This window comes from Muntiacus reevesi, chromosome 2 (assembly GCF_963930625.1).
Source record: "Muntiacus reevesi chromosome 2, mMunRee1.1, whole genome shotgun sequence".
In the NCBI taxonomy this organism is placed as follows: domain Eukaryota; kingdom Metazoa; phylum Chordata; class Mammalia; order Artiodactyla; family Cervidae; genus Muntiacus; species Muntiacus reevesi.
In genome coordinates, this window is record NC_089250.1 from 256,630,375 (window position 1) to 256,746,984 (window position 116,610).

Here is a 116,610-nt window from a genome sequence, read left to right on the forward strand (position 1 = left end):
CAACCATCCACGGTCTAAGGCTACAGATACCTCTTCCCCACCTGTGTACCTGGCACTAGGCTAATTCCATGTATTATGTCATTTTAATACCTTCTGCAACTGACTGAAACTAGTTAAAGAACTTGCTTAAAGTCAGAGATCCAAGATGTACTAGAATTTCAAATAGATTGCAGACTGCCTACTCTCTTCCACTTTGAATGGCGGAACAACAGAATGTCTAGCCAAGGGTCATATGCATTACATAAGTTTTCACTGTCTCTCAAGGGCAGTATTATCTCTACAGCTGAGGATTCTTAAGTGACTGGCCGAGGGACACCAGCCCAATTTTGGTCACAAGATCTGGGCCACACGTGGCCTCCGTGTTTCTCCATAGTTTTTTTAAATGACTTTATTGAGGTGATATACTTAAAATCTGCACATAGTTGAAGTGTACAATTTTATTTTTACATGTATATGTATACACCCCTGAGACCATAATCAAAGTCAACAGAGTAAGCATACACATCATCCCCCAAAATTTCCTTCTGTTCATTTGTAATCTCTATTGCCAGTCACAAGGTACTATACTTACTCCTCAGAGAACTGCTTTTGATCACTGTAGATTAGTTTACATTTTATAGAACTGAACATAAATGGAATTATATACTACGAGCTTTGGGAGAGGTTGGGGGTGAGTCAGGCTTAATTATTTTGAGGTTAATCGATGTTGTTGAGTATATCAACAGTTCATTCCTTTTTACTTCTGAGTAGTAGTGCATTATGGGCTTCCCTGGTGGCTCAGATAGTAAAGAATCTGCCTGCAATGCAGGAGACTGGGGTTCAATCCCTGGGTAGGGAAGATCTGCTGGAGAAGGGAATGACTACCCACTCCAGTATTCTTGCCTGGAGAATTCCATGGATGGAGGAGCCTGGCAGGCTGTACAGTCAATGAGGTCACAAAAAGTCAGACATGACTAAACAACTTTCACCTTTTTTCACTTATGCTATATTAATTTTAATATACAGTGAAAGATATGAGTTGAAGTTAATTTTTTCACGTATAGAAATCCAGTTGTTTCAATTATTTGTTGAAAAGATTATCCTTTCTCCATTGAATTGTCTTTGCCGCTTGATTAAGAAGCAGTTGATCAAATGAATGTGGGTTTAGTTATGGAATCTATTCTATTCATTGATCTGCTTTTCTGTCTTGAAGTTGATTACCATGTGTGTTCTTAGTGACTCAATCGTGTTTGACTCTTTGCTACCCCATGGACTGCAGACGGCCAGGCTCCTCTGTCCATGGGGATTCTCGAGGCAAGAATACTGGAGTGGGTTGCCATGCTCTCCTCCAGGGGATTATCCCAACCCAGAGATCGAACCCAGGTTTCCCTCGTTACAAGAGGATTCTTTGCCCTCTGAGCCACCAGGGAAACCTCAAGAATACTGGAGTGGGTAGCCTATCCCTTCTCCAGGGGAACTTCCCAACCCAGGAATCAAACTGGTGTCTTCTGCATTGCAGGCGGATTCTTTACCAGTTGCGCTACCAGGGAAGCTCTTGGTTACCATAACTTTATAATAAACCTTGAAATCAGGCCATTTACATCCTCCAACTTTGTTTTTTGGTCTCAAAGTTGTTGGTCTTCGGTCTTTGGTCTCAAGTTGTCTTGGCTATTCTATATCCTTTGTATTTCTAAATGAATGTTAGAATCAATTTATCAATTTCAACAACAAAAAAGAGCCTCCTGGGGTTTTGGTTAGTCTTTCAGTAAATCTGTAGATTAATCTATGGCACATTGATGCCTTCAAAATAATGAGTCTTCTAATCTACAAATATGGTATATATCTCCATTTAAGCTTTTAAGTATTCTATAATACTTAAGTATTCTGTAATTTCACTCAGAATTGTTTTGTAGTTTTCAGTGTGCACACCTTGCAAGTCTTTTGTTAGATTTATGCCTATTTCATACTTTGTATGTTAGTATAAACAGTATTGTTTCTACATTTTTTTAAGACTTTTTCATTTATTTATTTTTGGCTGCACCAGGTCTTCATTGGTTGCACTGGGTCTTCGTTGGTGTATGAGGGCTTCCTCTAGCTGTGTAAAGCATAGACTACTCTTCATTACAGGGCACTAGCTTCTCATTGCAGTGGCTTCTCTTGTCATGGAGCATGGGCTCTAAGGCTCGTGGGCTTTAGTGGTTGCTGCATGTGGAATCAGTAGTTGCAGCTTCTGGGCTCTAGAGTGTGGGCTCAATTGCCCCACAGTACATGGGGTCTTCCCAGACCAGGGATTAAACCTGTGTCCTGTGCATTGGCAGGCAGATTCTTAACCACTGGACCACTAGGGAAGCCCTGTTTCTACATTTTTAGTAATTTATTGCTAATAAATAGAAATACAGCTGATTTGTATATATCTATATATATATATATATCATATCCTGAAAACTTGCTAAACTCAATAGTTTGAGTAGCTTTTTACAAATTCTATAGGATTTTCTATAGATACAATCATAGTATCAGTTATCAGTAAATAAAGATGAATTTCTTCTTTTTTTTAGTCTGGATACCTTTTCTTTTTCTTACCTATTGCACTAGCTATAACCTCCAGTACAGTTCAGTGAGAAATGGATTGTCTTTTCAATAGCTGGGTCAACTGGATATTCATGTAAGAAAACATGAAACTTGACCCCTACATCACACAACACACAAAAATTAATTTGAGAAGTATTATAGAGCTAAATGTGAAAGGTAAGATAATAATACTATTAAAGAAAACATAAGAGACTATGTTAAGGGCTAAGAGCAGGCAAAAATGTATTAAATGGGACACAAAAAAGATTAATGAATTAATTCCACTTAATGTATGAATTAAATAAGTTGAATTTACATATTAACTTAGATACTAAAACTTCTATTCATCAAAAGATGTCATGAAGGGAACTTCTCTGGTGGTCCAGTGGCTAAGACTCTGTACTCCCAACGCAGGGGCCTGGATTCGATCCCTGGTAAGGGAACTGGATCCCACATGCTGCAACTAACAGTTTGCATGTCTCATTTAAAGATCCCACATAATGCAACTAAAGATCCTACATGCCACAGCTAAGACCCGCCTCAGATAAACTTTCTTTTAAAAAAAGGTACGAAATGTTTATTAAAAAAAAAAAGTTGCCATGAAGAAGTGGAAAGGTTACTGACAGGCCAGGAAAAGAGATTTGCAAAACATGTATCTAACAGAGGACTCCTATAAATTGATTGTTTTTTAAATCTGGAATCATCTTTAAGAGAGCAGAGAGACAGAAGACTTGCACCGATACTCACCAAAGAAGATATCCAAATGGCCAATAAGCAGATGAAAAAGCATTCAACATCAATAGTCATGCAGGAACATGCAAATTAAAACCACAATTGGGATATCACTACAAACCAACATACTAACCTTCACCATGCTGCACCCACTTTGGAGAACTGGCAATATCTACAAAAGCTAAACATACATGTTCATCCTGTGACCCAGCAGTTCCATCTCTGGGTATATCCAACATAAATGAATGCTTCTGTCCACCATAAAACATGTACAAGAATTTTCATAGCAGTTTTATTCATAATGACCAAAATCTGGAAATAACTCAAATGTCTGTCACCAGTAGGATGGATAACTGGCTTTATTGTATTGTATTCACATGGTGGAATGCTACTGTATGGAATGGAATATTACAATGGTGAAAAATAACAAATCACTGCTACGTGCAAGTATGCGATGAATATCACAAATACGTGCTGCATGCTGAGTCGCTTCAGTTGGGTCCAACTCTGTGCGACCCTATGGACCATAGCCTATCAGGCTCCTCTGTCCATGGGATTCTCCAGGCAAGAATACTGGAGTGGTTGCCATGCCTTTCTCCAGGGGATCTTCCCAACTCAGGGATCAAACCCTCATCTCTTATAGCTCCTACTTTGGTAAGTGGGACCATTACCACTAGCGCTACCTGTGAAGTGTCACAAATATAACATTGACCAAAATAAGCTGAGATTACAAATACAAAAGATTACATATGTGTGATTCTATTTGTGTGAAGTTCTTAGACAGGCAAAAGTAACCCACCAAAAAGTTACTTTTGTTGGAGGAAGTGATAATGACTGGAAGAGAGTACAGGCAAACCTATGGAGTACCAGAAATGCTCTATATCTTGGTCTGAGTGGTGTCTAAGCTGCTACATAAACACATGTAAAAATTCACTATTTTCTACATGTAAAATGTATGCATTTTATGTATGCAAGTTATATCAACATAAAGGAAAACTAAAGTGTCTGTTTCTGAACATAATTATTCGATTCTTCTGATATGTATGCCTATTTCTGGGCCAAAACTGCTCTTTGGATCACTATAACTTACCAGTAAGTTTGATATCTACAAAATAAGTTCAACTCTTTTCTTTAAAAAATTTCTTACAAATGTACATTTCAAGTGAATTTTAGGATCAACTTTTCGAATTCCTTAGAAATTTTCTGTTGTGATTTTAATTGGGATTATACAATATATTTAGTTATAAATTTGTAAAGCAATTACATTTCTACAATACTGTGTGCGTGTGCATTCATTCGCGTCCAACCCTTTGAGACCCTGTGGACTGTAACCCACCAGGCTCTTCTGTCCATGGGCAAGAATACTGGAGTGTGCTGCCATGCCATCCACCAGGGCAACTTCCCGACCCAGAGATCGAACCCGTGTCTCTTACATCTCCTGCACTGGTAGGTGGATTCTTTACCACTAGCGCCAGCTGGGAAGCCCTTCTACAATACTGACTCCATTCAATTAACATGGTTCATTATTGAAAATTCATGGAATTTTCAGTCAACTTTTAAGGTATTGTAATGTAGGACTTGAACATTTTTTTTGGTATCTTATGTATATGATGTAATTACATAATTATGAGTTCTATTGTATTATAAGGAAATATTTATCTCATTATATTCTCTAATCACTGTTGGAATATTAAAAAGTTCTTTTCTTTTTTAAAATTATCTGGCCACCTTATCGAACTCCTTCATTCATTTTAGTAGTTTTTCATTTGATTCTTTTCATTTCTCGGTCATGTGTAAAATGTTAAAACTCTTTCTCCTTTCTATGAGGACCTGACTTTTGGTTAATTTTCTAACAATGTTTTCCTGGAAATAGATTAAGATGGTAGGTGCCCACTAGGCAACATTGTTTACAATAACAATGACCCCTGTAAGTTTATCTTACAAACTTAAGTTTGTAAGTTTATCTGGACTGGGAGTCACCGTTAGTTAGTTTATTCGCTCAGTAGTGTCTGACTCCTTGCAAACCCACCGACTGCAGCACGCCAGGCTTCCCTGCCTATAACCAACTCATAACTCAACTCATGTCCATGGAGTCAGTGATGCCATCCAACCATCTCATCCTCTATTGTCCCCTTCTCCTCCTGCCTTCAATTTTTCCCAGGATCAGGGTCTTTTCCAATGAGTCAGTTCTTCACATCAGGTGGCCAAAGTATTGGAGTTTCAGCTTCAGCATCAGTCCTTCCAGTGAATATTCCAAACTGATTTCCTTTAGGATGGACTGGTTGGATCTCCTTGCAGTCCACGGGACTCTCAAGAATCTTCTCCAACACCACAGTTCAAAAGCATCAATTCTTCGGTGCTCAACTTTATTTATAGTCCAACTCTTATATCCATACATGACTATTAGAAAAACCATAACTTTGACTAAACAGACCTTTGTTGGCAAAGTAATGTCTCTGTTTTTTAATACATTGTCTAGGCTGGTCATAACTTTTCTTCCAAGGAGCAAGCATCTTTTCATTTCATGGCTGCAGTCACCATCTGCAGTGATTTTGGAACCCAAAAAAAAACAAAGTCTGTCACTGTTTCCATTGTTTCCCCATCTATTTACCATGAAGTAATGGGATCAGAAACCATGATCTTAGTTTTCTGAATGTTGAGTTTTAACCCAACTTTTCCACTCTCCTCTTTCACTTTCATCAAGAGACTCTTTAGTTCTTCTTCACTTTCTGCCATAAAGGTGGTGTCATCTGCATATCTGAGGCTATTGATATTTTTCCTGGCAATCTTGATCCCAGCTTGTGCTTCATCCAGTCCAGCATTTCTCATGATGTACTCTGCATAGAAGTTAAATAAGGAGGGTGACAATATACAGCCTTGATGTACTCCTTTCCCGATTTGGAACCAGTCTGTTGTTTCATGTCCAGTTCTAACTGTTGCTTCTTGACCTGTATGCAGACTTCTCAGGAGGCAGGTCAGGTGGTCTGGTATTCCCATCTCTTTAAGAATTTTCTGCAGTTTGTTGTGATCCACACAGTCAAAGGCTTTGGTGTAGTCATTAAAGCAGAAGTAGATATTTTTCTGAAACTCTCTTGCTTTTTCTATGATCCAGTGCATGTAGGCAATTTGATCTCTGTTGCTCTGCCTTTTCTAAATTCAACTTGAACATCTGGAAGTTCATGATTCACGTACTGTTGAAGCCTGGCTTGGAGAATTTTGAGCATTACTTTGTTAGCATGTGAGATGAGTGCAGTTGTCCAGTAGTTTGAGCATTCTTTGGCATTGCCTTTCTTTGGGATTGGAATGAAAACTGACCTTGTCCAGTCCTGGGGCCATTGCTGAGCTTTCCAAATTTGCTGGCATATTGAGTGCAGCACTTTCATAGCATCATCTTTTAGGATTTGAAATAGTTCAACTGGAATTCCATCACCTCCCCTAGCATTGTTCGTAGTGACGTTTCCTAAGGCCCGCTTGACTTAGCATTCCAGGATGTCTGGCTCTAAGTTAGTGATCACACCACTGTGGTTATCTGGGTCATGAAGATCTTTTTTGTATAGTTCTTCTGTGTATTCTTGCCACCTCTTCTTAATATCTTCTGCTTCTGTTAGGTTCATACCATTTCTGCCCTTAATTGTGCCCACCTTTGCATGAAATATTCCCTTGGTATCTCTAATTTTCTTGAAGAGATTTCTGGTGTTTCCCATTCTATTGTTTTCCTCTATTTCTTTTCATTGGTCACTGAGGAAGGCTTTCTTATCTCTCCATGCTATTCTTTGGAACTCTACATTCAAATGGGTATATCTTTCCTTTTCTCCTTTGCCTTTAACTTCTCTTCTTTTCGCAGCTATTTGTTAGCCCTCGTCAGACAACCATTTTGCCTTTTTGTATTTCTTTTTCTTGGGATGGTCTTGATCACTGCCTCCTGTAGAATGTCATGAACCTCCGTCCATAGGTACTTCAGGTACTCTGTCTATAAGATCTAATCCCTTTAATCTATTTATCACTTCCACTGTATAATTGTAAGGGATTTGATTTAGATCACACCTGAATGGTCTAGTGATTTTCCCTACTTTCTTCAGTTTAAGTCTGAGTTTGTCAATAAGGAGTTCATGATCTGAGACACAGTCAGCTCCCAGTCTTGTTTTTGCTGACCGTATAGAGCTTCTCCATCTTTGGAGTCACCGTAGTTCAATTTTAACCTGCAAGTCCCTTGTAGGGACGCTTGGCCATCTGCTGAGTGAACCGCTGCAGAGATTCCCACTGCTAGGAATATCTGACAGTGCTTGGTTGCATGTGTGGTTCCTGTCCTATATCCTGAATGTTGTTGCTGTTGTCAGTTAAGTCATGTCTGACTCTTTTGTGACCCCGTAGAGTGTAGCCCACCAGGCTCTTCTGTCCTTTGAATTTCCCAGGCAAGTATACTGGGGTAGTTTGCCACTTCCTTCTCCAAGGGATCTTCCCAACCCAGGGATCAAATCGGTGTCTCCTGCATTGCATAGGCCTGTCCTATGCCATGTGTGGCCTGCACTAGTCTTGTGAGTCTGAAGATATTTAGTCAAATCTAAAAAGGAGCCTCATGGGCATTGCAGAGTGGCAGCAGCAGTAGGCTAGACTTTTAGACCCTCCATTCAATTTGACCAGTGGACTGTGAGATAACGGAGTGAGGAAGAAACTGCTGACAAGGTACTAAATGTCTGTGCAAGAGAAGCCATATACACATTCTCTGGTGTTGAAAGCTCTGCTGTATATAAGAGGGAATAAATCATCCCCTTGTGGGGAGCAGATTTGGGTTGAAGTAAAACCAAATTCACACTGAGAGAAGAAACTTCCCACTGCTCACTGTGGGACCCACTGCAGCTGGGCCACAGAAACTTATTAACAAACATTGGTTGGTTGGGTGTTGGACAGGGGTGGTAAAGACAAAAGAATGAATCATAAGACACCATGCCTGTGATGGGACTGCCACCTGATAAAGCAGGCGTGACTGCCAGGTAGACTGATTCCATGCAAACTTGAATCTACAGAGAGATGTTTGAGAGTACCCAAGAGAGTAGAAAGCAAAAGCAGACAGCAGGCCGTATGACGGCCATCAGGTCTAAGCAGAGCTACAACAGTATAATAGCACATGGGGTCACCAATAAAAGATTAAAGAAAATGGCAAGGGATAGCCCTGGGTCAACCCAGGGCTGATAAAAGCTGTGGACTGAGAATGCTTGTGGCCACTTAAGGATGCACAAGAACCTGACCAATGTCCTCTGCTGCCATCTAGTGAAGACTTGGTGGGAATGCAAGCACTTTCTAAAGTGAGAAGAGGTTGTTAAAGCAATAATTGGTTATTTTAAAGGCCTGCACTGTATACTTTCAGACTGGATAAAACCTTTGATATACAAATGGCATATAGGGAGAACAGTTTATTTTTCTTAAAAAGTTAAATAAATCTCAGTGTAGTATGTTCCGTCTTCTAAAAACTAATCACGTAATATTGTTAGCTGTAAAATACCTAGAAATCCCAGAATAAAGAAGGTATTGTAGGCACTATAAATACAGATGACCAGACCATTCTAGATTCATAGGATATGGAGGGAACATCCTTACCATAATACAAATCCTGGTGATGACAAAATATTCAAACTTGTCCTTTAGGTTAAAAGAACTAATCACAATCTTGGGAAAAACGAATGGAACTGGAGGAATCAACCTGCCTGACTTCAGACTAGATGACAAAGCTGTAGTCATCAAGCCAGTATGGTACTGGCACAAAGACAGAAATATAGACCAATGGAACAAAATAGAAAGCCCCGAGATAAATCCACACACCTATGGGCACTTCACCTTTGACAAAGGAGGCAAGAATATACAATGGAGAAAAAACAATCTCTTTAACAAGTGGTGCTGGGAAAACTGGTCAACCACTTGTAAAAGAATGAAACTAGAACACTTTCTAATACTATACACAAAAATAAACTCAAAATGGATTAAAGATCTAAATGTAAAACCAGAAATTATAAAACTCCTAGAGGAAAACATAGGCAAAACATTCTCTGACATAAATCATAGCAGGATCCTCTATGACCCACCTCCCAGAGTAATGGAAATAAAAGCAAAAATAAACAAATGGGACCTAATTAAACTTAAAAGCTTTTGCATAACGAAGGAAACTATAAGCAAGGTGAAAAGACAGTCATCAGAATGGGAGAAAATAATAGCAAATGAAGCAACTGACAAAGAATTAATCTCAAAAATATATAAGCAGCTCATGCAGCTCAATACCAGAAAAATAAATGACCCAATCAAAATCTGGACCAAAGAACTAAACAGACATTTCTCCAAAGAAGACATACAGATGGCTAACAAACACATCAAAAGATGCTCAACATCACTCATTATCAGAGAAATGCAAATCAAAACCACCATGAGGTATGTCAGTCAGAATGGCTGCTATCAAAAAGTCTACAGACAATAAATGCTGAAGAGGGTGAGGAGAAAAGGGAACCCTCTTACACTGTTGGTGGGAATGCAAACTAGTATCACCACTGTGGAGAACAGTGTGGAGATTCCTTAAAAACTGGAAATAGAACTGCCATATGACCCAGAAATCCCATTGCTGGGCATACACACAGAGGAAACCAGAATTGAAAGAGACACGTGTACCCCAGTGTTCATCTCAGATTTGTTTACAATAGATAAGACAAGGAAGCAATCTAGATGTCCATCAGCAGATGAATGGATAAGAAAGCTGTGGTAGACATATACACAATGGAATATTACTCAGCTATTGAAAAGAATGCATTTGAATCAGTTCTAATGAGGTAGATGAAACTGGAGCCTATCATACAGAGTAAAGTAAGTCAGAAAGAAAAACACCAATACAGTATATTAACACATATATATGGAATTTAGAAAGAGGGTAGTGATGACCCTATATGTGAGACAGGAAAAGGAGTTCTTTATATTCTATGTAAATGTAAAGAACAGACTTTTGGACTCTGTGGGAGAAGGCGAGGGTGGGATGATTCGAGAGAATAGCACTGAAACATGTATATTACCATATGTGAAATAGATCACCAGTCCAGGTTCAATGCATGAGACAGGGCATTCACTGGGATGACCCTGAGGGATGGGATGGGGAGGCAGGTGGGAGGGAGGTTCAGGATAGGGGACACATGCACACTCGTGGCTGATTCGTGTCGATGTGGTGGCTAAAACCACTACAATATTGTAAAGTAATTAGCTTCCAGTTAAAACAAATAAATTAATTTTTTTAAAGTGCTCATCAAAGCCATGGCAAAGATTTTTTTTTAATTAAGCACTTCTGCATGATAACCTAACTTTAGGTTTATTTCCCTGAAAGTATGTCAAGTATACTACTAGGCTATATTGTTATTGTTGTTCAGTTGCTAAGTTGGGTCTGACTCTTTGCAACCCCATGGACTGCAGTCTAGCCCATCAGGTTCCTCTGTCCACAAGGTTTTCCAGGCAAGGATACTGAAGTGGATCACCATTTCCTTCTCGAGGGGATCTTCCCGACCCAGGGATCAAACTCCTGTCTCCTGCATTGCAGGTGGATTCTTTACTGCTGAGCCACCAGGAAAGAAAGGCTATATTGCTTACAGTAAAAATGATCATTGGTAGAGACCTCCCTGGTGGTCCAGTGGTTATGAATCCATCTGCCAATGTAGGGGACATGGGTTCCATCCCTGATCTGGGAGAATTCCACATGTTGCAGAGCAACTAAGCCCAAAAGCCTCAAATACTGAGCCCAAGTTCTGAAGCCTTCTTGCCTAGAACCCGTGGTCTGCAACAAGCGAAGCCACCTCATTGAGAAGTCCATGTACCACAACAGAGTAGCCACAGCTAGAGAAAGGCTGCACACAGCAACGAAGACCCAGTGCAGTCAAAAATAAAAATTAAATAGTTTCTTTAAAAGCTAATCTTAAAATGATCATTGGTGGGACTTCCCGATGGTTCAGGGGTAAGACTCCACACTTCCAATGTAAGGGGAGCAGGTTCAATCCCTGGTTGGGCAACTAAGATCCCACATGTTGCACGGTGTAGCCAAAATATTTTTTAATTTTTAAAAAGTTTTTCATCATTGTAAACTGGACTGACAGATCTGCAACTACCTAATGGGGAAGCCATTGTTTGGGGCTTCATGAGTACTGGACTCATAATTAGGCATATTCCTTGCAGAAACCCTGGAAACTGTGCTTCTGAAATTATGAGATTGTCTCTTGTGAGGCAGAGAGTGAAGTGAGGTGAAGTCCCTCAGTCGTGTCTGACTTTTTGCGACCCCATGGACTGTAGCCTGCCAGGCTCCTCTGTCCATGGAATTTTCCAGGCAAGTATACTGAAGTGGGTTGCCATGAGACATGAGACATTTAAACCAAAGCAGCTCTCATTAAGGTTCATTGTGGATCTAGCATCTTTGTACCTACCAACTGAACTGTAGCAAAGAATGTGTGAAGCTCCCCTACCCTATTTCCTTCTAAACAAACTGAGTGTGACTTGTGGTCATCTTGTGAGTCTAAATAAGCCTGAAAGTGAAACTGTTAGTCGCTCAGTAGTGTCTGACTCTGCAACCCTATGGACTGTAGCCCACCAGGCTCCTCTGTCCAAGGAATTCTCCAGATAAGAAAACTAGAGTGGGTAACCATTCCCTTCTCCAGGGGATCTTTCTGACCCAAGGAATGAACGCCTAAATAAGCCTAAGAGACCACTAGTAGGCCTTGCATAGGTACTTACATCAGCTGCCCCAAATGACTTTTTTTTCCCTTTTGTTTTCTGTATCTATACTCATTTCCTTTTCATTTGTTATTTGTTATAATTTGTCAAATTACAGTCAGCATAATGCTGAGGGGAGGGAGAGGAGTACAGCGGTGACAAGGGGAGAAGGGATGCCATGTCCCTACATCTTACTGTTTCACTTTTTATTATGAAAAGCATATTTTCTGTATTTAAACATACAGAAAAGATGCAAAAAGAATATAAAGAACTCCTAGAAAGAGTCACAGAAAACTAATTGCTAACATTTTGCCACATTGCTTTATGTTTTTTCTCTCTCTACATATATATGTATTTTTATTGTCATTATTTCTATTTGAGAGCAAGTTGCAGCCATCATATCCCTTTGTTCTTAAATATTTTACTGTGTACTTCCTAAAAGCAAAACGTCTATGTAGATTTCCCTGGTGGTCCAGTGGTTAAGACTTCGCCTTCCAATGCAGGGGGTGCTATTCTGATCCCTGACCCGGGAACTAAGATCCCACTCAAAACATAAAATAGAAACAATATTGTAACAAATTCAGTAATGACTTTAAAATGGTCCACATTAAAAAAATCTATGTACATAACTGCAGTACAATTTTCAAACTGGGAATTAATATCAATACAATGCTATTACCTAATTATCAGACCTATGAACATTTCCATACATCCCAGTGGCCCAAGGCTCCAGAATTCCATGCCCAAAGAGCCTCAAGCCTATTTCTTCTTCTTCTTCTTTTAATATTTATTTAGTTATTTGGCTGGGCCAGTCTTAGTTGAGGCACAGAAGATCTTTAGCTGTGTCACGTTCCCTGACGAGGGATCAAACCTGGGTCCTCTGCACTGGGAGCACAGAGTCTTAGCCAGTGGGCGACCAGGGGAGTCCCACCTCAAGCCTGATTCTAAATAGGCCTCCATAGGCCTCTCTTCCCATGTCCACCATCCTGAAGCATGACACATTGCCACTTACAGGATGTTTTTCCTTAGGCGTGAATGTGACTTCAAGAGGCTGTTTGGAGGAACGTGGACAGATATGACCACACAGATGGGGCCGTCACACTGTTGGAAAGAGCTGAGAGTGGGAAGAGAAGAGGGACTGGGCCAAGGTCAGGGGTGGTTTTCCCCTTTCTCCATGTTCTTCTGACATGGAACTCTAAGGAGTCAGAGAAGTCTACATGTGACCTGGTCTTCCCAGCCAGTTTGAAGGTACAGTTTATCTGTTGCTGTTGTTCCGTTTCTAGGTCGTGTCCGACTCTGCAACCCCATGGACTGCAGCACGCCAGGCTTCCCTGTCCCTTCCCATCTCCCGGAGTTTGCGCAGACTCATGCCACTGAGTTGGTAAAGTCATCCAGTTTATCTAGAAAAATAAAATAGCATTTTATTTAACCTCTTATTGCTTGAATTATAACTGTTAAACATTTCGACATATGATACATGACCCATTTGTAATTTGACCCTGCTCCACCGTGGAACACCCTCTGTAAAAGAACAAACACTTCTCAGGACAGTCTTAGGTGAACTGGCCCCCACAGGTGTTCACCTGAGAAGGTAATCTGCAAGCTGACTCCTGTCTCCACACTGCCCCTGGGAGAATCAGGAGTGTCAGTGGCAATGCCTCCCAGCTTCCCTTGCCTTGGTGACAAGCCCCAGGCTCAGTGCTCAGCATTTTCAACAACAGTGTAGAATCCAAACTGGCCAGTTCCTCATTCTTTCCACTCTCTACCTCTGGAATATCTTTTCTTTCTAGTTTATCTAATTTCCTTGAACAGGTTGATATTTGACCAACGAAACAGACGTTTCTTTCTTTCTTTTTTTTTTGGCCACACCACTCAGCATATGGGATCTTCGTTCCCCCACCAGAGATCAAACCTTCACCTCATGCAGTGAAATCTCAGAATCGTAACCAGTGGACCGCCAGGGAAGACTCTTTGGAGGTTTATCTCCCTCTTATTTGTTTAACACACTACTACCACCACCACAGCTACTGTTGCTGAAAGGTATGCATGGGGGTGTCTGGATGCTCGCCCCTCAAAAGTCAAAAAGCAGGCCAGGTTGGTGGAAAGTTTGCTTATTTCAGATGCTGGCAACTGGGGGGGAGGGTGGTGGACATCTGTCCAAGGGCCTACTCCCCCCGCTGACAAGCAGGGGGTAAGAGCTTTTATAGACAGAGTGGGGATTGGGGTCACATGCAGAAACAGCACTGTCCTCTCCAACAGTCATCTTCAATTGGTCATCAGTGGTCTGATTAGCATCATCTTGGTTGTTTTAGGTACAGTTAATCTTCAATTCTGGGTGCATTTGTTTCCATTTCTTTGCAGCTCAAGTCCAAGTACAGTCTGGTCATTGTGTAGTTAACTCCTCCACCTGGTGTTTTGATATCTATAAGACAGCTCACAGGATACGGCTCAGAATATTATCTATAGCCCTTGAAAAAGAACTGAACGTCCTTGACTGTTCTTAATGACTACATTATTATTATTTAGTCTCCTTAGACTGTTGTGCTTTGCTTCAGCATTTTTCGCTTCTCTGATTAAACTTATCCTTTGACTGAAGTTTCCCACAGGCAAAAGGAAGGCAGAGAACACGGTGGGGGGGGGCAAGGACCATACAGTCCTGCTCTGTTTCAATACCGCCATCCACACTGCCACCACCACCCCTGGTCAGCACAGGGTCCTAAGGCTCATTTTCTTTTCCCAGAACACTCTAAATCCAAAAGATATTGTAAGGTATGCATCTTACCAACTCTAATGTACACTCATGTCCAAGACACTTTGGAATTCCAACTAAGTAAATAACACCAATACGGTGCCCAGATCTTAGAAGTGAGGTGTACCTGGGAAAATGAGCCATTCTTTAAAATATTACCCCGTGAAGTACCTCTAGCTTTTAATGTTGCTTAGAGGTAAGTGTGTAAATGTCACTTTTGATAATGTAATACTTTCGGTAAGACAGTCAAAAGCATCCAAATTTAATTACTGCCACATAATTTACACGATTACTAATAATATGAGTGAGTGATAGTTGCTCAGTCATGCCTGACTCTTTGCAACCCCATGGACTGCGTAGCATGTCAGGCTCCTCTGTCCATGGAATTCTCCAGGCAAGAATACTGGAGTGGGTTGCCATTTCCTTCTCACAATACAGGAACATATAATTTATTGTTATGTAATTTACTGGGGTTTTTTTTCATTATTTTGCTTAGTTTTTTTACTTTTGTCCTAAAATTACTTTCTATAAATGTCATATAAACTCTAGGGAGTTCTCTGGCAGTTCAACAGTTAGGACTCAGTGCTTTCACTGATGTGGGCCCAGGTCCAGTCCGTGATTGGGGAACTAACATCCCACAGACTGCTGTGGTATGGCCAATGTGTGTGTGTGTGTGTGTGTGTGTGTGTGTGTGTGTGTGTGTGTGTGGCCAATGTGTGTGTGTGTGTGTGTGTGTGTGTGTGTGTGTGTGTTATATATTCATGCATGCTCAGTCATGTCCAACTCTTTGTGAACTCATAGGCTGTAGCCCACCAGGCTCCTCTGTCCATGGAATTTTCCTGGAAGGAATATTGGGGTGAGTTGCCATTTACTCCTCCAGGGAATCTTCGCAACCCAGGGATCGAACCCCCATCTCCTGCAGCTCCTGCATTGTCAAGTGGATTCTTCACACTGAGCCATCTGGGAAGCCAGGTTATATCTACATAAACTTTAAAAGTTGTTCCATTGTAATTTGTTTCTTTTTATGATGCTTTGAATCTCCAGAAAAAGGCAATTTTTATGAAAGTCTTTTGCAACAATGCATTGATCAGTTACTGCATCATTTTTGTTTGCCAATAGTTATTCCTGCTACTTACCATAATTTACTTATTTATATCTTCAATAACCCTGGTCAACTATTAGAACACAAAATCAGTTAAGATACACAATAGAGCAAAAACAGGAATTTTTCCCACAAAGAAGTAAAGCAGAATCAGTTCCTAAGTAGGCCATTTTCTCTTCTAGCTAGGTGCTGTAACAGAAAGAACTGAGGTTTGGACTGAAAATACATGAGTACAAGTCTTGACTCCACCATCATCCACCTGAGGTCAAAACCTTCTCTGGCCCCTGGTTTTCCCAGTGTAAAAAAAGGAGTGTACTGATACTGATTCTCTGCTCTACCACACATGTAGTCATATGAAGATCAATTGATAAAATGCTTTGTTAACAGTATATGAATGTGCTATTTGTGATTATCACACAGCATGCAAAATCCATTCATTGGATCATGATCCCTCATGCTGCAGTGGTGTGGCAGACTGCAGGAACAGTCCTCTCTCCTTACTGAAATTGTACATTGAGAATAATTACCTCCTTAAATTTTGCACCCTACCTTGATGCCTACCTTGTCTCACCCCAGCCCTGACCCTGATTCCTTGGAGGGAGACCCAAAGCCTGCAGCTGTAGGAATAAGCCAGTGTAATTGTTTCCTGGTCTAGTGTGCTCTGGTACTGAAGGGATTCCATCCTAGGATTCCATCCTAGAGGGACTGACCTTCTACATTCCCCTCCATTCCTCTGCATTGGGCTCACAGTGTAGGCCTCGAAGTCATTGAATTTTAACTTCATGTCCCATCTTGTCTTAAGTCTTTGCTCTCTGCAAACTTTACATCTGCACATACACTTCAGGGGGAAAAAAGTGCAAGAGCACCTATGAACCTCTGCTGTAGATTCTCTTTGGAACTTTGAACCTGTGGGTTCATGTATCCCACCAAACTTGGGGGATTCTGGACCACTGGTCTTTGATATATTTTTCCTCCATTTTTGGAACTCCAACTACACATATATTAGACAACTTGATATTGTTTCACAAGTCACTGAGATTCTGTTCATCTTTTTCAACCATTTTCTCCCTATACTTCATTTGAATAATTTCCACCAACCTGTCTTCAATTTGACTCTGCTGTGTTCTGCAGTTCCATTCTGCATTAGGTCTATACCATGGATGCATTTGATAATCCTTAATCCTGGGCTTACTTGTAAGACATGGCCTTTTGGATTTCAACAGAAAGCTTTATTTATTTATTTTGGATTTTAATAGAAAGTTATACTTATTTCTGGTTTTTCCAGTATGTATGGATGTGAGAGTTGAACTATAAAGAAGATGGAGCGCCAAAGAATAGATGCTTTCGAACTGTGGTGCTGGAGAAGACTCTTGAGAGCCCCTTGGACAGCAAGGATATCAAACCAGTCAATCCTAAAGGAAATCAACTCTGGATATTCACTGGAAGGACTGAGGCTGAAGCTGAATCTCCAATACTTTGGCCACCTGATGTGAAGAGCTGACTCATTGGAACAGATCCTGATGCTGGGGAAGATTGAAAGCAGGAGAAGGGGGAAACAGAGGATGAGATGGTTGGATGGCATCACCAACTCAATGGACATGAGTCTGAGCAAACTCCAGGAGATAGTGAAGGACAGGGACTGTCGTGCTGCACTCCATGGGGTCACAAAGAGTCAGACGTGACTGAATGAATGAACAGCAAGAAAACTTTAGGAGTTCCACAAGTCTATCTTAGTTGCAAGACCCGATTTCAAACTAGTACAGACATTTCTGCCTAAAATTCTGTTAATAGCTAAAACTCTCAGCTGGGTTCCCTGAAATCTCGCCCTGCATATATTCCTGTTAGAAGTCAGCCAGGGCTTTGAGAGGAATTTATATGCAGATTTTGTAGTTACTTTCTGTGACTCGCTCCTTTCCGGGATGTCCTCCATCAGTTTTCAATTTTAGGGCAGTCCTAAAATCTCATCTCAGTCTTCAGCTAGTAAGACCACCACTTTAAAAAATAATTTTTATTAAAATATAGCTTATTTATACTGTTGTGTTAGTTTCAGGTGTGAAAGTGATTCAGTTATTCTGTTTTAGATTCTTTTTTAGACTCTTTTCCATTATAGATTACTGTAAGATACTGAGTATAGTTTGTTTTTTGATTCTTTTTCATTATAGGTTATTACAAGATATTGAGTATAGTTCCCTATCACTTTCTAATTTAGCTCTATTCTACCATGTGTCTTGTGTTGCTGAAAAATAGAAGTGCCCTTAGTGGAAAAACCTGATAAATTGGAAGTAACAAAGTTTCTTTCCCTTCTTACAAGACTCATATTCCCTGCCATCTTTAGATTGCTCACCAGTGCCTTCAAGCAATAGCGTTTAAAAGAGCTTTTTTGGTCTAGGATTAATCACTGTTATCAGGAGATAAGTCAGTTCAATACAAGATACTACATTTCCAAAACTAAAACCTCACTTTCCATAGCATTTTAAAGGAGTTATTCTTCCTTAGACACTTAACTGTAGTAAAATCATATACAGTGAAGATAAATCTTTCTAGTTTTTACTGTGTAAAATATACATAACTGAGAAATTTACCATTTTCACCATTTTTAAGTGGTGTTAAATATACTCATATTGTCGTATAACCATCACCATCATCCACCTCCGGTACTTTTTCATCATCCCAAACTGAAATTCCATATCCTTGAAACAAAATTCCCCACTACCCTCTCTGTCTAGGGTTTCCCGGTGGTTCAGCAGTCAAGAATCTGTCTGAAATTCAGGTGATGCGGGTTAATGCCTGAGTCGGGAAGATTCCCCTGGAGAAGGAAACGGCAATCCATGCCAGCATTCTTGCCTGAGAAATTCCATGGACAGAGGAGCCTGATGGGTTACAGTCCATGAGGTCACAAAAGGGTATAACAGGACTTAGCAGCTAAACAACAACCACAAAAACCCCTGCCTGTCCCCGACTCCTGGTAACCACCATTCTGTTTTCTGTCTCCATGAATTTGACTGTTCTAGTACCTCATATAAATGGTATCATACAGTATTTGTCCTTTTCTTGGAACACTTCCTTGTCAAAATTAATGAACTCCTGGTTAAAGATAGCTGGGGTCTTTGTTTTTACTATTGACTGATTGATTGATTTGATCACACCAAGTCTTAGTTACAGCACAGCGGATCTTTGATTTTCATTGTGGCAGGTGGGATCTTTAATTGCGGCATGTGGGATCTAGTTGCTTGACCAAGGATTGAATCCTGGCCCCCTGTGTTAGGGGTTTGGAGTCGCAGCCACTGGACCACCAGGGAAGTCCCTAAAGATGACTGTTTAACCCACAGTTTTATCCCCATGCCCTCCCCATACACCACTAAAATAATAGTAAAGGAGGTAAAAGTTGCAACAAGAGATGGGAAACGACCATCCACAATGAGCCGGGAAACCACCAAGAGATAAGAATTTTCAGCAGATTGCAGTCGGGAAGCCTCCTGGTGATGATCAGGGGGCCTTTTGGCAATGGTTACAAAGGGTCTTAGTCAGCTTCAGAGGTGACCAGGTTTCTGGGCTCTTCTGTGGCCTTGGTACAAGGTCTCACACCTGTGGCCTTGGGCAGGACTCAACAGAATCTACTGTATAGCACAAGGAAGTCTGCTCAATGTTATGTGGGAGCCTGGATGGGAGAGGGATTTGGGGGAGAATGGATACTTGTGCGTGTGTGGCTGAGTCCCTTCACTGCCCACCTGAAACTATCACAACATTGTTATGGGGAATCTAAAACAATAAAATTAAAAACTGGTGAATAAAATGAAAAACAAGCAGACTCACAGATAAAGAGAACAAACTAGTGGTTACCAGCGGGTGAGGGGGAAGGGCAACATAAGGGTGAGGGCGAAGGAGGCAGAAACTGCTGGGTGTAAGACAGGCTCAAGGATGTATCATACAACATGGGGAATATAGCCAATATTTTGTAATAACTGTAAGTGGAAAACCTTTAAAACTTTTTTTCAATTTTTTAAAATTTTAACTAAATAAAAGAGTGGCCTTCCCCCGATCACCATCAGTGAAGTCCTTCCATCAGTGAGTCCACTACAAACACAAAGGCCCAATCACAAGCATGATTCGTGATCTCATTCTTACACATGCTCCAGTGGTCACCAGACTTCAGTGAACGCCTCCAACACAAAAGACTCACTCTAAAATAAGCATACACAATCACGGCTAAGAAGCAAGTGTTAGTCCCTCAGTTGTGTCTGACTCTTTGGGACCCTGTGAACTGTTGCCCACCAGGCTTCTCTGTCCATGGAATTCTCCAGGCAAGAATGCTGGAATGGGTAGCTATTTTCTTCTCCAGGGGGTCTTCCTGACCCAGGGATCGAACCCAGGCCTCCTATATTGCAGGCAGGTTCTTTACCATTTGAGCCAGCAGAGAAGCCCATGGGAAGTCCCCAAAAAGCAAGGGGAACTGTTAATACAACAAAGAATATACATAGTCAAAAATAGGCACCATCAGGACATATCAGGCCTACCTTACAATGCATATAGCCTTGGACTTCTGTCCTGCATGAAGGAAATAAAAGCAATTCAGGAAAATAATTCTTAAATATCTCTAAGTATTTGTTCTGTGAAATAAATCTTCATTTATTATAGCTGGAAATTAATAGTGAATGTCTACAATGGATGAATCAAGAACTGATGCTATAAGCATATTATTTAGAGATGCAGATAACCACCAGGAGAAGCAGCTAAAAAGAATTAGAAGTGGTGGCCTCCATAGGTCCATGGCTGGGGAGAGGTAGGCTAGGAATAATTGCTATGCTTCCTAAGCCCTTCTGCATGATATGAAGGTTTAACCTTATGCGTGTACTAGTGGCACTTTGATTTTTTTTTTATTTTTTTCAAAGAAAATGACTGGAAGATTTTTTTCTCATGTAGTATTGTTTCATTCTGGAATTTTCCAATTAAGCTTTTGGCTAAACACATACATATGATAATGATAATTATTCAGGAAACTGGGAGATTTGTAAAAACATTGTGTGCCATTAGAGTAATCAAGCTCGGCTCTAACACATCTTGGCTTTTCAGGATAATTAGACCACACTGGAGGCCCAGATGGGGTGAATGAGAAAGCCATGGGTGTCTGCCATAGAGAACCACTCAACTGGCAATTGAAATTTGCATGTTAACTTAGTACACAACAAGAAATGAATAAAAATGCTTGGATTTGGGGCAAAACATTTTATTTTAAAAACCAAACTTAGAACATAGGTGCAGTGATGGATGTCCCACACAACTCATTTAAGCCTTCATGTATGAAAACAATCTTCAAAACTACAAGTAGTTTCTTCTATATCTTCTGGTTTTTTGGTATTTTTTTTTAAAGGTCACCTCCCACTGTGAGTATTTTTGCTGTAAATTCACAAAATATGAAAAAAGAGAGAGAGAGAGAAACTATGGGCTGTAGCTCGCCAGGCTTCTCTGTCCATGGAATTCTCCAAGCAAGAATACTGGAGTGGGTAGCCATTCCCTTCTCCAGGGCATCTTCCCAACCCAGGGATTGATCCCAGGTCTCCTGCGCTGCAGGCAAATTCTCTACTGTCTGAGCCACCAAGGAAGCCCCATGGGGGGAAAAAAACAACTATTAATACATCTGACAGATATTTTGCATGTCTGCTCTGTGCAAAGCCCTGAGTTGGTGCTCAGAATGCAATGGTGGAAAGGCACATATAGTCCCTGCTCTAGGCATAACTTACAGAATGTGCATATGGAAACAAGCAATTTCACCTCCATGTGGTTAGCACAAAGGCCTTAGTACAGGTCGGATAGGATCACGTGAGAGGAGCAACTGTTTCAGATGCTGCTCTCAGGACTTCGGTGAGGAGCTCCTGAACTGACATGGTACCTAGGCTGAGAGCTGCAGTGGGAAGGCTCAGAACGAAAATCGGATAGAAGTTTAACATGGCTTGTGGAATAGAGGACAAAGGCTGCAAAGTGGAGAGAACGAGGACAGTGAGATGGGAGAGTTAAGCAGGAGCCAACTTCACAGGGTCTTGTAAACAACATACCCTGGCTTACTCGAAGAATAAGTAAGGTTGAGGGGAGAGGCTTGCAGGCCAGTTCTGGCATCATCAGATTTGCATTTTAGAAACATTTTCCTCAGATAAACTCATTATAGATTAATTTTCATTATCTTGGAAAGATAAGACTTTCCAATCAGACCCACTTCTTACCCATTTCTATTGCTTGTTGTTAAGATCAAGGGACAAATATTTGAATAAGGCTAAGAACATGTAATTAACTATAGAGTACTAAATTTTTTAAGATTTTATCGGAGTACTGCTGCTTTAAATGTTGTGTTAGTTTCTGCTGCACAGAGTAGTAAACCCGTCATACATATACACATATCCTCTCTTTTTTGGGGGCGGGGGGAAGATTTTCTTACCATTTAGGCCTCACAGAGCATTGAGTAGAGTTCCCTGTGCTATACAGTCTAGAGTGCTATTAAGTGTATAAAGTGCTTTACCATAGGCACTCCCACTGCATATACTTAGGTTACAGATGGAAATTTGGTCTTGATCTTGCCACTCTGACCTTGTATAATGGGAGATACATAACTCAGAGGGCTACTATAAATTGAAACAATGAAATGATGTCTTCTGTGCGTTTAGCTATATGAGTTCAAAAACCACCGCTCTGAAAAGAGATAGTAATAAAGGCAGGTATCAGTAACAATCACACTCATGTGCATGCAGCCAAAGCAAATAGGGGATGGAAACCATCCTCCACATCGGCATTAGTTAGTCTGTTTCAGTGCATTTCTCATAAAATAAGCATCTCACTGTGCTGAAAGTGGCTCAGGTATTTGAAGGGACATATTTTAAAGAAAATCATAGCCCTGAAAGGCCAGTCAAAAATGTCATATGTTAACTGAAGGACTAGCAGCCCATCCCAATTCTGGAGCAAAAACTGGCTATGAGGGTATAATAGGCATATTCCTAATGGATATAAATATGGCCCCCAAATCTTCAAGGGCTTCCCTGGTGTCTCAGATTGTAAAAAATCAGACTGCAATGCAGAGAGAGACTTGGGTTTGTTCCCTGGGTCAGATACCCTGCAGAAGGAAATGGCAACCCACTCCAATATTCTTGCCTAGAGAATTCCACAGACAGAGGAGCCTGGCAAGCTACAGTCCATGAGGTCACAAAGCATCAGACATGATTTGAGCCACTAACACTTTTCACTTTCACTAAATCTTCCAAATTCTACTTCCAGTTAAGCTGTAAAAAGTCACAACAGAGCACCTCTTCTACTATAAATATAGGGAAAAATTTGATAAAGTACTTTACAGTTATCACAAATTAAAGAATGTAAACTCTAGAGAAGGAGGACAAGACTTTGGAGATGAGAAGGGATTAGTGGCCATGGGGGGCATTGGCCAAGTCTGGGTACAGCCTAGCAGATGATGGGAACTGCCATAGTCAGAGTTCTCTGCTTGGCTAAGAAGACACAACTGAAAAAAAAAAAAAGAAGAAGACACCACTGATAAATTAAACATCTCTGTGGGCTAGAGAAGCAGAGAATAAAACATAAAAGAACTTAAAACACAGAGTTAGGGACTTCCGTGGTCATCCAGTGGTTAAGAACCTGCCTTCCAATGCACCGTACATGGGTTTGATCCCTGGAAGGGGAACTAAGATCCCATATGCCATGAGGCAACTAAGCATGTGCTGCAACTACTGAAGCCTAGGGCCTAGAGCCCATGCTCTTCAATAAGAGAAGCCATTGCAGTCAGAAGCCCTTGCATGGCAGCTAGGGAGCAGACCCTGCTTGCCACACTAAGAAAGCCCAAGTACACCAACAAATACTCAGCACACTCAAAAATTAATTAGTTAATTTAATTAGGCTAAATTAAATTTGAAAATACATTGGTTCTTTAAAGCAAAAGCAATAATGTCTTGTTGGAGCTTACACACAGAAATAAAACATATGACAATAATAATATAAAGAGAGGATGTAAATAGAATTACATTAAGGTCCATACATTGTTTATAAAGTAATAAAAAGATAATTCAGTCTAGACGACAATAAGTTATGAATGCATTTTATAATTTCTAGGGCAACCACTAATATAAATGCAAAAAAGTAGAGCTAGATTTCCAATAGAGGAGGTAAAAATGAAAAATAAAATTATTTGATTAATACCAAAGAAAGCAGAAAAGAACAAATAAACAAAAAGCACAACAAAACAAAAGAACAAAGGAAAACAAATAGTAGAAAGGTAAACTTAAATGTAATCATATCAGTAATTATGTTAAATATAAATGGACTAAATATTCCAAGTAAAAGTTGCTGCTGCTGCTGCCACTAAGTCACGTCAGTGTCCGATTCTGTGCGACCCCATAGACGGCAGCCCACCAGGCTCCCCCATCCCTGGGATTCTCCAGGCAAGAACACTGGAGTGGGTTACCATTTCCTTCTCCAATGCAGGAAAGTGAAAAGTGAAAGTGAAGTCGCTCAGTCACCTCCGACTCTTAGCAACCCCATGGACGGCAGCCTACCAGGTTCCTCTGTCCATGGGGTTTTCCAGGCAAGAGTACTAGAGTGGGTTGCCATTGTCTCCTTTAGGAAAAAGTTAGGACTTGTCAAATTGAATATAAATAGAACATTTAGTTATATGCTATTACAAAGCACACATTATAAATAAAAGGATACAGATAGATGAAAGTCAAAGGATTAAAAAGATATGCCAAGCAACACTAGTCATGAGAAAGCAGTTATAGCTCAATTAGTATCAGGTAAATCACCTGAAAGAAAGTGTTTCATAGTGATTGTTTTCATAGACATTTCAAAAGGGTTGCTTCATCAGGAGAGAGTAACAATCCAAACTGCATGCACTAAATAACAAAACTGATAGATATTAAAGAAAAATAGAAAAATCTATACTCATAGAGGTTTTAACATACCCTTCTCAGTAACTGATAGAACAAGCAGAAAAAAAATCAAAATATTTGAAGAACATTCTCAATCAACTTTTATAAAATACTACACTTAATAACTGCAGAATACACGTTCTTTCTAAGTGCCTATGGTGAAGCTGAAACTCCAACACTTTGGCCACCTGATGCGAAGAGCTGACTCATTTGAAAAGACCCTGATGCTGGGAAAGATTGAAGGCAAGAGGAGAAGGGAATGACAGGGGTGAGATAGTTGGATGGCATCACCGACTCGATGGACATGAGTTTGAGTAAACTCTGGGAGTTGGTGATGGACAGGGAGGCCTGGCATGCTGTGGTCCATTGGGTTGTAAAGAGTCGGACACGACTGAGTGACTGAACTGAACTGAGAACATTCATTAAGAAGTCAGGCTGTAAAACAAGTAATAAATTCAAAGGACTGCATGCAGAGCATAATCTCTGACCATGATGGAAATAAATGAGAAATTATTAACAAAAGGCAACTATAATATTCTCCAATGTTTGGAAATTATGCCACACACTTGGAAATAATTTATGGGTCAAAGAAGAAATCACAATGGAAAGTTAGAAAACATTTCTAACTGAATGGTAATAGAAACAATGCATATCATTCATGTGGGATACAGCCAAGGTAGTTGTTAGAAGGAAACTTACAGGTTTAAATGCTTATGCTAGAAAAGAAGAATTCTTTAACATCCATAATTTAAGCTTCTACCTTAAGAAGCTGAGAAAATAAGAGCAAATTAAAACCAAAATAACTAGAAGGAAGAAATAATGAAGATAACAGAAGTCAATAAAATGGAACACAAACATAGATAAAATTAACAAAATCCAATCTAGTTCTTTGGAAAGATTAATAAAACTGATAACCCCTTAGCAAGACTGATAGAGGGAAAAAAGAAAGAAGACTCAAATTATAGGGGAAACATCACTGCAGAGCCTACAAATGTTAAAAGTTTGTTAACAGGATATTATGAATAAGTTAATGCCAATACATTCCACAACTTAGATCAAATTTCTTTTTAAAAAAACAGGGAAATTGATAGAAGAAACAGAAAATCTCAGAAGTTCTACTGTATGAATATCAAGTTTTACAGAAAAGAAACTTATTAAATGGGGATCAAATTCACTAACACTTGCTAAAGTAAGATGTGATCACAGAAAAAGACTTCAGGAAATTGTTGCAGTATGCTTGTGCTTAGTCATTTCAGTCGTGTGTGACTCTTTGAGATCCCATGTACTGTAGCCCACCAGGCTCTTCTATCTGTGGGATTAGCCAGGCAAGAATACTGGAGTAGGTTGCCATGCCCTACCCCAGGGAATCTTCCCCACCCAGGGATCGAGTCTGCGTCTCCTGAGTCTCCTGCAATGCAGGTGGATTCTTTACTGCTGAGCCACCAGGGCAGCCCAGGGAATTGTTGACTCTACCTAATTCTTACTTGCTTCAAGAAAGGATTTGTGGAGATTGGAAATGACATATTTACAGATCTATGTATAAAATAGATAACTAATGAGAACCAGATGTACAAGCTGGGTTTAGAAAAGGCAGAGGAACCAGAGATCAAACTGCTGACATACATTGGATCATAGAGAAAGCAAGGGAATTTCAGAAAAACATCTACTTCTCTTCACCGACTATGCCAAAGACTCTGACTGTGTGGACCACAACAAACTGTGGAGAATTCTTAAAGAGATGGGAATTCCAGACCACCTTACCTGCCTCCTGAGAAATCCAAACACAAGTCAAGAATCAACAGTTAGAACCTTACATGGAACAACTGACTAGTTCAAAATTTCGAAAGGAGTACAAGGCTGTATATTGTCATCCAGCTGATTTAACTTATATGCAATGTATATCACACGAAATGCTAGGCTGGATAAACCACAAGCTGGAATCAAGATTGCCAGGAGAAATATCAACAGCCTCACATATGCAGATGATACCACTTTAAAGGCATTAAGTGAAGAGGAACTAAAAAAGAGTCTCTTGATGAAGGTGAATGAGGAAAGAAAAAAATGCTGGCTTAAAACTCAACATTCAAAAAACTAAGATGATGGCGTCTGGTGCCATCATTTCATGGCTAATAGAAAAGGAAAAGTAGAAGCAGTGACAGATTTTATTTTCTGGGGCTCCAAAATCACTGTGGGATGGAGACTGCAGCCATGAAATTAAAAGACGCTTGCTCCTTGGAAGGAAAGCTATGACAAACTTAGACAGTGTATTAAAAAGCAGAGGCATCATTTTGCCAACAAAGTTTCACATAGTCAAAGCTACAGTTTTTCCAGTAGTCATGTATGTATGTGAGAGTTGGACCATAAAGAAGGCTGAGCAGCAAAGAATTGATGCTTTCGAACTGTGGTGATGGAGAGGACTCTTGAGAGTTCCTTTGACAGCAAGGAGATCAAGCCAGTCAATCCTAAAGGAAAGCAACCCTGATTATTCACTGGAAGGACTGATACTGAAACTGAAGCTCCAATACTTTGACCACCTGATGCAAAGAGCTGACTTATTAGAAAAGACCCTGATGCTGGGAAACATTGAAAGCAAAAGGAGGCGAGGGTGGCAGAGGATGAGATGGTTAGATAGCATCACCAACTCAATGGGCATGAATTTTGAGCATACTCCAGGAGATAGTGAAGAACAGGGAAGCCTGGCATGCTACAGTCCATGGGTTTGCAAAGAATTCAACATGACTTGGCGACTGAACAACAACATATGAGAACCTACTGTGTAGCACAGGGATCTCTACTCAGTGCTCTGTGATGGCCTAAATAGGACGGAAATCCAAAAAAGAGGATATACATATAGCTGATTCACTTTGCTGTACACCAGAAACTAACATACATTGTAAAACAACTGCACTGCAATAAAAATTTTAAAAGGAAAGAAAGAAAGGACAGACTTGCGAGGCTGCTGCAAGGAGTGTGTTTAGTGGACAGCTTTCAATCCAAGTCCATGCTCAGAAGTCCATGCTTTTCCTGGGTGGCTGAGGCCAGTGACAGGGTATTGCAGGAGTCCTAGGGCCTGACAGTTTCTGTCTGATGTGAGACCATTCTAAAGAGTAATCTTTGCTCCAGGATTCCTGTTAGGTTGACTCGAGACTTTGTCAAACCTGCAAATTCTGCTTGCTCCATCCTGCTTCCACTCCCATTTTCACAGGCATTACCTCCAATAAACCTCTTTCACTCCTGTCTCAATATCTATTTCTGAGAAGAGCGAACTGACACACACGCTGAGTTTAGAACTCCTAAGGTGTGGCTCCTCCAAAGTATGTAAAATGACTGACCCAGGCATTTGTCTTTCTTTTTGCATCATTCAGGAAATGCATTTGACTGCTAGTTAAGAGAGACTTAAAATAATGCTGACACAAGTAAGATAGTTGACAGGCCAAGTTGGTAAGGTGGCTCCACGGTGTCAAGAAAGTCCCAGCCTTCTAGGCACTCCTGCCAGTCAGGTGAATGAAACAATCTTGGACCGACTAGACCAGGCAAGTGGTTACTCAATGACCCTAGATGATGCTACATGAAACAGAATTACTTAGTCATACCTCTTCCAAAAACTGTGAAACATAACAAAAGGTAATTGTTTTAAATTACTGAATCTTAGGGTGGTTTCTTATATAGCAGAAGATAGCCAGAGCACATCTCCTAACTAATAGAGAGGAAAAAGTTACCATAAAATCTTATATGTAATACCTTGATACAGTAGCATTTGGAAATACTTTCTTGCTTTATTTTTACATGCTGCCTTTTTTTTTTCTTTTAAAGAAGTCTTCATACTCATATGTTTGTATCTAGCTTTTTATCTTAAATATTCTCTTATGTATAACTGATTCACTTTACCGTATACCTGAAACTAACAGGTTAGTTTTGCAAAGCAACCATATGGAATTTTATATATATATACATATATATATATTCTCAATTCACATACCATAAAATTCACTTTTTCAAGTGTAAAAGTTAGAATCTTCATAATGTAGTGTAACTACCACCACTATCTAATAATTCCAGACATTTTCATCACCCCAAAGAGAAACCATTAGCAGTCACTCCCCATTCCTAGACCCCAGCCATAACCCCCAGCCCCTGGCAACCACTAATCCATTAATCTATTTTATGTCTCTATGGGTTTTCCTACTCTGAACATTTCATATCAATGGAATCATACGGTATGTGGCTTTTGTGTCTAATTTCTTTCATTTAGTGTAACATTTTTAAGGTTCGCCCATGTTGTAGCACGTACCAGTACTTCATTCATTTTATGGCTATAATATCCTATTGAATGGGTACATATATTTAGTTTATGCGTTTATTAGTTAATAGATATTTAGGTTGTTCCCACTCTATTATAAATAGCACTGCTATAAACATCTATGTAAAAGTTTTTTGTGGGATACATATTTTCAATTTTCATGGTTACATACCCAGGAATGGAACAGTGGCATCATATGGTAACTTTATGTTCAACTTTTTGAGGAACTGTCAAACTTTCCCGAATAGGATGCACTACTTAACAATTTTTCCACAACCTTACTAACACGTGTTCTTGTCCATCTTTATAATTACTAGCCATCCCAGTAGGTATGATTTGGCATCTCACTGTGGCTTTGATTTGCATTTCCCTAAAGATCAATGATGTTAAGCATCTTTTTCTGTGCTTTTTTTTTGCCATTTGTATATCTTCTTTGGAGAAATGTCTATACAAATCCTTTACACATTTTTTAAAATTTACTTTTCATTGAAGTATAGTTGATTTACAATGTTGTGCTAATTTCAGCTGTATAGCAAAGTGATACATACATACATATACATTCTTTTTTAATATTGTGTTCCATTATGGTTTACAAATTTTAATCCGGAAATTTGTTTTTCAATTTAATGTGTTATAACTTGTTAATTATAAGACTTGTTTACATATTCTTTATGTAATCCTGAATCTCTTATCAGATCTATGATTTGCAAATAGTCTCTCCCATTCTGTGAGTTGTCTCTTCACTTTGTTGATAATGTCCTTTGAAGCACAAAAGTTAATTTTTATGAAATCTAATTTACCTATTTTTCTTTGATTGTCTGAGCTTTTTGTGGCATAGCCAAGAAATCGCTATCTAATCCAGGTCAAGAAGATTTACCCCAATGTTTTCTTCTATGACAGTTGTCTTCAACCATTTTGGCACCATGGATCAGTTCCTGGAAGACAATTTTTCATAGACCAGGGTGGGTGGAAGAGATGGTTTTGGGATGATTCAAGTGCATTACATTTATTGTGCTCTTATTTCCAATCTAATACTGCCACTGATCTGACAAGATGTAACAGTCCATGAGTTTGGGGACCCCTGTTCCAAGAATTTTATAGTTTTAGCTCTTACATTTAGGTCTTTGATTTATTCTCATTTTTTATCTATACTGTGAAAGTGATTTTGAATCTTGTTTGTCAAATGGAGATGGAATAAAGAGACTTTCATATCAAACAGGAATGGTTAGAGGTGGGAGAGTGACACGTATGTTCTGAGAAGCAATGAATTCAGCATGGCCAGAGCCTAAGGCACAGAGAATGTGTTGGGAGTTGCAATGAATAACCAGGGGCATACCAAAAGACAGTGAGGTGCAGGAACCTTCTTTCTCCCATATTCTCCATTACCCAATCCCCAAGAAAACACAAATATAAGTTAAAAAAAACAACAACAACAGTGTGCCAGCTAGAAACGTAACTTTGGACAAGCCTCCCATCCTTTTCATCTCCTCTTCCAACCTGACTGCCTCTCCAATGTAGAAATTCTAGACTTTCTATTGTTGGAAACATTCAATGGAGAGGTAGCTTTTTTTTTTTTTTCTGTAGGCCAGCAGACATAATTGATGGCTCTTAAGCAGGGGAGCAACATGGGACTTGGGTTTTCAGAAACAAAGGTAGTGAAAGGTGCCACTTTCTCAGTCTTTTTCTAGTATCTAAATTAGGGATTCACATGCATGATACACTATGGGCTATCACACTGATCAGCTGCACTTATGCACAGTTCCTGGTGGCCTAGGGTGCAGGAAGCCATGAACTGAAAACATAAAATAGAATCAGCAAGATTGGTGATTGATCGGGTGCAGCCAGATAAAGATTCTGATTTCAAGACTGGACACCTGAGTGAGTCCTGGGGCCAGTGATAAGGACAGAGAACGTGGATAAAGGGCAGGTTTATTTGGGGGAATGGAGTGGATGCATATATTTTTGAACATGTTGAGTTGAAAGTGCCTGAGGGACACCCAACCAACTGTATCTAGTAAGTGTGTACTAGTGTGACCCTGGAAGTCAAGAGATCTGGAATGAAGATGTAAATTTAGGAATTAGTTAATATATGAAAAAGATTTTTGAATATGAATTTTGAATTTTGTATATATGAAAAAGGATGCCCTCACTCAGAAAGTATGGAAAATAAGCTAGGTCCCAGGCCTGGAAGCAGGAGGAAATAATAGAAGCAAGAGTTCAGCTCCTTAGCAGGAACCTTGTACTGAAGCAGGTATTTCATAGTTTTCCTTTGAAGCTCTTGTGAATCAGACCCAACACAGCCATTAGTCTTCTGTACTGTTTCCCTCTCTGTTTCCTGCCAGACTTCTCACCATTTGTTCACTCAGCTCACCAGACATCCTACCTATGCTCTGCCTTCATCCAACTTCATCCAACTTACTGAAAAGCTGCTCTGTTCTAGGTTCTGATCATATAGTAGTGACCAGAGTAACATCGGGAGAAGGCAACGGCAACCCACTCCAGTACTCTTGCCTGGAAAATCCCATGGGCGAAGGAGCTTGGTAGGCTGCAGTCCATGGGGTCGCGAAGAGTCAGACATGACTGAGTGACTTCACTTTGACTTTTCAATTTCCTGCATTGGAGAAGGAAATGGCAACCCACTCCAGTGTTCTTGCCTGGAGAATCCCAGGGACGGGGGAGCCTGGTGGGCTTCCGTCTATGGGGTCGCACAGAGTCGGACACGACTGAAGCGACTTAGCAGAAGCAGCAACAGCGGAATAACATCCCTATCTCAAAATGTTTAGATTCTAGTGAAGGGGACAGGGAAGCCCAACTAAACATACTAGAGGGAGATGGGACTTTCTTGGTGGCTCAGCAGTAGAGAATCCACCTGCAATGCAGGAGACATGGTTCCCCTGAAGAATAAAATGGCAACTGACTCCAGTATTCTTGCCTGGGAAATTTCATGGACAGAGGAGCCTGGTGAGCTATAGTCCACAGGGACACAAAAAATCAGACACAACTGAGCGACTAAACAATTAGAGGAAGATAAATGCTATGAAGAAAAAGAAAGCAGAGCAAGGGTATATAGAGTGATTCAGGTGGTATCATAATAAACAGGACAATAAAGACTCATCTGCAGAAGCAACATTTGAGTAGAGATCTGAATGAAGTGGGCAAGTTTGAGGTGAAAAGGGAATGGCTAGAACAGAATGGGGAAGCAAGGAAACAAGGCACTAAATCATGTACGTCTCTATAGGACAAAGTAAGGAGTCTAGCTAGCTTTCATTCTGTGTGACATGAGCTCACTGGGGAGAGGAGTATTGAGTAGAGGAGGGATACAATCTAACTTCGATCTTAACAAGATCCCTCTGGCTGCTGTGTTGAGAATTATGGGGACAAAAGCAGAGGTAGAAGGGCCTTCTAGGAGGCTGTTTCAATAATTCTGGGTGGTTTGTTGTAGGGCAGAGGTGGAGATGGCAAGAAATGATCAGATTCAGGATACAGTCTACACTTGAAAAGGATAGAATTTTGCAGTCAGAACAGATACAGGTCTGAGTGAGAAGTTCCACTATTATAAGGATGAACAGTTGCGTGGCAAGATTAGGTTTAGAGGGGAAACCTTCAGACACACAAACTTGCCAACTAAACATTCAACTAAAGATGCTGAAGAGGCTGTGGATATCCCCTGATATACAAGTAAAGAAAGGATTTGGCAGCTATTTAGCCATCAGCCACTGTAGTCACCCCCAACTGTGCACCCCGAGGGAATTCAGAATGGAGAAAAGGTTTACTAACGTTAAAGAAATGATTTCAATGAGCCCAGACTCTAACTTCTCCCCATACACAGAAAAGTGTTGAATTCATTAACTTGAGATGTCTGGTTTTTCTTTAAGAGTAATCTTTTGATGTTAAACTACCTGGGTTTGTTGTTGTGCTGTTTTTCAAGAACTCCTATATATCCTGGCTCCTCCCTTACTTCTTCCCAGCAGTCCCTCAGAGCTGAGAGGCTATCTCCAGACTTAAGTCTTCAGCAAACCCCCCCCCCCCCCGAAGAAAGCACAATTCTCACGCTTAGGTTGAGCTTTTTTTTTTTTTTTAAGTTAACAGTGCTATGGCTAAAATGAATCCAGAGTTCACAGAACTGAACAGAACTGCAGCCAGTAGGATTCGGTCTGTGAGAAACGGTACTGAAAGCAATGAGAACCATCTGAAAGCTTTGGACAGAATCCCACGTCTGAGCCGCGAAGGGGAGTAGAGGGGAGACTCGCTGGGTGACAGATGCTGTAATGACGGCTCCATGAGGGGCGCAGTTGCTTCCAAAGGAAAATGACCAGGTCTCAGAGGTGCTGACCAAGAGCTTCGAGGCACGTTAGAACTTTCCAGCTAGAGGGATCCGCTTTTGCAATGACACCGGACTCAGGACGGGTTTCAAAGGGTCTGGAAACGGCGTAGGCCACAGCGGAGGTCAAAAGGACCGCGCGCGGCGCCACGCCGGCCCACAGTATCCTTACATTCCGAGACTCCTGGCCTCTCCCTGGATCTCCTCTCAGGCCTCGGGGAACGACAGAGACACACCAGGCCAGCCACACTGCTAGGACTTCCAAGGCCGCGAAGGAGCCCTGAGCCACCGGCCGCCAGACGAGTCTCGCGAGAGCTCGGCCTCCCCGTCCAGCATGCCCCGCGCCGCCGCCGCTGCCGCCGCCGCCGCCGCCGCGCCGCGGCTTGAGGGCGGGAGGCTGGGGGAGGGTAGCGGAGCCGGCGCCGCCGCCATGTTGGGTTTGAGGCGGCTGCTGTAGGCGCCGACGGAGCAAGTGGGCGAGCGGAGCGGCCACAGCGGCGTGGGATCTGCTTCTCTGCGAGCGGCCGGGAGCAGCGGCGGCGGCGGCGCCATGAGCGGGGGCACCCCTTACATCGGCAGCAAGATCAGCCTTATCTCTAAGGCGGAGATCCGCTACGAGGGCATCCTCTACACTATCGACACCGAGAACTCTACCGTAGCTCTCGCCAAAGGTATGTCGGGGCGGGCCTCGGGGTGGGAAGGCGGGCCGAGCGCTCGGGGCTGCGCCGAGCTCTCGGCTCGCGACCTCCTCGCTCCCTCCCTGCTCCCTCCCCGCTCCCCCGTCCTCCTTGGGGGGCCGCTCCCTTCCCTCGGTCCCGGCCCCGCCGTCGCGGGCCGGGTCGGGCCGCGGCCTCCCCGGGGCTCCCAGGCTTCCGCCTTCAATCCGGGGACTAAGGACCGCGGCCGGGGCGGGCGGGGCAGCCCTGAAGTCCGAGAGAACGGGCCGAAGAACACAGAGATACGCGTCTTCCAACTCCTAAATTCGGTGGTTCTGTCTTCTTAACCACCAAACAAAGCCTGAGTATTCAAAGAATTTTTCCGCCCCGCCTGAGTTTAAAGCTCTGATTTGCTGATTTTCCAGCACCCATTTTCTCGCGTTTTTAATTTCAATTCGTTGCATATTCCTCAGGTGAACTTTAAGTAATGTGCCCAAACTTTGGGTTTCCCCTGCGACGCAGACGGCCTGGAAATGCCATTGGTACCTGGAGCAGATCACATCCCACTTGTTTCCTGTGTGGTATTTACCTGTTAAACCGGAATCCTTTTCCAAACCTGTTGTGCAACCATGTCTTTTCAAATGTTCGCTGCTCTCCTTTCGGCCTTGTTTTTGGAAATCCGGTGGGAAGAAGGGTGCCAGCTTTTCCCGGGTCCCTTGTTCCCAGGGTAGATCTAAGTAGTCAGTGGGAGCTGACCGACCCCCGTGGAGGCTCTCTGGGGTCGGAGAGGAAGGTGTCCACCCCAAAGTACGTACCATCGCCCAGTCTTCGGGGTTTTGTTTCCGTTCACAAGTCTGGGTTTCTGTTCCGCCAGGAAACCAGGAAGAAAATAAACTTTAGCTCCTGATCTTAAAAGAAACCTCACAAGTTTTGGGAACATGTAGGAGAGGGAAGCAAGATAGCTAAGGTCATTTTCGCAGCACATCTGGGAGAGTTATAGAAAGAATAGCATGGTAAGGAGAAAAGTCCGGCAATAGGAAGAAAATTTTCTAAATCTGTTTTTAAGAACAAGATTAGTCTTTGACCGATAGGAGAGTCATTTCGCGGTATCACGCAAATATTTAAAGATACTTTTTGGATTCCCTGGTACATCCTTTTTTAAAACACTCTTGTTGGGACAAATTTTCTATCTAGGTAGGGAGTCTTAAAATTATTTTCTCTAAATATTCTTTCCTCTCTTCTCCCACCTGTCCCCCCTCGCCCCGCGTGCGTATTTAGCTGTATAGTTTCAATTTTTATGATTTTGTGGAATTGTGAAAAGGGCCCTCTGAAGTTTTTGATGAGAGCCACATACAAGCTGAAAACAGTATTTTTCATTAAAGTGGTTTAATAGTTTTTTTTGTTTTTTTTTTAAAGCATTGTTTGGCCCAATCTGGCTTTTAAGGTTTCTTGCCAGGTTAGTGACTTATCAGTGAGTTGGCAATGGTACCTTACTATAACCCTTACAAAGAAAAGAACCTGTGCATTTTTAAGATTTCTAATGTATTCATTTGTCTTTAAAAAAAAAAAAAAAAAAACTATAAATACTTTCTTTTATGCAGGAACCTAAAAACATCTATATAGCAATGAGAAGTTTTTTTTAATCATTGATTTAATTTATGTCTGTTCTTATTATGGCTTTGATGTGTAATCCCACGTACGTAATATATTCTTTTTTTCTAAAGAAATTTGAGTTGTTGAATGTATAACAGAGGTTTGGGAATTGTGTTTGCAAAAATTGGAGTTACCAAATGTGGATATTATTCTGCTTAGCAGTTTCTAATCTAAAACTGCTTTGTAACTGTCTAGTAAACAACCAGGTACTTATTTCAGATTTCAGAAATAGAAGTGGGAAGTTTGGTGTTAAGATTTTAGAATTTACGTGATTTGTTAAGTAATTTGATATCCGAAATTCCACCTTTTTCAAAATTTGGATGAAGAGTGACAGTCTAACGGATGAAACCAAAAGTTCATTCATGGATTTTAGAATATAGTGTGTTTAGAATACAGTATGTATTTGCATTTAGAGATCCTTGCTAGCTCTTTTTAAACTATGAATTGAGCTATTTCTTTAACATTCTTAGAATTATATTTAGGACGTTAATCCTTTTCCCCTTTAGAGAGAGGTTTTTCCCCCGCCTCAGTGTGAAATATAACCACACATGTTGTAAAGATACATGGATAAAAATGAAATATTTTTAAACAAAGATCCTTGTAACTGCCACCCAGGGAAAGAGACAGGCTTTGCCAACATCCCACAAGCCTCCCACCCCTGCATCTTCCCATCAACAACTGCTGCCTTCTTAAGCTAGATAGAAATGTTATTCTGACATTGATTGTTTTATCACTTAAGTTACATCTCTGAATGATAAGAGTTTGTCCCTGTGTAAACTTTATATAAATGGAATCATGTTGCATGTATTTATTTGGGCTTTTATTGTGACATAGTATTCCATCATGCATATAACTTGTTTATCTGTTTCTCCTGTTGCTTTGGATATTCTGAAGCTATTCAAATTGTTTACAGTTTTTAGCAATTATGAATAATACCTTTGTGTTTGAGTTTACTGATATATGTTTATGTAATTTTCTTTATGCTATGTACTTTGAATTGCAGGATCATGGGGAGTGTGTCTTTATTAGATAATGAAAAACGTTTCCAAATTGTTTACTAATTTTTATTTCAGTTATTAGTAAAGTATATGAGAGTTATAGTTCCACATCTCTCGACAACAGTAATACTTGTAACTACCACTTTTATCAGGTATTTTAGTTCTATCCAATCAGGTATTTTAGTTAGTATCAGGTATTGTAGTTCTATCTGATCTGGTGGGTATGTATTTGTACCTGGTTTTAATCTTCCTGATTACTAGTGAGGTAAACACCTTTTCATATCTTGGTCATTTGGATTTCATCTTTCATGAAGTACCTTTGAAATCTTTTGCCCATTTTCCTGTTGAGATGCATGTTGTTGTTTTTCTTGAGTTCAGTATTCAGAATATGAATCCTTTACTGGATGTATCTGTTGCAAGTATCTTTTCCCATTTAATGGTTTCTTTTGGTGAATAGAAGTTACTCCTTTTATTGTAAATATGTTACCACTCTTTTCCATTGTGACTAGTGTTTCTTGTCCTTTTTTTTTTTAAGGCGCTTTTCCCTACCCCAGGGTCATGGACTTACTTTGATTATCTTTTCAAAACTTTTCTATTTTGCCTTTTCACATTTAGGCCTATAATGCCCCTGTAATTGATTTTGTGTATGTTGTGAGGTATTTAAATCTTTAAATTTAGTAAGGAAGTCACTTGGCTTATATGGTCCAGATTATAATTTAGGTTCTTTACTTGGATATTACTTACAATTTAAATCCATCTGAAACTATAAAATACTCTTGATATTTTGGGCTAGCTCTCTTTGATGTAGTATATAATTATGATGACTATATGGCCTGTTTTGCCCTGGTGGAAAGTCCTTGTTTGTGCCTGTTATTTTGGCTAAATTGTTAAAACATCCTTTTTCTCTCTTGAAATTTTTGCAGTTTGGATAATAAATTGTATGGTACCACTGTATGTAATCAAAAGTCCAGTGCCAGAGGTACTGCCAAATAGGTGTTATCTCTTATTTCTGCTAGAGATTTCACAGACTAGTTTTAGTTCTGTGAAAGTGAAATTGAGAAAAGTTTGATGAACTTTGATACATTGGAATCTTCTAAATCAATGTCAGGAAGTTTTAAGGGCAAGTAAGGAAGAATTTAATGTCAGTATAAGTATTTTAATAGATAATCTGGATTGTTGTTTTTTTCTTGAGGTCTTTATCAGAGGTCTTAGTTTTTTTTCTTCTAGTACTGATCATGACCTACACGTAATCATCTTTGTTTATTTGCATGTGTTGATTGTCTCCACCTTCCAACCCCACATAGAGTCTGAGCCCCTGGGATGAACAGATATTTATTAAATGAATGAATAAATGAAAGTTATTTAGCATTTTACTTTATTAATCTTATAGAAGTCTCTTGGGGATATCTCCAAATTCCATGTTTCCAGTTGTATCTCTTTAAAATTAAAATACATAAAGTATGTTCCCTCCACCAACAGTAAGAAATTTTGGAGAATGGAAATATAAGAGAATAAAGTCTTTTTTCTTTGGGCTGTGCTGGGTCTTTCTGTGCACGGGCCTTCTCCAGGTACTGTGAACGGTACTACATGGGCTTCTCATCGCAATGGCTTCTCTCGTTGCAGGGCACAAGCTCGAGGTGCATGGGCTTCAGTAGTTGCAGCTCACAGGCTCCAGAGCACACGCTCAGTAATTGTGGCATATGGGCTTGGTTGCTCTGTGACATGTGGAATCTTCCCAAACCAGGCAGATTCTTATCCACTGTACCACTAGAGAAGTCCAGGATAAAATCTTAAGACATGCATGATATAAATGACATTATTGGGGAGACAGAGTTTTTCACCTTATGGCTCAAGCTCAATTATAATTTTCATTTAAAATTTAAAGGAAGAATCAGTTCAGATTGTTTGAGGGAACTGCAAGTGATGATGTGCATCAGTAGTTTGTAGGATGCTTCCAATTGTATATGCACTTGTATTTGTGAATATGACACCCAAACACATAATAGATCCTGGATAGCAAGAGATTTCCCACAGAATGGAAGCTTTGTAAAGGCATGGGTTTTGTCTCATTCATTGCTCTGTCCTCAGCAGCTGAAATAGTGCCAGGCTCAGAGCAGACCCTTGGTAAATATTTGAATAAATGAAAGGATACTTACAGCTTTTGAAGGTTTCTCATTGTGGAAATCTCAAAGTTGGAGGAAACTCACATATCTTTATAAGCATTATATATGTGGATTTTTAAAGTATTTAAGTAAAATAGACTCAGTTCAGTTCAGTCACTCAGTCATGACTCTGTGACCCTATGGACTGCAGCATGCCAGTTCCCTGTCCATCACCAACTCCTGGAGGTTGCTCAAACTAATTTCCATTGAGTTGGTGATGCCATCCAACCCATCTCATCCTCTGTTGTCCCCTTTTCCTGCCTTCAATCTTTCCCAGCATCAGGGTCTTTTCCAATGAGTCAGTTCTTCGCATCAGGTGGCCAAAATAGACTAAAGTGAGTAAAATTCGTATCTAACATGCCTTTAGCTAACTGTACCTGGTTAATAAACCCTTAAAATGAAAATCATGTTGCCATTGAATTAGGAAAAGAGACTTTGTGAGGAAAAATGATTTTATAAGCCAGCTGCTTTTAAAACAGCTTGTTCTTAAAGAATGAAGTGATTGGTGGAGGAATATAAAGTGGGTAAGTTGGTAATGGTTTATATTGCCAATTGGCATAGCTTACTCACCTCTTGCTTGTTAATTATCCACATAGTCATAAACTCCAGAGAGAGTGGGAGAGCTTGTATTGGATGAAATGCCTATGAAGTGCTTTATTGATTTCTTGCCTTCTCTCTGATTTGGGGATCTGAATCTAGCAATTCACAAAATCACTACTTAGGAACAGCAAAGAGCTAGTGAAACTTAATGCTGCAGTTTCTTTTGGTTGCCCTATTTAGTGAGATTGCCAGAACTTGGAGCCTTGGAAACAGTTTGTTGTTGTTGCATAGTCCACAGAAATTCTTGGTAATTCTGAGAGTCTCAGGTCAGGTGCCAGAAACTAACTGTACATTTTCCAGTAGAGTAAGAAAAGCCATGGCTTTCTTTTTCTTTATTTATTTTTTTAAAAATATTTATTTTTTTTATTTGGCTGCACCAGGATCTTCAGTCTTCTTTGCAGTCTGCAGGGTTTTTAGTTGTGGCATGTGGGATCTAGTTCCCTAACCAGGGGTCAAACCCAGCCTCCCTGCATTGGGCGCTCAGGGAAGCCACTGGACCATCAGTGATGTCCCAAGACATGACTGTCTGAATTTGAAGTAAAGAAAACAACATAAAGCCTGAAGAAAATAATAGTAGAAGAAAAGAAATAGAGTAAAGAAATCTTACCTGTGTGACATAGCAAGAGTTTTGTATTTAACTCAGTGCCAAAGTAGTAATAGCAGTAGCTGTAGATGGTTTAACTTGAATTTATTACTCCATGATAGAAGGTGCGCTCTATAGGAGCAATTTACATTTTATTTTCTCTGTGGTACTTTAAAGTAGTACTTCAGTTAGCCATTTTAAAAACTGGATATCAGTGAAGTAAAATTTTTAATGGATCAAGTGTGAGTTAGGCTGTGAAGTATTTTACTCACAAAGATTTATTCTAGTGTTGTGGAGTGTTTGTTTTTGGAAGCAAATGTGACCTAAAAGGCCAGTTGGAAAACTTAGTAGTGACCTTGGACAAGTAATTTAATCTCAGCTTTAACTTCATATTTTAAGTAAGGATAGTGACGTGCATTCTCAGAATTAAATGAGATAATACCAGAAGTGAACTAGTTTGTTAAAGTGCTTAATAGAGTAGCCTTCTCATTGTTATTTCCAACCACTATCTCCATCTTTGTCTAGGTAACCCATCTTCATCAGTCATTCAGATCTACTGTAGCCTACAGTCTGTTGATCTTACTACCTTTCATTGACCTACACTCTCCTTATAGCTTTACTACCTGTTTTAATTCCATGAGGAGTTGTTACAGTCAGAACAGAGCTTATACTGTCAACCCTCTTCCCCCCACCCCCCACACTTTCTTGTACAAACTTCACAGCCCTGATGATATCAGCACAGACATGCTGGCCAGTTTCACTGTACATTTATGTTCACTAAGCCCAGAAGTCATGATTACTTCCCATATATTGTATATATTATATGTCCTTAGTCCATTCATTCTGGTTTTGTACATGACCATTTCATTCCTTGTTTTCCTCAGACTTCTATCATCTCTTCCCCCGTCTTCACTTTCAGCCTGTGAACCTTGCTTCTTATTTATTTGAGGAGAGAATAGTAAACAGAAGAGAGTTTTGCTCAACTCATCCCACATGTACCCAGTAACCTGCATCTGTCCCAAACCTCTCCTTTTCTCTGTTTAGATAAACTGTTCTCTCCTAAGGCCACCCATGCATTTGTGCAGTAGGTTTCATCCCCTCTTGGTGACTCAAGAACATTGCTCCAACAGCCTCTCCTGCATATTCAGTTTCTCCTTCTCTACCAGACCCTTCCTGTCTACTCACAGATATGCCGTTATTTCACCCATCTTAAAAACAGCAGCAGCAGCAACAACAAAAACAGTGCTATTCTTAATGCAGTTACTCTTTTCTATCTACTGCCCCTTCTCTCTCATTCCATTTACACCGAAACTCCTTGAAGAAGTTGTCTATATCAAGGTTGCCAAAGATTTCCATGTTGCCAAATTCAGTGGCTGGTTCTTAGCCTCAGTCTACTTGACTGATCAGCAGTATACTGCACAATTGATCTCTCCTGCTTCTAACCATTTTTTCACTTGATGTCATCCTAGTTTTCCCTTAGACCTCACTGTCTCCTTTGTGATTCTTCAACTCCTAATCCTCCCATTGTTGGAGGGTGCCAGGGCTTAGTTCACATCTTCACTCTCTTATTCTCCTCCTCTTTTTTCTTTTGTGTTGTTAACAGATTATTTCCTTGTTTTATCATGTGCACTCTTCTCTTGATTTTGTTCTGAATTTCATGACTTCAGATGCTGTCTGTAGATTATTATCTCCATCCTGCACCCCTCCTGCAGACTCCTGATTTGTGTATCCATTGGCTTCCTTAATATTTCCACCTGGAAGGATGTCTACTAGGCACCTTCCATTCAATATGTCCCAAACCTACTTTTTCATCTAGTCCTTTCCTTCTAATTGAATGACAGCTTATTCTTTTAGTTGGTTAAGATAAAAAAATCTTTGCGTCATCCTTAAATTTCTCTCACAGTACATGTTTCTGATCTTGTCAACTAATTCCAGGATATATGCAGAGTTTTACTTCTTAACCACCTCTGCTACTTTACTACTTTGCATTATCTCTATCCAGTCTATTCAGAGACATGCAGGGGTTCCTGTTTCTTGTTTACCGCGTTGACTTCTTGGTTGGTTCTTTTCCCCTCAGTTTTGCATAAGTGCATCTTTGTCATTAAAAAAAAAAGGGATGTGTGGGTGGCAAATTTTCTTAGTGAACCTGTGTTTTTCTTGATTGCTTGATTGACTGGCTATTATTCATTATGAATTCAGATTATTTTTTCATATGGACATTTAATTTTTTTTTTTTAGATGAATCTATAAAGCCTCATATGGACATTTTAAATTATTGGATTATTGTATTCTAACATTCTGGTGTTGCTGATGACAGTTTGATTCTCATTTTTCTCTCTGGATGTTCTTGGAGTTTAGAAATGTTGCCACACTGGAGTGTGTTTTTCCTGAGTGGTTTCAGTGGGCCTTGTAAATCTGAAGACTCAAGTTTCTTTAACCTAGTAAATTTGCTCTCTTTGTCTAACTCTCAGCTTAGTTTCTCTTTCACTCCTGTGTTTTTTGTTTTATTTTTTAACTACTATTAGATGAAGTTATTTTTAATTAATTTGCTTTTTAAAATATTTTTATATCTCTGTCTGTTGGTTATATCTTCTGGAGATTAAAATACAAAACCAACCATAAGGAAGAATACCCAACAAAGCAGCTTAGAGGGTTGAGGCTAAATTTAGACTGCAAATTGGACATGCTTTTCCTTTTTCTTCCTGTTTATAAGTCTTAACTAAAACTACATGAGAAGGCATTTTTTAAAACATGTAAACCCCATAAAAGACAAAGTAGATTTGGAAAGGGGACAACAGCAACAAAATTTTGAAGGGTGAAAAAAAAGTTTTTGTCTTTTGAGTTTAAATATCTTCTTAGCAGAATTTAGCTGCAGACTAAGGCAGTGGGTAAAGCCAAGAAGTAAGCCTGATTTGCACCCAATCTAAAAGTCTTAGGAATTGGCATCATCATATGCAATGAAAACAAGGACTATAGTAATTGGGTGAAGATAGAGGTCAGAACTGGAAGATTAACTTGAAATTTGTTTCAACAGTGGTCAGATTTCCAAAGCCCCTTTGGCATTTCCCACATCTGGATAACTACTTCTCTCTGATCCTGGTACTCTGGTGAGGATAAATGAGATTCTGGAGAAACCTCAGCACATTTAGGAGCAGAGGTACCTACCACGCCAAAGACAGCATGGAGCACAGGGGGCATAAGGGAAGCTTGCACGTGCCTGGAGCTTACTATAGCCAATCAGGAGAATTGCCGAGCACCTTTTATGACTACATGTTAGACCCTGTGCTATATGCTAGGAAATCAAAGAGCCACAGAGACAAGGTTCTTGAGGACCCAGCAGCTAAGGTAGGACCTGACAGATAGTCACAGTTAGCCACAGGAAATGGATGTCTAGGAAGAAGTGTCCAATCCTAGGTCACGGGGAGTTTTGCAGTCTGTCAGGAAAGTGAACACGCAAAGTCCTAGATTCTTGTCCTGACCAGCCACAACACTATGCAATTTGCTTAAAGGTTGGACCACGCTAGTTATCATTTAGGTCTTCAGGTCAGCCAAGTTCCTTCAGATTTGGGCCCTTGACTGGAATGTTCTTCCCTTACTCCTTAGATGGCTATTGAAGAACTGGACAAAGCAACAGATTGAGAACAAAGTCACAAAGGAAAGAGAACCAAAGCTCTGGAAGGCTCAAGTCCCAATGAAAATGTGTCAAACACTCAAGCCCTCCCTCCCCTTTTATTTTTCTTCCCCTGCTCCATTTATCTTAGTTTATTCAGTTTGTCATTTGAATAGCACGCTAACAAGTCTGAGTTTTTCTTGGTGGGTTGTAAAGTGAAAGTTACTCAGGCGTGTCTAACTCTTTGCGACCCCATGGACTATACAGTCCATGGAATTCTCTAGACCAGAATACTGGAGTGGGTAGGTGTTCCCTCCTCCACGGGATCTTCCCAACCCAGGGATCAAACCCATGTCTCCTGCATTGCAGGCGGATTCTTTACCAACTGAGCTATCAGGTGGGTTGTAAGGAGCCCTGGAAAGTTTTTAGCCAATAAAGTGATTTGTCAGAGTCCAGCTGTAGGATGTTTATGCTGACAGCATTGTGCAAAAATTGTGAGTGAGGGACAATTTGAGCTGACAATATTGAATGACGGTACCAATAATGATTCCTATCCGCCAAAATGAGGAAAGGAGCAAGAGGGTATCAGCTTTATCCTTCTAGATGCTACTTGAGTAGCCTCACCCCTTCAAAGCCTTCCCCAATTACCCTAGTCAGAAACTGTATATTACATCTTCTGTGTTTGCAGTTTTTCTGTTTTCTTTTTGTGCTTAGCAAACTTTTCTTATTTTTCGCTATAGACTATTTTTCAGCATCTTTCCCCCTTGTGTCCTTTGTACTTAACAAATTAACTGTTGATAACATGAAGGATTATTATTTCTGAAAAGTCTCCTTCCTCAGAAAATGTGTGGTTGAACTTGACATTTTATAGGAAAGGACACTATGATAAATGAAGATGCTATTGAGGATATTTTATTCTCTCAGATTAGTAATAGTATTAATAATAAGTAAGTTAATACATAATAATAAGTATTAATAATTCAGTTCAGTCACTCAGTCATGTCCGACTCTTTGCAGCCCCATGAACTGCAGCACACCAGGCCTCCCTGTCCACTACCAACTCTCAGAGTTCACCCAAACCCATGTCCGTCGAGCTGGTGATGCATACTTTTGCTTTATTGAACTGTTTCAGAATCTCTCCTGTTTGCCATTTCAAAGAAGTCCTAATTTTTGTGTTTTGCATTACCACTGCTGTTGTTTTGCATCACCATCTAAATTATCAAAGTGCCTTTTGGTTTTAGTATTCTCTCTTCATGGCACTCTTTCTGAATTCTTAGTCTAGTCATTATTTCCTTGTACTCAGTCTGAAGTGCTAATGGTTGAACAAAGAAAGGTATGTCTTGAGTAAATCTACACATATTAATAATCCACTGGGAGGAAGCAAGTGAAGTTGCAAGGTCTCAAATCTGTAATCATGGAAGGTGACATTGGGCTGAAAGAAATGTGGAAGTCTTTCTTCCCCCAAAACTGTGAGGAAGAGGGAAGAAAATGAGTGAAGATATGAAATGTATTAATGAAAAGGACGAGATCACTTGGAGTCTTTTTAGTCAAAGAGGAGTTTACTTTCACTTTTAGAATTAAGTGATAAGGAGTTGGTTTTAAGAATATGTTTGAAAAGGTGAGAGGAAAGTTATCTGGACCTTGAACTCTGTTATCTTAGAGTCACCAGTGACTGGCGTGTGATCGAGAATACTGCAGAGAGGTCAATAGTAAAGTCTCTGTTGGGGAGGACAGGTCTGAAGTACGTACAAGAAGGGATTACAGAGACCGGAGACAGATGGTTTTATTTAGTGCAGTATTAGTCCCTAACAGAAAGTAGTGTGGATAAGGGTGAAAAATGGACCAAAGCGGAGAGTACAAGGTGTGCAAAAAGTGGAGGCTTGCAACTACAAGCTGTGACGTGATTCAGAGAGCAGCCCTGTGGGATCTTATATTTTAAATCTCCTCACCCAAATAAAAAAAATCCGGAGCCTACTTACCACTGTCCTGCTCTCAGGGTCTGTGCGTACTGTGTTATAGAAGAGATAGTTTAATAAATGAAAATCTTTTAATATTTAATTAAACCTCGTGTTAAACCCTTATATAACAGCTTATTCCAAATATGTAGTGTATCAAATAGTTTCAGCAAGAGTTTGTATAGCATACTGGATATGCACTAAGAACTGTACTTAAAGATAAATGTAAGGAAAATAAAAATACCAAGTGGAGCTTTTTGTTTGTTTGTTTTTAGATTTACTTTTTTTAGCTGTGATGGGTCTTTGTTGTTACACACAGACTTTTCTCTAGTTGCAATGAGCAGAGGCTACTCTCTTGTGGAGCGTGAACTCTGGGCCCATGGGCTTAGTTGCTCCATGGCATGTGGGATATTCCCGGATCAGGGATTGAACCGGTGTCCCTTGCATTGTAAGGCAGATTCATAACCACTGAACCACCAGGGAAGCCCCCAAATGTAGCTTTTCAGCACTTCCCCCCAACCCCCATTTGATGCTTATATGCTGGATTTTTTTTTTAATCCATGTGCTGTGCTTTGTGTTTTCCCATCCTATTGATGTCCAGCTGTTTCTTTTTGCTGTAAATAGTCATTTTCCCATTTTATTCTAAGTAGGTTTATTGTGTAGCTTAATTCAATTCCTTTGGTATTAAACAGTGCTCAGTAATTTTGGAAATAGCTTACTTAATAGCTTTTTCCACTGTGAAATTTATTTAAGAAATATTCAAATGTCAGCACTATTCAGGGCACTGTGTTAGCTACTTGTGTTAATTGCAGGGATACAAATCTTCGTCCTGAAGATCTTTCGGTTTTAAAAGAGGTCACTATATACAGAGGTAGAAGGCTGTATGATTTTAAAGGAAGAGTGTGTCAGCTGCACCTGGGAGTGTTGCTGGGGGGTTGTGTGGTAGCTGGTGTCATGTCACTTTGCCTGGGCCACTGTGTGCTTAGTTGCACAGTCGTGTCCGACTCTCTGCGACCCCATGGACTGTACCCCGCTGGGCTCCTCTGTCCATGGGGATTCTCCAGGCAAGAATACTGGAGTGGGTTGCCATGCCCTCCTCCAGGGCATCTTCCCAACCCAGGGATCTAACCAGGTCTCCTGCATTGCGGACGGATTCTTTACCCTCTGAGCCATGAGGGAAGCCCACCTGTGGCCAGGCCACAGTGCCCAGATATTTGGTCAGATATTCTGGATGTTTCTGAAGGCTTTTTTTTTTTTTTAAACCAGATTAATATTTAAATTATTGTACTTTAAGTAAAGCATATTTGCTTCCCCATAATGTGGGATGCGGGTGGGCCTCAACCAGTCAGGTTGAAGGTCCTAATAGAACAAAGACTGACCTCCTCTGAGCCAGAAGGAAAGAATTCTACCAGCAAACCACCTTTGGACTCAAACTGCAACTCTTCTCCAGGTCTCCAGGAACCTGGCCTACTCTGCACATTTTGGATTTTCACATGAGCCAATTTCTTAAGTCTCGTGTCTATATATGTGCATTCTGTTGGTTCTGTTTCTCTGAAGAACTATGATGAATATAAGTAGTATCTAAGCTGAAATTTAGGATAGGTCATGTGTGGGGAGGAGCTTTGGTGGAGGACAGAAAACTTGGTCTGTGTATGGAAATGATGAGCTTGGTTTGAACTTGTGTTTGGATAAGTGATTGGGACCAGGTCTTGCAATTGATACTTGAGAGGAATTTTAATTTTAAGACTTCTTCATAGATGTTATTATGGATTTCCATTTGAACTTAGTTTCCCAACTTACTTTTGGACATTTCTTGAATAATCAACCTTTTGTTTATTAGTCTCACAGTTTAGTATCCAGGAGACTTGTTTTTCTTGTTTATCAATCGGTATCAGAGCCTAACTTACAATTTTTAGTTTGTATCCAAAAGTTGAGGCTTTTGGAAAATATTAATGTCATTTTGATGGTGCCAACTACATTTCATTTCAGTTCAGTCATGTCCGACTCTTTGCGACCCCATGAACTACAGCACACCAGGCCCCCCATCCATCACCAACTCCTGGAGTGTACCCAAACCCGTGTCCATTGTGTCGGTGATGCCCTCGAACCATCTCATCCTCTGTCGTCCCCTTCTCCTCCTGCCCTCAATCTTTCCCAGTATCAGGGTCTTTTCAAATGAGTCAGCTCTCTGCATCAGGTGGCCAAAGTATTGGAGTTTCAGCTTCAACATCAGTCCCTTCAGTGAACACCCAGGACTAATCTCCTTTAGGATGGACTGGTTGGATCTCCTTGCAGTCCAAGGGACTCTCAGGAGTCTTCTTCAACACCATAGTTCAAAAGCATCAGTTCTTTGGTGCTCAGCTTTCTTTATAGTCCAACTCTTACATCCATACATGACTACTGGAAAAACCATAGCCTTGACTAAACGGACCTTTGTTGGCAAAGAAATGTCTCTGCTTTTTAATATGCTGTCTAGGTGGGTCATAACTTTCCTTCCAAGGAGCAAGCGTCTTTTAATTTCATGGCTGCAGTCACCATCCGCAGTGATTTTGGAACCCAGAAAAATAAAGTCAGCCACTGTTTCCCCATCTATTTGCCATGAAGTGATGGGACTGGATGTCATGATCTTAGTTTTCTGAATGTTGAGCTTTAAGCCAACTTTTTCACTCTCTTCTCACTTTCATCAAGAAGCTCTTTAGTTCTTCTTCACTTTCTGCCATAAGGGTGGTGTCATCTGAATATCTGAGGTTATTGATATTTCTCCCAGCAATCTTGATTCCAGCTATGCTTCCTCCAGCCCAGCGTTTCTCATGATGTACTCTACATATAATTTAAATAAGCAGGATGACAATATACAGTCTTGACATACCCCTTTTCCTATTTGGAACCAATCTGTTGTTCCATGTCCAGTTATAACTGTTGCTTCCTGACCTGTATACAGGTTTCTTAAGAGGCAGGTCAACTATGGATATATTTATCATATTTAAACTTAACAAAACTTTGGTATTTTATAATGGAGATACTGTATTGGGAATTTGGTCACTATAGCTCTTCTCTCTTGTTGTGTACTTTGACTATATGTGTGGGTATTAAGGGTCTTCCTCTGGTGGCTAAGTGGTAAAGAACCTGCCTACTAATGCAGGAGAAGTGAGTTCTGTCCTTGTGTCGGGAAGATCCCCTGGAAAAGGAAAATGGCATCCCATTCCAGTATTCTTGCCTAGGAAATCCTGTAGACAGAGGAGCCTGGCAGGCTGCAGTCCATAGGGACACGATTCAGTGACTGAGTATGCATACATGTGGGTATTAATACACTGTGAACCAAGTTTGACATTAGTGTATGTTTGAGTTCTCCTTGATATAGAGATAGAGATATTTTAGATAAATGACTTTGCCAGAACTTTGACCCTATTTCTTTTTTTATTAAAAAAAAAATAGTATCATGGGATGTGTTTCTATTAATAAATCTTTGCTATTTATAGCCAGAAGTGGGAAATTTATTATATTCTTTTAAGACTAATGCAGGAAAAAAATACTTTCCCTACTTCCCACTCTTTTGAACGTTAGCCTAAAATGTGAACTTTTCTATTTTGGGAAATAAGAAAAACTAGAATACTTACTAAAGCAATGTAACAACGTGAAGTTAAGAAGATAGAGGACAACTTCTCCTAGTTTCAGCATTGTATTCCAACTATTACTGTCATTTTGTGTATTCTCTTACTACTATATTTGTAGGGGTGGGTGTGTGTGTGTGTGTGTGTGTGTTTCGTTTTTGTTTTTAGCCTCACCTCAAGGCATGTGGGACCTTAGTTTCTCAACCTGGGATACCAGGAATGGAACCTACACCCCTGCAGTGGAAGTGCAGGACTGCCAGGGAAGTCTGTGTGAGTGTTGAAGTAAAAATCATATAACATAAAATTAACCATTATAAAATGTATGATTTAATCTAGTCACAGTGTTGTGTAACCATCAGTTCGGTTCAGTCGTTCAGTTGTGTCCAACTCTTTGAGACCCAGTGGACTGCAGCACACCAGGCCTCCCTGTCCGTTGCCAACTCCCAGAGTTTACTCAAACACAAGTCCATTGAGTTAGTGATACCATCCAGCCACCTCATCCTCTGTTGTCCCCTTCTCCTCCTGCCTTCAGTCTTTCCCAGCATCAGGGTCATTTCCAGAAGGTAAGTCAGCTCTTCTCATCAGGTGGCCAGAGTATTGGAGCTTCAACATCAGTTCTTCCAATGAATATTCAGGGCTGATTTCCTTTCCTTGGTTTGATCTCCTTGCTGTCCAAGGGACTCTCAGGAGTCTTCTTCAACACCACAGTTCAAAAGCATCAATTCTTTGACGCTCAGCTTTCTTTATGGTTCAACTCTCACATCCATACATGACTACTGAAAAAATAATAGCTTTGACTAGATGGACCTTTGTTGGCAAAGTAATGTCTCTGCTTTTTAATATGCTGACTAGGTTGGTCATAGCTTTTCTTCCAAGGAGCAAGCATCTTTTAATTTCATGTCTGTAGTCACCGTTTCCAGTGATTTTGGAGCCCAAGAAAATAAAGCCTGTCACTGTTTCCCCATCTATTTGCCATGAAGTGATGGGACCAGATTCCATGATCTTTGTATTTTGAATATTGAGTTTTAAGCCAGCTTTTTCACTCTCCTCTTTCACTTTCATTAAGAGGCTCTTTAGTTCCTCTTTTCTGCTGTAAGGATGGTATAATCTGTATATCTGAGGTTGTTGATATTTTTCCCGGCAATCTTGATTCCAGCTTGTGCTTCATCCATTCCAGAGTTTCTTATCATGTACTCTGCATATAAGTTAAATAAACAAGGTGACAGTATGCAGCCTTGACATACTCCTTTCCTAATTTGGAACCAGTCCATTGTTTCATGTCCAGTTTAACTGTTGCTTCTTGACCTGCATGCAGATTTCTCAGGAGACAGGTTAGGTGGTCTGGTGTTCCCATCTCTTTAAGAATTTTCCAGTTTGTGGTGATCCACACAGTCAAAGGCTTTGGCATAGTCAATAAAGCAGAAATAGATATTTTTCTGGAATTCTCTTGTCTTTTCTGTGATTCAACGGATGTTGGCAATTTGATCTCTGCTCCTCTGCCTTTTCTAAATCCAGGTAGAACATCTGAAAGTTCACGGTTCATGTACTGTTGAAGCCTAACTTGGAGAATTTTGAGCATTACTTTGCTAACGTGTGAGATGAGTGCATTTATACTCTAGTTTGAGCACTGTTTGACATTGCCCTTCTTTGGGATTGGAATGAAAACTGACCTTTTCCAGTCCTGTGGCCACTGCTGAGTTTTTTCCAAATTTGCGGGGATATTGAGTGCAGCACTTTCACATCACCATCTTTTAGGATTTGAAGTAGCTCAACTGGAATTCCATCACTCCCACTAGCTTTGTTCATAGGGATGCTTCCTAAGGCCCGCTTGACTTCGCATTCCAGGATGTCTGGCTCTAGGTGAGTGATCACTCCATCGTGGTTATCTGGGTCATGAAGATCTTTTTTGTGTAGTTCTTCTGTGTTGTGCCCACAGTTTGAAGGACACTTACTTTAATTTCTCATTTCCCCTTCCCCAGCCCCTAGTGGCCACTAATCTGCTTTATATTTCAGTGGATTTTCTGACGCCAGGTAAATGGAATCATAATATGAGATATTTTGTGACGGACTTCTTTCACTTAGTGTGTTTTTAAGATTCATCATATTGTAGTGTATTTCAGAACTTAATTCCTTTTTATGGCTAAATAGTCTTCCATTATACCAGATACACTGGGGGCTTCTCTGATGGCTCAAATGGTATAGAATCTGCCTGCAATGCAGGAGAGCTGGGTTCAACCCCTCGTTCAGGTAGGTCCCCTGGAGAAGGAAATGGCAACCCACTCCAGTATTCTTGCCTGGAGAACTCCATGGACCGAGGAGCCTGGTGGTCTACAGTCCATGGGGTCCCAAAGAGTTGGACCTACAGCTGAGCAACTAACACACTCTGTATATTCTTGCCACTTAATGTCTTCTGTTTCTGTTAGGTCCATACCATTTCTGTCCTTTATTGTGTCCCCATTAAATGTTGCCTTGTTATCTCTTATTTTCTTGAAGAGATCTCTAGTGTTTTCCTCTTTTCTTGTCATTGATCGCTGAGGAAGGCTTTCTTATCTCTGCTTGCTGTTCTTTGGAAATCTGCATTCAAATGGTTATATCTTTCTCTTTCTCCTTTGCCTTTCGCTTCTCTTTTCTCAGCTATTTGTAAGGCCTCTTCAGAGAACCATTTTGCCTTTTTGCATTTCTTCTCCTTGGGGATGGTTTTGGTCACCACCTCTTGTACAGTGTTACAAACCTCCATCCATAGTTCCTGGGTGATGCTCTGATATCACCCAGGAAATTCCAAGAGATTTAGGAGCTCTGTGTCAGAAACCCAGGTCAAAGACCAAACTTTAGAACATAAGATGCCCTTAGTACATTTATCTTTTAGGAAATTACAGATGTTTTGGAGCTCTGGTCAGAAGCTAGAGACGAAAACCTATTTATATAGGCTTCTCTGGTGACTCAGATGGTTAAAAATTTGCCTGCAGTGCAGGAGACCCAGCTTCAATCCCTGGGTTGGGAAGGTCCCCTGGAGAAGGGAATGGCTACCCACTCCAATATTCTTGGCTGGAGAATTGCATGAATAGAGGTTTGAAGTCCTTGCAGTCCAAGGGACTTTCAGAAGTCTACTCCATGATAGCCAGCATCATATTCAATGGTGAAAGACAGAAAACATTCCCCTAGGAACAGAAACAGGATAAGGTTGTCCACTTCCACCGCTGTTACACAGCAATGTACTAGAAGTCCTAGCCAGCACAGTTAGTCAGAGGGACTATACTGTCATGAAGCATGGTCCCTTTGATGTACTGTTTGATTCAGTCTGCCAGTATTTTGTTGAGGAATTTTGTGTTTGTATTCCTAAGAGATTTTCATGTAGTTTTCTTACTGTACTTTGACCTTGGTATCAAGATAATGCTGGCCTCATAGAATGTGTTAGGAAATATTCCTTTTTCTTCTGTTTTTTGGAGGAGTTTGATGTTAATTCTTAAAATGTTTAGTAAAATTCACCAGTGAAACTTGGTATCACCAGTAAAGCCTGGTCCTGGTTCTTTGGAGGGTTTTGACTACTAGCCCAGTCTCTTGTTGGACTTGTTAAAGATCTGTTGAGATTTTCTGTTTATTCTTGAGTCAGTTTTGGTAATTTGTATGTTTCTAGAAATTTTTCTTTTTTGTCTAGATTATCTATTTTGTTGGCACACAATAGTTTGTAGTATTCTCCTATAAGTTTTTTAATCTGTGTAAGATTGGTTGTTTTTGCTTTCATTTGACTTTAGTTTTATTTCCTCATCTTTTTCCTTTGTCTAGACTAGCTAAAGTTTTGTATTATTTTGTTGATCTTTTCAAAGAACCAACTTTTGGTTTTAATGATTCTGTGTCTCTGTTTGCTATGTTGTTTATCTTGGCTTGAATTTAGTAGTATTATTTCCTTCCTTCTTTCTGCTGGATTTGGGCTTAGTTTGCTCTTTTTCTGATTTCTTTCTTCTTTTTTTTCTTTCTTTCTTTGAGTGCACTGGGTTTTAGTTGCAACACTCGGTTTCTTCGATCTTTAGTTGCGGCATGCAAACTCTTAGTTGTGGCATGTGGGTTCTAGTTCCCTGACCAGGGATCAAACCTGGGCCCCCTGCATTGAGAACACAGAGTCTTAGCCACTGGGCCACAGGCAAATTCCTCTAGTTTCTTAATAGATGATTTGAGATTTTTAAAATAGAGCATTTATAATTATAAATTTCTTTCTTGCATATGGCATTCTTTATATCCCCTAATTTTGGCAGGTGGTGTTTTCTTTTTCATTTGTCTTCAGGTTTTTTCTTTCTTTTTTTTAAAAAAATTATTTTTTAGTTGACGGTTAATTGCTTTACAGAATTTTGTTGTTTTCTGTCAAACCTCAACATGAATCAGCCATTCAAATTTTTTCTTAATTTCCCTAGTGATATCTTTTTTGTCTTATTGGTTCTTTATGAGTCAGTTGTTTAATTTCCAAATACTTGTGATTTTCTAATTTCTATTACTAATTTCTAGCCTCATTTCCATTTTAGTCAAAGAGGATACTTCATAAAATTCAATCCTTTTCAATTTATTGACAGTTGATTTGGCCTAAAATTTAGTCTGTTGTGAAGAATGTTCTATGTGCAATGTAAAGTAATATACATTCACTTTTGTTGAGGGGGAGAAAAGATATTCTAAATCTTTTAAATGCCTCCTCCAGTACTACTAAGGAAGTCAGTTATGCCCTGCCCTTGAGGGTTAAAACAGTGGTCAACCTCTCTGGCTGACTTCTCAGTGAATTTTTAGGTAGATCATAGCATACAACCCTAATTTTTTGGAGGACAAGATCCCTGTTCCCCACATGGCACCAGCAAGCTAGCCAAAAACATGGACTACTGTCCCCATAGCTGCCTTTTACAGAGATGGGAGATGATGAATGGTAATAGCCAGCCACTCTGGAAAATGCCAGAATTCACCAAAAGTTACCGACCTCTTCATTAGGTGCTCACTTAGATTCTACAGGCATCTGATTAGACTCCATCATTCCAAAATGGTTTGTTCAGATTGTTTGCCAGCCCAGTAGTTGTTTGGGTGGATGGACCATTCCTGGATCTTCTTACTCCACCATCTTGCATAATGCCCCTCACACCTATGTATTTATTTTTAATAGTTGTAATCTTTTGAAATTAATAGTTATATAATCTGCCTCATGCATAGCATGTTTAATGTTATTATATGTTTATGTAACTTTTTGATGTTACAAATAATATAGCAGTCTATTTTGGGGGAAAAAAATGTGGACAGAGTTGTAGATTCTGAGTAAGAAATCACATTTAATAAATCATGTTCTATTTTGACCTTTTTAGGTACCTTTTCACCATCACTTGCCCCGTAACTTCCAAACTGACCCTCTGCTTCCTTTTTCACTTTATCTTCCAAGTCACAGAAGAAAAAATACTGGAGAATGATGGTTGCTAGGGGTAGCGGAAAAAGCGTTGTGGTTCAGTGGGCATAAAGTTTCAATTAAGCAAGGTGATAAAGTTGTAGAGCTCTGCTGTAATTTTGTTTGAAATTAACAATACTGTGATGTACATTTAGAATTTTGTTAAGAGAGTAGATCTCATGTGGTGTATTCTTACCACAGTGAATCTGGTGGGCTAGAGTCCATGGGGTTGCAAAAGAGTCAGACACGACTTAGCAACTAAACAACAACAATGCAATTAAGAAAAATCGGGAATTCTCTAGTAGTCCAGTGGTTAGGACTTGGTGCTTTCACTGCTGAGGCCTGGGTTCAATCACTGGTTAGAGAACTAAGATGCTACAAGCTGGTTGATGTGACCAAAAAGAAAAAGAATTGAATTAATAGATAACATTAACAAAATTGCTGGTGAAGTATACCTAACAGTAGAGTTGTCTGCCAGCTTGAAAGGGAAAAAAGTAAGGTAGCATGGTGGAAGAAGGTATAACAAAGAGCTGAGTCTGCTGCTTGGAGGCAAGGAAAGAGTGCATCAGGATCAGGAAGAACGGCATAGTAAGGACTGATTACTGAGCCAGCAGGAAACTTGGGGTGAGAGGGAATCATACACTATTCCTACATGGTTTTCTATGTTTAGCCATTGCTGCCTAAAATACAATAAATAAAATAGCAGGTTAAAATAAATTAGGGATGAAACAATGTGATTTCTGACTGTACTGACATAATTCCCTTAATAGCCAGTTGACATGAGCTAATTCATGTATTAAAATTATTTGTAGCAGAATAGTACTGGTAATTTTCTACTTTTTCTATTCTTGTCCTGCTTTCTGTCTTTCTGTTCTTAGCATCCAGGTTTCAGCCTTTACTACCTCTCATTTGTTCTGTTATCTTACAGATATATATATATACAGATACAGATATATCTGTTATATACCCTTCTGATTGCTGTTCTAATTAACTTATTCTTTATAATGCTACAAGAACTGTCTTGAAGACATAAAATCTGATCAGGTAGTCTCTATCATTAAAACCTGTTTCTCAAACTCTTAGTGTGTGCAAATCATTCTTCATGGTGTCTGTTGCCATGATTTTTTACTTTGACTCTTTTGCTGTATGATAGAGATTTTCTTCATACCCCATTTTGGAAAGTATGCTTTTAATTTTCAACTCTATTGTGGGTTATCTTTAGGACTTCAAATAACAAATTTTTAAGCCATTGTATGTGAATTTATCAACTTGCCCCAAACTTTTATTAGGTAACTTCTTACTGTAAAAGTTGAGAGTATTCATTTATGAATTTCCTTTCATGTTTCTTTTGCTTCTTATTTTCATCTCCCAATTTTTGTGAGACTTTGGTGTGAAATACATACCATCTTAACAGCCCATGGACTGAGAAGCCTGGTAGGCTACATACAGCCCATGGGGTCACAAAGAGTCAGACAGGACTGAGCAACTTCACTTAACTTTTCTAACACTTTGTAACTTTGTAATCTTTTTCAGAACTATTAAATTTACATTCCATCCTAGCACCTTCAGTGGTAAAGAATCCGCCTGCCAATGCAGGAGTCATGGGTTCAGTCCCTGGGTGGGGAATGGAGTAAGAAATGGCAACCACTCCAGTATTCTTTATTGTAAAATTACATGGACAGAGGAGCCTGGCAGGCATGCGGTTGTGAAGTGTTGGACACAACTAAGTGACTGAACGCGCATGCACACTAGCACCTTGGTAAATTGTCACATACATTTATGCGCTTAAATGATTTTATAGTCCATCTCTTATTTTTTAATGCTATTGTCTCTGTGAATTCTTTATTTTGGTGTAGCAAAGGGTAAGTCTGTATGGCTTATAGTGCACTAAAGTTTTTTTTTTTTTCCTGGAAATACAGTGAAACCTTCTGATCATATTTAGGTCCTTATGTCAGGAAATTTGTTATATCTTTAGTTGCATTTTGTCTTGTTCTGTTGTCTTTCTCAGAGACTGTTCTTGTTATGTTTATTCTGCAGCTATATTTGTCTTACCTCTTTTTTCTTTAACTCTATGTGTTTTCAGTATGTGTTTTATTTTTCTTGAGAATATAAAGCAGTTCTTTCTGAAATTTTCTTGTTTCATCTTTCTTTTGGATATATGGGTATAATTTGAATGGTTATACCTTGAATAGCCTAATAGAGCTTCTCTTTGGTTTTATAGATGGTAGACCTTTAACCCCACCCCACCTGCCCATAGCTTCCGGATGAGCTGATTTGTTACCTTGGAGGTCTGGGACTTTATAAAACTTTGTGTGGTGATAATAGTGCTAGTGCTGAGTTTAGGGGTGAGATTGATCCACTTGTAATTTTCCTAGCTTTCTTTTTGGTTAAAGGACAAAGACATAAAACCATGTCTATTACTTCTGCCCTGCTACAATATTGTTTGGCCACCAGAGAGAGAGGGGAGCTTCAGCTCTGACATTCTACATCTTTTCCTTTATCACATCTGTGTCCCCATCCGTCAAGTTGGAGTATGCCTGGGAAAATTTCTCAGCATGCTATGTATGGATTCTGGAGTTGGCCTTCCAGATTGGACTAACTCTAAAAGTATCTGCATGATACTTTTTAGTGAAGTTTTATGGTACAGGTTTGAGGTATTTTCTTGGTTTAGGGATATTATAACTTTTTAATTTTCTTTAGTTATAGGGCAGAATAGTCATCTGCAAACCTACAACTATGCCATCATCTTTTCCTGAAGGTCTCATAAGTACCACAAAAAATTTTTAGGATTAAAAAAAGGCATGTAAGCCGAAATATTTATCTTCAGTCTAGCTATGGATAAGTTCTGTAGAAAAATATAAAACTTTGCACAGTGTTGAGGGGTTTGCTTCCTCTAGGATACTCTTTAAATGAATAATATCTGATATGGCAGACTTTCTTATTTGGAGCTTCTATGGAGATGTCAACATTTTTAGAAGTCTCCTAAGTTAGTGAACCTGAAATTTCTTTAGTATTGATAAGAAATCTTGAGGAATTGATTTAAAATATAGATATAGGTTTCTGTATCCTCTTCACAGAAAATCTGAGTCAGTGGATTCCAGAATCTTTTTTTTAGCTAGTTTACCCTGAAACAGCTGGTCACAGTTCAACTTTGAATAATGCCATCCTGAGTGTTAGTCAGATTTAATTATGAGGTAGATATTTGAGGTAACTAGGGCATTTCAGGCTGTCCCATGAGGCTTTACTTGGTTTCTAGAGGACGTGTTACTAACCAAGGAAGATATTCTTTTCATTGTCTTGTCTTAAACCTGAAGCTCAATTTCCCAGACTTTGGGATTTTTGTAGATTGGGAAAATCTTCACTCAGTGAAGATTCACTACACACACATACACACCCACACCCACACACACAGGAAATATCATACAAGTTGCCAGTTTTTTATTTTGCTGAATGGGGACATTAAAAATAAATCAGCAATGAAAGGGCTTTTTTTAGCACCTCTTACCACAACCACCAAAGATGTAAGTAAGTAACAGTGTAGAGAAAACACAACACTTTCTAATATAATCTTTGCAACACTGATAGTCTTTTAAATTGAATACATGTAAATTATGCAAAACCCACTTTCTTTTCCACTTTTAAAAGAATTTTACTGTAGCTACAAATTAATGAATACTTTCTCATGGAGGGCATTTAAGGACTGCTCCTTAGTACTGGAAACAGTGCACTCTAAGAGGTGCTACCTGAATACAGTGAGTAGACATCTATCTCATGTCGTCTGTTTTCTTACCAGTTCGGTCCTTTGGTACAGAAGACAGACCAACAGATCGTCCAATACCACCTCGAGATGAAGTCTTTGAATACATAATATTCCGTGGGAGTGATATTAAAGACCTTACTGTTTGTGAGCCACCAAAACCACAGTGTTCTTTGCCTCAGGACCCAGCTATTGTGCAGGTAACATTGTAAATCTGTCTTGGAGTACAAATACATTTCATTCACATAACTAGCCTTGGATTTTACCTTATTGTTTTAGGCTTTTAAATTTTCTCTATTGAACATGTAGCTTACTACCATTTTCTAGTTACCTAGATACCCAGAATAACTGGGTGATGTTCTCATCCAGGTTTCTCTCTTTAGATGATAAATTGGAACTAAATAGAGTAAGAAATAGCTGAGGGATTAATTTTTTTTTCTTTTTCTTTTGCTGTGCCACACAGCATGTGGAATCTTAGTTCCCATGTGGAAGCCTGGAATCTTAACCACTGGGTCACCAGAGAAACCCAGGAATTAATTTTTATCATAAGAATTTTCTGATTGCAGTAACAAAGTAGCTAATGTTTATTGAGTTCTGAGTTTATGAGAAGCACTATTAAAAGCACTGCACATATAATAAGGCAAACCTCACAACACTCTCTGAGCTTGGTACTATAGTTCTCTTTTTTATAAGTGAGGAAATTGAATTAGCCATAATTTGAGTAGACCCAGGCATCCTGGCTCCAGAATCCAGGATCCATTTCACTATATTATTCACATATATTCTATTATTATATATTCTATTATTCACATGTGGTTCATTTTACAAACTAGGGTGATGGTGGCTACTCTTAGGTATGATTACTAGGTTTAATGAGAAAAATGCTGAATCACATTATATGTTTGTATAGTGTACATGGAGTGTTATATAGTCAGATAGCACAAACATAAAAGGATTTTAACATATACTGATATTTGATTCTGTAATAAAGTATTAAAAAGAAGATCCTAAGGCTTCTCATTAAGAGAAATTTCAAAATTTGTGTATTTTAATAAAAACAGAAACATGTGATAGATTGCAAATTATGAGTTAAAGAGGATGTTTATATTATAGTACCCATTTATATGTTAATTGGAAATACATAGAAACTCTGAATTTCTACTATAGCAGCAGCATAGGAGACAGGTTAACATAAGAGTATTTTCAGTTGTGGGCATAACTGATTAAAAGCTTTGTGGCCCCCATGTGACTTTCCTCCTGAATCCATTTTCTTACCAACTTTTTTTCTCATCAGAAGTCTTTGTTAATGTGCTCTAAATTATGCTTGTTGGCTTTTCTAACTCACTCTTTTATGCTGCGAGTGATAAAAATCTTAGTTTTTCACAAAACTGATTGTTAAAAATACACAGAATGTATATGCATTATCTTGCATAAAATGTACCTTCCAGCTTTTAAAAGGAAATACCTAATGAACACTCCTAAAGAAAATATTAAGTGCTGTGTAAAATTAAAATGGGGGGGGGGGAGAAAGTACCTTTTAACATTTATTTACTGTTTTTTCTGAATACAAAATAAGCTTTTTATTAAGAAATGGCTGGGACTTCCATGGTGATCCAGTGGATGAGATTTCACACTCCAGTGCAAGGGGCTTGAGTTTGATCCCTGGTCAGAGAACTAGATCCTACATACCGCAATTAAACATCCCACATGCCACAACTGAAGATCCCTGAGAAAATGTAAACTTCTTAAATGAAGGGAGAAATTAAATGAAGGGAGAAAAGACACGTTCTCCCAGAAATAGTTGCCTGCACCGAACAGGGGATTTTCTCCAGGCACTCTTCCTGACTCAGGGATCAAGCCTGGGTCTCCTGCGTTGTAGGCCGGCTCTTTACTGTCTGAGCCACCAGGGAAGCCCCAGCATATTAACAACTATATTTAAAGGATAAATAGTAAATGATTTTGTATGCGATAGTTTGTTTCTGCATCTCTTTCCTGTAAATGTAATAGTATACCTCTAACGATTGAAAAGAATAAAATAAAAAGTGAGATGTCTTATGTAAGTCAGCACGAGATTGAAACTTAGTACTGTTGATATAACCAAATTTTATTTTTCTCATATTTTTTCTTTTAAACAAAGTTCGTTTACTTACTCAGGTAACTTTTCTTTGGTTCTTTCCTAAATGTGCTCTAAAATGAAACCTAAAAGAGTTCATTGTAGGGAAAAGTATTTATAAATCACATTAAGTATAATTGACAAATATAATCAAATATTGTAGTCAGATTATTCAACTGTTGTAACATTAAATGCATGTTGCAAGTTGTTATAATTGCTTCTGTGTCTAGTAATTATAATTTAATAGTTTTCTTTAAAATGTAAATATGCAAATTTATTTCCATTATGTACATATCGTTTAGAGCCTGATAAATTAACCCATAATCTTTTCTTCAGTCTTCACTAGGTTCATCTGCTTCTTCATTCCAGTCGGTGGGCTCCTATGGACCTTTTGGCAGGATGCCGACGTACAGTCAGTTCAGTCCAAGTTCATTAGTTGGGCAGCAGTTTGGGGCTGTTGGTGTTGGTATGTTGTGCTTTTTTCCTTTTTTCCTTTCTTTCTTTATTTTTTGTAATTTTCCTGTCTTTATCATAAAGTTATATAAAACCTTCCACAAGTTTTCAGACATTGTTTGATGTTCCTTTTGTAACCTGTTTTTTTGAAGACTTCGGTCCTTAATGATTAGTGGTTCTATAAAGGCCGTCTCTTAGAATAGTAACTTTTAAAAATCTAGGTATAGCCAATTACCAAATTTTATGAATATTATTTTAAATTTACACAAGATATAGCCATTTAAAATATTTTTTTTCAATAGGATGAGTTTTCAAAAAGGGAAATGGAGATAATGCTGTTGCTAAGGAATAGTAAACAACACTGTGGGCTTCCCTTGTGGCTTAGACATAAAAGAGTCCGCCTGCAATGCAGAAGACACGGGTTCAATCCCTGGATTGGGAGGATCCCCTGGAGAAGGGAATGGCTACCCACTCCAGTATTCTTGCCTAGAGCATTTCATGGACAGAAGAGCCTGGCGTGCTACAGTCCTTGGGGTCGCATAGAGTTGAACACAACTGAGCAACTAACATACACACTGTAAGAAAATATAGACAGGCTAGGCTAATAACAGTCCTACCTGGTACTAGAAGACAAGGGCTCTCATGTACAACTTGATATAATTAGATTAACTTTTTTGTGTTTTTGTAGTTGTGCATTTTACCTTAAACCTTTATTGATTTCGTTGAAATAATCTCTTACCAGTTTATTTCACTGAATCACAAATCCAGTTTTCAAGTTTATCTTGAAACTCATTAGTATGTTAACAGAATTTGTTAAAATAAGTAAACTTTTACACTCATATTTTACACTCTTACAAGAACAAATACCACTCTTAGAAAACGTGACTTGGGGTTTCTAATTGGCAGTGGTATTGGTGTTGTTCATTTTGAAACTATTTTTTGTATGTATAATAGGACAAGGCGTATGAATAATACATTGATGTTGATAGGCGATATTTTTACCTTGGAGAAGGGAGATACACATATTGAATTGAGGAAAGGTAAAGAACAGTGTTGTGGTAGTGAATGTGAATTGGAGTTATAGGTGTGAATTCATTTTTAAAAACTGACTGTTTCCTGATTCTGTTCATAGAAGAGGCCTAGAAGCAATGACACCCAGTAGCAAAGGCCGTGGGTAGACCCACTTCTTGCTTTCTAAATACCGTTCCCCACTAAACGGAATCTGCTGCTGCTAAGTCACTTCAGTCATGTCCAACTCTGTGCGACCCCACAGACGGCAGCCCACCAGGCTCCCCCGTCCCCGGGATTCTCCAGGCAAGAGTACTGGAGTGGGGTGCCATCTCCTTCTCCAATGCATGAAAGTGAAAAGTGAAAGTAAAGTCGCTCAGTCGTGTCCGACTCTTAGCAACCCCATGGACCACAGCCTACCAGGCTCCTCTGTCCATGGGATTTTCCAGGCAAGAGTACTGGAGTGGGGTGCCATTGCCTTCTTCAAAACGGAATCTAGGCCCCTTTTAAAAAGAAGAAGAAGGAAACTTTTTTAAAGTAAAATAATGCTAGCTAGGAAGTATAAGGAATGGTGGACATAGAAAATCACCATTGTTAACCTCTAGTGAAATAATTAGCAGGGATTACCAGTGGATGCTAAAATCATTGGGTGAATGAGGTTGAAACAAGATATTAAAATAATCTTAAAGTATCATCGCACAGTTTACTTGTTAATTACAAAGGGAGAAGATGTACCGTTATAATGGAGAAATCTGATGGTCAGTCACCATCTTAATTAATTCGTCAAGTTTGGTATTGGCATAATTATTGATTATATGTCTTCTGGTGTGATGATACAGGGGAGAAGTATAAACAACTTCACTTCTGGGCATTCTTGCTCAAAATGGAGACTCTAATCTTGAAGAAACTGACATACATTTTCAGAAAGTCAAGTTTTTCAAAGGATTCAGTGTTGTGAAGAAGAGAGGGAGCAGGGCTGTTTTAGACTTGGGAATACTGAAGAAACATAGCATCCAAATGTAATATATGTTCAGATCCCAAGTTTTAAGAAAAACTGATAATAAAGAATGTTTTAGGGACTATTGAGGAACTTTGAGTAAGGACTAAATGTAGGATGATGTTCATTTTCTAGATGTATTTCTTATATATAATGGTATTGTGGTTAACCATATAGGAGAATATGTTTTAGGGAAATGACTTTAGTACTGAAGGGTGAAGAGTCAGATTGATTATGGCATATGTAGATGAAAAGAGAAGTCTGTATATCACAATATGAAGAAATGAAAAAACGGGATAGGTGTGGTAAGAAGTTAGTAGTTGGTGAGCTAGGTGAGGAATATATTGATATTCAGTGTACTCCCTTTTTTTGACACAAGTTTGACATTTTTCAAGTTTATTTATTTTTGTTGGGATAGTTCTTTCATCTCTAATCAAAATTTAAATGTTTAATTACTTCTTGGATAGGTGAAATAACTTTGGTCCATGTACCTCCTAATCCTACTCAAGGAAAGATCAGTGTTAACTTATCCATGTTAAATCAAGGTATACCCTATGTTAATTATAACTGCTAGAATCCTATTCTGAGGATTCACAATAAGGGACAGTTGCAAATTATTTTATCCTTTTGAGATTCCTTTCACTAAGTTGAATAGTTAGCTAACATCTGAATTATTGTACTTACTCTCTACATTACTGTGAAGTTGCATGACAGTGTCTATAAAAGCATTTGAAACAGGGTCTAGCACAAAATGTCTGCATAGTAAATGCTGCTTTTGCTATTCCTCATATCCTGCTCCTCTGATCAGAGTATTTTGTGGTGGTGAAATACATTAATATATTCCTTATAAATACTTTTATCTAATTTTTATATTGGGGTTTGCTGGTTTAGTGTTCTTTGGATGTCAAAAGGTAGGTTTTACTTGTGTTTTCCATATGAGTAGACTAGTTTTTGCAGTAACAAATTATTTTTGATTGTTTGATTTCCATACTGGTAGGATAATTTATGGAGTGACTAATTAAAGAACTATATATAGTATTTAGAAGTAGTTAAATGAGGAGGAGGAAAACTGTAGCATTGATTAAGGTGGCAGATGTTCTTTAGAAACAGAATTAACTCAGATACAGTTTGTGTTGATACAAATTAAGCCAGATTTTAATCTAAGCCTCTTGTTTTCATTTTCTGTGCCCAGTATTCTGATGTAAAGAGGAAGTGTAAATAACTTAGAATTACTCTACTGCTATTTGGGGGAATTTTTTCCATTTTAATTTTCTTATATTATCATCTTTTTATAGTTTTACATGCAGTTTATATCATGAAGGATTAGTATCTTTAATATCTAAAGAGCTTTTAAAAATAAAGATCTACAACCCAACAGAAAAATAGATAAAGATTAGGAACTAACTTTGAAAAAACACAAATGGCCCTTAAACATGGAAAGATGCTTAAATCTTGCTTATGATGAGATAATTAAATCACCACCACAACACCATTTCTCACTATCAATTTGACAGAAACCCAGAAGTTTGAATATATTCTGTTTTGTCACAATTATGAGGAAACAAATACTCTCACACTTTGAAAGGAATGATGCAGTGTGTAGAATGAAAACATTGTTGTTTTTTTTCAGTTGACACTCAGATAGTTCTTACATGCAAAGATTAGGTCACTACTGCCTTTAATTCATAGGCCTTTAGGAGAAATTAATTATCTCAATAAACTGAAGCACCAGACAGCCACGGCATGCTGTCTCTCATACTACTCTTGTGGGCAAGAGGGGGTAAATTGCCTGAACAGTCAGGCAAATGAATACATTTTAGCTACCTAAATAATCAAATCATATTGGACAGTGACTCTCTTAGGTCTCTAGTGTTTTGTACAGATTAATTTTTAATCACTGAGCTTAATGAACACTTAACTTGCTTATGAACTTTATAAAGTTAGTATAAACCAGGAGAGTGGTTCATGCATTAAGAATGACAGACTAAGGATTAGTAAAGATCTACTTTGGAATTCCATGGCAGTCCAGTAGTTAGGACTTTGTGTTTCCACTGCAGGGACCCATGGTTGGGGGGAAACTCTTAAGATCCCACATAACATGTGGTCAAAAATAAATAAAAGACCTACTTCAGTAATGTGTAAAGGAATTGAACATTCCAGTTAAAAGGCAGAGATCATCAAACTGAATTTTTTTTAAAAAGACCCTCTTATGTTCTAATGAGGTGGATGAAACTGGAGCCTATTATACAGAGTGAAGTAAGTCAGAAAGAAAAACACCAATACAGTATATTAACACATATATATGGAATTTAGAAAGATAGTAAAGATGACCCTATATGCGAGAAAGCAAAAGAGACACAGATGTAAAGAACAGACTTTTGGACTCTGTGGGAGAAGGCAAGGGTGGGATGATTTGAGAGAATAGCATTGAAACATGTATATTATCATATGTGAAATAGATCACCAGTCCAGGTTGGATGCATGAGACAGGGCGCTCAGGGCTGGTGCACTGGGATGACCCTGAGGGATGGGATGGGGAGGGAGGGTCAGGATGGGGAACACATGTACACCCATAGCTGATTCATGTGAATGTATGGCAAAAACCACCACAATATTGTAAAGTAATTAGCCTCCAATTAAAATAAATTTTTTTAAAAAAGACCCTGTTATATGATATTTACAAAAGATGAATTTAAAAAAAGTAAAAGAATAGAAAAAGGCATGGCATACCATATAAACACTAATAACAAGAAAACTATGTTAGAAAAATTAACATCAGACAAAGCTGCTTAAAGGTCAGAAGTACTGCCAAAGAAGGATTCTTTATAACAGTACAGTGGGCAGTTCATCAGAAAGCTGTAACAATCCTAAATGAGTATGTGACTTTTACAAAGTAGTACACCAACACCAACAATTTCAGAATATAGATTCTTTTCATGGAGAAGGAATTGGCACCCCACTCTAGTATACTTGCCTAGAGAATCCTGTGGACAGAGGAGCCTGGTGGGCTGCCATCCATGGGGTCGCAGGGAGTTGGACACGACTGAAGCGCCTTACCATGCATGCATGCATTGGAGAAGGAAATGGCAGCCCACTCCAGTATTCTTGCCTGGAGAATCCCAGGGACAGAGGATCCTGGTGGGCTGCTGTCTATGGGATTGCAGAGTTAAACACGACTGAAGCGACTTAGCAGCAGCAGCAGATTCTTCTGAGTAAATATGGATCAATCAATGGGATAGATCAAATCTTGGTCTATAAAAGAAGTTACATTAAATTCAGAAACATTGAAATCATCCATGGTATTTTCTCAAACCACAAAGAAATTAAGTTTGGAATTAATAATAAAGATAACTTGAAAATCAGTGCTCTAAGCTACCAGTTTATTAAGAAGGGTGAAAAAAAAAAGAAAAGAATATTAGCCCAAAAGTACTAGAAAGAAGAAAAAATTTAAAGCAGAAAGGAAATAGAAACTAGTCCCAATATATATATATATATATATATATATATAATATCAACAAAGCCAGAAATTGGCTTTTTGAAAAATTTCATAAAATTAATAATCCTGTAGCAAAACTAAACAAGGGGAGGGGGCTCAAATACTGATATCAAGAATGAAAGAGTAGACATCACTGTAGATCCTAAAAGGATAATATGAAGATATTGTGAACAACTTTATGTCAACAAACTTGTCATTTTAGATGAAATAGCCAAATTTCTTGAAACTACAGCTTTCCTAAACCAATACAAGAGAAAGTATAATCTCACTAGCACTCTGTTAAAAAAGTTGAAACTGTAATTTAAATCTTCCGTAAAGAAAATTCTAGACTGTTTGCTTTACTGGTAAATTCTACCATTTAGGGAAGAAATAATTTTATCAATCTTACAAACTCTTTGAGAGAATAAAGGAGAAGAACACTTCCTAACCAGGTAATGAAGGCAAGATAAGATAGCAAAATGTAAGTGAAATTATTACAAGAAAATAAAATTACAGCTAATTTCCATGAACATACATATAGAAATCCTCAACATAGTCTTATCAGTGGAAGTCAGCAGTTCATAAGAAGGCTAGTACATAATGACAGAGTTTATCTCAGGAATGCAAAGATGTTATAACATTTGAAAATCATTTGTAATTTACCACATTAATGGAATGAAGCAGAAAAGCTGCAATCCCACGAGATAGAGAGGAAGCATTCAATAAAATTTGATACTCATTTATCAACAACTAAGGAATAGGAGGGAATTTCCTAATTTGATTAGTGAAATGAAAAGCTTGCATACATAATGGTGGGATAATGAAGGCTGTTTCCTTAAGGTAAGGAATAAAGTGAAAGCAGAATTGTATCTTATTTCATGTAGTGTTCTTCTAGAGGTCCTAGTCAGTCCAACAAGGCAAGAAAAAATAAAAGATTCAGAGACTGGAAAGGCAGAACTAAAAATGTCATTATCTGAAGGTGGCATGATTGTGTGTATAGAAAATGCAAAGGAATATTAAAACCACTAGAATGGATAAGTGAATTTAACATGGTAAGGGACTACATGGTAAACACACAAAAATTAACCAGATTTTTGTATTTGGAATAGGCAGATTGACAAACTGTGGCCTGTGGACCAAATCTTGCTAGCCTCCTGTTTTCTTAGAATACAGCCATACCCGTTTATTTGCATGTTGTGGCTGCTTTTACACTACAGGTGCAGAGTTGTATAGTTGTAACAGATCATGTGGCCTGAAAAGCCTAGAATATTTTATTTACCATCTGACAAATTATAAAATTTGCTGATCTAGAATAGGTTATTGATAAATGAAATATAAAATGCAACATAGCTTATAATGGCATCAGTAATATCAGATACCCAAGAATGAATATAAAAAAATATATTTAAAAGCCTCTGTAATAGCGATTCTCAGTAGAGGGAAGTTCATTTCATCCCCCTCAGAGGCCAGGGTTGCTACTTAACATCCTACAGTTCATGGAACAACCCCTCAAAACAAAGAATTGTCTAGCCCACCATGTCAGTAGTGCTGACGCTGGGAAAACTGCTCTTCAATAAAAATGACAAAACATTGCTGAGAGAGATTAAAATACATAAATCCATGCTTATAGGTTAAAAGATTCAATATTTTTATGGTGACACTTTCCCCCCAAATTACAAGTTTACAGGTTGAACATAATCTTAGTAAAAATCCCATCACACTTCAAAAAATAGAAATTAACACATTGATCCTAATATTTGCATGAAAATACAAACTCTATAATAACCAATACACTCTTGAAGAAAGAAGAAGTTTGAAGTATATGCTGTTTCAAGATTTAGGACAGGGAATGATCAATACAACAATAGACAAACATGGGTAAAGAATAGAGGGTTTAGAAATAGACCTATTTAAGTGCTGACTTAAGACAAAGATGCCAGTGCAGTTCAGTGGAAAGGAGGAAATCTTTCCAGCAAATAATGTTGCAGCAGCTGGGTATCTATTTGGAAAAAATTAACATTGATCCCTCCCTCACCCTATGCATAAAAGGTAGTTTGAGATAAATCAGTAGCAGAATTGGCATGAAGGAGGTGGGTGTTATACGACCAAGAACTCAGAAAAGAGATGGAGGATATAGAAGAGTTTTCTAACCTGAGAGCAAGCAGTGGGAGGTTGAGTCAGGTGAGAAAACACAGAGCAGGATGGAGGTTGAATACGCATCATCAGAGTAGTCTATATCTTGGTCATTACCTAGAAATACTAGGGATAATAAAATGGTTTCAGCATTCTACAGAATTACTGAGAGCACTAGTCTCAACATTTCTGGGCATGTTGTGGGAGATGATGTTAGGCCTCTCCTTAGCTGACTGGGGCCATAGCCTGAATGGATTACAACTCTTAAGGAATCCCATTCATTCTTACCATCTGAGGTGCTATGATAAGTTCTGCTGCCCCATTTTAAGAGGGATATGAACAACTAGAATTCATTAAATTAGGGAGAAGTCAAAGAGGCAAGGCTTAAAGAATATGTGAAGGTAAGTAATGGCTGAAGGAACTAGAGTTGCTTAGCTTGAAAATAAGATGCGAGGGACATGTTCATAATGTTCAAGTAATTTAAAAGCAAATAGTTAAACTTCTGTTGTGGAGTAGACATGGAAATAATGAGGGAAGAGGTAGGCAGATTGGTGAGGGGCGGGGGCGGTTGCTTAGGCAAATAATTTGAACTTTTTACCTTGAACACAGTGGAAAGCCCTCAGAGGATCCTAAGCACTGTAGTGATGTGATTATGTTTCTATTTCATAAAAAATTATTCTGAGTACCACTTTTAGATTTAATTCAGAGGTGGGGAAGGAGGACTGTTGAAAACCTATGTAGATTAAATATTAAGAGGTCATAGCATGTGGAAAGTGATTGATTCATAAATTCTGAAGAAATGTAGAGAAGCTTGACATAACCTAATATAGCAAAGAGTTGAGTCGTTTTGAGGGATTTTTTTCTCATATTATCAGAACTTCTTGTGGTTGCTTTAGGCAGAACATAGCCCCACAATACTGTCCTGAGGAGAAGCATTAAAATGGACTGGAGTCCATTGTCCATTGGAAATGCTGGAAAAGCTCTTTGTAGACCTGTCTGCTGATTTGGCTATTTATACAGATATTTGGTTTTAAAATAATTGAACCTTCATGTTAGTGTTGAATATACCATTTCTGCTGCTTCTCTATCTGATGTGCATTCTGCTATCCTACCTGCATAACTGCTCAGGACAGTATTGCACATGTTACAAAAATGATTTGCATCCAAAGAAGCTGAAGTACATATGGGCTTGCTTTTATATGTATATACTGCCAAAAATTTCTCAGAATTATTTTTGATTCAGTTTCATTAATTTCTAATATTATTAATTTGCTCAAGTGTTATGGGGAAGGACACTTATCATCACTAAGATGGTATATTACTTTATATAATAGAAAGCTTAAAAAAATTTTTTTTTAATTGTCATTAAAATTTTTTTTCTTAAAGCCGGAAGCTCCTTGACATCCTTTGGAACAGAAGCATCAAGCAGCAGTGCCCTTTCCCAAAGTAGTGCGGTTGGTTCTGCCTTTACCCAGGATACAAGAGCTCTAAAAACACAGCTATCTCAAGGTAAGCTGTTTTTTCCTTCAGAAATTTCCATTCCAAATTTCTATGGTGGTTTTTGTCTTTCTTTGAATGGAAGAGCTTTTGCATGTAAATCACGTGTATAATTTCTACTTAGCTCTTTTAAAATTGTCATCCAAATAAATACACTATTGAATGACTTCCACTGTTTAGACTTTTCATAATTCTTAGGTCATAAAATGGAAACAGTAAACACTATTTGAATTTTTTCTTTTTTTAAACAAAGCAGTTATATTACTTGTATATGGTGGTTGAGTCACTAAGTCATGTCCGACTCTTGTGATCCCATGGACTGTAACTCACCAGGCTCCTCCATCCATGGGATTTTCCAGGCAAGAATACTGGAGTGGGTTGCCGTTTCCTTCTCTAGGGGATCTTCCTCACCCAGGGATCTAACCCGAGTCTCCTGCATAGCAGGCAGATTCTTAACTGGCTGAGCCACCAGGGAAGCCATATATAATATGTACTTGTATACAACACTTAAATATTATAGGTTAGTCTCAGACTCACCACTGTGGATGAATTCTCTATGAATTTGAAATAGTAGCTGAGGAAACAAGCTGTTCCTTATGCTGTTGCATCTTTCCTAGCATCCTCGTGATCTAGAGCAGTGGCTCTCGGTGTGGCCACCTAGAACCAAATCATCTAATCTGGAATGCTTCTTTAAAATGTACATCCTGAGAACTACTGCAAAAGAATCCTGGGAGCTTGGGGATCTGCATTTTAATCAGCTTCTTAAAGGATCCTGTTTCATTTGTTTTTAATTTCGTTTTTCTACCAGCCAGTCTCATAACCTTCAGTGATTCCAAGATTCCTTTTCTTTATCTGCTGCTAAAGTAGATGATACTGGCCCATAGCTTTATATGGATATTTACTTTCAAATAAAACAATATAAAGTCATTTCAGACATATGCTGTAATCAGGACAATATTTTCAAAAACTCTTGAGGGTAAAATCAAGCCAGTGCTAAACATAGTCCTGTGTATCTCACTTTAGATATTTTGAAATAGTTGTAGTTACTTATATTCATATTAACTTAAAATAACTTAATTTTTAATTTTTTAACATTCTGATGATTTCTTGTAAGTATTAATAAATTAGAAATAGACTAAGTGTACTGTATAGCACTGGGAACTATATTTAATATCATGTGATAAACCATAATAGAAAAAAAAATGAAAAAAGTGTGTATGTGTGTATGTATATAACTAAATCACTTTGCTTTACAGTAGAAATTACACAACTTTGCGAGTACTTCAATAAAATAAATTTTTAAAGAAAAATATACTTGGCATAGGAAGACAATAAATATACTCAATTTCACTACCCAGAAATAACATATTTATTTGCAGATTTGAACATAAGATTTCCTTCTGAGAGAAAATACTTAATCTTTTTAAGCATTAATTTTCTGTACAATAAAATAGGACCTTACTGATAAACTAACAGACTTACTGTAAGGGTTACTTTCTTTTAAATGTGTGTAGTGCCCTTCACATAGTACCTGACATGGAACATGCTCAGTAGATGTTAGCTGTCTTAATTAATAACTAGCATTAACTTTAATGTTGAAGCACCAGAAAGATTCTTATTAAGATCATAATAAAGAACTCTGGATCTCATTGCTACTCAGCATTGTTCTGGAATTTTTAGCTATGTCAGGAAAAAGAAAGAAGTATGAATAACTAGAATTAGCATTATTTGTCGATGCTAACTTTCTTCTTGGAATTGAGAATTCACTGAAAAACCTAAAACTAATAAAGTACTTAAATTAGAGGTAAAATGTAGAGAATAAGTACAAAAATCAGTAGATGTCCTAAAATCTAACCCACTGATTATTAATGGGGATAAAAAAAGATGTTCACAATGATGAGAAATAGAAATTATATAGAAAATATAAATATGACCAGCCTCTGATGAAAGAAAGTGTAATAGAGGGACATAAAAGAAGTTACGTATAATCAGAAAAGCATATCTTATCTCTAAATATAAAGATTTAGTTTTAGGAAGACTTCTCATAATAACTTTACTGTAGTTTGTAAAAGAACCTATAAAATACATACACAGACTGTCTTAAAAATAAGCATGCAAATATACCTAGACATGTTTTAAAAATAATAATAATAATGAGATAGGGCTTACCTCTTAATAAAATATACATAAAATAAAACAGTGCAGGAATAAATTTAGAGATGAATGGAGCAAAAGTCAGAAATAGATCCAAGTATAAATAAATAATTAATATATGATAAGGATGCTGTTTTTAAATTAGTGGAGAAAGACTTGTTGTCCAGTAAATGATGTTGTTAACAGATAACTGTCTGATCATTTGGAATGTTAACTCCAGAATCCTTCCCTCATACTTCAAACTAAAATAAGTTTTAAATAGATTAAAAAAATTTTTTTTTTAATTTGCAAGAAACAATGAGAGAGGAGGCCTGGGGGTCTGCATTTTAATTTCACCAACTAAATTTCTGAAATTTTTCGAATTTTAACACCTAGAATTTTCTTGTAACTGGGAAGATAAGAATGAAGGTAACTTGAGGGAGTGTGTTTATAATTATAAGAGCTTTTGAGTTTTATAAGTTTTCATGTATGCTAAGTCACTTCAGTTGTATCTAACTCTGCGACCCTAGGGATTGTATAGCCTGCCAGGCTCCTCTGTCTATGGGATTCTCCAGACAAGAATACTAGAGTGGATTGCCGTGCCCTTCTCTAGGGGATCTTCCCAACCCAAGGATTGAGCCCCGTGTTTCTTACATCTCCTGCATTGGCGGGCGGATTCTTCACCACTAGCACTACCCAGGAAGCCCCTTGTAAATTTATATAAGACCACTTAATGTACTATCATAAAATTACCTATAAACAGGGTAGGTTAATTAACTTTAACCCTGGTGGTTCGGTGGTGAAGAATCCGTATAATGTTGCAGGGCACACAGGTTCAGTCCTTGGTCAGGAAACTCGGAGCCCACATGCTATGGAGCAGCTAAGCCTGTGCACTACAAGAGTCTGCCACAAGGTCCCACATGACGTGTTGGAGATCTTGCATGCCTCAGCTAAGACCTGATGTGACTAAATAAACAAATAGAGATTAAAGATAGAATTACCTAGATAACAAGCTTTTCAAAAAACATAACACCTGTTCAATAAATAAATCACCTTTATTTTAACAAATACTTCTATAAGGTGATAAGTAATTACAGAAATTTTTCTCTTGGGTCCAAACTTATATAAACTTGCACCATGATTTCCCATTATAATTAATGGGAAAATTACAGCGTTTCTGTTAATGGCAGACTGAACTGTAATGCTGGAAATGGTGACACATTTGTCACTGCATGCTTTAGATAACCATATACCAGGGGAGGATACTGATAAACAATCCCTGAAGCACCTCGTGCACGACAACCAGTGTGCTGTCAGCACTCAGCCAGGTCACCAGCTTGGAGCCTGTGCATATAGCACAGGTGGACAGTAACATTTGCAGCCTATTTGGGAAGTGTTTTTTCTTTTACATAAAAGTGAGCACAATTTTTTAAAACAAAACCTATTTTGGTACAACATCACATGATGTGAGAGCACCTTAAGCAGAGATTTACAGCAAACATAGGGGACCAAAAGCGTGATGGGAGCACCCAGTGTTATATTCTTCTGTTCATACTGTGACCAGACTCTGACCTCATAAAAGGAAAAATGGAATTTGTAAGTATAAAACCCATATTAAGCAAAAACTTGCCTAGAGATCATTCAAATAGCAAAGATTGAGTATGGTTATTGTGTAATTATCTGAAGGTTTTATTTGTTACTGGTCTTTTAGTATTAATTACCCAAGCCCCTAAAGTATTGAAGAACTTCATTGTACTTTCTAGTTCTTTACTTCCTTTATAATACTTATAAGTGTATCACTTTAGAGATATCTTCAGAAAACAGTAAAAAAGTTAAAGCCTCTGAAAATAATGACTAAAGTGTCAATATAATCTTGTGATTGTGGTTGTTGGAGAAAGACTACATCTGATCTGCCTAAATGCTCTTTGATAATATTCATGGGGAATTTTGTTTCATCAGCAATTTTAAAAAAATAAAAGTTAAACCTTATTCTACTAAGTAGACATACAGATTCAGTTTTCAGAGTTTTTTGTTTGTTTTGGTGGGGTTTATTTTTACTTTTTTTTTTCTTTCTTCTATTTTTTATAGTAGTAAAGTGACCAGCCCACTAAAGATAAACAATTTTAAGCTCTGGTCTAATGAGTAGATGGATTCAGATTATGCAAAGGATTTGAATTGGTGGAAATAAAGCTCTAGATGTTTTTTTAGGGTCTAGATTATTTTGAAACCCCCAAAGGTTAGGGTAGTTTCTTATCTTTTGGTTACGTTTTAGGTCGTTCAAGCCCTCAGTTAGACCCTTTGAGAAAAAGCCCAACCATGGAACAAGCAGTACAGACCGCCTCGGCTCACTTACCTGCTCCAGCACCTGTTGGGAGAAGGAGCCCTGTATCAACCAGGCCTTTACCATCTACCAGCCAAAAACCAATAGAGAATCAAGAGCACAGGCGAGGTAGAACTTTAGCTGTTTACTATTTCTTAATTGACCGGTCAGCATCTTCCATTCAACTTATTTTCATTAAAAAGATTTACTTTATGTGAAATGATCCTAGAAGGTTTAAACTGAACTTAAGAGAATGTTCATTCAGTCTTTCAAATTCTACTCAAAGTAGTGATGGTGGTGGGGTTATATGGATATTTGATTTTGTTCTGGGTTTGTTTGTTTTTCCATTTCTGACTTTACAGAAGTTTTTGATTATGTGTCCCAAGTTGACTGTCACTTTCTGTATATTCTATAGTTGAAGTACATAAAGTCTCAAGACCAGAAAATGAGCAACTCAGAAATGATAGCAAGAGACAAATAGGTAAGTTGTTACTTGGATCTGAAAGTCTAATCCTGTGCTTTTCACTTGAACATTTGAAATGTATAGGATGTATAATTACTATGAAGAGCAAGGTTTGGCAGCTATACAGGAGTAGCGCAGGAGAGTTTCATTGTGTTATCTTGATTATGATGCTGGTGCTTGTGGATCTGTGTTATGTAGCAAAAAGTCATAAAACTGTATGTAAAGACATACCAAAAAACGAGTACACGCAAAACTGTTGAGATCTGACTATGAGCTCTTAGTGTAGTTTTTCCCAGTTTTTGATAATGTACAATAGATAATCAAGATGTTACTGTTGGAGGGGAAGCTGGGTGATGGGCACTCTGTACTACTTCTTCCATTTTTTAATCTAATTATTTCAAAAGATTTTTTTTTTAAATCATCATTACATGTCTGGAATAAAACCTACTTAATGGTAAGCAATTGTCTTTTAATATATTCTTAAATATTTGCTAGTGAGATTTGTATATTTTTATATTTTATATTGTTTAATGGCTTTCTCTTTTGTACTGTCTTTTGTATATTTTTATGTTTTTCTGTCAGTTTCATGTTAGCATTATAAAGTTGCTTTCTTTGTTTTCTATGCTTTTAAAAATGGAATCGGGAATTCACTGGTGGCCCATGGGTTAGGACCTGGTGCTTTCACTGCCATGGCCTGGATTCAATCCCTCTTCTGGGAACTTAAATCCTATAAGCTATATGGTGCAGCCAAAAAGAAAAGAAAAAAGAATGGAATCATTGGGAACTGTGTTTAATATCCTGTGATAAACCATAATGGGAAAATATATATATATATATCTGAATCACTTTGCTATATAGCAGAAATGAACATAGCATTATAAGTCAACTATATTTCAATAAAATAAATTTTTTAAAAATAATTAAATTATCTGTACCTTAAAAATTTGAGTCTTCTCATTAAAATTAAGTCCTTTTTTTTTTTTGGTAGTAATTATTCAAGAAGTTTAAGTTTCTTTCATAATTATTGACTTAATACTTGTATACTTGATCTTTTTGGTAATCTGTAATATACCCCAAATCCATCTGTTTTATTATTTTCATATTCATTAGCAGAGAATAAATTATGATTTAAAACTCTTCCAAGTTAAGAAAGAAAGGCAGTGTGTGATAACTTAATTACATAATAATTGGGAGATAATCTTTAGGTTTAGAAAGCTAGAAAACACTATTTCTTCTGTACCTTTTTATATGTGTTTTTATTTATGCTGTGTGCCATAGAATTAACAGAGGTTGGGGTTTGGTTTTACTGTGTTTCACTTTTTTTTTTAATTTGCAAAAAAGAACTCTCTTCTCAAGATAAAATAATTGCTATGCATCCATCATTCAAAAATCATGGTAGTGAAATAACATCATGGTAGTAAAGTAGTGTTCACTTTGGTACATATACTAACACATATACTAATATTGGAACAATACATAGAAGATTAGCATGGCTTCTGCACAAGGATAGCATGCAAATTCATGAAGCATTTCATATTTTAATATAAAAGGAATGTGTGTGTCTGTCTATGTGAATCAGTTTGCTATACACCAGAAACTAATACAACATTGTGAATCAACTATACTTCAGTTACAAAAATAAATAGGGATTTCCCTGGCAGTCCAATGGTTAGGACTCTGCACTCTCACTGCCGCAGACTCAAGTTCAATCCCTCCTGAGGGAACTGGTCCCACAAGCCATGCAGCACAGCCAAATAAGCAAGCAAATAAATAAATCATGTCAAACAATAAATAAAAGTATCTTTCGCTACCTTTCAAAATTTAAAACAGAAATATCATGCTGTACTTGCTGGTTCATGGTCAAGACATTTTCAGTAGTAAAGCTAAGTATTTAAACATCCTGCCTGTCCAGATTTAAGTGTCTGGCTATACTGCTATGGGTTTTTGTGGTTTGTTTTCTCAAACTTGGACAATTTGCAAAGTTTTATTTAGAGACCAATGAGCACAGAGATGTCTATTACTCTCTAGTCATTATGTGTTAAACATTTCACATAATTATAATCATTGAATTCATCCTGCTTTGTGCTCTGTATTTTTCTGTTGAAAGTGAAAAAAGTGAAAGTCACTCAGCCATGTCCAACTCTTTGTGACCCAGTGGATTGTAGCCCACCACACTCCTGTGTCCTCAGTATTTTCTTGGCATTAATACTGAAATGGGTAGTCATTCCCTTCTCCAGGGGATCGTCCCAACCCAGGGATCAAACCCAGGTTTCCTGCACTGCAGGCAGAGTCTTTACCTTCTAAGCCACCAGTGTGGCTTAGAGCCCATATTTTTCTGTTAACTCATCAAATACTATCCCATGTTTCTCTTATAATTTTTTTTTCTTAACTGTTCCTCTTATTTGGATTCTCAAGTTTTCACTGTAATTTATGCTACTTTGGTATTGCTTTACCATGCCTCATAAATCTTGTTACTGTATTAAATTGTAGAGAAAGGATAGATACAGGGAGAATAATATGAATCTCTTTGAATAATATGGATCTATTTAGAGACAGTAAAGATGAAACAGGAAGTGGTTGGAGGGGTTGAGATGTGGTGCTTCTTGTCTTTTGAGTTATCTTGCAGTTTGTGCTAATGTGCTCATTTATTTTTCTCCCTGTAAACCTTGGTTTCTATGATCATTTCCATAAAAGGCTTCCTAAATTTTGAGAACCCAGTATACATTTGACACTTCATAGGTATTAGGGATGTAAGCAGAACAAAGTAATGTAGTGCAGAAATCTCCCAAAGTGTTTGATTGTGTACTGTATCAGCCATAACTTAATTGGTGGAGAATCTTCCTGTAATGTGGGAGACCCAGGTTCAATCACTGGGTCAGGAATATCCCCTTAAGAAGGAAATGGCAACCCACTCCAGTATTCTTTCCTGGAGAACTCCATGGACAGAGGAGCCTGGTGGACTGCAGTCCATGGGGTTGCAAGAGTCGGACACGACTTAGCAACTAAACCACTACTACCATACTGTATCAGCAGCATGTTTGAATACAGACCCCATAGGTATAAATTTCATTAAGGACATTTATAAATTTCATATTTATAAATTTTATGTGCAGTCTTCTCAGTCTAGGGAGGCTTCTCTGGTAGCTCAGCTGGTAAAGAATCCACCAGCAATGTAGGGGACCCCAGTTCAACTCCTGGGTCGGGAAAATCCACTAGAGAAGGGATAGGCTTCCCACTTCAGCATTCTTGGGCTTCCCTGGTAGCTCAGCTGGTAAAGAATTCTCCTGCAATGCGGGGAACCTGCGTTCGATCCTTGGGTTGGGAAGATCCCCTGGAGAAGGGAACGACTACCCACTCCATTATTCTGGCCTGGAGAATTCCATGGACGGTATAGTCCATGGGATTGCACAGAGTTGGCTGTGACCGAACGACTTTCACTTTCTTCTCAGTCTACTACGTATTAAATGTTTGTGAAACTTCATTTCTTTTTTATATTTAAAAAATACAAATATAGTCAGGTGTATAGAGACTTATAAGCATTTCTGTTGTTCACCATAAAGACCATAATAATAGCTTCTGCTTTAAACCAGCTTATTCTTTATTAATATAGTTCCAGGTGCTCCTTCAGCTCCAAGGAGAGGACGTGGGGGTCATCGAGGTGGCAGAGGAAGATTTGGTATTCGACGAGATGGTCCAATGAAATTTGAGAAAGACTTTGACTTTGAAAGTGCAAATGCACAATTTAACAAGGAGGAAATCGACAGAGAGTTTCATAATAAACTTAAATTGAAAGGTGGGTTTTTATTTTTCTCCTCAGAGAATACTCTTTTCTGACCATGTGAATTATGGATATTTAGGCCAAATCTTGACTTATATGGTATCTGCTTTTTTTTTTTCATTAGAAGATAAACTTGAGAAACAGGAGAAGCCTGTCAATGGTGAAGATAAAGGAGACTCAGGAGTTGATACCCAAAACAGTGAAGGAAATGCAGACGAAGAAGATCCACTTGGACCTAATTGCTATTATGACAAAACTAAATCCTTCTTTGATAATATTTCTTGTGATGATAATAGGTACAGTCTTTTAAGCTGCTTTTATGCAATTAGGAGGTTGAAGTGTGAAATGATTCCTGATAAATTCACAAAGTGTAATGAATACTTAAAAGTCCCTAGGGACTTTCCTGATGGTCCAGTGGTTAAGGATCCGTGCTTCCCAATGGGCACGGATTTGATCCCTGGTTGGAGAACTAAGATCCCACTTGCTACGTGGTGCAACCCCCCCAAAAAATCTAATGACTACAATTTTTTAATGTTTTGACAAAAGAAAATAACTTATACTAAAATTTTAAATGATATTACTTTTGGAAAAGAAGAAATAATCATATATTTTTGTTTGGGGATGCATTCACATTCGAAATTTAGTAATTAAAATAGAAACATTCATCTAACATCTAAACACCTTTTACTTTACCCCTCTACAACGTAGTTCAGATGAAGGTTGCTGATGTAGTAAAACTCTGCTCTATTGCCGTAAATATGAATCCAAAAGCTGGTTAATTAAAGGACTCAGCATAACTAGAGTTCCAGAGTTGCTGCGGCCTGGTTCAGGTCGTCCTTCTGCTGGCTGCATTTTGGTGCCACCCAGTGGTGGTTGTCTGCTTCAGTTTAAACATGGATGGTGATGATGCTGAATCTGATTGGACTGTAGGCCAGCAGCAGCGATTCAGAAGCTTTAGGCATCAGGTCCAGAGGTTGGACCAGGAGCCTAGTAGGATCTTGGGAATCAACCCTTTATCTCCTCCCATCCTGAGGCAGGGTTTGCTTTACCTTTCTTCCTTTGAGGCTGATGGGAGGGTGGAGTCAACTGCCAATCCCATTTATTGAGGCTGTTCAGTTTCTTTGTATCATCGTGTGTGTTTGCAATAAACAGTACCAGTCATACTTTCACATGAAGTGTAGCAGAATATAATAGGAATATATTGCCATGGACAGCTTGTGATGACTTAGATTAGGTACTTTTGTGGGTTTTTTTGTTTGTTTTTTGTGGGTTTTTTTGATACTTAGGAATTATTTAGGCTCAATTTGGAAATTAAGTGCTACATAGTCTTGCTGGCAAATGTTCCTTAAAAGTTGATACACTACAAAAAAAAAAAACTTCATATACTAAAGATTATTTGTCCTCATAATAGAGAACGGAGACCAACCTGGGCTGAAGAGAGAAGATTAAATGCAGAAACATTTGGAATCCCGCTTCGTCCAAACCGTGGCCGTGGAGGGTACAGAGGCAGAGGGGGTCTTGGTTTCCGTGGTGGCCGAGGACGTGGTAGTGGCCGAGGTGGTACCTTCACCACTCCTCGAGGATTTCGTGGTGGATTCAGAGGAGGTCGTGGGGGCAGGGAGTTTGCAGATTTTGAGTATAGGGTAAGTATTATTACATGCTTTGGGGTTGGCTTGCAGTTATATGAAACTCAAAATGTTTTAAATTTTTATCTATCGGGAGTGAGTAGTTCTAGGACATTTGTGTAACTTCCATTTGACTTCTCAGTGGAGGATATACTTGATTATGATAGTTATATAATTTTAAGGAGCAGAAGCTTCTTGGCTAATGGATCTAATTTTTTTAACTATTTTCTTTTCAATTTGAGGAAGTGAGAGAAATGTATTTTTATCTTCTGTTATAGAACCATTGTTTCATATTTCATGGACTGGTAAAATTTCTTCCAAAAAACTGTTAGAGACTGACTTAATTTCTTTTTCTTAAAAAGTTTTGTTGTTGAAGGCACTGGGGATCACTAAAAGATATTACACAATACAAAAAAGGACCATATTATATCACCTTTATTTCATGTTACAAAGTATGCTTTAATACCAAAAGAATCTAGGAAGAACATATTCCAGAATGGAAGACAAACCTGTGCATTTTATACAGCTAACGTAGTATTTTGTGCGTACAAATGAGGAAATGGGTAAAAAGATATTAAATAACTTGCCCAAGGTTAGCTAATAAGTGATGATGCTGGATCTTGAACCTAGTATATTTGTTCCTCAGTCCATGATCTTAATTAATTAGTTTTCTGGAAAACTCAACTACATTTTCCCTGTTTTTTTATTTTACCGTGGTCTTGAAATATCATATTGGCATATGTAAACTGCTGTCTGAAATTTCTGTAGCTCTGTATAGTATATATATATGTGTAGTTTATTTTTTAAATTGAAGTATAGTTAATTTGCAATGTTAGTTTCTCGTGTGTAGCAAAGTCATTCAGTTATATATATACACATACACACACATATACACAGTCTTTTCATATTCTTTCCCATTATGGTTTATTATAGGATATTGAATATCTTTTCCTGTGCTATACAGTAGGACCTTGTATAAAAAATATGTGTATAATTTATTTAAAGGAGTCTTCAAGTCAATGTTACTATCCTAGTTATTGACTTTAGGGATAGTGGAGAGGAAAGTATATAAGGATCAAAATCCCATCATAAAGAAGTCTATTAAGGATTATAGAAGGCAGCTAGAAACTTAAGAGACCCACTATCAGGAATTTCACTCTTCTGTATTTAAAACTGGTCTTTGTTGAGATCCCTCTGGAAGGATCATTAATTGTGGCTTTTGGATCTGTTCTGTTATTTTTAATGCTCTTGATACTGTGTCATCACAACCAAGACTGCTGAAAATTAGCCTCAAATCATTAGGTCAGGATATCCAGCCATTGTAGACACAGCTTAATGTATCTGCAGGACTTTTGACTTCCAAAATGGCCATTCCAACTTGGAGACTGTGTCTTAGGAACCATGGAATGCTTCTTACTTTCCACTATTACTCCTCTTGAGGTTGCCAGTGACCTTTTGCTTAGCAAATTCAATAGCTTTTTTGCAAATATTTGCCCTTCATTACTCTGCAGTGTTTGACACTGATAACTACCCACCCAACCTGGAGTCTTTCTTCCTGGGTTTTTTTTTCCCCCCATAAATACTTTTGATATTTTTCTCATTATAAAAATTAAGTATGTTCCTCACCACAACCTATAAGGTACTTCGTGATCTGCTTGCTTCTCCAGGTCAGAAGTCTAGTACTTTCTCTAGCTCTTGCTGCTAGTGGGACTGCAAGCTGTTTCTGTCATTCATTCCGCCACAGATATACAGACCTTCTTGCTCTTGTTTAATTACGAACTTATTCCTATCTCACAACCACAACCTTTTTACCCATTCCTTCTACCTGCAGTGTTCAGTTTGCTCTATCGTGTTCATGTTTGTACTCTGTGTAGGCTTGATCTCTCTGTCTGTCTTCCTCCCTCTCTCCTCTCCTGCAGAGATTTCCCCCTCTCCTCTGTGAGCTGACCTATTCATAGCTTCTAATCAGTTTTTTAACTTGGACCTTGGACCTTGACCTACATATTTCTATATTTACTTGCTTTGTGTCCTGTGATCAGCTTAAACTTAACCTTCCTCAGAATGACCTCATTATCTTTTCACTTTCCCATCACATCAGTTTGGTGTTCTTTTGGTCACCCTGGTGGTAGAATATCCATGTTCACGTCACCACATTCATTCCTTTGAGAGATTTCTGCCAATTACCACAGTAACCCATTGATTGCTCTTCAGACCTTTAGTCTGTCTTTTCCTCATTTCAGGCATATCAGCTACCTGTTGAAGAACCTATGGCAGCTCCTTGTTGAAGACCACATTGAGTCACCTTGGTTTGAGAAAAACTACATTTAAATCAGGCCATGATCCTGATGAGAATTTTTGTAATCTTGGCCAGTATGGCATCGATTTAAGTTGTTAAACCTATCAGGCCCTCAGTTTTGACATTTGTGGGTAGAGAGTTGAACAGATTTATTTCAGATACACTTTTTAAAGATCATCAAAGTCTCAAAAGTTGGGGTCTTCCCAGACAGGGATTGAACCCTTGTCCCCTGCATTGGCAGACATATTCTTAACCACTGGACCACCAAGGAAGTCCTGCCTTTGTCTTTATCCATACTAGGATATCCCTGATAGATAGTTCAGCCTCTGCTTGGGTGTTTCCAGGAGTGAAACCTGAGTGGACCTTAGGCTGATGATTAGAAGGTTCTAACATGACATTACACTGCTTGCTCTTTTTACCCTATGAGAGTCCCACTTGCTATATCCAGCCCCATTTTTTATTACCCTTTAAACTATCTAATTCAAATAGGTTAACTCTTGATCATCTCTTAAATGGTTGCTTGGTTACAACTAAACTTCATTCATTGACCAAATATATTGCATTTTTAGTATATGCCAAGCTCTGTGCTAGATATTGGTGGTAACAAAACACTTGGAGCCTTCTTGGTATTATAATCCAGTGGAAAGACAGACATAGCTGAAAGTCAAAGGTTTCCTTTCAGTCTTGCCTAAGGTTTGCTGTCTCCTTAGAAATTTCTCTTCCCTCCGCCTCTGATTTCTTTCTTTTCTGACCTCCTATGGCATCTGTTTTCATCACCACACATTTGATGTATAGCCATATTCCCTGTTGCAGGTGTTTTGTTTTGTTCTGCATCACCAACTAGATGGGACCTCTTGGCATTAGTGAATATATATTTTACTTTTCTTTCCACCAGAACACCTATGCCAGCGTGGAGCCATAGTGAGCTTGAAGTAAGTATGTAGCGTGTTGATTAGGAGTAAGTTACATCAGCCTTCAGTGAGACTGAAGGTCCATCAGTGTGGGTACCCATTGATTGTTCATTCCAAAGTTAAATGATCCTTCTTCTGTCTACCACTAGATCCTAGACCTTCTCAGCAGCATGTTCGTTCCAAATTATCCCGTCTAGCACCTTTAAAAGTGGAAATAGTGAGAGACCAGTATTACATAAAGGAGATTTATCTTCAAAGGATTAAACTTGTTCTGAAACGTCTAGTACTTCTCAGAGATGAAGTGCAATGACATTTGCAGCAGCCTTCGTGTAATGAGTTAGCTTTTTTCTTTATGCTTCACTGACATAAACATTATAAGTAGGTCTGGTTGTTTAATGCAAACATGGGTAAAGATGGAATCATAGGTTTTTTGTTTTTTAAGGATTCCTCAGAAATATCAGTCAAACTAGAACCTCTCCCACCCTCCTCCCAGTAGATAGTTAGGAAGCCAGGAACCCAGAGGAGTTAATTTCCTTGATCTAGATACAAGCTAATCAAACCAAAATTCACTCCTTGACTTCTGAGTTTTCCTTAAGGATAGTGTTAGAAACATAAACTTAGGGTGAGTTTGGGCCTGTAGTGCTATTTCTGTTCTTTATTTTTGGGGAGTGGAAGGTGAGGCTGGGCATAATACGAGAGTAGCCCACTGTTATTTTATATGCTGCTTCTAGGGAGGTTGAGCCACCATGGTGGGTGAAATAGGTTGCCTTCCACTTGAGTCTTATGTTCTTCACAGAGGGTCCAGAGACAAGTATCTGAAATGACTCAGCATAGTACTTTCTCTCCCTTGCGCCTTTTATTTTCTCCTTTCTTTACTGCTACCTCTCTGTCTCCGCTTCCTTCTGCCTCCTCCCTCCCTCTTTTCTTCTCTTTCTTGCTTGCTTTTTTTTTTTTTTTTTTTTTCACCTTTCAGAAAACCACAGCGTTTCAATCCTAAAAGGTCTGGATTGATCATACAGCTTTCTGAAAGGTAAAAAAGAAAAAAAATGGGGGCATGTGAAATTTGGCCTTGGTGGGGACAACAGGATCGTCTTCAGCAACTTTCTTTCTGCATCGACTAATCCCATGCTGTTGGTATTCTAACTTAATAACATTGTACAAATGGTTTCTGTATATGCAGATAAAGTTTTTCACAAAGAATGTGTGTTTCTAACAGTCAGGATAAGAATCAGCAGTAAAAATCGGCACATGGTAGCAGCTATTCCTGAGGAAAAGAGAAGCCCTTCCCTCGGCTTATGTGTACAGACCTTTGGTTTAGAATTAATCTCACTGGAAAACTAGAGGCTCCTTGAGATTTTTATTGCTTTCTTCTCCCTCGTTAGTTTTTTTTTAAAAAAATTCACAGACAGTGCTCTAGTTTTCAGAACTTGATTTCATATTTTAAATCATAACATTTAATATGTATTTAATTATATTTAATATTTATTTCATATTTTCATAAAAGTCCTTTTAAAATGAATTTTTCAAATCATTTCTTTCTCCTGGCTTGAAACATTGAAGAGAAATATTATTTTGCCACCTGATATTTTATTGCTTAGTAAAGATATCAGAAACTTAGGAATTTTATTAATCTTCTTCCAGTATATGTTGTCAGTTGTATTTGATGAGATTGACTACTGTGTTCAAGGCTTAATTATTTTTTGAAATTATTAGGACAGCACCAAAGGTAGTAGGGCATACCTGTGTTTTAATGGGGGAACCTTCTTGCTCTGACAGTACCACTGCATTAACCTCTATTAACTGGAAAATACAGTTAGCAATAATGAGCTACTGTTGAGTGTGTAAGGTATAAAAAGTGTTTCCTGGAAATCAGTGAAACAAATTTATACATGAAAGTTAAGAGGAGGAAATTTAATTTAAGGAGGAAAGTTAATTTAAAGGTAGTGAAAAATATACTTAAGCAAAGTAGAGAGAAATACTTATTAATAAACCCCAGTAGTTTGAAACATGAGCTAAATTTTTTTTTTTCCTTTTTAGAAAGACAACAAAGTTGCTGCATAGTCTACAAACAAGTCTTTAAAAATAGATGGATTTCTAGTTCCTCGTGGTCCTGAGAATTGGTTTCAGTCTTTGAGAAGAATGAAGAAGTGAATTTGCTGTATATTTGTCACCAGCACTGGGTTTTTGTTTGTTTTTCTGCTTAATTTCAGAGATACAATGCAGTTACTTTTGGGGGTAGGGGGGAAGGCTCATCTTAAAAAATGAGCATTAATTATATTTGGAATAGCAGAAGGTTAAGTAATTTCTTATGTATAGTTAAACTAAAGCAGTACTCCAGTGAAACTTATAAGTATTTTTTCATCACTGAAAGGATTTTTCTTATCACTAAATGTATTTGGCAATTCCTGCAAGTTGCCTGCAGATAGGGCCGTGATACTGTGTTTTGAGCCACAGAAGGGTGTGTGTGTGTGTGTGTGTGTGTGTATGTCTGTCTGTCTGTCTATATCTTTTCTTCCCTTTTTTCTTTTTTTTTTTTTCTTTTTTTTTTGGAAATCCTGTAATATCCCTTTTGAGGTAGCTTATTTCGTCAATTAATTAGGGTGCTGGATGGTAGAGAATTTTGTCAGTCAACTATGTATACACAGTAAATACTGTTTCTTAGGCAAAGGTAACTTTTTTATATAGTTGTAAAATTCCATTATATCCCATTGCCAAAGAAACATTAAGAACTTTGTATAGCTGTATAAAAAGCAACTAATTTTTTAAAGAATAAACATTTTAAAGTCAGCAAACATACTGTGTCCTTGCAGAAGTTGATGTGCTGAGGAGCAGAACTGTGGGTGGGTCTTTTTTTCATAGCTTTTGAGGCTTAAGATTGTTGATTTGATTTTTTTTTTTTAATGTTTGGAACATAAATGAAGATTTGATACATTCATTATCTAAAAAGGATAAATTACTCATGCTTGTTGTAAGAATTTTATTTTGTAGCAAATGGCATATCACAGGATTTATCCAAATAATAGATATTTTCAGTATATAAATGTAAATAATCATAGATAAGAATGTATTAGCTGTATTTTCAAATAAGTATCCCCCCTTTTTTAAGACAATAAAACTAGGTGTCAATTAACCTGTTCTTCCTGATATGCCTGGAATTTTGTTGTGATATTTGACTCATTCCATTATATTTCAAGAGGATTCAGAGTGTTAGAAATTATTTTGGCAACCTATGAGATACCATAACACTGGTCCTTAGGCCTATGACCCACAAATGACTCAGTATAGAGTTCATTGCTAATGATAAATTATTAATAAATCTTTTTGCTATTTTAAGCTGTAGTGGTGGGGGTGGAAATCTGGCCACTTTTGTGTTTTTATGAAGGCCATAGAATAAAGGGATCCAAAGATTTAAATATTTTTATCTATTTTGATTTTTGTTAACTTTCTCCTTAAAATAATCAGTAGTGGTAAAGATACAAAAAACTGCACTGTAGGAGAATTGAAATATTTAAAGGTGGTTGATATTTTTAATTTTAATTTTATATCTTTTGTATGGCTCTACAAGAAAATGTTTTGTAATTCAGTTTCAGTATTGAGGTCCAGTACTTGGCAGCCATAGTTTAGATGATATTGTTTAATACTGTTTGCTTGCATGTTAACAAAATCTTTTGGAGGACCCACAAATTATGATATTGACCACATTTCCGAGACATTCGGAACATCAAAGTAAGTGCTATGACAATAGCTGTGTAGACTGTCGGAGATATCCTGGGCTACTTTGAAGAAAAAAGAAAAACTGTAAATACCAATTCTACATGCTCTGAAAGTATGAATTCATGCATTTTTCAAGCCCTCTGGGTCATTGACTGGGGCATTTGGTACCCCAATAATAACTGGCAGCATGACATACCTGCAGTGCACCTTATAATATTAAAGCAGATTTTTATTCTGAGACAGAATAAAATTATTCAATAAAAAATGTTCGTCAAAGTTCTTTCTCTTTAAACACTAATATTCTCCTTCCAATAGAAAGAATTACAGTACAAGGCATCTTTAACACATAAGGGTTTATATTCCTTAAAATTAGCAAAATTAATTTCTCTTTTCCTAGGATTTATATATTGTCGTAGGTGTTTAGGTAAAGCTAGAAGCCCGTTCTCCCCCTCCTAGCATGCAGCAAGCTCCTTAGTTACAATCCATGACATGAGATTAAGTCAGCCAGATAACAGGCCAAACTGGCAACCTCAGGCTAGAATACATGCTCTACAAGCAGGCAGGTGCAAAAGAGGGAAAAGGGGAGGGTTGATTCCTCCAAACTTGTCTTTGGAGAGACCATTTCTCCCTCCAGAAGCACAACTTGATGTGAGGGCTATCAAGAGAGGTCAGGAATGTTCATTCAACTCACTGGCTCTTAATCAGGGGTGAACTGACATTGGGGAGCATTTAGAAATGTGAAAGCAGATGTTCTGGTTATCACAATGATTTGAACAATTTGAGACACCACTGACTTTTAAAGAGTAAGGGCCAGGATGGTAAATGTCCTGTTCTCTGCTGGACGGTGTCCCTTAATCAATTATCCAGTCCAAAGTGCAGCAGTGTCCCTTCCATTTACAGAAATACTAAAGTCTCTCTGCATGGAAAGGCAATGAGTGGGGAATCCCCCCGCCCCCAGATTTAAAAAAAAAAAAAACTTCACTAAAGAATCTGTATAGTATGTGAAAGGAAAAGAACCTTACTTTCAGGAATACTATCAGCATGTTGGAAACTGGTTATAACATTAGGAATTACCAATTCATCCTCTTCTCCATCAGTTGTTCATAAATCTCTTAACCAGAATCAGCTGAGGAGCATTTTTTAAAGTACAAATTCCCATGCCCCACAGTTGGCGTGTCTGATTTTAAAGTTCTGCTGTGAAAACTGGCAACCTTAAATCCCACAGTACTTCTGATGAGCCAGGTTTAGAAAGCCAATTTTAAAACATCACAGCTGGCTCATCTAATTTAACACCCTCCATGTTAAGGGCCTTGGTGAGGTTTCCATGTAGAACTATTTTTTTTAAATCATTTCTCTATTGTTCCAGATTCAGTGTATCTAAATTGTGGCTCCATCATGAAGAGGGAAAGAACTAAGTGATAGAGGGGGTGCGTGTCTGCAGGACAGAATCTAGGGGGAAACAGAAAAATGGAGACTTGTTCCTTCCAATGTTCAGCTGCTTTGGGTACTGAGGCTCAGTTCCCAGCATGTAGGAAATGAGTGTGTTGTGTTGTTTCTGTGTGTCAGTTTTACATGGCTTTTGTCCCTGTCTCCATGGGTTATCTGCCTGAAAGAAAAGCTGCTGTTTCCCCAAAACCCTGTGGTCATAGCTCACATCTATCTAATCGGGTCTGGATTCAGTGTTTCGGGATCTCCCTGCCCTGTTGGTTCAGACACTATAAGCTGGCTTAAACTGTGACAGTGGGGAGAGTATCACAGTATAAAGTAATGAAGGTGAGTGAACTTTCAGAGGAGCTCAAATGTCACCAATTTGCTTAGTTTACCTGTTTTGACTGATTTTAGAAGATGACAGGTATTAATGGGAATCCAACTTAGGGAAGTAAAGTAGCACCGTTAATCTCTGAATCTGAGTGTGCTAATGGGGCTTTGCACAGAGCAGGCTGCCCTAACTTCTCCCCTGATAGACACTGGGACAACTTCTTGGCCCAGGAGCTAGTCAGGCAAGGGACACAAAGGAGAGTCTACCTCTGAGTGGCAGTCTCAGAGACCAGCAGCAACCAATCGGTCAGCTCGTGCGTACGCTGGGAAGCTACAGATGGAGGACCCAGGCCCTGCTCTTGGGACTTCCCAGCCTCCTGAGGAGGAGTGACGCAGAGGTTTGTATCCTGTTTTTCAGGGCCAGGGTTTGTAAAAGCAAGTTTTTGTGGTTTTTGAGACATTCATAAATCTGACCCCAAGAGCACATAGTGAGACTATGAATCTAATGTGGTTTCTGTTCTCCATGATGGTGCTGAGCTATGAGCCAGTGATATGGGTGTTCTTTAAATTCCAGCTTGGTTCATATTTAACAGACTTGGCTGATTGATGAAAATGTTTTCAGGTTTAGCTCATAAACATATAAAAATCAACCTGAACACACTGGTGTCCATATTGTGGTTTGTAAAGAAAGAGAGCAGCCCTGTGAGGCCAAAGCACATTTCAGTTCAATAATAAGGCTTTCTTAGAGTGACTCATAGTCTAGGCACACACAAACAACTGAGCGCGGCCAGCGAGGAGCTCATGACCCAGAAAGGCTTGAGTTCGCCTCCAGACTTGAAGAGCAGTTTGGAAGTGGAAGGGCAGAGAGGAGAGAATTCCAGCTTGAAGTGGGAGACGCCTGGGCCCAGGCGAGATTGAAATGAATTCCAGTGAATGATTTACAGTCATCGCAGGACAGAGGACAGGAACATGTTTACTGGGTGTCTGGAGTATGCTTCTGTCATCCTGGTTTTCATTTAATCCTGATAATCCTCCAGCGCTAGCCCTACACAGGATTGTTGATGAGAATGCAAATCCCAGCATTGCAGTTCAGGATTTTGCTTGTGCTGAAATTGTTTTGTAAATTTTTTTAATGGGTTAGTTGGGTGGCAGTTATCCCTTACTCCAGTGTTTTAAGTTAATAGCATTTCTTTGTCCCCAAATGGGTATTGGAGCTTTGCAGGTTGCGGTCTATGAAGGAATGAGGTGTGGTTTCATTTTTGTAAAAGTAATACATTGTAAAAAGGATATGGGCCGTATGGAAGATGGTTTATAAAAAGATGAAGAAAGAAAGTCTACAGTTCCACCAGTCAGTGCTGACCACTGATAACACCGTTTGGCTGTGCGTTCCAGGCGGCATTGTTGTGTGCAGGCACATGCTTTTTGGCAAAAATAGGTTCATAGTATACATACTGTTGTGAAACTTGCTTTTTTTAATGTAGTGTATTGAGTAGCACTGCTCGGTTTTAAAGTGTGGTATGTACACAGACAAGTACACACATCGTAATTACCTATGTAAAAGTGCCCAGAAGCTCATTACAACTCCCTTCCAGTAGCTCCCACGCCGTCAAGGTTAACCACGATCCTAACTTTTAACAACATAGATTGCTTTTGCTTGTGCCTGTTATTTATATAAATGGAATTATACAGTATATACTCTTTTGTCCTTAGCTCAACATTGTATTTGTGAGATTCATCCATGTTGTTGTGTTTGGCTGTCTGTGGGCTCTTCATTTTTGTTGCAGTGTAATATTCCGTTGTGTTAAGAAACAACGGTTTAGCCGTTCTACTGTTGATACCACATTCGGGTCATTTCTAGCTTTTGGCTGTTAAAATAATGCTGGCACTGTTTTTTTCCTCCTCAAGAGAAGCTGAAGTTGGAGTCAGTGAGAGGAACACTGACTTACACCACTTAAGGACTTGGACTGCTGTGAAGGATAATAGTGCCCAGCTATGGTGCCACTCCACAAGTGTGCTTCTGCAAGGAATTTGTACCATGAGAATAAAGTACCAGAAACCCTGGTGTGCTGTAGATGCAGACATAGGTGTGTCCATTAGAGCAGATCCTGGGTTACTCCTCCTCTACGGCCCTAGCCTTTCTTCCCCAAGGACACTGCTCTACCCACCACCCTGCCCAGTGGCAGCACCAGAGTATTCTTTGCCCTACAAACCAATGTCGAGGACGTGGGCTTGGTGTCCTTCCTCCCTCCCTTCCTGGTAAAACCCCTACTTACTCTGTTGAGGCTTATGTGATCCTCTCACTCTCCTGGTTACCTGATGACTACCATCTTTAAAAAAAATTATTCCTGTCTTTCTCCAAGTGAATTCATCTGTGTGGTTTACCCATCTGTGTTGGGAGTCCCCAGGATCATAATACTCATACTGTCATTCTTAGGGCAAAATTAAAGAAAAAGCAAAATTAAAAAGGTGCAACGCAAAAGTAAGAAAAAGGTATGTGGTGGACAAAGTCTGGAGCAAACCAGGCTCAGATTTTCAGAGGGTGTCACAAAGGATGTATCAATACTTTATGCCCCAAGCAACAAATTGTTCCAACCTGTATGGAATGATTTTTATCAAGGAAACTGCCTCAGCAACTGAGGGCCCAGGGTTTTGATTGGGGTCTGGTTATGTAGGCACCTTCTGTGTGGCACATACTAAAATCCCAGACTCGAAAGCATAAGTAAACAACATTGACTGTCCAAACAGGTTAGGCATCTTGAGCCACTCTTCCATGCTGGGAATGATGGGAACCCTCCTCAAATCCTAGTTTCCAGGTGTCAGCCAGGGCTGAACTTATAAGCCATCTTTATAAAGGATAGTAGTCAGCCTTGCTGTGTTAACTCTTGTGGACCCACCCCACACCCTGGTTCCTGTTCCTTATCCCATGACCTTTTCTTCTCATCTCCTCCCATCCAAACCTGTAGACACACCTGGACCTTGTCCATCAGCCTCAACTGCGTCATCTCTGAATCATGGATTTAGACACCTCACACTTTGATCTTCCAACTGACTTGCTCAAGAAATAATAAATACACACAGAGTGACCTAACCACTCCTTTGCTCAGTAACTGCTTTCAGCTTGGTTGGTGCATACCTCCAGGTCAGGAGTCTTGGTTGGATTAACTAGCTTCCATCTTTTGCTTTCCTGTTTCCTATTTCCAATTAGCCTAAACTCCTTGAACCATCATTCTCTTACAAACCTTAAACTCCTGTGCTTTTCTGAACTTTCTGTGTTCTTGCCTAGAGAAACTTCAGCCCTGAAAACAGCCACCCGCCCACATGGTCAGTATTCACTGAGAGGGTTGTGTCCTGTGGAAGAGACTCACAGGTGAATGTATTAGTACCACTATAAACCTGACTGCTCTCTCCTGGGCCCTCAACACTGCCAGCAAAACATACTACTACTCTGCAATCACCTCTCTAGTAAGCAAATGGCCCTGTTACGCATTTCAAAAAACTAGAAGACACTGGATGGAAACTGCCTCAGGCACTTAAACCATACTCTACGCTAAGCTCATGTGCACCCAGCCTTATTCTGGTTGTCCTGTAAAAACAAAAGACCACGGATCAAAAAACGGCTTGTGTTCTGTTGCCCTGACTCCCACCATCCCCATTCCCAGACTTAACATTATTGAGTTACCTCTCTGCCTGTATTCAATTTCTTCCTTAAAGATCCTTCCCGCTTTTTCGCAACGGGTTTGCCGCCAGGACACAGGTGTCGTGAAAACCACCGTTAAACCTAAGCCAAAATGGGAAAGGAGAAGACCCACATCAACATCGTTGTCATTGGGCACGTAGATTCAGGGAAGTCTACCACGACTGGCCATATGATCTACAAATGTGGCAGGATCGACAAGAGAACAATTGAGAAGTTTGAGAAGGAGGCTGCCGAGATGGGAAAGGGCTCCTTCAAATATGCCTGGGTCTTGGACAAACTGAAAGCTGAACGTGAGCGTGGTATCACCATTGATATCTCCCTGTGGAAATTTGAGACCAGCAAGTACTATGTTACCATCATTGATGCCCCAGGACACAGACTTCATCAAAAACATGATTACAGGCACATCTCAGACTGACTGTGCTGTCCTGATTGTTGCTGCTGGTGTTGGTGAATTTGAAGCCGGTATCTCCAAGAACGGGCAGACCCGTGAGCATGCCCTTCTGGCTTACACTCTGGGTGTGAAACAACTAATTGTTGGAGTTAACAAAATGGATTCCACTGAGCCACCCTATAGCCAGAAGAGATACGAGGAAATTGTTAAGGAAGTCAGCACCTACATTAAGAAAATTGGCTACAACCCCGACACAGTAGCATTTGTGCCAATTTCTGGCTGGAATGGTGACAACATGCTGGAGCCAAGTGCTAACATGCCATGGTTCAAGGGATGGAAAGTCACCCGTAAGGATGGCAATGCCAGTGGAACCACCCTGCTTGAAGCTCTGGATTGCATCCTGCCACCAACTCACCCAACTGACAAACCCTTGCGTTTGCCTCTCCAGGATGTCTACAAAATTGGTGGTATTGGTACTGTCCCTGTGGGTCGTGTGGAGACTGGTGTTCTCAAACCTGGCATGGTGGTCACCTTTGCTCCAGTCAGTGTAACAACTGAAGTGAAGTCTGTAGAAATGCACCATGAAGCATTGAGTGAAGCCCTTCCTGGGGACAATGTGGGCTTCAATGTCAAGAACGTGTCTGTCAAAGATGTCCGTCATGGCAATGTGGCTGGTGACAGCAAAAATGATCCACCCATGGAAGCTGCTGGCTTCACAGCTCAGGTGATTATTTTGAACCATCCAGGCCAAATCAGTGCTGGATATGCACCTGTGCTGGATTGTCACACAGCTCACATCGCTTGCAAGTTTGCTGAGCTGAAGGAGAAGATTGATCGTCGTTCTGGGAAAAAGCTGGAAGATGGCCCTAAATTCTTGAAATCTGGTGACGCTGCCATTGTTGATATGGTTCCTAGCAAGCCCATGTGTGTCGAGAGCTTCTCTGATTATCCTCCCCTGGGCCGTTTTGCTGTGCGTGACATGAGACAGACAGTCGCTGTGGGTGTCATCAAGGCAGTGGACAAGAAGGCAGCTGGAGCTGGCAAGGTCACCAAGTCTGCCCAGAAAGCTCAGAAGGCTAAATGAATATTATCCCCAACACCTGCCACCCCAGTCTTAATCAGTGGTGGAAGAACGGTCTCAGAACTGTTTGTCTCAATTGGCCATTTAAGTTTGATAGTAAAAGACTGGTTAATGATAACAATGCATCGTAAAACCTTCAGAAGGAAAGGAGAATGTTTTTGTGGACCATATGTTTTGTGTGTGGCAGTTTAAGTTATTAGTTTTTAAAATCAGTACTTTTTAATGAAAACAACTTGACCAAAAATCTGTCACAGAATTTGAGACCCATTAAAAAAAAGTTTAATGAGAAAAAAAAAAAAAAAAAAAAGATCCTTCCCATTCACATTTAATTATTATGCCAGCATATTATATGGCATATTCATATGTTTATATATACAGGCATAACAGAAATATTGTGGGTTCAGATCCAGACCCCAGTAAAGCAAACATTACAATAAAGTGAGACAGACAAATTTTTTTTTCCTAGTGTAAAGTTAGATTTACACTGTACTTTGGTCTATTAAATGTGCGATAATAGCATTGTGCCTAAAAAACAATGTACATTACCTTTATTTTTAAAATAGTGCTGTTGGGAAAAATGGCCCTGATAGATTTCCTAGGCACAGGGTTGCCACAGAACTTTCAGTTTGTAAAAAAGGCAGTATCTGCAAAACAATAAAGTATACATACAGTTGTAACTATGTAGCATTTATCATGTTATAAGCTTATTTGTTAAGAAAATTATTCTTGAATCCTACATCCTATCAGTTGCTACTTAGCTCTCTTAACTATCTGACAGCTCATCTCCCTTTCACTTCTTAGCCCACCTTGTTCCACTCCCATGCACCACTAAAACAGTTCTTGGTAAGGTCACTAATGATCTCCAGTAAGCCTTTCGAAGTTTTCCTCTTACTTGCTTTGCAGAACCATTCCATGCAGTCCACCTCTTCCTTCTGAAAATACTCGTCTTCCTGGCTGCCATACTCACCTGGTTTTCCTCCCACGCCTCTAGCTGCTGCTCCTCAGTCTGCCTAATTCTGATTCTACAGTCACCCCATTTTAAAATATTAGTGTTCCTCAGGGTTCAGCTTTAGCTTTTTTTTCTTTTCTCCCTGCCACTCCCTGTCCTCCCCTCAACACACGCGCATACTACCACAATTATTCAGTGGAGTTTCCCACATTTGGGGAAATCACAGGGGTAGCACATCAGGAAAAGCCTCACGCTGGGAAAACCACCTTTGTGATCCTGTTAGCTAAGGTCACTTGTTTTGGGGTGGTGGGGGGGGCTTATCTATGGAGTTATTCTCATATTCACTTATCTAGCACAGATCTTTTCTAAGTCTGGATCTGACCCTTTTTTTTTTTCTTTGGTCGGCTGCTCCACTTGTGTAATCTTAGTCCCCAACCAGGGATTGAACCCAGGGTCACCACAGTAAAAGTGCTGAGTCCTAACCACTGGACCACCAGGGACATCCCTGAATCTCACTTCTTGATTTTGTCATTAAAGGTCTTATGGTAACCTCTCGAATGTAGTGTTGCCCAAACTAAAGTGATGGCTTTTTTTCTTTTTTTCCTTTTTGGCTGGCCACTCAGCTTTTGGGGTAGTAGTTCCCTGAGCCTTCAGCATTGACAGCGCTGAGTCTTGACCACTGGGCCACCAGGGAATTCCCATTCCCTCTGCTTTTCTTCCAGTGTTCTTGATCTAGGATGTAGCAACACCATCTACTAGCCCAACTGTGCTGCAAATATGAAAGTCACCTTTGACACCATTTCCTTCAGTTTTACACCAGCTTCACGCCTGTTAGCAAGTTCTATCAATTCTACTTTCTAGATATATCTACTGTCTCTTACTTTTAAAATGTTTTATGTTGATAAGAGATATGTGTACACATGTGTTTTAATTTAAATGCCTCAGAGGGCTTATAATGAAAACCCTCAGTCATACTGTCATCCCTTCCCATCCCTAGTCTTTTGGTTTTAGTTTTACTGGTTTTCTGTAGAAAACAGAAAGCTATTCAACAAATCTTTACTGAGCCTTTATATGCAAGGGGTATAGTTCATTTGCAGGGTAAGCAACAGTGAACAAAATAAAACCAGCCTTTCTTGGATCTTGTGTTCTGGGAGGAGACAAATAATTAAATTTGTAGTCTGTTAAGATGCTTAAGGGAATTCCCTGGCGGTCTAGTGGTTAGGACTCAGCTCACTTTCACTGCAGGGGCTCAACTTCAATCCTTGGTCAATGTACTAGGATCCTGAAAGTCACATGGCATGACCAAAAAGATGCTTATGTTCTGTGGAGAAAAAAACCAAGAAGGGAGGACAAGACAGGGTGTATGGGCTTGAGGGGGGATTGCTGCTTCAATTTAAAATAGGTTAGGGAACCTAACATTTGATAAATGACTCAAGAAGCTGACTGGATGTTCAAGCAGAGAAAATTTTAGCTGCAAAGACCCTGAAGCAGGAGTGAACCTATTATGGCTGGAGTAGAGTGAGGGAGTGGCTTCTCCCCTGGTAGCTCAGCTGGTAAAGAATCCTCCTGTAATGCAGGAGATCCCGGTTTGATTCCTGGGTCGGGACGATCCCCTGGAGAAGGGATAGGTTGCCCACTCCCGTATTCATGGGCTTCCCTGGTGGCTTAGATGGTGAAGAATCCTGCAATGCAGGAGGCCTGGGTTTGATCCCTGGGTTGGGAAGATCCCCTGGAGGAGGGCATGGCAACCCACTCCAGTATTCTTGCCTGGAAAATCCCCATGGACAGAGGAGCCTGGCGGGCTACAGTTCGTGGGGTCGAAAAGAGTTGGACATGATTGAGTGACTACGCACATCACAGCACAGAGTAAGTGAGGAGAGGCTTGTGGGATATGAGGTTAGAGTCAGTGGAGTCTTGACAGGGAAGGAATAGTGGAGTCCGCACTAATCATTGACATTTGTTCCCAAATGGGAAGCAGTTGTAGGGTTTTGAATAGAAAGAAGAGTGACAATCTGACTAACATTTAAAAAGAATTGGGAAATTCCCTGGTGGTCCACTGGTTAGGAGTCAGCACTTTCAGTGCTGGGGCCTGGGTTCCTTGGGGAACTAAGATCCCACAAGCCACGTGGTGTGGCCAAAAAAGAAAAAGCACTTCTACTACAATGGTCAGTGAATCTCGTCCATGTGTATGTCTTTGGATTTTAAATAAATAAATTTTAGAAAGTAAAAACATCTGACTGCTGTGTTGAGGATAAACTAGTAGGGAGGACAGTTAGGAAACCAGCACAGTAACCCAGAGTGATTCCCCCTGCCCTCTGACAGTTGGAACAGGTGGCCCAGACTGCCAGTGGCAGAGATCTGTAATTTGGGGGCCTGTTTCGTCTCCTCAGTGAACTGTTCCTCTGGCGGAGGCTTCTATCCTATCACAATATTGCTTCTTTTTTTTTTTTATGTTATGGTTTTTTGGCAGAGAGATTATGTGGCATCTTAGCTCCCCAACCAGGGATCAAACCCACACCCCCTGCATTGGAAGGTGGAGTCTTAACCCCTGGATCACCAGGAAAGTCCCTGGCTGAGGCTTTAATGTATGCATTCAAATAGTTCAAAAATAACTTAAACAGAATTTCCAATTGCAGTCTGCTCCCCTTTTCTCACTGTCACTCAGACCTACAGGTTACCCTCTTCACAGGCAGCTAGGTTGTTTCCAAGTTTTGCTGGTCCAAACAGTGTTGGAATGAGTCATTTAACAAATAGGTGAATGTATCTGTAAGATTAACAACTGAGATTCTGGGTAATAGGAGACATGACTTCATAATTCTAATGTTCCCGTGTCCTTTCCGATGGAGATTATACCATTTACATTCAGCCCGTTTTTCAGGATGTGTATTACCTTACATGAGCTTCTCTTGTGGCTCAGCTGGTAAAGAATCCGACTGCAATGTGGGAGACCTGGGATCGATCCCTGGGTTGGGAAGATCCCCCGGAGAAGGGAAAGGCTACCCACTCCAGTATTCTGGCCTGGAGAATTCCATGGACTGTATAGAACATGGGGTTGCAAAAAGTCGGAGAGGACTGAGTCACTTTCACTTTCACTTTGACCACACAGACGTTTGTCGGCAGTTCAAGTGGAATAACCTCCCCGACCCCTTCCCTCGCCCCCCCACCACTCCCCAGATCTCTCTTCTCGCCCTCCATCTGGGTCTGAGACCCGGGAGGCCCCTCTTCTTGAAATAGAGGCCACCGACTGCAGTGAAGGTGGCTCTCCTCTCGAGTAGCCAAGTCAGGGCTTGGGGGGCAGTGGAGAGGAAGCAGGCAGGAGGATGAGCTCCCCCAACACTGAGAGCGGGGGAAGAACCTGCAGTACCCCATGGACCATCTGCTGAGCCGTAGAGAGTGAGTAGCAGGCAGGCAGCGAGAAGGCGGCCCAGGGAGCGCGAGCTGCGCCTTGGCCTAGAGGAGAGCCGGCTGGGGCTGCGCTTCAAGGAGCTGACCAACGAGATGATGGTGACCACGAGCGGTAGGAGGGTGTCCCCGGTACTGAAGGTGAGCATGTCCAGCCTGGACCCCAACGCCGTGTACTCCTTCCTGCTGGACTTCCAACCTCTCAAAATACCTGAACCAGGAGTGTGTACCACAGAGCAAGCCTGAGCCGCAGACGCCCAGCTGCGTCTACATCTTCCCTGACTTGCCCAACTTCGGCGCACACTGGTTGAAGGCGCCTGTCTCCTTCAGCAAAATCAAGCTCTCCGACAAGCTCAATGGAGAGGGCTAGATCGTGTTAAACACTGCTTCCCGGGAGACCCAGTTCATGGCAGTGAGCACTTACCAAAATGAGGAGCTAGCAGCTCTTAAAATTTAATAGAATCCCTTTGCAAAAGCTTTCCTTGATGCGAAGCAAAGAAGTGATCACAAAGATATGATGGAAAAACCTGGAGACAGCCAGCCATCTGAGTGCTGGCTGATTCCTGGAACCAGCACCCTGTGTCCACCGGCCACCTCCAACCCTCAGTTCAGCGACTTCCTCTCACAGCCTTCCATGCACGGTTGGGAAAGGTACCTGGCCCTGAGGAAGCACCATCCAGGAGACCCCTTACCCCAGCCCTTACGCAGCAGAACAATTCTTGAACCTTTTCTGACAATTCATCCGCATGTCCACGCTCCAACCCATGACAACTGTCCAGCCTTGGAATGCCTGCCCGCGCCAGCATGCTCCCCATGGGTCCCAATGCTGGTCCTCCTATGGGCTCCAGCCAGTATGCCAGCCTGTGGTCTGTGAACAACGGCACGATCACCCTGGGTGCCCAGGTTGCAGGAGTGCCCAGCGGGCTGAGAGCCCAGTTCTTTCGAGGCTTCTCTGCTCACTTTGCCTCCCTCACCCACCTGGTCTCGGCACCCTCCTCCTCGGGGTCCCCGCTGTACAAAGGGGCTACCATAGCCAAAGACATTGCTGACGGCCAGTAGGATGCCCCAGCCCGCCTCCTGGCCTTGTGGATGTCTGTGTTGCCTCCGTCGATGTGAACCAGAGCCTGTGTCTTAAAGGAGGCAATGACTCTGCTGTGGCAGCAAGTGTTCATTTGATTGGCAGTCTCATGGGACGAGGGAAGGAAACCAGGCCTGTTAACCCTCCCTTTAAATAAGAGGAAGATACATGTTCTGCTATTTACCTTATTTCATCCTCGGTGGCGGCAGTGCTGTCCTGGGTCCTTTATGTGCTGCACGTGAATTCAGGTGAAAGCAAGGCAGGTGGCCTCACTCACCAGAATTCACAGTAGCAATGACTTGCTAGCATCCAGAAACTCTGTTTCGCTTGCAACACATAGATGACTCCGGCCTATCAGAATTTGTTAACTCCCCCAGTCATACTCCAGTGAGATAAAAAAAAAAACACACTTTTAGTTCTCCTCCCTGTGGCTTTTGAGTAGTTTTCAGGTTCCTTTTGTGGCAGGGGTCATAGTCAGAGTTCAGTTGTGACAGAATGAAATCATAGCTGGGGACAGCAGACTGGAGTTGAAATGAGTGTCCAGCTCTGTCCACTGGAATGTGTTTAATTTGACCATAGGTAGCTATCTTTTGTATTGTTAAACCTACAACTGTTCATATTTTTCTTTTGACAAACTAGCCAAACACAATCAGCAGAAAGCATCTTCTGTAAAATAAAACCAATGTTTAAAAAAAAAAAAAAAAAGATTAACTGGATTATCTTTTTTTATGAATTTCCATCAGTTTCTTAGGATCATCTATATTATATTATTTTTAAAATTTTACTTATTTATTTTTATTTTTGGCTGTGCTAGGTCCTGGTTCCTGTGTAGGCGTTTCTCTAGTTTCAGAGAGGAGAGGCTAGTCTCCATTGCAGTGCACGGGCTTCTCCTGTTGAAGAGCACAGGCTGTAGGGTGCACAGGCTTCAGTAGTGGCAACATGTAGGCTCAGCAGTTGAGTCTTCCCAGCGGCTCTGTAGTTGTGGCGCATGGACTAAGTTGCTCCGTGGCATGTGGGATCTTCCTGGATCAGGGATCACCCACATCTCCTGCATTGGCAGGCAGATTCTTTACCACTGAGCCACCAGGGAAGCCCAGATCATCTACATTTTAATTTGCTTTATGACTGGACCTTGCCTTTTTTCAACTTTTAGATTGTTTTTCCTTTATCTTTTTCATGTTTAATATATACAGAAGGATATGTGACCCATAATATGAATAAATGGACCTGTCACTTAACCCCAAAACTAGAGCATTACCAACAACCTGCATGTATATATTACCACTCCCCTACTGCATTTCTGTGTGTGTGTGTGTGTGTGTGTGTGTGTGTGTGTGTGTGTATTAGTCATTCAGTCAAGTCTGAGTCTTTGCAGCTCATGGATTGTAGCCTGCCAAACTCCTCTGTCCATGGAATTCTCCAGGCAAGAATACTGGAGTGGGCTGCCAATCCCTTCTCCAGGGAATCTTCCCAACCCAGGGATGGGTCATGGTCCCTACATTGGAGGCAGATTCTTTACCATTTGAACCACCAGGAAAGCCCTTCCATTCACTTCTGCCTCAACCAAAAAGAAATCACTATCCTGAAATTTATATTTTATTGTAGTTTTGGTTTTGGTTACAGTATTTTTTCATAGAATTTCTGATTGTCTCTTGTACAGGTGTATGTTCTCTGTTACTTGGAATCTATTTCATTTTTCTTGAGCTCACCAATTTTCAACTCTCATTAAGGCCATTGTTTCCTTGGATTTTTATTTATTCTATAGTTTTGTTTTTTTCTTGGAGTTTCTGAATGTTCTATTTGACTTGTATTTGTTGCCTTTATCACATAATAAAGTTTTCCCAAACTCTTAACCTTGAACTATCATTTGATTTAGCTTATGAAGGCTCCTTTTTTTCCTACAGCCCATCATCCTATAATATTTTGCCATCCTGCTAAAATTCCAACATGTTGCTTTTGAGATCTTCAGGAAAATTAGGATCCTAGGATTCCTCTTCATTGCTCTCCTGGGTTAAAGTCACAGATCCTAGGATGTCATGTTTTCCATATCCTTGTTTGCTGGAATTCTTACTTTAGGGAGCATTCTTTAAAAGTATACAGGGTCAGATAGTATGGTCTCTGTCACAACTTCCTCTTTTCTTATTTAACAACCTTTTAAAATATAAAAATCATTCTCAGCTCAATTGCTGACTGTTCATCTAACATGCAGCAGTGCTAAGTCTGATGCCAATTTGATTTTTTTCCCATGATAGATGATGTGTTTTTTCCTCTTTGGGGGTGAGGGGGGCTGGCTCAGGGCACAGTTTGTGGGGGTAACCCAACCAGAGATTGAATCCAGGTCACAGCAGTGAAAGCACTGAATCCTAACCACTAGACCACCAGGAAATTCCCATGTAGACCCCTTTGACTTAAAGATTTGTATCTTTCCTTTAGCTCTTTCTCTTACTACTTATTAGATAATATCGTTGATGCCACCCACTCTATTCTTTCACTAAATCTCCCTCTTACTCAAATGTAAAAGTTGTCAAATCAGACTTTTGTGTTTCTTAGGTATTTTTACCAGGATTGTTAATCTTGGTAGTACACTTCCTGTAGTAGACTTTATCCAAAAATCTGATAATTCTTTCTTACCTCTCACTGGAAGGAAGCAGAAGAGTTGCCTTGGAACTCTGAGTATCACCAGGATTTGTCACCTGACAAATACTCTAAGGTGTATCTTTATTGTGAGAGTTGGATCATAAAGAAGGCCGAGCACTGTAGAATTGATGCTTTTGAACTGTGGTGCTGGAGAAGACTTTTGAGAGTCCCTTGGACAGCAAGGACATCAAACCAGTCAATCCTAAAGGAAATCAACCCTGAATATTCATTGGAAGGTCTGATGCTGAAGCTCCAGTACTTTGGATGTGAAGAACCAACTCATTGGAAAAGACCCTGATTCTGGGAAAGATTGAAGGCAGGAGGAGAAGGGGGCAACAGAGGATGAGATGGTTGGATAGCATCATTGATTCAATGGACATGCGTTTGAGCAAATTCCAGGAGACAATGAAGGACAGGGAAGCCTGGTGTGCTGCAGTCCATGGGGTTTCAAAGAGTTGGACACAACTGAGTGACTGAACAACAATGAACAACAACAAATACTCCAAGGTGTATCTTTTTCATCGAGGTCTCTGAATTCCCAAGGGCTTCATTCAGAGGTGCCATTGTTTCCAGATGCACAAATACTCTGTACCTGCAGAAAAGAATCTTCCTTCTATTGTTTGTTTTTCCTAGGAGTGTGTTGTCTAATTGTAGGTCACTGTAAAAGCACTGAGAAACAAAATTGTTCACTGCTTGTTGTGCAGACACACCTTAGGTTAGTTTTCCTGTTTTTAAGCCCCCTTCTCATGCTTGCTGTCTGTCTTATCTGCTTTTTCAGAGTCTGAAGCATTTCAGAGCTTCAGACAAGCAGCTCCTCCTGCGCAATCGTTACTCTGGGGTATGACGTCAGCATTCTTTTGTTCTTCCCTGGGTCACCATACTTCTTCCATCTGTTCTAATTGGTCCAGAAATTTGTTGAAACATACCTCACAGATTCCTCCCTGCCCCGCTGTATTTATATTCTAAATATCATTTTAGTCATTTACTGACTATTTAGTGTAGTCTTAAAGGTTGCTATTGTTCAGTTGATAAGTCACATCTGACTCTTTGTGACCCCATGGACAACACGCCAGGCTTCCCTGTCCTTCACCATCTCCTGGAGTCAGTTCAAATTCATGTCCGTTGAGTTGATGATGCCATCCAACTACCTCATCCTCTGTTGCCCGCTTCTTCTCTTGCCCTCAATCTTTCCCAGCATCAGTCTTTTCCAATGAGTCAGCTCTTTGCAGCAGGTGGCCACAGTATTGGAGCTTAAGCTTCAGCATCAGTCTTTCCAATGAATACACAGAGTTGGTTTCCTTTAGCATAGGCTGGTTTGATGTCCTTGCTGTCAAGGGGACTCTCAAGAGTCTTCTCCAACATCACAGTTCGAAAGCATCAATTGTAGTCTTAAAGGAAAAAGATGGTAAACATTTGTAGTTGGTAACTCTGTTTGCCTCTACTCTGGTGTAAAACACTATCAACTCTTGCCTCTATGACTTTAACAACCTCTTTGTTGGCTGCCCTCCATCCATACTGTACTCCTGCCATTCATTTTCTATGCAGTAACCAGGATGAACTTTTGGGAATACAAGTCTGATTGCCAGATTATATCACATGTCTTAGAGAAGGCATCTAATATGGAGGCCTCAAGAGACTGTCCTACTGGAAATCATATCACTGCAGCTGCGGTCTGTAATGGATGTGATCATGGTGTCAAACAGCCAGACCCATGCTACTCGCAAGAGCCAGCTCATGAGCAGGGCTTCTCTCTCCCCAAGGTCTCAGTCCTGCTCTAGACCTCTGAGTCACAGATCTAAAAATAAGTTTCAGGGCTGAGCGCTAGCAGGGCAGGAGCACACCTCTGGTTCTGTGGCTAGCTGGTGTTTGGCAGGAGTGAGTCCACGTCCAGCACTGCTACTGCTTCAGACAGCCTGGAGATCTGGCTCAACTCTGGGAAGGACTAGGTCTTCTAAAACCTGCTCAAAACCTGGCACTGGGTTTATCTGTAGCTGTGTATGATCAGAATCTCAGGGCTGTCCTCTGCAAGTATCTGAAGGGCTTCTTGACAAAGCAAGAAGTGCCAACTTTGTCCATACTTACTATAACCGTTCCAAGGTATATTCCTGGGTCAGATGCCTCTCTATGTCTGGTTTCCTGGACTGTCTTTTTTTTTTTATTGGTTTGTTTGTTTTGGGTTTTTTTTTTTTCCCTTTGGTTGTTTTTGGCTGTACTGTGCAGCATGCAGGATCATAGTTCCCCATGCCTAAGGGGATCAAACCGGTGCCTCCTACAGTGAAAGCACAGATTCTTAACCACTGGACCACCGGGAAAGTCCCATCCCAGACAGTCAGTGGGTTTGCTCTGCAGCTTTCATCATCCCGGGTTGTGACTTAACACTCAAAACATACCTCATGTCTGGGCCAGCTTACTTTTTCCTTCCAGCTGCTCCTTGGTTTAAATCTGGAAATCCTGGAGTCTTCAGACTTCCACTGAGCTGAGATAGACCACTGTCCTGGTGTCTATTCCTAGTACTGTCAGAAGATAGCTGCTTTTTCTTTTCCCAGAAATAGAAAGGAACTGTCAGACATGCTCATTTTTGCATTATTCCAATTTAAACTTACCTTGTTCACACTTAAGAGACAGGGAAGTATAGAATCAAGTGTTAGTGAGTGCAAGTAATGTCTGTAACAGCCAGCTACAGATGACTTGGCAATGCTGCGCCCACAGAGACCATTGGTGGAAAGGCTGGCAGTATCCCAAAATTGCTGGCATGAGCCCCCATTTACCTAATGGAACAGCCTGACATCTTTTCACAAGTTATCCTCTCTATACCCCTGTGAACAAATGGGGTGTGCACACAGTTGTCTGCTTTTCAAAATGGAAAAGGAAATTTTAAAAACTCAGAAAACTGGAAATAGATGGGAACTTCTTAGTTTAATAAAAGATACAAAAAATGCACACCAGCAGGGATTTCCTCGGTGGTCCAGCGGCTAAGACTCCGAGCTCCCAGTGCAAGGGCCCTGCATTCAGTCCCTGGTAAGGGTACTAGATTCTGCGTGCTGCAACAAGATTCCACACACTACAATGGAGATTGAAGATCCTTCGTGCTGCAACTCAGACCCAGAGCAACCAAATAAAATATCAATATATTTTTAAAATGTACGCCAGCATTACATATAATACTGAAATGCTGAATGCTTCTCCTGTGATTGGTATCAATTATATTTAGCATTGCATTGGCTGTCCTAGCTAGAATGATAAAGAAACGTATTCATATAAAGATTGGGGGAAAGAGAAAACGATTATTTTTAACATGACACAGTGAGATAAGTATAAAATCCAAACCTATCTACAAGCTGCTCCCATAAGTGAATTATCAGCATCTACAAAGATCACTTGTTTCTATGTAATTGGAAAATGAAAATTTTAAATATTATCAAAAAATAAAATAAAATATTTTCATTTATAATAGTACTAAAAAACCAAATGTCTAGCAATCTAATGAAAGATGTGCAATACCTCTACATAGGAAACTACAAAACATTTTTGAGAAAAAATAAGGGCATGTTTTCAGAACCTTGGAGTGGGCGAAGGGGACATAAAAAGTGATAACCATGAAAGAGAAAACTGGACCTCATTAAGACTAAAAACTTGTTTTATCAAAAGATGTCAAGAGAGTGAAAATGAAAGCCACGGCCCAGGAGAAGATACTTGCTTTATGTAATGTTAGTCCACCTGCCAATACAGGGACAGATTTGATCCCTGGTCCAGGAAGAACCCACATACTGTGGAGCAAGTAAGCAGGTATACCACAACTCCTAAGCCTGTGCTCCGGAGCCCAAGAGCCACAACTGCTGAGCTCACAAGCTGCAACTACTGAAGCCTAAGCGCCCTAGAGTCTGTGCTCAACAAGAGAAGCCACTACAAGGAGAAGCCCTCACACCACAACTAGAGAGGAGCCCCACTCATCGCAACTAGAGAAAAGAATGAGCAGCAATGAAGACCCAGCATAGCAAAAAAAAAAAAAACAAAAAAAAAAACACACACAATGAGGGACTTGCCTGGTGGTCCAGTGGCTAGGACTCAGCACTTTCACTGCTGGGGCCTGGGTTTAATCCCTGGTTGAGGAACTAAGATCTTGGAAGCTGTACAGCCAGCCAAAAAAAAAAATAAAAATAAAAGCACAATGAGATACCATTCAAACCACCACAAGAGTGACTTAAACATTTATATATATATAAATATATATATGTTTAATTTATTTCTGGTTGTCCTGGGTCTTCCTTGCTGCTTCATCACTGCTAGGGGTTTCTGTAGTCTCAGTGAGCTGGGGCTCCCCTTTTGCTGCGGTGCACGAGCTCACTGTGGTGGCTTCTCTTGTTGTGGAGCACAGGCTGTAGGCACGAGGCCTCTGTAGTTGCAATTCACAGGCTCAGTAATTGTGGTACACGGGCTTAGCTGCTCTACAGCATATGGAAGCTTCCCAGACCAGGGATCGAACCTGTGTCCCCTGCCTTGGCAGGCAGATTCTTATCCACTCTATCACCAGGGAAGTCTGACAGAAACTTTCTTTAAAAGATGTAATGTCAAGTGTTGGTGAGGACATGGAGAACCTGGGACTTTCACACTTTAATGGTAGGAGGGTAAATCAGTACAACCATTTTGAAAAACCAATGAGCAGGATCTACTAAAACTAAATATGAGAAAATAAAAAGTTAAATTTGTATATTTATGACCAGCAGTTTCACTGTTGGGTATATACCCAGTAGAAATGATTGGCTTATGTCCACCAAAAGACATGTAAGAATGTCATAGTTTAAGTCATAATAGCCAAAACCTGGAAATAAATTTCTAGCAACAGTAGAATGAACAAATAGTCATATACAATGGAATACAGTGAAAAAAATAAGAACTTGCTTTGTGCAACATAAATCTCACAGATGACATAATGAGTGAAAGAAAGCAAATACAGAAGAGTATGTACTGTACAGTTACATACATCTATATAAAAAAGCAAAACTAACTTATGATGATGGAGGTTAGTAGTTTGGAGGAGGTAGGGCTTGCTAATGTATTTATATCTTGGCTGGAGTGATGGGTACAGTACATAAGTGAAAATTTGAACTGTGCTCTTAAGATTTGTATACTTTATGTAAATTAAATATTATTATAAACACTAAACTTCCCTAGTGGTCCAGTGGTCCAGCGGCTGACTCTGCTCTCCCAATTCAGGGTAATGCTGCTGCTGCTGCTGCTGCTAAGTCGCTTCAGTCGTGTCCAACTCTGTGCGACCCCATAGACGGCAGTCCACCAGGCTCCCCCATCCCTGGGATTCTCCAGGCAAGAACACTGGAGTGGAGTGCTATTTCCTTCTCCAATGCATGAAAGTGAAAAGTGAAAGTGAAGTTGCTCAGTCATGTCTGACTCTTAGCGACCCCATGGACTACAGCCTACCAGGCTCCTCCTCCATGGGATTTTCCAGGCAAGAGTACTGGAGTGGGTTGCCATTGCCTTCTCCACCAATGCAGAGTAGCGGGGTTCAATCCCTGATCAGAGAACTAGATCCCACATGCCACAACTAAGACCCAGCACAGCCAAATAAATAATTTTTTAAAATGCTGTATGGAAGGGGACCTTAGATTCTCTCTATTGCTCTGCCCTCTGAGGTCAAATCAGATCCCTGAGCGCCTTGCTGACTCCCTCTGCCTCTGCCCTCACCACCTCAGTTCTATGGAAACACAAATTTTTACAACTCTCCAGCGACTTCCTGTTTCTCTTAAGAAAGTGTTCAATCCTTCTCAGGCTGCCTTACTTGATCTAGTCCCTGGAGAACCACCCTTAGCTTCTCCTTAGTGCCAGATTCCAAAATGAGCCAAATTCCAAAGGCCTTTGCAGTTCCTTTCACCTGGAGGTCTCTTCCCCAACTAATTGCATCTCATTCTTCAAATGTAAGTTTAAATATTACATTTTCAGGGATGCCTTCCAGGTCCTTCCAGAATGTGTTAAGGTCTCCTTGACTACTTTTCTTCACTGCAACGTGTCCTCACTGTGTTTGCAGGTTTATGTTTACCTTTATCTTCATCATTTTGGCTTGTGGGGAAGGATCGCTTTTGTCTTATTCGTCACTCCATCCCCAGTACCTGGCACCATGCCTGACCTGTGGTAGGTGCTTAGCAACTTGTTGAATAAAGGAGCAAGTTACTTCACGAATGCCCGCCGTTTGCTGTATGCAGTGCCAACTGCTGCAGCTACAGTTGAATATGAGATGAATATCACCCAAGCTGACAGTTCAGGAGGGGCAAAACATAACTGCTTTGGGAGGTAAATACTATGACTGGGAAAACAGAGAGTTTTGGATTTCAGAGAAGGCTTCCTAGAGGCTTCCTTGAGGTCATGCTTTCAAACAATTTAAAGAGCCCCACAATGAGCGGCCTGTTCTGGGAGGGGACCAAGCTTGAGACAGATTCTGGACGCATGGTTGTCTTGGATCTGCCTATACCTAGGCTCCCCAGGTGGTGCTAGTGGTAAAGAAGCTGTCTGCCAATGCAGGTTAGTTGTAACAGATGCAGGTTCGATCCCTGGGTCAGAAAGACTCCCTGGAGGAGAGCATAGCAACCCACTCCACTATTCATGCTTGGAAAATCCCATGGACAGAGGAGCCTGGTGGGCTACAGTCCATGGTGTCATGCAGAGCTGGATATGACTGAAGCAACTTAGCAAGCATGCACGTGCCTGTGCAGAAGTGGAAACCATTCAATATTGTCCATTTGATGAGATCGCAGAATTTTTGAGAAGTAATCCCATTTCTTCTTACTGATCTAATAGACTTTATGTGAGATAAAGTTTTACTTTCAGGGTTTCTTCATATATGTTTAAGGCGACCTGGCTCCCTTTCAATAAATCCAATCTCTTTTTCTGGATGGGTAGGAAGGTCGCATGGTTCAGTTTATGGAATCTAAGCTCCCGCACCAGGAATCAAACCCCTGGCCCCAGCAGTGAAACAGCCAAGTCCCTAACCATCAGGGAATTCCCTCGATGATTCTTATAAGTAAGCCAAAGGTGGCTTTTAGTTTCATCAGCTCCTTCTGAGAGCCTCATTGTAATCTCAGAACTGGATAGAGCTGCCCGGACTCATTTGTTGCAGTGTGGAGTGAGCATAGTTCATTACTTTGCACTGTAACAGCAATGTTTCATGGTAGTGAAATCATTGTAGGTTAAGAGCCAAATTTTAGTTTATAAACTCAGCCTTTTCTCAAATATTTCTAGTAACTTGGCTTCAAAGTGATATTTGGTTCTGCCCAGTTTTGCCCCTAAATGGAAAGCATGACTATTTGGCAGCTGTGTGGGTTAAGGTTAAGGTTAGGCTCAACACTGCCGAGCAGTGAGAAAACAGAAAACAGGAGCTCTGGCCCTCAGTCCATCTCCCTGTGGAGTGAGTGGTGAAAAACCCTTTTGACTGTTCACCGCTCACACACACTGCTCTCTGACCTAGCTGAATACCTGGTGCCCCAAAGTCCACATGGGAGGCATCCAGACTCACGGGAGTCTGGTGCATGTGGTCCTACCACCCAGCACCTACATCAAGCTTGAGTCCATCTCTTGGGTGGGATCCAGGCTCTGTGACCAGTGCCCAAGGTTGCACAAGTCCCCACTGACACCAGAAACTCAGCCAGTGGCAGTTTTACTGTCCCTACTTGCTAGAAATTGAAGACCCAATTGAAATGCCCCAAATGAACTGTAACTAGAGGGTGTGTATGCTTGCTAAGCTGATTCAGTCGTGTCCAACTCTTTGCGACCCCATGGACTATAGCCAGCCAGTCTCCTCTGTCCATGAGATTCTCCGGGCAAGAATACTGGAGTGGGTTGCCATGCCCTCCTCCAGGGGATCTTCCCAACTTAGAGATCAAACCTGCGTGTCTTATGTCTCCTGCATTGACAGGCATGTTCTTTACCACCGGTGTCTCCTGGGAAACTGCAACTAGAGGGCTGCTGCTGCTGCTGCGAAGTCGCTTCAGTCATGTCCGACTCTATGCGACCCCATAGATGGCAGCCCACCAGGCTCCCCCGTCCCTGAGATTCTCCAGGCAAGAACACTGGAGTGGGTTACCATTTCTGGCAACCACATGTAAAAAAAAATCTGAATGGAGATCTAAACAAGTTCAGAGTTGCTGGGTTGGAAGACTTTGGCATTACACGTTGAAGAAATGAGGGGACTTCCCTGGTGGTCTAAAGGCTAAGTCTCCGCAATCCCAACATAGGGGCCTGAGTTTGATCCCTGGTCAGGGAACTAGATCCCACATGCCATGACTAAAAGTTTGCATGCTGCAACTAAAGATCCTGAGTGCTGCAACTAAGAGCTGGCAAAGCCAAATAGATAAATAAATAAAAATAAACATTGAAAAAGGAAAGAAAGAAATGGAGGAAACAGCCTAGTCCCTGAGGTGCTCCTTCCCACTGAGCCCAGAGGGAGCAGACAAGTTGCAGGGTAGGAGGCTGTAAGTTACTCCCAAGCATCAGGACCGTTGCCAGGGACAGCCATTCTAGTGGCCACAGTGCTCTTTTTGTTTTGACTAATAAATCCTCTCTTGTTTCAGTGACAATGAGTTGTGTTTATTACATCTCGATAACCAAAAGGAGAGTCCACCCGCACTCAGGACAGGGGACAGAGTTCTGGTTTCTTCAACCACAGCTTCAACATCTGGGGGACTCAGGACCCTCAATCTTGGTCCCCTTGTAGATGTACAAATTTGGCCCCCTTGTAGATTTACAAACCACATGCATGAGGGAATTCTCATACATATAATCATTCAGAACTCCCAAGTTTTCAAGTATGAACTCATCACAAGACCATAGAATCAACTGTGCAAACTACCCTCCTGCAGTTCTTGAGAGCATATCTTTCTTCTTTTTATTATATTTATTTATTGTTAATTGGTTGATGATTGCTTTACAATATTGGTTTGATTTTTGCCATACATCAACATGAATTAGCTATAGGTGTACATATGTCCCCTCCCTCTTGAACCTCGCTCCCGCCTCCCACCCTTTCCCACCCCTCTAGGTTGTTACAGAGCCCAGGTTTGAGTTCCCTGAGTCATGCAGCAAATTCCTACTGGCTGTCTGTTTTACATATGGTCGTGTATATGCTTCCGTGCTACTGAGGGCACATCTTTCTGGATCAAGACCACAGCATGGATCTTCTGAGCTAGGGTGGTGCCCATCAGCAGGTCCACATACCAGAACCTGAGGCGAGACAGACCTTGGCTGTCAGCATCGAATGGACTGGAGCTGCCCCTGGTTGTCAGGATAACCTGACCTCGAAGCTGTGCAGACTTTCTGTCTCCACCAACACCTTGCCTGTTTCCCTCTTCAACACATCTTTTCTTCCTTTCCTGGTCCTAAGTCCTTGGACCCCCGGCAGTTTATGAGTTCTAGAAAATATCCTTTGCCATTGTGCAGACCTTCACAGCTGATGACTGTGGTGGGCATAGCCTCTATGGTGGCCCCTAGGGCATTCAGGAGCTACTCCTCCCTCACCCCACACACATCCAGCCCCCTCGGCTTCACCAAGCCCAGGAGAGCCCTCAAGGAGTCCCCCGGCAGCTCCTCCTGCCTACCTAATGCCAGGCATCCTCTCCTGGCTGCAGGGGCAAGGGACTGGACTCCTGGGGTCCAGCCCACCCATCAGGGATCTCCTAGGCTCCTGGCCAGCCCCAGACCCTCAGAATGATCAAAGGCAACCTGGGATCTGAGAGGTGGGGGTGAGACAAGATGGCTCAACCTGGGAAGGGCCTCTTGGTCACAGCCCAGTCATTTCCAGCTAGTGGGGGTGGGGATGGGGGTGGAGAAAGAACAGCAGGATGTTCAAATGATTACAGGGGAAAGGGAGGGGTGCAGAGCGACTTCCTCAGGGAGGCTGGGGGAGAAGTTTCCCTTCTGGCACATGACCCATAAAGACCTCACCCGCTTTCCTGCCTGGTCCACACCACCCAATAGACTGGGGCTGGCCTCGCCCCAGCCTCTCTCTCCATACCCAGCAGTCAGCCAGTTGCTCTGTGCCCAGAACGTCTGGCCAACCCTCTTCAGACTGGCTCCCACATCCCATGGATTCTTGGATGCCAATACCATTCCTGGGGCTCACAGCCCATCTTGCAACTTTCACATTCTGCCCAAGAGAGACCAACCAGGTGAAGGAGGAAAATTACTCTCCAAACTCAACCCCACAGCCCCTGCCCACTGTGCCCCCCTCCCCTGCCCAACCACTGCCACCAAGAACACTTGGCTATGAAAACTCCTTCCCTGTGGGATCTTTCTTCAGACACGCCCACTAAAACCAACATGTCAGAGCCCAGCCTGGAAGCCCTGGCTTCGACTGCACAAACAGCGCACAAACCAACCGTAATAACTTTGACTGCTTAAGAAAATCAGTTCTTAATCCCTTCTGAGCCCCCCTCTGTGGGATGCTCCTATTCTGCAGCTCTTCTGATGTTAGGAATGTGGACTCCTCATGAAAGCTAGACTGAGCAAATCAGCTTCATTTTTCTCAACAAGAGGAGGCATCTCAGGTCAAGGCCAAGGTGCATTTCTGGCCCATCTCACTGACACAGGGCTCCTCAGCCACTTGAGGGGCTCCTAACATCCTGTTCTGCTCACTCCTCCCAGAGAACAACCTCAGAAGCTCTCTTCCCTTCCACGGAGTCTGACTCCAATTCTACCTCTAAATCAATACACAGGACGGCTGATGGATTCAGGGAGAGGTCTTGTTTCCTGGCCTGAGCCTTTTTGACTTCCCGAGTGGCAAACTCAGGTGTTTGTCTGGTGGTCTCTGAGGCACCCATCCCCCTGTGCATGCTGAGGCTCTAACCACAGACCTCTCTGCAGAGCTGGAGGATCACAGCTTTGGTCCCCAGGATGTGGGGGCTCCAGGAGGTTCAAGCCTCCACCTCTAGATGTGTGGGCTCCATTCTCTTTTCTTGGCACTCTGCTGCAAGGGAGCTTGGAATAGAGAGGTGACATGAAGTGACTCTTGAGAGTCCCTTGGATAACAAGGAGATCAAACCTGTCAATCCTAAAGGAAATTGACCCTGAATGTTCATTGGAAGGATGGATGCTGAAGCTGAAGCTCCAGTACTTTGGCCACCTGATGCGAAAGCCGACTCACTGGAAAAAACCTTTATGCTGTGAAAGACTGATGGCAAAACAAGAAAGGGGTGGCAGAGGATGAGATGGTTATATACTATAGCATTACCGGCTCAAGAGACATGAATCTGAGCAAACTCCAGGAGACAGTGAAGGACAGAGGAGCCTGGCATGCTGCAGTCCACGAGGTTGCAAAAAGTGGGACATAGTAACTGAACGATAACAACAATGAAGTGATAAATGTCTCAAACCTGTGTGATGGGTCCATGGGTGTTTTTTCCCTTTCTCTCTATATCTGTGTGTGTTGGATGAATGAAAATAAGTATCACACCCTCTAGGAGGTACATATGATAGATAGGTGTGCTCACAAAGCAGACTTAATATATCCACAATACAAAATGTCTTCAGGTAAGCCTGGGAGATCCAGGACAGCCTGGTGCTCAGAGCACCCCGGAGGCCACCAAAGTATCCCCATGATTGGTAGTGTCCATACTAAATCCCAACAAGAAGTGCAGACATGGCTGAATGGGTCTCTGGAAACTCCTGGCCCAGGACTGAAGTCTAGAGAAAGGCCCAGATGGTGCCAGGCATGAGTGGTTTCCAGGGTGTTACTCTGGGATCACGAGTGAAGTGAGAAACAGTGGTTGGATGTGTGGGTCAGAGCCTACCGGGGAAGCCCCTTTAAAGCCCCATCCAATGTTTACCAGGTGCCTTTAGGCATGGCCGCTGGAGGCTTTGGGGCTCTGTAATAGAAGTGAGGAGAAAAATGGGAGCTAGGAGAATGTTCAAACAAGAAATGGGCTTATCCTGAGACTGCAGGAGCCACATTTGGCTCACTCAGAGGCCAGGCACCATTGGGACCTCCCCAGTGGTCCAGTGGTTAACATCCCTTGCTTCCACTGCAGGCACCATCATCTCTGATTCCTTTCCCAGCCTACATAGGTGTGGTGACACCAGCACCTAGGCACACTTCCTCCAACTTTGCTGTCCTCTTCCACATCACATCCCCTCTCCTGTAGCTTGAGTTCCACAGCCCATTATGTCAGTAACACTAGCTCCTCTCTCTGCTATTGAAGACCCAAGTGAATCCTTGTTCATCTTCTTCACTTTTACCTGAAAATTGCTGGGACAAGTCACTTAAATAGGAAAGAAGCCTCTGTCTACCTGAAATAGACCATCAGTACAATTCAGAAATTCTACCACATATTCCCTTTCTGCTTTCAGACCTTTTTCACTCTCCTCATACCTCTGTCCCTGGGCTCCCCTCACTCTTTACTACAGGCTGAGGTAAACCCATGGTCAAGCATTTTAGAACACCTTCAGCCTTTTCAGAACCTCACAAGATGAATCACGTCATCTTTCTACTGTATACTCAGTCTCTTTCTGTCAACCAGAATTTTCTCTCTGACACTGAAACATGCTTAAGTTTCTTCACCTTAAAAAACAAACCATGGACTTCTTTGGTGGTCCATGAAGAATCCATGGTAAAGAATCCATCTGCCAATGCAGGGGACACAGGTTCGACCCCTGGTCCAGGAAGATACCACATACCATGGGGCAACTAAGCCCGTGTTCCACAACTACTAAAGCCCATGCACCCTAGAGCCTGTGCTTTGCAAGAGAAGTCACCACAATGAGAACCCATATACATCACAACTAGAGAGTAGCTCCAGCTCACCACGCCAAGAGAAAGCTACATGCAGCAATGAAGACCCAGGGCAACCATAAATAAATAAATACATTTTCTCAATCTACACTCACCTTTAGCTTCATTAGCCCCCTAAGCCCCAGTGACACCTCCAGCTCTCACTTAAGCTCCAGAGTTCCACCTCAACTGCCTACTTGGTGTGTCTTCTTTCACAAGATATTATGTTCACAAGGGCACTCATGACCTTCTTCCTCTCTTCCTCACTTCCAAATGTGGTCTGCAGGAGCTTCCCTGCACTGAGTGTCACCACTCCAATGGCTCATCCCAGAGACCCAGGAGAGATTTAGGATTCCCTCCTCTTTCTGATCCTCCATGTCTAGTTCACCACTGACTTTATTCCCTGTTGGCACTCCCATAGTATGTGAATGACTTTCAAAGTGAGAGTCACATGCTCACTAATGTAAGAAGGCAATCTGTTGGAGTAAAGGAAGAAAATATTAGAACTTAAGACTTATCTTCCAAAATTTTTTATGTATGTTTCATAACATAAGCAGTATATTAGTAGTGTATTACATCTATATAAGTTGTAAGTGACATAAAGCTGCATGATAATCAAATGTTTTCAAGAACAAAAAAAATGTGCAGGTCCTGGTCTAAACGAGGATCACCTTTTGCAAAAAAAAAAAAGGAAAAAAGGAAATAGACTCCTTACTGATCTCCACATCCATCCACCTAGCTTGGTAAAATATACATAAAATGCACCATCTTAATCATGTATAAGTGACCGCTTTGTGGTATTAAGTACTTTCACACTGCTGTGCAATCACCACCACATCCATCTGCAGAACTTTCTCATCTTCCCAGCCCACAATTCTGTTCTATTTATTTATTGGCTGCACCATGCAGCATGTGGGATCTTGTTACCCAACCAGGGAATGAACCTGCACCCCCTGCATTGGCAGCATGGAGTCAACCCTAACTGGATCATTTAGGGAAGTCCCTCTCTGTACCCATTAATTAAAAACTCTGAATGCTCAAATGCTCCCCTCCTCCCAGGCCCTGACAACTACCATTCTACTTTCTCTCTCCATGAACTTGACTCTTCTAGGTACCTCATTTAAGTGGAATTATAGAATATTTGTTCTTTTGTGATTGGCTTCTTTCACTTAGCATAATGTCTTCAGTTTATCCTTTTGTAGCATGTGTCAGAATTCCCTTCCTTTTTAAGGCTAAATAATAGTCCATTGAATGGATATACCTTATTTTGTTTATCCAGTTCATGCATTGACGGATACTGGGTTGCTTCCACCTTTTTTACTTTTATGAATAATGTTGCTATTAACATGAGCATACAAACCTATGTCCACTCTTACCTCTCCTCTCTAGTCCTTCTCCACAGTATAGCCCAAGTAATCCTTTTAAACCCACAAGTATGGTCAAATCACCCCTTGCTCTCAAGAAAAATTTTCTCATCACCTTAGTTTCTTGAACATAAAGCCACTGAAAACACCTGCCGTTACTTCTGCAATAACATCCTTTCCTCCCTG

General features: G+C 40.1%; 1 protein-coding gene, 1 non-coding gene and 2 pseudogenes across 6 annotated transcripts; all 4 read left to right on the plus strand.

The window, feature by feature from the left end:
• Window positions 1-33,771: 33,771 nt before the first annotated feature.
• Window positions 33,772-91,117, plus strand: LSM14A (LSM14A mRNA processing body assembly factor). 5 transcript variants are annotated; one of them, XM_065925772.1, is made up of 11 exons: window positions 33,772-34,061; window positions 58,419-58,582; window positions 60,832-60,961; window positions 69,948-70,070; window positions 74,464-74,640; window positions 74,927-74,992; window positions 78,585-78,767; window positions 78,877-79,048; window positions 80,164-80,395; window positions 83,569-83,605; window positions 85,622-91,117. In XM_065925772.1, exons 1-10 carry the CDS (start codon window positions 33,941-33,943, stop codon window positions 83,593-83,595), a joined length of 1,395 nt encoding a protein of 464 aa, XP_065781844.1. In that variant the 5' UTR covers window positions 33,772-33,940; the 3' UTR covers window positions 83,596-83,605; window positions 85,622-91,117. The 5 variants fall into 5 exon arrangements, with proteins under 5 accessions (XP_065781844.1, XP_065781848.1, XP_065781845.1 ...); XM_065925775.1 differs by lacking the exon at window positions 33,772-34,061 and adding an exon at window positions 34,519-34,588; XM_065925776.1 differs by lacking the exon at window positions 74,464-74,640.
• On the plus strand, window positions 76,412-76,515 carry LOC136162127 (U6 spliceosomal RNA). The gene has a single exon (XR_010661970.1). It is a non-coding gene; the product is annotated as a U6 spliceosomal RNA (small nuclear RNA).
• Window positions 91,118-92,767: 1,650 nt separating the features above from the next.
• Window positions 92,768-94,259, plus strand: LOC136161174 (elongation factor 1-alpha 1 pseudogene; annotated as a pseudogene).
• Window positions 94,260-98,497: 4,238 nt separating this feature from the next.
• LOC136161175 (T-box transcription factor T pseudogene) lies at window positions 98,498-101,470 on the plus strand (annotated as a pseudogene).
• The last annotated feature ends 15,140 nt before the right edge of the window (window positions 101,471-116,610 follow it).

Excerpts from the sequence above, each read along its gene's own strand:
- LSM14A (XM_065925772.1), top strand. The coding sequence starts at position 33,941 with ATGAGCGGGGGCACCCCTTACATCGGCAGCAAGATCAGCCTTATCTCT. Across the intron at positions 70,071-74,463 it reads AAAAACACAGCTATCTCAAG|GTCGTTCAAGCCCTCAGTTA; the intron begins GTAAGCTGTTTT and ends GTTACGTTTTAG. Across the intron at positions 79,049-80,163 it reads ATTTCTTGTGATGATAATAG|AGAACGGAGACCAACCTGGG; the intron begins GTACAGTCTTTT and ends TCCTCATAATAG.